Below are 119,435 nucleotides of genomic sequence, written 5' to 3' on the forward strand. Positions count from 1 at the left end.
ATATCTTGAACTCATTTAGAAGTGATGAGAAGGTGAAGTATGAGTTGGACCGGCAGATTGGTGTAGTGTCAACAGAAATGCACATACCAGTCTGTGGTAGTGAAGTTTTGAATTTACCAGTCCATTAACCTCCCAACCCTCTCCTGTGGTTATGAAATCTGGGTGAATACAGCCACGGCTGCTGCATGTCAAAAGAAGCCAGTGGAGGTGGTTTGTGAATCTGGTTAAGATGCCTCCTTCACTTTGAAGCCACCTTTATCAAATTTGGCAACCACCATCTCAGATTTTGGAGTCACCAATGAAAACAACAGCTAATGCAAGCAACTTTGGTTAGCAGGGTACTTCCACAGACTGTTTTGAGGCACAAACACAAATACCTCCTAATTAGTAACACAAATTTCCAATGCTGTATAGAAAAATACAAAGGAAAGAAATTCACCAATTCAACAAAAACACTGCCAAACATTTTATTTAGCTAAGTTGAAGCACAGCAACCGGCTAGAAGGCTGGCTCCAAGAAACCACGCCTCTTAAGATAACTTTATTGTCGCCTAGACAGACGTCAAGAACGGGTAAATTAAGACTACAGAGAACTAAAACCTTTTTGTGCTAGGTTGTAAACATATTTGATTTCTGCTGTAAAGTTTATGGAAGTCTATAGAGATTTACTTGTTTTGAAGCAAACAACCAGTGGCCAGTTAAGAAGCTGCGGGGTTTTTTTTGGCACTAAAGCATTAGCCAACTGGAGATTGCCATCTTTTCCGGAGGCATGGTTGAAAACCCTGCAGACATAAGTAAAATACATAAATTCATTTGTTTAATTATATAAATATTTAATGTTAAGATTTGGTTACCAAAACACATTCCAGAAGTCAGGTGTCTCAAGCTTATGCTTTGTCTGAACCCTGTTTTTTGCTAGCTAAAACTGAAATCCAGCTTGGGGTGACACTGAATCGTAGCTGTATGTTGCTAATGAAACAAGATAGCCAGTGCTGGCAACAGCAAATAACACACCCAGTTATGGGCTCTGTACTTTAAACATAGCAATCTTTGAGAAGAAATAGTAGTTCATTGTCAAAACAATAATGTGTGTTGAATGCAATCACCAAAGAAAAAAATATTATATTAATTATTAAACCAGTATTGGTGTTGAAATACAGAGCCATGGAGACAGCAGTGAGCTAAAGGCTGATGTCATACATTGTGAATTTTACACCTTATTGTGTTTGTATAATGATATACTTTTTACATTGTTATTATTTTACTGTGTCTATAAATCAAAATCTCTTTATCAGAGTAACAAAAAAGGTAGGTGATAAGTAGACATTTAATAAACGAACTTTGAATTCATAGATGACACATCGAGATGTATCAATTCAAACAGAACCATACTAAGTAGAATGCAGTCATGTATAAATACTAAGAAAAAACAGGATTACAACCTTAATATTTTGAAATGTAGCTTAGAATATGTGTAACAGAGTGGCAGCAGAAAAAAAAACATTCAGAGTTCAGAAAAAAGAAGAAAATCTCATTTTGCATGTGTATAAATATTAATACTTATTATTGAGGGACTACTAAGTAGCAATGTACCTGGAGGGGCAGTTCAGATTGCTGTGCTCGGCTGTGACTATTACTCATATTTCATTGCGATATAAAATTGAAAATATTAATTTATATTTCTCAGCTGCAATTAAATTAATGGTGGGGCAGAACTGCAATTTCACCATGGACATAAATTAATGAGTAAACAATCCTTTAAATCTACACAATCTTTTGAAAACACAGGCGTGTTTTTGGTAAATGATTGACTAATAAGGTGGGTTTTACTTCCCAGTGGTATTTTGGTTGAAAAGGTTAATATTGTTCTTTAAGTGTGTATCTATCTATCTATCTATCTATCTATCTATCTATCTATCTATCTATCTATCTATCTATCTATCTATCTATCTATCTATCTATCTATAGTTGAGAGGGCAACACATAGACATGTTCACTGACAGTTGAGAGGGCAACACATATGGGCTTCAACTGGCAGACACAGATAATCACCACGCAGCTTATCCTCGGTAATATTCATAAAATGTGGTGTAATGCGCTCATGCACCATGACAACCTACTTTCCTCTGAGAGTACATTAAGAATTAACTATCTTTACACAAGCAGCTATATCTGACCTAAATATCGCTGCCTGAACTGTATGGCTGTCTCTGTAATATAAGGGAGCAGCCAGCTTTTGCTATGTCACTGCTATGTAACTGATATAATATAAACATAATCTATCAATATGACATAAAAAATAAGTCATGACTGTAAGTATAATGTTGAATTAAATGCAGTTATTAAATGAATACAATGTGCAATCATGTGCAGACTACAAAAGTAAGAATTTCTACGGTAAACCTGGTTTATCAATAGCTGCTCTACACACCCCAGTTTCCTAGGAGGCTGGAATACTGTGTGTAAAATAAACAAACGCAGACTGCAACGACCTGCAGATGAGCCGAAAGATGTTATCTCAACAGCAGCATATTTTGGTCATGTATATGCATGTATAGATGCATCATACATGCATATCATGAAGCATTAATGGTCACACGCATTCAAGTTCTCCATACCACATGTGCTGCTTGGAGCTATTATTTTAAATAACCTGCAAACCATTGCTCCATGAATCTGCATGTTACAAACCATTATTTTTCTTTTTGGAAAGTGGTGGTTGTATATCCACAGTAATCAAACAATCTTTTAGTTTTTAAACATTTCAAAATGTATTAATGCTCTTTTCTGCTGAAATGACTAAATGTTTGCTAAGTGTATCAAATTAGCACAGGAACACAGTTTCTAGCTGGCACATATTTACAGAGTTAAAAATATCTGTTGCCTCTGTTTGTAGTTCAAAGAAAATATTTTTGATAGAAATCTACTGCATACGTTTCTTACATGTTAAGAAATTGTTCTTTATTATTGTGCAAAATGTTTGATCTGATTACAAAATAAATGAATGTTGTTATTGACCATGATGAATATTAATGTTACAGCTTATCGTCTTATGTTTACTGAACACGTTCTGTCAAGTTCGATTATTCTACCTCAGTTGTATCTATATTCACAAACTGGCCTGTCTCTATTTAACTGGTTATTAATCGAATATAAAGAACTGGAATTATATAGTACTTTTATTGCTTTACATGGGTTAGAAAAAGACTTGCATCATGGCTGTTCAGTAACAGTAAAGACGTCTGCTCTGTTTGACATGTGGGTATGTAGGTGAAGTGGTTCCAGCAGGGTTCTGCTCTGAAGTCGCCCCAGAGCCCCGCTGAGGTCAGTGGGTTCGTAGCGTGAATCCTCCCGGTGTCCTTAAAGACGGGTCGTATGACCACACCCCTATGACGACACCGTGTCGTAGATCAAACTGTATCCGTTTTCACTCATGGGTCAAGTTATAAAAAGTGAACGAGCGCAAAACCGGCTGGTCTGTCTTTCATAATAAAAGTCTGATCTCACGGGACCCTGGACACAAAATCACTGCTATCATATGATACATTTTCAAACTCGTGATGAAATGTCTTGAGGTTAGAATGAACTCTTTTAGCTTTTACCTGGTATCTGGCTTGTTTGTCATGAGAAAACAACTTAACATATATAACTTATAATAATTCTATTTTCTATCCAAATCAGGAATCATGTTTTTGGCCTTGGCCTTGTTTGTATGGATATCCTTTTGTTACAGTGAACATATCCCCAGGGGAATCACGGTAGAATGCATGCTTTTAAAATTGTATTTTATGTGTGAAAGAACTTCACTTTGTGTTATTCCGAGGTATGTAATGGGAGAGGGTAACAGATGTGAAAATAAGCTATAGACCTAACAAATACAATCCTTGAACACAACAGATATGAAGGGATATTAAGGGGAAAAATAGTTATAAACCGTGTATGTACCCCTTTTTTAATTGATTTAATACAAATAGGTGAATATTATTTAAAATGTTGCATTATAAGAAAGTATGTCTTTAATATAACCCTAAATTAATAACATACGTTTCATATCTTATTCTTCAGCGCGACTTTTACTTTGAAAGGCAATCCCAGAAGTGCTGCCCAATCTTTTAGCTCTGACACTCGCTCTTCGGGATTATTCGTAAACTCAAGTGCCCCCCAACCCGCCGATGAGAACTGCAACTGGGTTTTTTTTTTTGCTTTTTTTACAGCTGACACACTTCCCATTTCGATCAGGTCAGTCTCTTTTTCTCTACTTGTATGGCTCGCTGAACCCTGAACCTAGTAGCTAACCACAGCGTAGCCAACAGCAACAACAGCGCTGTTACTCAGTGACAGCAAACAGGACGCACACTGCACGCGCGGATCCACGCCCTCTATCTCTCTGCTTGTGTTTATATTTCATTCTGAGCCCGTAAAAGTAGTTCTAACCCGCGGAGCCGGCTCCAAAAGTGTCCCCCAGTGTTATTTTGTGAGTCCCGCGGACGGCACCAAGTCAAACACAGAGGGGGGTCTGCTGTACGAGCTCGTAAAAGTTTATTAACGACGGAATTAGCTTCAGAGGAGAGATGAGTGCTTCTGTTTTCCCACCCTCTCATCTCCAAAACGTTAGGTTTCTGCACCAATGAAGGGGAGGGAGAGACAGGAGGAGGAGGAGGACGGGGTGGTGGTGGTGGAGAAGGGGGTGTTTAACAGTCCTACAACCATCTTCTGTCCCGTTTATCCGCCATATAGGCCAGCTCGATACTGCCGTGAACTAACTTCCTGCATGTGGCTGTAGCTTGAACGGGATTTCTGGGCTGAGCGGTCACTGCTGCTGTCCATGCGTGAGCCTCTTCTCCCCCCTCCGTGGATGGTGCGGAGTAATATCATCTGGAGAGGCCGAGGCCGACATTTTACCCCGGTCCGGAGGAGCATTAACTCGGAGGGGACATCCGAGGACACGCGTTAAGGTAAAGCCCGTCTCGCAGCTTTGTGCCTTTGGACAAATACATAAGCATTTACGTAAAGTTTTACGACCGATAATTAACTGACAAAATATTTAAAGCACATATAGAAAAAAATATGACGGCTTTTAACGGTCTTCTGTGATAAAAATGGCTACTTTCACACGGATTTACACACTGTAGCTGCACGATAAAGAACTATACTTTTGAATTTGGAATAATAAATGCACCGCGTTCACAAAAACATCTGGAAATATATGCTTTCCACGTGCGATATACGTAACAAGTTAGCGTATATATATATATATATATATATATATATATATATTTTTTTTAATTTATTTTTTTAATGTACCAAATTACACTTTTACTACCCCATTTCACGCTACATAACGCATTTATACCGTTTTGTTTATGTTTCCTATATGCGCGGCCAGGCAGCTTTTGCTCCCGGTGTTTATTCTCTGTAATGGCTCAAACTTTACAGTTGCTCGCCGACAAAGCCTACATTTAATGACGGGCATAACTTGCCTCGGCCTGTAACAGCCACCATCAATCGGCAGCAGCACCTGCAGGTGGACCTACAGAAGCCAAAGTTGTTCTGAGATTTATTCAACTTTAATGTAACGAAAGTCCGAGTCGGTGTGGACAGAGAGTGGCCACCTGACCGCAGCTGGGGCCGTTAAAGCGCCGGAGCCCATCCACAGGCTCTCAAATCGGCCGTATTAACAATTAATATTGGACATCCGGTGGCACTGCCAGCTGCGCCCCATTTTTATTGTCTGCGCGCTGAAAGGATCCCTGTTGTCTCGGCTGGATACTCCGCGAAGCGTGGTGGCTGCTTTAGGTAGGAATATTTATTTCTGCGTTATATTGCAGTTTTAAAAAAGTAAACTAAAAATGCATAAAATGTGAATGTGAGGTGTGAAAGAGAAAGGAGGGAGGCTGGATGTGGGAGCGCGGCTCTCCAGCTCGCCGTGCCATGCGGGACACGCTGCTGGCTGCCACCATGGCACCTTCCCTTCGTGCTCTGGCTCTTTATGTGCTGCTGCTGTTGTTGTATCCAGCTGTGCGGGGACACAGCACCGTTGTGCCCCGTCAGTTCGATTCCACCGACCGGGTCAGTGATTAAAAGATTTATTCGGGAATATTGCGGACGCGCACTGGATGGACGGGGAAGACAGGCGAGGGGCGGCAGAAGGGGGCCACTTTTGCTCTCCATCGTTACGGGAAACGGAGCTCCAAGGACACGGAGAGGCGGGGGCGCATCCAGGTCGTTTTGGGTGTTTGTTCTTGTATTTTTTTTCTTTGCAGTTATTAACATGTTTTAATTTTATTACTGGAGATGCGAAAGATTTTTCCCAGGCGGACCGACCTTTGTCCGCCGCCTAGATTTTTGGAGCTTTAATTTGGCAAATTGGCTTCCCAGACAGACTGACAGCCAGATCGTCTCTCCTCCCCGCTCTCCCGCCTCCTCCTCGCTGTTTTCGGCCACACTCTCTGCCATCACAGCCTCTCACTGGGCTCCTTCTGAATTTACTTTTTTCTCACTTTCAGTCTCTCTCCCTCGTGCGTAACCTCCATTCATTCGTGCAATTTGCCATCAGCCTGGAGTTTTTTTTCCCCTGATTATTTTTTGAAGAGGCCTCCAGCTGCAAAAGGTTCAGTGTCTGGTCAGACTGCTTTAATTTTGCCTCGTGGTCCAGTATCAGAATGACTTTCTTCCACTCCCACATGTGTGCGTTATACCCAGCTAGCACTATACTACGTTAATTCTGAAAGTGCAAAACAAGTTTTTATGGAGAAAGTATGGTAGTATATGGAACAAAAGTACCATAAATTATCACATGACTGTTTGAAACTTCAAAAATAATAATAATCATAAGAGAAATAGCTGGCACTCCTTAGGCAGGCGCTATACTTATATCCTTGCTTGCAGACTGTCATGAGGACAGCTGCCACACCATGGACATATAGTCCTTCCTGTTATACTTTCAGTTAGGTTAGGGGCCAATTTAAGCAGTTATGTCTAGTTGTTCCATTGCAGTGTTTCATTAATGAACTTCTGAATACTCAAGAACTCTCACTCTTTGGACTTTGAGTTTCATGTGGTGAGATAGTTCACAACTACTGGAGCTCTACAGAAGGCAGAAGGCAAAAAACTGAAATTTTGACTTTTAATTTTTTTTTATTTTGGTAATCTTAGTTTAGTTTTTTCCTCTCTCTGTTTTCCAGGTTTCTCTATTAAAACACCTTTCTGTAAGTATTAGGGACCTCAAAGCTCCAAGAGCCACTTTACAGTGACATCTGCTGTTTTGATTCCAGGCATGAAGCCATTCATTTCAGTTGCATTTTTATTTATATAGCATCAATTCACCACAACTGTCACTTTAAGTCTCTTGACAGTAAGCTAAAGACCATATAATGCTAGAGAATAAGGACCAACAACCAGATGTGAACAGCGTTTGGTGACATTGGGAAGGAAGAGCTCCCTTTTAACAGGAAGAGACCTCCAGAAGAACCAGGCTCAGAGGGGGTCAACCATCTGCAGGAGAGAAATTAGCAGTGGCCACCTGGTAGCATCCACTTTCAACCACCATATGCTGCTGCTTCTTATAGGCATATGAAAGTATCAGTTGTGGTTTAGCTATGCTCCTGATCTCTTTTAGTTATCTTTTGGAAACAGGCATCGTCAGGGCAGACTCCTCTGCCCTATTCACGGAGCAAAATTAACATGCATTTGCGAGATGCTAGCATGCTTTCTGAGAAAAACTAAGACATAAGTGTCATTTTATTTCAGTTTGGACATTACGAAATACATAAAACACTACTGTTCATTGAGCTCCCTCTGCTGCAGTCTCGCTTTCACAGCAGCTAGTTTCGTTCGACAATGGCATTGAAAGGACGATTTCTGAGAGAGTAAATTGGAAAGCCCTCAGATTTCTGTCCAGAGCCTCATTAACCCTCTGATAGTGAAGCTCACCCCCCACACTTACTTTCATTCTTGCAAACAGGGGAGCTGTAACTCTGGTGTCATGGCGATGCTCTTTACCCAAATAAAAACCCCACCACAGGCAAACCGTTTTTAACAACTGCCCGTGTTGGAATACAGTGGGGCTGAAACAATTCATGGATTGGTCCCTAGTTCATCAGCTGAAAATAACCAAGAACTCATTTTGAATTTTAATGTTGTTTTCTTTTCTTTTTTTAGTTTGAAGCAAGAAGTACGTCCTTTTTCCAGCACGTCATTTGAATGACAGTAAATAGACTGGATCTGCATTCTTTATTGTAGCTTGGGTGAAACAATGTGTCAGTTTGGAATGTAGGAAATTGTAAATAAGTTACGTGCCTTTTTTATGATTATTTTCACACACAACAATTGAGAAAACAAATGCCAGATGAATCAATAATAGTGCAACTGTTTGCAGCTTTTGAATGTACTGTAGATTTGTTTTGGAAGGGTACATTATGGCGTGACACAGATTCTTTTGAATACTCTGCCCTGTGTTACATAACAAGCTGTTGCAAGGATATGGGTTCAGTTTTATTTTGCATTTTTCTGTGCCCACACAGTGTTCACAGGATAATTGCTCCAGTGCATTTGTAATAGACTAATAGAAAAGTCAGCTCTAAGTGTACATGGGGTTAGAAATGGCTGCAATTACTGTAAGTTCTGAAGGCATCGAAAGGTCCTCTGTGGCGGGGGATGGCTGGTGGGGGGGGGGCTCCATAACAAGGAAAAGTAAATTTCGTCATGCACCACCTGCACTACATGAACCATTTTCTTACTGCATTGTGAGTGTTAGCATATATATTTACTTTGTCAGTGTGCGTCCAGTGTTGTTACATAAGCCACAGTTGTGCAGGCATCCACTTTGCTTGCGGAGTCTTGTTTACAAAGCGCTAAATGCATCGTTGGCTGAATGTAAAGCCTATGGTTATTGGTTGCTGTTGACTGTTTTGTTTCCCCGCTGCCTTGCTGTGAACTCTGTGAGTGTGTTTATGAGCAAAGAGCCCTTTGGACCGTGCCCTATATTTAACCAATGTGCACAAAAGGATTTCTCAGCTGTTATTGCATGAAGCCACCTATATCAGCCGTGGTATGAACAAATATAAATACAAGTCTGTTTGGTGTATCTGTTTCGTTGTGCAAATTTCCCCTGTAGAGGCAGCAAATAGCTAGAGGAGCACTGTGTTCATATAAACAAGATTAAAAGAAATGGTAAATAGTACGCCATAGGCACATTTGCATGTGCGCTTCGTTCCTGTTTGCAGGATATATCAGCACCAATGTCGCATCCAGCAACAGAGGGGAACGTAGCTTGGTAGCCTACTAAATGCCATTTTGATTTATCGTATTCAAAAGCTTTTTTTTGCTCTGGTAAGTACAGAAATATTCAAAGCTGGCACTCAAACAACTTTATTGTTGGTACAAGTGAACTGCTTCCTTAATAATCTACATAGCTTAGCGCAAACTCCCAGAGCTTCGCGTTTCAAACGGTCCCGCTCTTTGTGCTGTAAACTTTATGATAAATAATGTGTATCTTTTATTCATTTGTATGAAGCCTGGATTATTATATTTGTTCCACCCGTTGGTTATCAGCTTCAGAGCCCTGTATGTGTCTGATAAGTGTTTGTGTACACAGTATGTTGGTAGCTGGCTTGTCTCATGTGCCAAATACCAGTTTTCCATTTGGTGTGCCAAGGCAGTGTCATAACCGCCCAGCCAATTCTCATTTCCTCATTCTTGTGTGCCTGAGGTCAATCCACAGAGAACGTATTATGGCATTGTTCTCAAACACTGAACCAGGGTCTGTGTGAGCTGCTTTCTTCGACTTTTCCACAGGTACTGAACAGTAGGTCTGCATTGTTCCTGTGGCGTGTGTGTGTGTGTGTGTGGGTGTTATGTTGCTCGGTATTTCATCATGTTGCCATCTGAAAAGAGCCGGGTGTATTCGGCGCCTGCAGTGTGGCCTCCTCCCTTCTCCTTTAAGGGAGAATCAGAGTTTTGGTTACACAAACATTAATGAATGGAGCAGCTGAAGGCAACGTCAGTGCTCAAGTTTACCCGTATGAGGCGGAGCTAAAGAAGCAGTTCTTCAGTGGACCAGTAAGATAGTCCGATGAAAAGCCATTTACTGTGCGTGTTCGTCTGCACCACTGTTGCTCATAAACAATTAAAACATCAGTGAGTCACAGTGTTGCACTGTGACATGTAGCTTCAATATTATTAACACACTGCAGAGGTTTTTTTTGTTGCTTTTTTTTTAATCTGGCGTGCAATCTGTTCATCTGTTCGTGGCTGAAAATGGTCCCTGACAAATGCACCATTTCTTCCTGTTCAATGTGGAATTGGTTGAAATCTGTGAATTTTCCACCCGCCTGTCCTGCACCTCTTGCCTCTCTTCCCTTTCTATTCTAAGCCCCTTCAAACAGACAAGTACACGACACATGCTTCATGGGGCTACAAATAGGTCAATGCTGACTTTTGACTTTATAATTCCTGCGATACCGTATTCAGATATCGGTCCAATCTTTACTCAAAAAGCTACGCCTTTTATCAGTGACAACGTGCAGATCTGTGAGGTCAGTTGTTTAATTCTGTGTTTAACACACCATCCGTCAGTGTCGGTGGGCCAGTTGTTAGCAGGAGATGTAACATAGTGTGAATGAAATTATCAGCAGAGGGTTAGAACTTTGTAGTATTTCGCACTAGCATCGGTAATAATTTTGCTTGCGCATTACTGTCCAAAAGTCTTAACTCACCCCTCATTTCTTTATATTTTGCTTGCAAGAAGCCACACTTTATTTTTTAAAGAGGTCTTGAGCTACAGGTTTGTTTGTTTTTTCTTATACTAATTTTCAGTTCTTGTACCTGTGTGAATCATTCAAACATAAAAAGGCATCTGACTCAAGGGATAAACCAATGTTCTGTTTACACATAACAGACAGTTTGGTGCCAGACAAAAGATCTGGCAGGCGTAAAAACTATCTGTAGCAGATGAACAGTATCTTAAAGTCATGTCCTTAAGAAATACGAGAAAATCCAGCAAAGACCTGACACAGGAGAGATGCATCTGGTCTTTCTGATAAACCATCGATGTTTACCAAAACCTCATCAGAAGTCTCAGTGGAAGGGAGGTTGTCTTGACAGAGAGAAAACACTGAAGCATGCCAAATTACCCAAGAACTCGACTGAAAATCAGTGGCAACAGGTCTTATAAAGTGAATTTCAAACTTTAAATTTTTGGTTCAGATCACTACCAATATGTACAGAAGTGGTTAGGAGAGAGGTACAACAGTAAGTCTCTGCAGCCACCTGTAAAACACATTGGAGGCTCTGTCGTGTTTTGGGACTTGCATATCAACCAGTGGCATTGGGGATCTTGTCATAATTGGTGGAATTATAAATACAAGAAAACACAAACAGATTTTGAGCCACCTTGAAATCTGGAAAGTATCTTATTGGCAATGGAAAATAGGCTGCCAATTCAGTGAAAGAATACCTGGATAGAAAAAAACACATTGGAATACAACAGTTTTGGATTGGCCTCCTCAGAGCCAGGCGTTATTGAAAGAATGTGGGATCATGGTGACAGAAGACGTAACAATAGGCAGGCAGCAAAGCCTGCCTACTGGAAGCTGGAAAACTATTCTGCTCCGAGAAATTCTGAAGACTACTTAAAGGAATGACAAGAAACCTTGCCTAAGATTTCAGGCTGTGTTGAAAAATAAACATGGTCATACCAAGTATTAACTTTAAGCTAGTTAGAATTGTACAAACTCCAGTTTTTGCCTTATCTACTGTATTTTTATGTGTCTGCACTGCTAATTTCCCTTTTTTCTAGCTAAATGTAAAAAAATAAGGGGTGGCTCAAGACTTTCGCACAGTACTGTATGTTTGGAGCGGTTGTTCTCAAGTTAGTTGGCATGACTGAAAGCTCTGATTATGATGCTATCCCTGTCAGGCTCTCTGTCTCTTCCTCTTGGGAAGCTTTTATTGCACTCAAAGTTGCAGAGTGTTTTGTCATCAACGCATTTATTATTGTTTCATGTCAACTTTCTTTTGTGATAGCCAGTCTACATGCAGTGTGTGCAGATAGCTGGCCACGGTATCTGTAAGGTACTGAAACTGGAAGAACTGGATGCATATCAACTTTGTACTTATCACCTGATCTGACCTGAAAAAATAGCAGTTTGTCAAAGTATGTGACCACTTCAATAATATAATGCTGAAACATTATTTAGGGTTTTAAGTAAGGTTACTTGTGATGTTTTTAAAATGTAAAAATAAAACAAAAACTTATTTTTAAAGATTGATATTAATAAAAGGAGTGAATCAGTTGGGCAGTGAAGAGAGCAGACAGAGATGGACTGACTTCTTTCTTTTTTTGTTTGTTTGCTCATGACCTTGGCAGTCATGATACAAGCTAACACAGCTCAATTCAACTTGTCAGCTAAGCTTAACTAGCTTGCTTTGCACATTTTTCACTTAGCTGGACAAGAGCTAATATTTAGCCTTGAGGATATTGACTTCCTCCTGCCCTGCATACTTTAGCCTTTTGATTCCATAGCATACAAAGCATGGAAGCTGTGTTTTATTGACAGTTTAAACTTAACTAGTGCATTTGAGAGCTGTTTAACTTTAGCACTAATCTTTAGATTATCTATCCAAACTCTTCTCCTTTCCAGCTCATTGATCCTCATCCCACACTGGTCATGTAATGTTTAACAAATGAACATCAAAGTTCTCCTTTAATGCACATAACAGTAGAAATAACAAATGCCAGTGAATCACATGAATGCTTTGACACACAACAGAATTCAACCTTTATCTGGTGCATGAAAGCTTTTGCATTTGCTGTTTTAAACACTCGTTGTTAGCAGAGGTTTCTCAGGAAGTGATATGTCCTACATTTTTGCAGCACCAGCATGTTTTTTTTTTCATGTTGAATGAATGGATGTATTAATAGAAAGCTAGCCAACTAATGTAAGTAACAATAGCTGCCGCTGTTGAACAGACAAATAAAGAGCTCTGAACTCATTAATGTTTTGCTTTACAAATACAAAATATATTTAAAAAAACACCACAATAAACAAACAAAAGTGAATTTCACAGATTGCCCTTGTGAAATGTTTCTGTCAAAGAAGCCCATTCATCTAAGAGCGGCACTGTGGATCTGTTATTAAAAAGACACATTTAAAACCTGCATTGTATCATCTGTACCGCTGTCATCTCCTCCTTTTGTGCCGATCAAACAAACTGAAATCAGTAGCAGCAAACAGACAACTTGTGCTGCACGAAGCCAACAAAACAATATAAGGCTTATGTAACACTGTAACATTTTTGTGTTCATATTATGTATTGCATCCCAAGGTTTCATTGTCACATTGATTTGCTCCCTTTTTTATTGTTTTCTCCTTCAGGCTGAGAAATCGAGAGCTGCAGAGCTGCGACATGTGAAAAGAGCTCACCCACTTGGCCTACTCACCTCTCAATCTTAGGTAAGTACTTTCTTCCATTTCTCTTTGTCTCCTTTTATCTACCTTCATTTCTATCTTTGTGATGAACTCTTCTTTCCCTCTTGTGTCTCTGCTGGTGACATCTCAATGCTCAGACCTGAACTCAGTCGAGTTTTTCGCTGCTGAACTCACTCACACTCACGTTGGGACTGCGACCTGACAACCTCCTGCCTCGGGCATGCCTCAGGTAAAGTAGGAAAGCTACAGTGGCTCTCACCCATCACCTCTGAATTATCCTACTCCTTGCTTCGATGTTGGATTTACTCTGTGTCTGTGTGTGTGTTTTACCTCCTTTCCAGCCGGGTATGAATGGGATGGAGCCTGCATTTGGCGAGGCCTACGGGGGGCACAGGGGTCTGATGAGCCCCTACCCTCTGGCCATGTCGCCACAGGGAGGCAGGACAGAGTACGACCAGGTAAGACAGCACAACATGGACAGAGCCAAAGCTCACGCAGCTTATAGTGTGACCTCGGGTAGACACTGTATAGGACACACAGATATATTAATAGCTGCTTAATTTGAGTTGGTGAGTCATTGTAGCAATTTAAATGATGTCATTAGTGATTGATCTATTAGTGGACAATACCGTGCTCTTACTTTGAAAGTATATCTTATTGGCTAGCTTGCTGGCTGTCAGTGCAGTCACGGTTCAGCTGCTTCCCCAGAGAGGATTTCACCCTGATGTCAGATCCAGATCCAGCATCTGAACCTGGTGATACTACAGGAGGAGGAAACCTGGTTCACGTGTAGCGATGCTCAGCTCACTGAGGCTGCAGAACAGAATAAGCACTGTGATCACCAGCCTATTTGTCTATAAAGTGAAAGACTTGCAGGAGCAGCAGCTGATTATAATGCTCAGTTATAAATTTGCCAACCTGCCAAAAATCAATTCTTAATCTCTGGGAAAAAATGTGTTTTTCTTTAAGGACAACAAAATATGACCTGTTTTTTATTTGTAATGTAGGTTTTTTTTTTGCATGCATCTCTACATTCATTGTTCAATCTGTACTATAGTTTTGTGTTTATTTTCTTCAGGAAAATAAACACGGGCCACAGGATTGATGATGATTGGATCATGAACCATTTCCAATCCACTTGATCTTTAACCATTACAGCTTTCACTACACCGCACATTAGAGCTATTTCTCAACTGTATTTAAACACGTGCTTTTATAACAGCACGGGAAGAAGTCTGGAAAGACATATCATTAAACAGATGCCCAGGTAAACTGTGCTTTTATGATAAAGCCTATATTATTAGGTTACATACAGCGATGAAGTCATCCTTCCGCTTCAGTGCTGTCACATAATCCTCCTCCTCTGTCTGTGTGTGCATTGATGCATTAAGCTGCTGCATGTCTCTTCTCTTTAATGTCCTATCATGCCTCTATTAGGAATATAATGAGAGCTCAGCAGCAGTAACCGCAGTGGCAGAAGGTCGGGTGGTCAGGCTATGGCAGAGTGGGAAATATAATTGGGACACGAGACCGTTGTTTGTATTCTGTTTTTGGTTTCTGCTTGAAAAGCCATTAATCCTCTACCACTCTCAATCTTTTTGTATATATATATATATATACATCGCAAATACAGTTTATTTATTTATTCAGCAATGTTTAAACATCATGCCTCACATGAAAACAAGACCGAATTCTTCACGTGGCATCTCAGTTATCAACAGTCAGTGTATGTGGGCCAGGTGTGAAATAATCCTGACAGGATTACGGCACTGGGGGAGGGTGGGTAATTTTGATTAAGGTTGCCCCCCCCCCCCCCCCCCCCCCCCCACACACACACACACACGCACACACACACACACACAACTCATTCTGACCTGTTTTAGTAGCAGAAGTAGATTCACAATTTAAAATGCTAGTAAATGCTGTCATTTTACACCAAAATAATCTTTAAAATACTGAATGATTTAAAAGTTTGTTTATTTTTTTGTCACAAATCATATGTTTAAGTGTCATTTATCTCTGTCCCCCTTTTAGAGTGTGCTCCTTATGCTGGGCTCCCCAGCATTGCCAAGGAAACGGCCCTTTGAGTTGCTAAGCGACCTGGTGGACGACGGAGGCTTTGGTGAAGACCTGCACCCAGAGCGCTGGGATGTGTCCGCGCTGGATGAGATGGCTCGTTACACCAAACTGGGTCTTGGGGTCGGAGGGGAGCTGCTGCCCTGCTCCGAGGAGGCTGTGCTGATGGGCTGCTGGGGGAGGAGCCGGGAAGAGCAGGAGGAAGAGGATGAGGAGGAGGAGAGGAGGAGGAACAGACACGCAGCCCCTCCTGGCACCCCGGAAGTCCAGAAAACTGCTTCAGGGAAGGAGGAAGAGGAGGAGGAAGGGTGTATCTCTGTTGCCCGGACAACAGAGCTGTGTGTTTCAGGAAGAGTGACTGAAGGTGGACAGGATGAGGGGGTGTCAAGGGAGCGCACGGTGGAGGTGTATCAGGTGGCCCAAGAGGAAGAGGAAGCAGCAGCAGCTGCAGTAGGACTGGCTCTGGAGCACTGCAGCGAGGAGCACAACTACTCCCTGAGCCAGGGAGGGGAGCTGGGGGCAGGACCTGCTCACAACTCCCAGACAGAGGAGGTGCAGGTGGTGGAGAATCAGCAGGAAGAGCAGGATAGGGAGGACAGCCAGGCCGAGACCGAACTGAAGCTGGAGGATGAGGATGAGGACGAAGACGAGGAAGAGGAGGAGGAAGAGGGAGAGGAAGGAATGGAGGAGACAGTGGTGGAAGCTGAAATTTCGAGCTCCTCGGAAACTGAATGTGGTGAGTTCTGGCTTCAGTGTGTGTGCGTGTGTGTGTGTGATGGCGAGGACATCTTGGCTCATCACAGCGCGGCCAGCAGCCTGTCTGCCCACACACAATCCATTTTGTTCTGTCTCCAGTCCAGACGAGACCTCAAACCGTCTCGTCTGACTTGGTTGGCTGAGCACAGGCACATGTGATACCAAATTTTGCGGGTGTAATTCCCAGACATCACACTGCTTCAGTGACTACAGTGTTACTGTTATAAAATGGCTTTGAGGGCTGAAGTGTCTTTGGGTATTGAAATACCATCTGTAACAGGCGCGCTGCTTTGTTTCTGGGATGGGGTGGGGGTTTAGCTGAGCACGTTAAATAGGGTATGAAAGTTGGTACAGATTGTTAAACAACCATTACAGAAGAACGGGATTTCTAAGCAGCTTCAAAAGCAACATAAACATGCCAGCTACAGACTGCAGCATTCAGCTGGTGGCTCATTTAAAACCATTTTTCTTGCCTCATTATTTCTTTACAGCCCACTTATCTCTCATTCACAAATATCAAAGGTACATAGTACGACTCAAAAGCAGACTTGATCAGTTAATTCTACAACTATTTTGGTAATTGCTTAACTGTAAAGATGCCAAACTATTCCAGGTTTTCTGCTTCTGTGTTTTATGTAATACAAATAGTAGAAATAATCTTTGCTTTTCAGACTCTAAATGACAAAATAACTTTGAAGCTGTCACACGGGTTCTGTGAAATTTGGCATTGTTTCATAGTAGTCAAAGGAGCTTGCAAAGAAAAGCGTCTGGACTTCTTTAAGTTACTTGAAGACGTTTCACCTCTCATCCGAGAAGCTTCTTCAGTTCTAAGGTCAAATGGTGGAGAGTCCCAGATATAAACCTAGTGGGAGTATCCCCCCACAGAGGGACAAAAGGACCCCCTGATGATCCTCTAATCGCCTGAGCCAAGGTGTGAAACTGGGTGTGGGTCCCAATCAGCCAGAGTTTCGGGTGTGTTCATTGTGAAACCTGGCCCCACCTTATCATGCGAATTCCTGAGGTCAGATGGCCCAGGATGTGAGTGGGCGTTAAGGCGTCTGGGAAGGGATCTCAAAACTGGATTATAGATGGCAGAGAGTTGGTGTCGTAAACCCCCGCCTCTGTTCAAAGATGGTCGCTCACAGTGGACATAGATGGCTTCTTTCACTCCTCTTTCAAACCATCTGTCCTCTCTGTCCAAAATGTGAACATTGGCATCCTCGAAAGAGTGTCCTTTATCCTTAAGATGCAGATGGACTGCTGAGTCTTGTCCTGTGGAGGTGGCTCTTCTGTGTTGTGCCATGCGCTTGTGAAGTGGCTGTTTGGTCTCTCCAATGTAGAGGTCTGGGCATTCCTCGCTGCACTGTACAGCATACACCACATTGTTAAGTCTGTGTTTTGGCGTTTTGTCTTTCGGGTGAACCAGTTTTTGTCTGAGCGTGTTGCTGGGTCTGAAATACACCGGGATGTCATGCTTGGAGAAAACTCTCCTAAGTTTTTCTGATACACCGGCTACATAGGGGATGACAATGTTGTCATCATCTTGTCATCATCTTTCGAGGATGCCAATGTTCACATTTTGGACAGAGAGGACAGGTGGTTTGAAAGAGGGGTGAAAGAAGCCATCTATGTCCACTGTGAGCGACCATCTTTGAACAGAGGCGGGGGTTTACGACACCAACTCTCTGCCATCTATAATCCAGTTTTGAGATCCCTTCCCAGACGCCTTAACGCCCACTCACATCCTGGGCCATCTGACCTCAGGAATTCGCATGATAAGGTGGGGCCAGGTTTCACAATGAACACACCCGAAACTCTGGCTGATTGGGACCCACACCCAGTTTCACACCTTGGCTCAGGCGATTAGAGGATCATCAGGGGGTCCTTTTGTCCCTCTGTGGGGGGATACTCCCACTAGGTTTATATCTGGGACTCTCCACCATTTGACCTTAGAACTGAAGAAGCTTCTCGGATGAGAGGTGAAACGTCTTCAAGTAACTTAAAGAAGTCCAGACGCTTTTCTTTGCAAGCTCCTTTGACTACGATGACCTGGATGACTGAGAACCTTCACAGACACATTGTTTCATAGTAATTGATTTGTTGCTGTTGCACAGTTTGTGTGCTAAAAAGCATTCCTATAACGTGTTTCAATGACCAGTCAAGTGGACTTTTTGTAATTACTGCCAAAGAAACATTTGTTTTCTATGGCGGATTGAAGTCTCCTGGTCATAGCACCTTTGGGTGTGTGCCAGTACTGAGTACCAGAGTTATCATAGATGTGTGCTTTCTAATTAAATATTTTCAGTATTTTTTTTTAAATTTTCAACTCTAGTTTCAGTTAAACTCTGGCACGAGTTTACTGTTATTGTTGTTGTTATGTTTGGTTTAGCTTTCATTAGTTTCAGTGTCAGTTTTTGTCTTATTAATTATTATTATATGAAAGCTATTTGTTTGGGACAGAATGTTGAAGTGTTACATTACAGACAGATAATATTTTGAAACTGATTTGAATTAGTTTGTGAGGACACTGTAATGTTTCTGGGGATGTTCAGGCAAATTATTAATTATTAATAATTTTAATTATTAATTATTATTAATTTAATTAATTATTAAAGCAAATTATTTGCTAGTTGTTCATTCTGACAACAACGTTTAAACTGAGCTCGCTTTAAGAGGATGGAGTTAAATATTGGCCTAACAAATATTTTGTGGGTATTATAGGAGCTGTATGAAATTTATAATCACATTCCTCCTTAATCAAATGTTGTTGAAATGTGTGGCACTTTGAAATGTGTGTTTGCGCTCTGTGTGGTGTTGCAAACACACACTATGTCAGATTAGTTTGGCTAATTTTAGCAGTGTTATCAGCAGTAGCCTGACTTTCTTCCATGTTATTGTCCACATCATGATACAAAATATGGTTATATGTAGCTTTGGTTGCTTGGATATATTCCACTTTATTCTGACAAAGCTGACATACAACTGCTCTGCTTTTTTTAAACATCAAAGTAATGCAGAACAGAACCGGTTAGCAAGCCTGTCATCTGTTTACTTTCACCCTCACTCATTTACAACTTCCTTTTTTTAACATAGATTTCCCACCTGTGTATAGAAAGTGTGCCACATAAATGCATACAGCTAGATAAAGTAGATGTGTGTACAGTAAGATAGTAAAATGGGTAGTAAAAAAATCTAATCTTAGCTCAGTGTGACTTTACTGTCTTTACTGCACTTTCTCTTCTTCAGTGCACATGCACACCCTCTCTCTCTCACACACTCTCTCACAGACACAAACACACAATAGATAGGTGATGTGAACAAAATTTTCAGTTTGAACACAATCTGTTTAATTATTGTAAATGTAATGAAAGTTTACCTGCAAAAGTTGAACCCAAAATAAGAGAGAGATAGAGTGAAGCCAGCAGGGAAAGTCATCAGCTTTTCACTCAGCTTTAAATAAGTTAAGAAAAGTTATGAAATGAAATTTGCACTTAAACCACAAACTAACAAGCCTGACATTAAAAGCACCTAAACTGCTGCTGGTTGGTGTTAGCTTCTTTCATGCTGTGTTAATATGAAGAGTACACTGGTGCTGTAGAGCACAAAAGTGCCCACCCACTTTTTGAAGGTCTCCCATGAAGGAAGTGAATTGCTCTTTCATTTTTTCTATTGACATTTCAGACAATTCCTTTTTTAAAGGTAAAGGTACAAGATAGTGTACATAGATACTTTTAACAACGAAGGAGCTACTGATGCAACAATGCCATACAATTCCCAGAGTCTACATTGAATGACTTCCAGCCTTCCCAGATTTACTCCTTTTCATTATTCCAGTATTGTACAATATCCATCCACCCCTCCATTTTCTTCAGCTTCATTGATTCAGGATCGTAGTTGGGCTGGACGCTATACCGGCTGTCGGTGAGTACACCCTGGACGGGTCGCCAATGTAGCCGACATAGGGAGAGAGAGAGAGAGACTATTATTCACACTTACACTCACACCTACTGCCAATTTAGGCTCACCAGTTAACCCATGCATGTGGGAGGAGGCTTACATGCCCCCAGGGCCAATGCAGGAAAGGTCTGTATGGCCTAGTTATCCGTATGTTACAGTGCTTGGTTCCTGACTGTCTTCACTTTTAAGATTTCTGAAGTTTCATCCTTTATCTTGACACATTTCTATGGCAACCGTAACCTCCACCAGTCAGAGCCGTCACTGCTTCAAGGTAGGGTTGTGGGTAGAGTAGTTATTTTCTGCAACATCATGAATGAAATTCTTTTTTTCTTTTCATATTTTTATATTAATATTAATATTTTTATATTTTATTTTTATTCTTTTTATTAGGGCTGCACGATTTTGCATAAAATGAGAATCACGATTTTTTGGCTTAGAATTGAGATCACGATTCTCTCACGATTTTCTTTTCCAGTATAAATATTTATTGCACTTATTAACTGCACATCAACTTCGTAACAGTTGAGACTGACCATAAAAACAATAAATAAACATAAAAACAACAAATGTCTCACGTTTTGTCGTTGCCGCAAAATGTTGTACTGCTTGAAATTCCGTCTCCACCGTTGCTCGACGCTGCGTGTATAGAGCAGGTAGTGCAACAATAGAAAAATAGTTGCGGGACGGCACTGTGTAGCGTTTGTCTAGGGTGTTGATCATTTTCCTAAATCCCTCGTTTTGCACAGTGTTGATGGAGCCATATCTTTGGTCAGGTGATAAGTAATAGCCTCCGTAATTTCTTTGTGCCTGCGGGAGTTCGACGGGTATAAGGAAGCGCTGTATAAAGTTCCCATCAGGGCTGGACTGGGACAAAAAATCGGCCCGGGCATTTTGACTAGAGACCGGCCCACCAAAAATGTGACGTCATTCAGGGGTAAAACCGCAAAGGATTCTGGGAACTTGTGGCAAGAGGTACTAGTGCATGCAGGCTTTCAATTGAACTCAGTTACACAGCGATAAAAAGAAACACAAAAAATGGCAAGAAGCTGTTGTATTATTAACTGCAATAGCCGGTGTTGTGCCAAAAAGTGATTGTCTGCCAAAAACTGATTTCCGGTATTTGCCAAAAACTGATTGCTCGTATTTAAATTGCTATAAGTAACTTGTTGGGCTATAATATGTGAAACATATGTCAAATGCATCCCTCATGGATGACATAAAGTCATCTCTCCATCTCCATCTCTCTCTCCTGCTCTTTAATTCTCTCTCTTGCTCCATCTCTCTCTGCTGCTCTTCTGTCTCCTCTGTCACAGACTTCTCCACTTTTGATGATAAATCAGCCTGGTGCAACATGTAAGGATTGGCACGATTTGTTAAGATTTTGAGGAGTTTGAGAAACTAACCTTAAGCATAAAATAAAATTTACTATCAGTAACTTCATAGCACCCGCCCAGCAGTATATAAACTCCGTCATGCTAGCTAGTACGCAGTACCAGTTATTCTAAGCGACTGTAAAAAGTCAGCACAACGAAAACAAACTACAACTAAACTTGGTTTATATCTGACACAGATAGACAGCAGGTCATAACTTCTTACCTGAAGTTCAGTTCCTCTGCCACTATGACCGGCGGCCGCCTCGGGTCTCTCCTCCTCTTGCCTCCCCTTTCCCTTATCCACCTGCTGGCCTCCACCACTTGCTGATGTTGCTAAATCTGTGGAAGCTATGCCATAGCTACCGCCAAACAATTCAGTTATTTTTACACATTTGGCAGCGTCTGCCTGAAGGGCTTGTTTCTTTTTGGCCCTAATTTTTTCTGCACCTCCTTTCCTTTTTTTGTTCTCCATTTTCTTTAGTTCATCCATAAGATTGCTAAACAAGGGGGAGGGTGCATCCGACCTCCTCGGCTGTAATTGGTCCAGCCCAGAGTCGATCATGACCAATTGGCCAATCCAACACCTTTCATTATTTATACCTTTCCAAAAAAAAAAAATCACCTCACACGGCACAGCTTCTGTATCACGTGGTATAAGGCTCCGCCCTTATCATTTGTTGAGCAGGAATATGGGCTCAAAATGTGGTCATAAATATTTTGTACTTGTAAAAAAGATTTGTATGTGTAAAAAAGATTTGTGTGTGTAAAAAGAATTTGTGTGTGCGTAAAAAAGTTTTGTATGTGTAAAAAAGATTTGTGTGTGCGTAAAAAAGATTTGTATGTGTAAAAAAGATTTGTGTGTGGACTTAGCCCAAAAAAAACCCTGCAAGTTACAAGTACGAATTTTGACCCTATTTTTCTTCCTTTCATCTGATTGGTCAATGTCATGTCAATCACAAATGTAACAATCCAATCAGAGAACAGATGGGTTTGGCTGTCGGAGGGGCGCTTTTTTTGAACTGCAGGTCCTTGAAGGGTAATACAGTTTGAAGCTGGAGGATCTCTATATAAATATCCGATAGCAGCTAGGTCCCCTAACTTTCAGCAGCGGTTGAAAGGATAAAGTTGTGCTATATCAGTGGTTAGAAATACCATTATTACTTTAGGATTAGTTTAACACAAAGTCAGGGCTGACCCGGGACCATTGCTGTGAGTCACAGTGCACAGCATAAAAGTCCTTTCACATCGGACGCAGGATGTGCTGCTAATGCTAACTGCTAACTAAAAGCAAAGGATCCAGAATTTGTTGCGCTGGCTGCTGGGCTCTGTGGGTTTTTGCAGCAGCTCTACCTGTACTAGATGCACCTGCTCCTTGTCTTTTCTATCTCTGACTTTATGTCCTCTACAAGAGTTTCTGTTTTTTTTGCTGGTTCTTCAAATGTTCAATAAAAACATGTATGCTAATTCATAACGAAGAAAGCTTTGTAATGAAGACTGTCATTTCCAAAACACTGCCCGCCCCCACCCCGCGGTCCGCAGCGCTGTTGAAAAGGCTGTGGAAGTCCCTATATTAAACACGTAGACCTGTGACACAAAAATCACCAAACTCGGACGACCACAGACTGTTTTCCTTCGTGGTGATGAAGGAAAACGCTGGGTTGGCATGTAAAAGGGCATTTATTCCCTTCAAAGACCTGCAGTTCAAAAAAAGCGCCCCTCCGACAGCCAAACCCATCTGTTCTCTGATTGGATTGTTACATTTGTGATTGACATGACATTGACCAATCAGATGAAAGGAAGAAAAATAGGGTCAAAATTCGTACTTGTAACTTGCAGGGATTTTTTTGGGCTAAGTCCACACACAAATCTTTTTTACACATACAAATCTTTTTTACGCACACACAAATCTTTTTTACACATACAAATCTTTGTATGGACTTGGTTTTTCACTTCTGGAACTTAAGTATTGGGGTCTTTATATCAATACAAGCTATATGTTGTTAAAATACATACTGCCACCAGTTTGCTGCATGACTATGACTGAAATGGATGCAGTGTTGTTGAGTTTAATTTATGCTGCATAAAACTGAGTAGAATCACTGTGAAAAATTATAGAACAGCTTCAATATCGTCACTGTTTATTGACTTGATGCTGTAAGGCTGTTATTTACTCTCCTGCTGACTGTTTTGATTAGATGAAAGTGAAAGAAAGTCAGCTTTTTAAATGTCACTCTGGTTTGCTCATAAAAAAGGAGCTTTCATTATATTTCAGAACTCAACTGAGTATCTCTTATGCAGATGGGGATGTTTATTCTGGAGGAAATTTGAAAAAAGCATGGAGGTCTTATTAGGTCAGCACAATATGAATCCTCCCTCCCATATTTGCAACATGTCAGTGTGAGTTTTAGGGCAGCAGTTACCACTGAGACCTCAGTGATATTTTCAATAGGAAATTGCTATATCGCAATTCTGATCACTTTCAGCGATAAACACAGCTGTGATTTATTTTTTTCATTCTTGCTACTGCACAAAAAGATCTGGTGCCATGACTTTTAAAATCCTGCTTACAATCCAGACAGTAAATACCATCAATTGGATTTTCAAAATTAAACAGATGAAAAATTGTTGGGCTCATTCATGGATTGTATGTGCAAAAACAGTACAAAAAATGAATTCTTGGATTGGCCACAACAAGCAGTCAGTTGTTGCCTGAGTCATGGCTTGCTACATAAAGGCTGATAGAAAGTGTGCTCTGATTCACATTTCTTTGTCTTTGGCGTCTGAACACTTGTCTATGACGTGTTGCTGCTCTGGAGAAATGTACAGATAGCTTGCTAAAGTTTTTTGTGTTAACAGGTAAAAGATCAGGTTACATTGACATTACAGGGAAGCAAAGGATGCAGAGGTTTAGAGTTGAAAGACTTTGTTTTGTCATAACTAACATTCAAACTAACAGGACTAAACTGGAGGTTTCTAGGCAGTGTAAGTAAAATGTTGTAGTGTAACAATTAGTTACATTGTAGTGGCCTAATCCCTCAGTAATAAACAGATGAAGTCACTGTTTGCTGAGAGCACAGAGCATCATCAGAACCCTTTAATGTGAGAAGAGTTGTTATTCCCAAACTACAAGCCATGAAACATAAGCATGTATGTTGATAACACCTATGTAAACTGACTTCCATTCAGATTAGCATCTTTTTCCAGGCCTTTTCTGCCTCTGATCGGCTTTGCGTTAGATAAACAAATCTTAGGCTTCTCGTTGCAAGGTAATAGAGAGGTCGGTGGCTCGCTCTCAAAGAGCGAGGTCCAGCTCATGTTTCAGCTGTCGCAAGACACAATTGTTGGTCCTTTGTTCCTGTGGTGTGTGTTTGTGTGTGTTTGTCCTGTTGAGCTTTTATTACCATTAGCCCACAGCGATGGCAACGGTATGAATGACGGATTGTAAAAATGTGATGTGTACTCGCTAAAATTGATGATGGTTGAGTGAGTTTAGGAAACCAGACAAAAGGCTGAGAAACAGAAAACCATGGAGCAAAAGATCGAGTTGAAGGGGGAGCGCAGACAATGGCGTTATCTGCAGACAGAACCAGACACCATGATGTTACATAAGCTGTCTGTGTCTGTCTGTGTGTGTGTGTGTGTGTGTGTGTGTGTGTGTGTGTGTGTGTGTGTGTGTGTGTGTGTGTGTGTGTGTGTGGACTGTCCACTCATGAATAAAAGCAAGGGCAGGACTTCACAGTTATCAAGTTCAAGTCTGATTTAATCACAGCAGAAACGACTGTGTTCACTGTGACAGCGTCTTCTTTCTGTTTTGGACGTCTGTGCAGCAGGTTCGAAGAAGAGCTTCTTCTCTCCTCCTGCTGGTGGAGCTTTGCACGCTGTATTATTTATGACGCCATTATTCGTGGGTCTGCATGCCTGAGGCTAATCTTCTGTGACGTCTTTGTGTGAAACGGCATACGTGCTGGTGGCTTTGTCATGAGGACATACAGCATGTGTTTTTTGGATTGGGGCTCACAGCATGATCTCATAGTGACCAAACATAAACACGAATAGCTGTCAGTTATGATTGGGTTGCATTCGTCATTTCACTTGCTGGGTATTTCTCTTCTAATAAATATTGCATATGTGGCTGTCAGCGTTGTCCACCTCCAAGATTCACTTTCCTCCGGAACAGTGTGGCCTGGAGCATCGATGCTGGATTTGGATTATCTCGTCAAGCGATTCTGTTGCAACATCTTAACCAGATTACATTCAATAAATGTTATTTGTATGCTTAAAAAATAATGAAGATTTAATTTTCTCATTGCTATTTTTATCAGATTCTTCCAGCCATTCTGAAGAGCCATAAAAATATTTTCTAATGTGAACTATGGCTTGTGGAGCCGGTGTTGTAGCTATAGGTTTCTATTAGGGGTGGGCGATATAAACGATATACGATAGAAACGATATAAATTTGGCCAACGATAGAGATTTTGACTATACCGCTCTATCGCGATAGCGCATGTTGATGATGTCATCAAGCTGCGCCTGTTTTGGTCGAAAGCGTTGCAGCGGCTACAACCATTATCATCTGCAAATTATGCCGGGCGACAGTCATAGTAAAGAGATGAAGCACTTTTGAAATATGGGGAAAGCCAAAAACTGCGCTTCCTCCACTTCCATAACATTGATTCATTAATGTTGAATTCTCTCGCAGCTGTTCTGTTCCCATGTTGTTGCAGTATATTAATAACTAACCTTGTATTGTGGATGAATAATCTCAGTTGTTCTCCTGACTGAAGTTTGGCCCGTGTATAGCATCCTGCTATGCGATTGCATTTGTCCCTAACCACCAGAATCCCTCACGTTAACTTTTATCGAGTGGAAAAAAAGTTGGCGTTCATCCTCCAGCTTCACTGTGCTAATGTCATGCTAACATAGCTGTGTCGCTAGCAATCACGTAGCACAACATTATATACCAGGTAGTCCAACTTCAGTAACCCTGCAAACGCCACTGCTATGTTGGAAGTGGTAGCAGAGCTGTACGTTTTAATTAGTTTCAAAAATCTCTCAGTCAGAACATGGTATGAAATGTTTAGGTGGAAACTAGCGAGTTAACTTCCTGCTAACTTCTAACTCCGTTAAATTTAATAAATTAATTATTAATTAATTAAGTTTTCATGGATGCCTGGTAAAGCAGCAACGCTGATGATTTTATTAAAGATGAAAGAATTTAGACCGTTTTTAACTCTCAGTGTTCGTTTGACTTTGGGACCTGAAGCGACGGAGTTTTGGACCCAGATTACTCCGCGAAGGTCCTCACTACGGCAGCCGTAATGCTCTGACAATCCATCAAAACATTTTTTAACAGATTTCTGCACTCCAAAATCGGTTCGAGGTCAGTAAGCACAACCAGAATTCATACATAAGGCACACTCGATTTTTGAGAAAATTACAGGATTTTAAGTGTGCCTTATAGTGTGGAAAACACGTTATACAGAAGAAAATAATATATCGCGATATATATCGTTACCGCACGTGCTTCAAATTATATCGCGATATGGATTTTAGGCCATATCGCCCAGCCCTAGTTTCTATAACGCTTTACATTTCTGGCATCCTGAACGATTGAATTGAGTAGAGGGTATTTTATCACTGCAGTTTCATATTCATAAGTTAAACACTGCAGCTGTTCTGTGATCACTCAGAGAGTCAGAAGCAACACAATTGCTCTCACACAAAGCGCACGCTCTGCCTGGGTTGTGCTGAATGGTGTTGAGTAAGTATGCCTCACTCTGAGCTCGAGCTCCAGCAGATTATTTTATCTAACTGCTAACCGCTAAATCTTATGACAAAGTAACTGTGTTTTCAACAGTGAGGTGAACTGAAGCATGATTATTACTGCTGCTGTGGGGAAAAAATACACGCAACCTGTAATTACCTTGAACAAAGAACCGCAATGAAAGGGTTGTCTAATGTCATTATTCGGACATCATCTGACACAACGCACAGGTTAAATGTTGATGCATCGCGGTAGAAGCAACAGTAGGTCTGATACTTAGCTCTCGGGGCACAGGCTCTGTGGGGATACAGCTGCTGCGCAGAGAGAGCTGCAGGAATGAGCGAGAACTGTGCTGTTCTTAAATATTTTCCCTAGTTGTAGCTCACCAGAGCGGTATGAAAGCGCACCTTTTCCCGACAAAGAGCCTGATTATCACGTTTGAGATGAACTAAAGCTCATACACTCACTTGCCAATTTATTAGGTGCACGTAACCCTAACAGGTTTCCCTTTCCCTGCCTTCTGCCTGGCACAGATTCTACATTCCTCAGAGATTTTGCTCCCTATTGACATGACACACTGTCACACAGTTGCTTCAGATTTAAGGGCAGCACGTGATGTGAATCTCCCGTTTCACCATGTCCCAAAGGTGCTCTACTGGATTGACTGGCATCTGGAGGCCATTTGAGTACAGTGAACTCATTGTCACATTCAAGAAACCGGTTTGAGATGATTTGAGCGACATTGCACCTTATCCTACTGGAAGCAGCCATTAAAAGTTGTCAGGAGCAATACTCGGGTGGGCTGTGGTGTTTAAGGATGATCGGTTGGTGCTCAGAGGTCTGAAGTGTGCCAGGAAAATATCCCCCACAGCACCACCGACCTGAACCGCTGACACAAAGCAACATGGGTCCATGCTTTCATGTTGTTTATGCCGAGTTCTGACCCTACGAATCTGAATGGTGCAACAGAAATCGGGACTCATTAGACCAGGCAACGATTTTTCAGTTTTCTGTTGTTGACACGTGTGATCTTCTGCTGCCGTAGTCTGTCTGCTTCCAGGTTTGGCCTGTTGTGTTTTCAGAGATGCTCTTCTGGATATCTTGGTTGTAACAAGTGATTATTTAACTTACTCTTGTCTTCCTATCAGCTCAAAGCAGTCGCATCATTCTCCTCTGACCTCTGGGATCAACAAAGCATTTTGGTCCAGTGAACTGTTGCTAACTGGGTCATTTCTGTTTGTCTAACCATTCTCTGTAAACTTTAGAGATGATTGTGAAATACTCAGACCAGTCCACCTGGCACCCACAACCATGACACGCAAAGACACTTTTCTTCATCGGTTTGAACTTCAACATCTCGTCTTGACGATGTCTGGCTAATTAGATATTTACATTAATGAGCAGCTGAACAGTAATCAGTGTTTCCTTCCTTCTATCCTTGTACTGTTAAAATTCTAAGTGATAAAAATTACAAACATTTATGAAAATGCAGGAACCAAAACGATTACTCCGGAGTATTTCTGCTGTGCTTCAAAGTAATGATACCCACTATTCTAGAAAATATCATAAGCTGTATTATCATGACCCTGTCAGTGTTTAAATAAACTCTTTTTGATGGTTCAGCAGTTGTGCCACTTGTATTTGTACTTACATGTAATTTAGTGCAATGGTATCCAGCCAGAAGATAAGATGGCACAAGATAAAAAGAAACAGAGCAAAAGAGAAACTTGCATTTTATACAGAGCTGACAGGGAAGCCTTGTCAGGACAAAAAGGATTATAGGAAATAATTTCCACCCACTCACATGTCTGTTTGGATGCAGCACCAGGGGGAATTCAAGAAACCGACAAGATGGCTTCCGATCTTTCTGGAGATATAAGTTTTATGAAACACTTTCTTCTTGGCTGCTTTCCTTACTCACTGATTCTTTTCATCAAATATTTTGTTCTTGTGTCTATTCTCTGTCACTTGGTTTGTTTGTTGTTTTAACAGGCAAGCAAGTTGCTTGAAGAACTGCGAGGTTTTTCCCACATTAGTGCCTAAATCTTTGCATATTTGTTCTTCTAGAGGTGGAAGCAGAGCCAGCCAGGCAGCTGGGCGAGCGACCGTCGAAGCGTCGCTGTTTCTGGGAGTACAGACGTGCTCGGGAGTCAGCCACAAAGAAGAAACTTGGCGGTGACGTCCACTGGTCTCTGTCCTGGAGCTCCAGCACTCTTCCCAGCACGCTGTACCGCCGAGAGGGTGAGAATACAGCATTACTGCGTGATGCTAGTGAATGCTATTTAATGCTGATTGTTTCATACAAAAAATAAATAAATAAAAAAGTCAGAAAAGTTACTGTAAGTGAAACTGGTTTACATGGTTGTTTCTGTGGGGAAGACATTTTTGGAGTGCCGATGACCTAATTATTAAAAAAGATAATTGTCAGATTGATAAGTTAAACCCTAATCAAAGGGCTGGATTGAAGGTTTAGCAGCAGGAGTCATTAACCCGACGTGCATGCTGCAGTTAGGATCGTCCCATTTCCTTTTTCTCCCGTGACACAGATCAGACCTGCACCCTCAGGCGTGTGCCCTACATACAACTTGCATGTCAAAATGTGTATTTTTCAACATTCCCATCGTACGCGAATCTCACGTCAGGCTCAACAATAGCTTTGCTGCAGTGCCGCAGCCCGTGTTATGCTGTACAAACCAGAATGGCAGTCCTTTAAACTTAGTCCAGTCAAACCACTCAAACAAGAGTCAGCACTGATAACAGTGTACGTGTTGTGTAAATACTCCGTAAATCTATCAAACTATTGGGGTGGATGCTTATTTTAAATCCTGTCATTCATTGTACAGTAATTTCTATGTGACACCTCTATGATAGTTCTGTATCATGTCATATATCTCTAATATAGTCATTTCAGGGGGGAAACAATAGCTCTTGTAGAGAGCTCAGATGATCCACCCACACCATTTGCACATCTTCTATTTTAAGGGGCTAGCAATTAGTAGAAAGTTGGTTTAAATAGCAATTTAGCAAAGTGCCTTGGGTGCCTAATGTTTATTTCAAACTTTAATCATGTAAAGCTGCTCTAGAAGAGTCCAGTACTAAAAATATGGAGCTGCAAACCATAATACCTCCAAATGAAAGCAGATATTAAAACAAATAGATGCCTTGCCTTGTACCACTGGGAGATTTGGCATCCTGACATTTTAAGGCCAGGTTTGGTAGAGCTGCACTGTTTTTACACGTATGGAGTTCATTTTGTTGTCGTTAATTCAGGCAAAAAGGGGCGACGCAAAGCCCGGAAAACAGATGCCAGCGACCTGACGCCGAACCCTCAGAAGCTCCACAACATCGGGGAGCAGCTGCAGAAGCTCAACGCAGCGATCGATGGCATGGGTCCGGTCAACGACCTGCCCGCTGTGGCCCGAGCCCGTTCACGCAAGGAGAAGAACAAGCTGGCCTCCAGGTACAGCATGCTCTTTACTGCCCTCCTACATCCTCTGCACTAAGTGAGAACACTGGAAATGCTTTGTATTGATTTATGAGGCCTGAGTGGGAATTTTAAGAGGGTTTCAGCTTTTGTAATTTGTTGGCAGAAAAGAGAAGCCTGTGGGGCTCTGTGGTCTAGTATCTGCAGTCTTTAGCCCTGTCAAGATTGGTTTTCAAATATGTGCAGCATTTAATAGTTGACCTTCTAAATGCGGGTGGTGGAGGACATGGACGGTGAAGAACACATGGAGACGTGATATCTGTGTGGATTTTAGATCGGTTGCATTCATGTGATGGAAAATAAAAGGATCTTGGGAAATGGGTCATGTTTTTATTGATTTTAATTTTTCCTTTGATGATGCTGTCATGTCGTAGAACTCTGCAGATCAGCAAGCCTTAAAAGAAACTACCATACTATGCTCTTGTAAAATTTCAAACGGGCTTTAATTTACTTACAATATGTCCCTCAGAATAACACACACAACACTGAAGGTTGAAAAGCTTGGTCTTCAGTGTATTTTTGCATTGCCTGTTTCTTTGTAACAAACTTACCTTGGATATTATCTTGACAGAATAAGTGAAGGAAGGACGGAGGGAAGCAGAGGAAAAAACAAGAGAGGCGGGGAGATGGAGGGGAGCAGGATGAAAAGCTGAATACAAGGAAATCAGGCAGGATTGAAGAGGCAGACGAGGAGTAGAGGGAAAGATGGGTCATATAAAGTTCATCTTTGCAGGGAGGGAGGGGGAGATTTCAGAATTCAGAACATTATTGCAGGAGCCTGGGAATATCTTGTAATTCAAAACATATATTAAACACGACACAAACATGTCATCTAATAGAAAGTTTGGCAAGGACTTACAGAAATAAAGCTGAAAAAGAGACTGAAGGGGAGGGGTGTGATGGAAATTTAACGTCAGAAGAAGTTTGACTGCGAAGTCACCAAGTACATGTTTTTGTTTAGTATGCAGGAATCTCATGTGAAGATTCACTTCTTTTGCTCTGTCATAGCTGTGGCTGCGTGAGTCCAGGTTGGGGTTAGTAGTTGGATTAGCCTGACCGCCTTCAGACCTTCCTTCTCATTCTTTTCCCTGCTCATGTCTGAAATAACCTGCCTGGGGCATTCAGGCGGCGCAAAGGAAAAACACTGGGCTGGTTCTTAGCCCTCGCCCAGTTTGGCACAACATTCCAGCCAACACGCTTAGCAATGAAAACTGTCCCGGATGCTAACTTACTAACTAGACTCAGCAGGAATACACCATCATTTGGGAAAGTATTGTTTAGCTTCTTCAGTGGTTTCATGATGTAGTGATTTTGACCAGTTAGAAACCAGAGGAGACACAAATCCATACATCCGCTGAAGTGAGCTCTTTCAAGTAATGAACCAACAAAAAGAAGCTTTATTGCTAACTTCTTCATAGAAATAGACCTATATCACTGCTTTTTTTTTCTTTCTTTCTTTTTAAACAATTTTATTTGTATTTTATCAAAGTCCCTCCAGAAGCCTCTCCACTATTCTGAATAGTAAATCTGGCTGCTTGTTTGAAGCTCTTATTTATTTATTTATTTATTTATTTATTTAGTTTCACACATGGTACAGCAGTAATGCATTCCCATACACAACCTTCCTTTCAATTAAAGTAACACTGTTTCCATAAATACATGTAAAAAAAAAAAAAGGTGTAACGTCTATTTCAGTGGTGTTTTGGGCATATGAAGTGCATCTATAGGATCACCGGTTAAATTGGATTAAATAACAGCAAAATAAATGAAAACTTAAACATTGTTGCCATCTTTGCCAAAAAATAAGATATAAATAGCATTTTTACAGACTAGAAAAATACACAAATATTCACACCAAAAAAAAGGTGAGTGGTAGGTGTTGTATGAACACGAGCAAAAGAAAAGCTCTGGCTCATTCCACCAGAGCACTGAGCAAACATTAAGCTAAGTCATGTTGTAGATAGAGAAAGCTAAAAATAAAATCATACTAGAACTTACCCTCATCTTTTCTGCTACTATCTTATTATTATACTGTAACTGCATTTGCTTGCCACTACACAATTGAATGTGAGTGAATTTAATTGAGTTGAATGCAGTTTTATTTGTATAACACCCAATCACGACAGCCAACTCAAAGACACACCCCCTCCCCCCCCATGAGCATGCACTTGGGGAAGGTGGGAAGGAAATACTCCTTTTTAAACTTCAGTATGTAATTGGATCGTTGGAAGCAGGGACAGGACAACCTCCATCATACACTGTTAAGAGGTTTTGGGGGGGTTTTGCTATGCATTTCGTGTTATAATGATTTGTTTCACCTAGCTTGCAAGCTGATGTGAAGTTTGAACCTTTGGCCATCAAGTTTATATGAATTAGCTCAAGTTTGGCTGTGTTCAGGAATATAGGACTTGGTGACACCAGAAATAATAGCAGCAGAATTTCAGGCTGAAGTCCAAGAACTACTTTGGATTTGACACAGTCTGTAGATTTACCCACAGAAGCAAAGTAAATCTTGCAATTTTTGACATTACAAATGCTGCTCAATACTCATGTTAAGAAGGTTAATAATCATGTTTCACAGGATGCATAAATTCAGTGCAGAGAATTGCCAACCGTCATCAGATATCATCAGATTGTAGATTTCCTGCCTGCTGCATTGTCCACAACACCCCATTGTGGCTGGCCACAGGTTGGCATACACTTCCAGGTTTCTTAAACATAACCATTTGCAGCCCTTTTCCAAACACATGCATGAACCAGAAGCTTTCAACTTGGTGAACATTTTCCTACCTTCAGGCAGCGACTGATTTTCATTCAGTACATTACTTAAATCAATTTGCAGCTGTAGGTAATCCATCACAATAAACAGCAAGATCTCTCAAGGACTATTTTTGGATTTGCATTAAGAACAGAAACTCTATATCTCTATAATCACATTTGCAAATGTAAAAACCTGTGGTGCATATTGGAACCTGCTCAGTACTTGGTTAAGTCCCATCCCCGCAGTGATTAGGAACATTTAAATTGTTATACTGTCGTCCACATCCTCCTCAAACCAGCAGGGACTGTGGTACAAAAAAGAAAAACCTGGCAAGGCTCAAGTCAACATGTGGAGAAATACTGAGGAAATATTCTATCCAGCGCTACTGACCTGCAAGTATTTTCTTTCCCTAAGTTTCATTTAGCTCACTCATAGCTGCAGGAAAAGAGAAATTCTCTCCACATTGCAGAAAATAGTCCCCATGAGAGGCATTAATATTTAACATGCATTGATTGTTTTATTCTCAGCTCTCTTTTTTCCAACACTCTCAAACCAGAACTGGATTTGCCCTTTTGTGGTGTCAAATGGTCCTTCAGAGGGGTTAAAGAGGTTTTCAATCTTCCTCATGGTTTGGAAATACGGTCAGCATGAGCCAGCTGACTCAGTAACGGGGTCATGTGGAGAATGGGAATGCTCGCACAAAGTCTAAAGAATGACAGTGTTTTATTTTCCTCTGTTTTCAGGGCCTGCCGGCTGAAAAAGAAGGCCCAGCACGAAGCCAACAAGATCAAGCTGTGGGGGCTCAATCAGGAATATGGTCAGTACTCAGGAAATCACTGGGTATTCTTTAGCAGGGGGTTTCAGATGCCTGACACTTCTGACTGTTCCCTGAACATATAGTCAAAATAGTCATTAAACTCTATACATGCTCTTCTTATAAATGATTGCATCTAGATTTTTATTTTATGTTTATTTTTATATTTCTCTCTTTTTCAAATGGGTGACCCTTCTTGCTGTGGGTGGCTAACGATAATGATATCTGCTTTTTCTTGTGATACAGTTACCTATGCAGCAGCACCAAATATCAGCATTATAGTCTAAACATTTAGTCAGTTCCCATCAACTTTTTGGCTTCTCCCAGTAGTGACGGTGTTCAAATAAAATAGACTAAAGTGAAGTTAAATGGAGGAGAGCAAGAAAATGCAAATCAGCTGCTAATTAATTAAACTGCTACATTCATAAAATTGTCTTGCAGTTGACTCTGTTGAGTAACCCAAGCAGAAAAATCTAACCAGTGCTCATTCCTCACAGACTGTCATTGTAAGCTTTACAGCCCACAGTTTATAGCTTACAGTTTATTTTTTGCTAGCACCTTGCTAACAAATCTTGCAAGCATTGGCTAACAATCTAGCAACACCCTCTTGTTCAAATATGGTCACCTCTAGCTCTGAAAAACCAAAACTCTATCCTGGAGGTTTCCACAAAACCAGTGAGTGGTGTCACATGGGTGTGTCCATCTTTTATATACAGTGTGTGGCCCCACACCTAGTCCTAACTGCTTCAACGTGTGTGTTCAGAAATCTTCTTCTACTGTTTGAGTTAGTGTTGCTTCCTCATCAGCTTGCACTAGTCTTGCTTCTCTTCCTTAACCTGTTCTATCAAATAGAAGATAATCTTGGCCTCCTCTATCAGTTGTGTGTGAAAATCTAAGTAGATGAGCAGTTTCTGAGATAAGTTTGTCTCGCACCACAGCTATGTTTAGTTCAAAGACACATAAATCAACTTTCCGTCCCTTGCTCGGTTTGCAGTTTAGCAGCTCGTCTTGATCATGTCGACATGCTTAAATGCTCTGAATTCCTGCCAGGTGATTGGTTGATCAGATCTTTGAATTGTTGAGCCGTTAAACGGGTGAAGCAGTTTTGTATGTACAAAACTTCTAAACATTGTGAGTCTTTTTTCACTTCAGGCGAGTTGACTTTAGTAGAGGAAAGAAGTGTGAGAACTGGCTCTGTGGGACAGACTGTTGTAACACTATATATGAGACGGAAGAGCCTGACAATTTAAATTGATAGATGATTGAATGAGTTAATTTATTATACCCAGCGTCAGTTAATGAGAGTAAAACCACATCAGAGGCTGCAGAGTGGCAAAGTGGACATTTTCCTTACTAATGAAATTTAAATCAAGCTAAATTAGTGAGAAACCATCTTTTCAAATAACACTGAAGATGCTCTGTTTAAGAAAACAGGTTAATGCAGAGAACTGATAGTAACAAGACCACGAGAAGCAGGGAAACCCTTGGAAGTGCGACTTCACCTCGCTCCTGATAATCAACACCTCGACTCTGCCAAATCTATCAGCCCAGTTCTGCCCACCTACTCCTCCTCCTCCTCGTCCTACTCTTCGTGCTCCTCGTCTGGTTTTCTATCGATCTCTGTGAATTCCAACCTCACTAGCATCAACTTTCTTTGTCCATTTCTCCTTGATTTTCTCTGAACGTTTCAGTCTTTCCTGATTTTGGCCCAGCATTTGCTCGCAAAGATTTTACTTGTGGCTTCTGCTTTTGTGTTTTTTTGCCTTCTGACTGGCCCAAATACAGAACTTAACCTCACAGATTTCCTTCCTTCCGTTTTTCCTCCTCTGCTCCTGTGTCATTTGTTTTTCTCTTCCATTCACTCGCTTTATATCGCTGCTGTTTGCATCTATACAAAACACACTTTTACATACTTAGCCGCAGATTCAACAGGAAACTTCAAACAAAGAGCACTTTGGTACCATGCCAGTGCTGTGTGAAGCCTCCGGACTTGCTTTGTGTGCATGTGTGCGTGTGTGTGTGTGTGTGTGTGTGTGTGTGTGTGTGTGTGTGTGTGTGTGTGTGTGAGTGTGTGTGTTACAGAGACTTGGGGAGCAGCTGGTCAGACCCACTGTGGTCCTTCGCCCACACACGCACTCCCTGCTGATATGAGCCCTGGACAAAAGAGAAATCACATCAAGGCGAGAATAATGTACACAGACAGAAGGGGTGTCATGGCACCACTGGGTCACATGACCTGACAGGGGAGGAGCCACTAGCATAGGAGGTGCCGATGATTCACAGCACTACTATCTGAGCTAAACTAAACAGTTTCTGTTTTATAAGCAAACAAAAACACAGATGTTTGGGGAAAATTTTCAAACACTGGAAAGAAGCGGGGCTTACATAAATATACCATTATAATGTTAATATAATAATTTACTCTTAAACCACTTTTGCTAATTATAGATGTAAAACAATCCATTTATTTTTAAATTAAAAACTAAGATTACCTCTTCTATTAATCACATGCCCACCCACTGGCTGGGCTTGCTGCTTAACCATCCGCAAACCTCTCCAAGTATAATATTAATAATAAGAAAATACTTTTTATTAAACGTACATTTTCCAAGCCAATTTCAACCCTACATTTTCTGCTTTCCCGTGGGCCCAACCAGCTGTGCCACATGTTGTAGCAACCCATCTGCTATTATCTCACAGCCCCAAGAAGGATTCCTTTAACAAAAAGCGTGTTTCTTGACTCCAGATGCTTCATATTACTAGTCAGTATCTGTTGGCCACTGAGCAGCTCCACTTGGACAGTTAGGAGTTGAAGATTGAGGGTTGAGTCACAAACTCACTCATCTGACCTTTCGGGCACCACTTTCACTCCTTTAGTTTCAGCTTGATGTTTACTTTCCCTTTCTTTTTCTCTCTGCTTTCTCTCCTGCTTTCTGAAAATAAACATCTGCTTCGTACCGCTGAGGGGAGTTCTGCGAGAGCAGCTTTGCATGATTGGCAGTTCAAAATAGTTCTTATTTATCTCACAGCCTTTCTGTAGCCCCTTCAATTCACCCTATCTCTAAAACAAGCTGTTTCAGCTGCTCTCTCTTTGAGCCAATTTACTCCCGATTAGCCATCCCTTGCAAACAGAAGGTCAGTGAGCTGTATGTTTGACAGCCCTGCACTAAACACTGTAATTTGTCTCATGTAGGCGACTAAAAATGCACGCCTTTGGATTCTGTGGAAAAACTCCACAGCCCTGAATGATATCAGTTATTCTCCCTCGACTTTCAGAAACAGAATTCCACCCCTGGAAATGCTTTCCTGACTCACGCTGCTGTTTTTTCCTCTTTTTGCTGCACAGAAAACCTGTTGGGAGCTCTGCTACGGATTAAGGAAGTGATCAGACGGCGAGTGGAGAGCAGCGAGGAGGAGGACACGGACGAACGAGGGATGACCCAACGGCTCGAAGACATCCTCAGAGAGTCGAGTGGTGAGAAACAGACTAACATTACAGATATGTAATAAGCAGTTTGGATATTTCGTGCTATAAAAACAGGTTTGATTTTGCTTGCGACTTGTCCTTTTCTTTCCATTGCACCTCCTAATTTATCTCCATGGCTACCTCAGGTCCCTTAGTTGCTGGGCGGACCAAAGACTTTGTGCAGAGGATTTTGGCAGCCAGCGCAGGTGGTCAGAACCAACGCAAAGAGCCCCCACAGGACGGGGATGAGGCATCGGGGTAAAACCCCAAAACAGCAGTCCCTTTTCTCTCCGTACCCTCTTCTTCCAACCCCGCCCTCCCAGCACCACCAACTTGTCGAGACCAAGATCCTCTACACCTCTTCTGCTCTCACGTCGTACACATTTAAGCAAAGAGACGGCAAAGTGGAGAGGCTGGGAACCAAGAGGAGGTGAGGAAGAAGAGGAAGGAGTAGCCTAAACAAAGCGATAGTAAATTGCTACCTTGCTCCTGGTCCTCTCCTGTTGGTCCTCCAAACAGCAGCCGTCTTCACCGCTCTGTCTCTGCAGGCTGCACCACAACCACCAACAGGCCAGAGCTGCTGCTGCTGCTGCTGCTGATGTCTCTGTATTCTGTGTTCTCTGTGTGCGTGCATAAGTGTGTGCGTGTAACATACTGTATGAGCGTGTATAGTGTTCCTCTCTCCCTCTCTGTGCTGTATTTGTACCCCATTGTGCCTATGAATAGACATTGCACTGTTTTGTAGATGGTCGTAGTTGTTGTCAGGGGGCCGTTAGTGAGCCGAGGGCGAGGGGGCATTTGAGGATAAGAGGAAGTTCTAAAAATAAGGAAGTGGGAGGAGCCCAGGCACGGGAAACAAAGAAGAGGGTGTGTTTGTTTTGGTTTGGGGGTTTTTTTTGTTGTTGTTTTTTGTTTGGCTGGGCTCCTATAGAAGCTCTGCATACCATTTGAATTGCACCAGCATCTGAAATGAGACCCAATGCCAGACCAGTCAATGGTAACTGATGGAAAAGTCCTCGGAGCTTTAATAGTCACCCATCCCTCTCTGACACCCCCGTCACCCCATCAAAATGTAAGCAGAGATCAAAAGAAAAAAAAGAAAACAAACTGCACCTTAATTTAAACTGACCAAAGATAAGTGATACTGCTGAACTACTCTGACACCTCTCACCACTTCAGATGCTGCCAGCCATTAACACACCATCCTGTCCTGCTGAGAGAGGGGTGAAGTGACTGATACACTTTTAATTCTTGTCCTATTTACCTGCGTGCATCATTCAAAGATGGGCATCACCTGATAGACGTAGATCCTTTTCACGTAAATGCACTACCGTCACGGACCCGAGAGGCCGTGGTGTAGCAGACGGGACTTGACCAAACGCCTTGTCGATTGGTTGGCCGTCTAGCTCTGCAGCCTGGTGCTCCTTTAGCTGATCTGTGGTGGATTTATTTTTTACCCCGATAAAGGGAAGTGTCCTCGATGCCTGCCCCAAGCCCTCTCCTCAACCCCCTGACCTGATTATGTAGCGCAATTTCCTGACTTGCAATGACAAATAGAGAAAAAAAAACACACACACACACTTGTAGAGCTAGAAAGCAAATAATTTGTTTTTGTTGATTTGATTTTGTTGTTATTTGATGATGCCACAGCCCACAAAGTGGGCGTCAGTCTTGAGAGTTTTGAGAGAAAAAAATCTGCCTTTTTATTTTCTGTTTTTCTTTATTTTTCTGTGGTCTCTGCTAAAGCTGGAGACCAACCTGTCCACACTCTGTAAATGTTGTTGGACGCTAAAAAAATTAATTAAGACCTTTGAATTGCACTGTGGTAAGAGCAACAAAGCACCTTTGAAGAGGGCTTCAAATCCTCCAAAAGAGAGAGGAAAAAAAAGACTCTTGGCACCTTTTTCTAAAGACAGATATTGATTGAGAGACTTGAGGGCACCAAGCGCTTTGCGACCAACTGCTGGTTTGGGCTTGTTTCAGTATGGTGCTACTATATGATGACAGAAAAGTCATGCAAACACATTTGGAGGCATGAGGCAGTAACTGCTGACTGGGTTTTGGCCTGCAAGGACGTACTGTTGTAATAGGCGGTTTGTTTGCATAATGACGCCTTTCTCAAGTGCCTGGAGCTTAAAGCCACAGGGACCTGTGTTATTAAAACCTATTACAAGGTAAAACTTAACTCGTGACTGCTGCGCCAAGCTTGGCATCACTTGACTTTACTTAGAAGAAGAAGAAGAAGGAAAAAAATGCAGGCTCATCTGGGGTCACCAAAAAAAAAAAGGTGAAGCAGAATGTTTTCCTTTTAAATTAAGTCTATACATGGAAACCTACATTGTTTTCACGTATATGTTGAAATCTATTTGTGGAAACAGTAGTGGGCACTGGTTTCTGTGAACATCATATCTGGGAAATATACATAGGGGAGCGGCTGTTCACGGAGCAATTCCCTTTTGTTTTTTAACCTTGACAAGCTCCCATCTGGGCTGCATTCCAAAGCTGCTGTTCTACACACTGCCCCCTTTCTATGGAAAAAAAATTGGAAAAACAAGACATTTCCTGTCTCATTCAGGAACGGAGCGGTTCAACTTAAACTCTTCACCTCGTGGATGTCTTGCTTGTTGTCATTTTTTTAGAAGAGTGAGGGGTAGCTTAGCGTCGCTCCTGCTTTTAGTTTTCTGCATCCGCTCTGTTCTGGGAAATGTTGCTCATGGTTGTATAAAGCTGTACTGTAAACAGAGGATTCCTGTCGCTCAGCTGGAATGGCCTTCCTTGCTGGGGAACAGAGCGTCGAGGCCCTGGTGCCAAAGACGGTCTGAGAATGAAAAGATACCCGATTCAGCTCTAATGTCAATGAGGCGTCCTCAACGTTAAAACAGAAACCCGCTCAGGCTTTCATGTGATCATCCGTGAAGAGACGCGTGATCTCGGGGAAGGTCACTGAGTGTAGCTAATGGTGTGCACTTCTACACCCATAACCCCCCCCCCCCAAAAAAACAAACAAAAACACACACACACTTTCTCCCGGGGGGCTGGGAAGCTGCTGATGCTGCCAGCAGAGTCACAGGATCGTGCGCTGGCAGCAGCTCGTGCAACAACAACAGAAAACAAGAGGAAAGAGCAGAGAAACAACTGTGCAGATCGCCGAGCTTTAAAACGCTCTCACACCCATCTGTCACGTCAGAGGAGGATGAGGTCTTTGTGTTTAAAGACTACACAAGTTTGTACAGATATTTTCCTTCCTTCAGATCGCTGTTACGTAACACAGCGCACCATCTGCTGTGTACATTCATCTATATGCCAAAAACTGCAAACAGTTGTAACACGGTGAATTCCTGCCTCTGATCCAAACAGAAAAACAGCCGGTTTTACACAAGCGGTGCGCTCATCTAAGGGCCTTAACTGATGCTGTAGCTTGTTGTATTGTGGAATATCCCTTTAACTGTAAAGCTTTAATAGGGAGTGGCCGGTCTTGGCAAGGCCACTTGTTTCTGTTTCTCACATTCCTGATTCAGTTCCTCTGTAGTGTTTCTGTTTGTGTGCACCTGGAAGGAGGAGAGAGAGAAAAGTGAACTGACCCAAAGATGTCAGTCGTGTGGTCACTGTTCACTTTTTACGGTCAGAACAGGCCGAGCCCGGCTCAGGCTCAGCCGCGGATCTGCTGGGGTTTAACAAACAGCCCAGAACAAACAGTCTCGGCTTACAATTTTGTCCACATCTGACCTAATATAGACAATGACTCTGCAGAAACTGGACGATTCTTATCTGACTGGCTTCCTCGTCGGGTGTCACCATCTGCCAGACGCAGAGAGAAGTAAACAATTGTGAAACTTGCCTGTTGCTCATTTGCACGTGGGCTTTTTCTGAGAAAGTTCTGGAGAAAAGGGGAAGACGTTGAGTGCTCAGCAGTTTAGGGAATGGTGACAGTTGAAAGTAAGGAGCTTCTGCATATGTGGTATACAGAGAGGACACATGTCTGAGGCTGTTAATGATTGCTACCAGTGTGGAAATTCCCACTGAAAACGTTACAGGGAGGTTTTAATCTTTTCATCCATTTATCTCAGCAGACTAAGTTTCACGTTTCAAAGCAGTATCGTTGACTGTTGACATTTTAAACGTTAGAGGTGCATTAAATGCTGGCACGGAAGTATGGATACGAAAAGATGCAATATAACTGAGGCAGGTACTTATTAGAACAACAACAAAAACCCCTCTGTGGGCTTATAAAACAGTAAAAGCACTGTATTTCATACACAGCTGTGCTGTGTGGAGATGCTCTGCTTTTGAAAGACTTCCAGTGGAATTTGAACTGCAACCAAAACATGAGAAAAAGAATTAACAGTAATTTTGGTCATAAAGTGATTTCACAACCGAGATGACCAGACCGTCCCTTTTTCTGGCTGCTGTGAACAGGATTTTATTTCATTGTCTGTTATCTTCAGTAACTGTTTAAAATCACGAGATTAACCGATTGTTTTCTTGTTTGTTTTTTTACACTCTGACATTTTTATAGCTGCCTGAGGAAGAAGTGTTAACCTCTGTGTGTGCCATGCTTGTAAAGTGTAGCTTAAATCCTTGAAGCAGCAGTGTTAGGGTGAGAACAATTAGAAGTGGTTGACCTTCCTAAGCTTACACATGGCTGCAGTGGCTTTTTGGACCAGGCATTCAGGCCCTGTGGACCCGCTGGGCTGAATAGACTCATCAGTAAGACTACACCGGTGGGACGCTGCTGACCTCCAAGTGCCCGTCCCCGCTCTGCTCCACTGCTCTCATTGTTGGAAACACTCTGGCTTCTCCAGTTTCAAAGGCAGAGGAGGCCAGGGAAGCGGCACTTAGTCAGGGACCCTGAGTAGTTTATCCGAACCCTTCTAATCTCCACCGTCACCTCCACCCTCTGCCACACTCTGATATCTTTAAATCGCCCTGGTAGCCTGCGTCTCGATGCCCCGCTTCCTTTATTGCTGACCTGGAAACTTCCATCTGGAAGGAGCCAGATGGGGCCCAAGTGTCAGTTTCAACCTGCAGGTCCATATTACTTTTCTCCATCAATTAAATTGAAGTGGAAGGAGCTAGACGAGGCTTTGCCAGTCGGTGCCTCGTGTGTTATCATTGCATTTAAATCAGAGAGCGGAACATCTGTTTTTAGAACATCTGGCAGTGGTTGTTTAAGGACTCTGACTTTGTATGATTAACAAGGTCCTACTTGTGCACACCATGTTCTGCCAAACCTAGATTGCTTGCAAACTGATGATAAATTATTGAACATTTTTATTCAGGCAGCAAGATACCACAACTTCAAGGCTTTAGAGGAACTGCTTGGTGCTTTGGGAAATACTGTTGCTAAAGGTTAAATCGTACCTTATGAGGTTATGTGTGAGGCTTTGGTCTTGTGTTAAAGCAGCGGTTGCAATGTCATCTTAACTAATTTACTAATCTTTTATATGTCTTTATCAGAGTGGAATTTGAACTCTCGCCATTAACATTTTGGCAGCAGCTCTGTTGTTCTTTTTGGAGCTGTATTTAGGCTAGAGGGTGAAAGCACTGTACTGTCAGCTGAGGCCAGCAAACTATATCAAGAAACTGTTTGGTTACAGTACCCACAAAGAGATTACTGTTAATTAGGTATAAGTGATAAAATATTCAAATTGCAGTCATCAAAACTCAAACACAGACTTGTTGAAAGTCCACACAAGTTAGAAAGTCACATTGTTTGTCAGATAATTCCGTTAAAAAATCCTCAAAGGCACCAGCACCACCTTTAAAGCCGGGACATGCAGTTCAAGCTGAGGCTTAGCAGGATTCATATGTCCAGCAGAAGCAGTGCGATCGCTGTCCGCTGGCAGTCTGAGAAAGAATCATCTCCCTACACTGAGCTCCGTTTCCAGGTGGAGGACGTGTACAGTCTGGTACAACTGGGAGCTTCTCTTGCTTGTGCTGGTGTTGGTTCGTCAGCCAGCTGTGGAAAACAAAAGTTAGGCTTCCAATGAGCTGAAGGGAAACCAAATGTTAAAAGCAAGAGAAAGTGTCACTGTGCTTTTCATGCTGTAGTTTTTGGATCTTAGACACGTACATCATCCACTTCTGCCGATGTGCTGTCAGGATCTTGGAGGACACCAAAGGAGTGTGTTTGGAGTTGGTGAACCCCGTTTATGCAGACAGACACACTTAAACAACTTCTGCTTTAGGAAACAGTCATTGCCTAGAGCTGCCTGTGTCTGCACCTGTCAGTCAAACTGGCCATGGCCAGAAATCCAAATGGGTGAATTGTAGTTGCCGTAAAGTGGGAAATTAGCTGTAAAGACCAAAACTATATATTGTACCAGGCTGTAATCATGTTCATAACAGAAGTTGGGCATTTTAACATGGGAGTCTATGGGGATTGGCTTGCCTTTGAGCAAGCCTCAAGTGGCAGTTAGACACGTCTGTGGTGCCTTTGTTCTTCAGCCACAGAAGCTGGTGTTTAATAGAAAAGTCCAAAGGACACTTTCATTTCTGTTAAAAAAGTTATTCTTTTGTACTTTTCAGGGGAAATACAGCTGATGTTTTGGCAGGACAGTAACGTATGCAGTGACCAAAAATGCAGACATTCATATTCATTCTCACAGAGCATTTCGTACTACTAGTGGGTTTTGAAAACCTGCATGGTTGTAGCATCCGATACGTTAACAACGTGCTGCATATGTATTGATGGCACAGCCGGTGGCAGCTGAGACACACCTCGTGGCTTTAACCAAAACCGAGTCAGTCGTTTCTGTCCAGATTGATGATGAGTCGAAACCAAAGGCCAGTTGTGGATGTGAGCAGTTTAAAAAAACAAAAACAGAAAAACATGTCTCATTAGAAATGAAATAATACTTTAGTATTCTAGAGAAAAATCCTGTGGAGAGAATAAAGAGTGAACAATCACATCCCTGCTGGTTCTTTAATCTGTCTGAAAACACACTGAAAGATGGGAGGAAAGGAAAACTAAGAGACTAGCAAACATTCCACAATGCCATGTCATATACTGTACAGCAACCCTGTCTCCTCCTCTTCCCTTTCTCTCCCCCTCCCACACACCCCTGTCTGTCTCTCAATAATCCAGTAATCACAATACTACAGTAATACTTTGGACCTGTTAACACATTAACTCATCTTTATGTAAGTCAGTACGTAATCCTTAATAATAATCAAAAAAAGAAAAAAAATACAAGAAGTGCCGTACAAATAGAAGCCTAATATTTTTTGTTTTTGTTTTGTGTGAGTGTACTGTACACCTGTATAATGTATATTTTAATATTTATATGCAGCTGTTGTATTAAAGTATATTTTTAAAATAAAACACGAGTTTGTTCTTTTTATGTTTTTGCAGTATATCAGGTTAGAAATTAAGCATGTGGTGATATTTCCTGTATTTAATGTAAAACTGTATCTGTGCTAACTTTTGTAAACACTTCAGTTGCTGTTTTTACCCCTTCTTAGTGTGACAGAGACAGTGTTATCGATTAATGTGCTCTTTATTGTTTCTCTTCATTTCTCTGAGTGGCAGCCACAGTCAGGATTTGCGTTTCCCTTTAGGGATCCTGAAAGGTTCACAAATACTCAACAGCTCCCCCAGCAGGCCTCACAGGGTTAGAGTGGCAGTTATTAATGTGGGTTTTTACATGATATCATACCGAACACAAATGTTTAGGAAACATGATAACGTGAAGCAGACAGTTAGAAACAGAAAGACTAACAGTAGTCTGGCTCATATTTCTGTTAGATAAACCAACGCCTCAGAGATGAGCAGAAATACTGAGGTATATGCCTGCAAACAAAACGTTAGAGATAGAATCAGCAAGGGAGAGTGATACACTGGGAACAGTTTTTATACGTTTTTTTTAAAAGCCATTCAATTTGCAGAAGAAGATGCCCAGAACCAACAGCTTTTGGATGAGTCCAAATCAGCCTACATAGAAAGATTGTGTGGAGGAAAAAAGCCACTGGAATACTTCCAGACAGAAAATTTGGATGCAAACCTAAACAAAATTCACCAAAAAAATTTACTTAAGTAACAGAAAATGATACTGATCCAAAGCATATCAGCTGACAGTGTGTTAAAATGTCCCTTTTATAATCCTAAATCCCCCACCCCCAAATGTAAAGTTACCATTTCTTACCAGACCCTCTGTTGGCCGTAGCATAGAGGCAACTTTCACCACAACTATTTCAGAGATGTCTCGATGCATGCTCAATGATCCAGGTAAGGAAATCCCAAAAATGGGATCTGGATGTAGCAGTTTCAGTAGGAGAGACGTTCGGTCAATCATTGAGTGACTTTGCTCTCTCTTCGAAGAGAAAGGGAATGTCTCAGGCGAACAATGGGCTGTGAGGACAGTTTCTTGATGATTAATATCTGTTTTATATTATTGTGAAGCACTTTGTGGTTTTTATCCTGTGAAGAGTGCTATATAAGTCAATAAAGTAAAAATAAGTTAAGTAGTATGCAAATTGTCATTATCATTGATCAACAATCACTGATCAAAGATCAGTGATATCATTCACCACATAAACAGGGTGTAACTTTAACACCAATTGTCTGCATGATCAACTCGGTCACCTATAACATCTCAAAGTCTCTGGCTTCGATCTTCAACCCGTTGGTAGGCAGCTCTGAACACCACATCCAGAACACTTTGGATTTTGTTGAGAAGGTGAGAAATGTCCTATGGAGGCAGATGAAACAATGGTCTCGTACGATGTTACATCTCTCATCACTTGTGTTCCAGTCACTGAAGCAGTGGAGGTTGTTCATAAGAGATTACAGGATGAGCCCAACCTCAGCAACAGGACCACTCTCACCACAGGCCAAGTGTGTTTGCTCTTGGAACTGTGTCTTAATTCCACCTATTTCACATACAAAGGTCAGGTAATACTGACCCATGGCACCATGACAACCCATGGTGCACTAACCCGAGTGTGCCATGGGTTCAACATTGTGACCAATGTGGACATGAAAGAAGTGGAAAAGAGAACCCTGTTATCATACCCTGGAACAGCACTAAGTCATTGGTTCAGACACCTTTGTGTCAGGATGTACCACAATTCATGGATTGCATTAATTCGGTGGACCAACACATCAAATTCACCAGGGAGGATATGAAAAATGGCAGGTTAGCCTTCTTAGATTGTAACTGGGTGTCATCAGGACGCTACAACACAGAGTGAACACCAACCCCACAGACACAGCGGCCAGGAAGAACATCACATCAAGAAGGCCCCGAGTAAATGTAGTTATCCCAGCTGGACATTTGTCAAAGCTGGGAAGGCACCTAAAGAAAGCTCCAGCCGATCCAGGAGAGAAGGACAACTGCTGCCTAAGCGAAAACCCTCAGTGATCCCGTATGCATCTAATAATAATAATGTATACTTTACTGATCCCCGTGGGGAAATTACTCTCTTTGCATTTGACTTATTCACTCAGTGAAGCAGTGGGCAGCCACTGAGCAGGAGCTCCAGGGAGCAGTGTGTAGGGACGATACCTTGCTCAACGGTACCTCAGGGTAGCCGTTCAGTGGATTCAAACCCCCGCCTTTCTGATCATGGGAAGGTAGGCAACCACTCTACCTACTGAGCTATCCCTGCCCTGCGCTTTCTCTAAACGCCACCGTGTCTCTGTGGCTTTCAAACCCTAAAACACGCTGCGTCAAAAATCGGTCCTCCCCAAGGATCGGGTCCCTGTTTTGTCTGTATTATCAAATTGAACATATTAGACCTTGATGTTCTTTCCCCATCTGATGATGCAAACAAATCCTTTATCCTTTATTACGTTAGCAAAGAAAGCCTTGATAGGCTTTCTTTGCTAACGTAATAAAGGAGTTTTTAGCACAAACTTTTCAGATGGCCTGTCACAAAGGCCTGTTTGAAGACCCGCAGAATTTGTCATTACTTTGTTGGTTTCATTTTTTCAGATTTTTTAAATGAACTATCTTTCTGATTATAAATGCCATTTGGTATCACATTTGGTCATTTTATACAATAAAAATCATGTACTTGTGGTGATTGTAGTATCCAAATACCACTGTCCAGAACAGACACAGTGAAAAGCAGTCTTTCTCAAATCCATTCACACTCCCATCGCTCTGGATGAAAACTTATGTAAGTTAATGCATTAAAGATGAAAAAATGCCTAAAAGAAATCTTCAAACCCTGCTAACCTTCTGATCTCCTCACACATGCACAGTCACTGAAGCTTGTCAGATTTTTTAGTTGCAAAAGATCCATTAAATGGCACCATTTATTTGCTTACATTTATATCATCTACATGTGATCTGTTGGTTTATTACCTCAGACTAACAACAATGCAAAATCTACAGCAACTTATTATGAATTGTGATTAAAAAAAACTTTATCCTAAAAAACTTACATTTAATACCAGAAATGACCTGATATGATTTGATGGGAAAATGTTATAATTTGACCACAATGAACTATATAACTGTGTGTTTTTGTTTATACATTTTGAAGCCTTGACTCCAGCTTTAAGCTTAGCTGGATATTGCACAGACATCCTGCTAAATATAATTTCATATACTGAAAAGTTAGTCCTCTTAAACAGTCTGCTAGTATATTTAATCACACAGCAAAGTTTTATTATTTGTCAAACAATAACAAAACAGCCACTAAAAGTTCCCACATTAGAAAGCACAAAAGTCTGTTTCAGTGACTCAAACCAGCTAATGTAAAAAAAGCAAACAAACCCCAAAACAATTTAAAGGGGGTGGGTGATCATAGAAAAAGTTGCTAATCGGTGTCCCTGTGGAGATGAGTGTCTGATTGTGTCACTACTTTTCTACAGTTCCAGCATGATTACACTGAACCCTCATATGCAGAGTCCAGAAACAATGAGTGAATGAACGTGGTTATTGCCATTATTTGTATACAGTCTTTGATTTTAACATGGGTCTCTAGGGGAAGTGATTGGACTGACTCACTTTTTCAGTCAGCCATTGGCTGCCCAAAATGATCCCGTGGCTATTTTGGCACTTGGATGTTGGATTTTCATATCCAGCAGTTGCTGCTTTGCTTGAACACAGCTAACATCATTTCATGTCTGCTGTTAGTTCTGTGCATTGTGTGAGGTGTGCTATCAAGAGTCAAATCACTTGAATTACAAAGAACCATTTATTGGGATTGATTCGGTTCACATTTACATTAAAAGTACCACAATTAAAAACATTGAAATCAAGTCTCCTCTTCAGTGAATTACTGTTCAAGATTGCACAATGCCCAGCTCTGGAAAGACAGTCAATGACTGGTCCTCCGTCAGGAGTCAAAATATCACAGAAGCAGCAGAAATCTTAAAAATCCTCATCAGGATGGATCAGAAAGAGGTTTGCAGTTTTTTTAAACATAAGAAGTGGAATGAAACAAAATGGACCTGTTGGCACTCAAGTCTCATTGATTAAGAATATAAGAGTGAAAGTATTTGTTGCATACACATGGGAGAAACGTTACAAATGAACACTGACGATTTGATGAAGACAAGTCAGAACTCATCTATACGAGGAGCAGCAGAACGGAGAAAACAAGAGAACATATTTAACGTTCTGAAATGACGCAAAGCTCTCAAACGGCTCCGCTTGTCTAAACAACAAAACATTCACATTAGCACCACTTACAGCTTACAAAAGGACAGTTTTCTTTGAAAACAATGGAGTCATCATCGTTCAGCTGGATGAATCATGCCCCGTCCCACTGACAGAAATTGCTGTGAGAAACTCTGAGCCATACATTTGAATATTTAAAAACAATCCACTGTAGGATCTATGATTTATATGAGTTCTCAGGAAATGTCACCAGGTGTGGCTCAAACACATATTTCTATCTTCATGGTTTGCTGCACAGCTCAATCAGTTTGTCAGCACATGTCGCTCAAAAACAAACAAAAAACAAAACAGTGATTTCAATTTACAGCTATACAGTAGACACAGAATGGAATACACCTCTTTGTCTGCATTAGGCTCTACTCCTAAAAATGGCTTTAAAGTAGTTCATCTTGATATACGAAACACAGACTGAGAGCTGTTCTGTACTTTCGTTCATGTCCCAGTATCCATCTAAGCCTGAGGCACAGGAAGTGTCCCTCCCCCTTTCTCTGAGTTATTGCATTCAAAAATCAGACAGCATCTGCTTAAATCAGGCCTGCAGGTTCTTCTTCTGCTTTCAGTGCCTCTGTCCAGACTCTGATTAAGCCTCCTTGCTTATTTCAGCTAAAAAGCTTCTTGGCCCTGCCTACCCTCTGATTAAAATTTGGTTGGACGGGGGTCTTGGCAGGACAGCAGTGGAATTCAAGTATCAAACCATGGTCTGAGGCCAAAGTGATGCAGCTGACATCATCAGTCTGCAGGATTGCTTTGAAGGAAATCTTCCCATCGAGACGAACGGAGCTGTGGGTGAAAGCCGATCTTTGATCATGGAGGAATGGTGACAACAAGCTTTAAATCAACTTGCACTAACTTATAATGAAATGCCAGTTTTGGAGAAGTGAGCAATTGAGCTGGGCACAAAGGCTGAAACAAAAATAAGTTCTCAGGTATGAAGCAGCTTAGGGTTTGTTACAGATGTCATTTCACAGATAAAGGGAAGGTAACACTGGGCTACAGAAATGATGGCGGGGGGAAAGCACAGGACATGTAGGATACAAAAACCTGTATGCAAAAGTGGCAGATTTTTCCTGGTATTTCCCATCTGCAGAAGCCACTGACACAGGTGAGTAATGTTTGGCATGTTGTGGCATAATGTTGTGTTTGTGTGATATTTGGAGATGTAAACAGCATGCAAACAGGAGTCGCGTTAAAATGGAAGTCGCTCTATGAGCACATGCATCATATACCATCCAGTCATATATGTACACAACCTGTCTCGTGATGGGTGGTCCATATAAACATCTGGCACTCATTCAGCCTCTGCCTACTCTCAGCTCTGCTCGCATTAAACTTAGAGTAGAGCTCAGGCTGCCTGGGTTTGTTTTATGTGGACCCAATATGCTCATTTTTATCCTTTGACTGTACCAGAGTAGCTCTGTATGATTCACGTCTAAATATAATCCTTATTTAACTTATACTGGGCCTCAGTGGAGCCCCCCAGTTCATCTTCTATCTAAAGTGAACTGCTTTCGCTCTTGCAACCTTCCCTTTAAGCCAGCGGGGGCTTCTGTGCTCACAGTGAGTGTAATGTGCCTGAGATGCCCATATTTGGGCTATCCCCTGTCACTGACATCATATAGAGCCAAGGGTAGAAAAAACAATGTCAAACTGAGTGTTTAAATCAGTCTGAAGCCTGAGCTTTTACCCACAGAGATTATTGCCCAGTGACTGACCTCATTACTTGACACTTTTATTTCATACGACCACCAACCACTGTAACTGTACATAGGTGGGAAAAATGTTAAGGTCCCCTTTAAGAACTGAATTTTTGCGCAACCGCTTTGACTTTCAATATGATAAAACAAAAAACAAAACAATTAGATGATAACGAATGACCACTCCCTCTGCTGTCCTTTTAGGTGACTTTTCCTCTCCAGTGAGCCCATATTGCAAAATTATCTCTATCCTCTCGTGTTTTCTCCTCAGTCAGCAGTGGAAACATTAACAACGACACCGCATCCAGGTTAGCCATCCACACTGCCTGTAACCTAGAAATAAGATATTCGAAGGAATGGGTAGCCCCCCCCCCCAAAAAAAGGAGTGGTTTGATCCTGTAAACCTGGGGTGATTCTTTTCATCCAAAGTGGTCATGAAGAGAAGAAAGTGAGCCCAGAGTCTGTCTCTCCAGTCTGAGGTGAGCTCTGTACGATCAAAGGATATACAGAGGTGTTTGATTTCGGGGCTCATTAAACTGTCTCCATGCTGCGATGTTTTTGTCTGGTCTCCTCTTACATCATAATCTACCAAATCACACGCTTTTCCACTGAGTAATTTCTCCCTTCCTCAACTGTCCTCCATACTCACATTTTTCACACACAGTGAGGCACATATAAGACTGTATGCGATTAGTGTGGAGCCTCCCGTCCCAGACATATTTCTCAGGGGAGGAGAGCCTCTCCCTCTTCCACCCAGAGGAGGTTCAGGACCTCGGCCTGCCGCTGCTCCCGTTGGTGAATCCTCCGCAGGCGCAGGATGTAGAGCAGGATGGCCAGCACCACCACCAGGATGCAGAGTGAGAACAGGTGGTGGTTGTAGACGAATGAAGAGCGCAGCCAGCTGGGGTGGTTCTGCCGCAGTGCTTCCTGCTGCAGGTCCCTGGAGAAACAAGCGGGGCAGAGGAAGCACATGTTTAATCCAAAACAAATCCTTGCTAATGAGCAGAGCAGCAGGAGCAGCATTCTGTTTAGCTGGTGTATTATTTTTGGGGGGCAGGTTTAGGGAGGTGGGAGTCAAGTTATAACTTTCTGTAACTGTTTCATTTCACGGATGTAAAGAGGATGTTTTAAAAATCTTTTCAGGTAAACAAACTCTGTTTATATGATGCACTGTGCTTGTTATTATTAATTTGTGGCTCTCTTGCACAGCGTGTCTTTTGTCCCCCACCAGTCAAAGCAGTTAGCTGCTCCTGTCTCAGCCTGGTTCTACTGGAGGTTTCTTCCTGTTAAAAGGGAGTTTTTCCTTCCCACTGTCACCGAGTGGTTGCTCCAAGTGATTGCTGGGTTTTTTCTGTATTACTTTAGCGTCTTTACTTTAGAGTCTAAAGCCCCTCGAGGTGTCAGGTGACAGTTGTTCTGATTTAGTGCTACATGAATAAAAATGAACTGAATCTCTCTATAGCTGATTTTAGACCGTGACAAGATAAAGAAGTAAGCTGTGTTTTTCATAGCGAGCACATTCCTGTGACACATCTTGTGTTTTTCCCCAAACAAACCTACAAGTTAAAAGGTAACTCAGTGCAGGGATAACAGGAGCAAATCAATGAAAGTAAAAACCAGCGTAAGTTAGTGTAGAGTTAAAGTGTGACATATCTGACAGTTACCTGAGAGGCAGGAAGCGGGTTTTGTACAGGATGGCCCCCAAAGTCCACTGGACCTCTTTGTCATAAACCAGCTGGGCTGTTTTCAGGTTCGGGTAGTTGGTGGGGAAACGGAAACCAGAGTGTAACACTTCATACACCCAGGCTGACTTGAAGCACTGATACCTGGGGTAAAAACAGCACAATAATGGGTCAGAGGAGGATGAAAGTGACATCTGAGGGCAGGAAAAACAAAGCAGCCATTTAGATTTACAGCTGCAGATAGAGTCATGCAAATGTGCACCACCTGCAGGCAAAAAAGGGAATAACTTTTGCAACTTTGCCACCAGCAGTATATCATTCTTTCAAGAATCAAAACACAGTCTGAAGAGTGATGTAGCTGACATCATTAGCCCTTGCACTTAACTGCAAAGCCATATCAGTTTCTGGGGTGAACATTTCAGCTGGTACATGACGGTAAGAGTTGCTTTTTCTCTTTTTTTCATGTTAGGGATGTCACGTCATAAAGACTCACGTGTAAAATTTGAGTTTGTTTGTGTATTTATACAGAATTTATGCATAATTTATAGTTAATGACGTAAAGAACTGAGAAGTGAGCAATTTGGAAATATTTGTTCTGTTTATTTTGTTTACTGTCCTCGAAATGCTTGGATGTGCCTGTGGCTCCTGGTGTTACTGAAATAATCCACTGTTGTGCATTGGTAGAAGAATTGGGTCAGCCTTACTTACCAAGAGTTTATGGGCTGAAAATCAAGTTCAGAGAGATTCGTTTATATGTGGAAAGCAGGAGAAAAGAAGTATCCTCATTTACAACATACAATATGATCTGCAATTAACTGCAGTTTGCTAGACTGAATAAATATGTGTGTATCTTAAATATGTGAAGATTTTAGCCACAAACATGTCCAGTTCTAGAAATTTGGTTTGCTGACACAAAAATAAACCACAAACCAACGGCTGACGTAACTTTGCCCATTTTCTACATATGGTCAGTGAAGTAGTCGGGGAGTAACTGAAGAGTTCCTCCTCATGTGGCCTAATAAAAGTGAATTGGCGATTGCGATAATTACACACTTCACATCTCAGGTTCTGCTCTTTGCTATGAAAAAACTCCCACACAGAACTGGAAAATTCTCAAAAGATGCCACATTTATTTGTGTGTGTGTCGTTTGTGTGCAGGTGTTTCCACGGATAATTTATAATAGCATGAAGACAGCCAGAAAACTGAACTTACTTCAGTCTGCTGTCGTCTGCCTGTTTGGAGTAAAGGTGGTTTTCCAGACGCTGTTTCAGTGTCGACCACTGGGTAGAGCAGTAGTCCTGTTAAATAAACCGAAACATGAAACTGAACTTTCACTGAACAAACACAGAATGTTAAAATCTTTGATCTAATATATTTGTCTAATGGAAGGACTGGTGTTGTGTGTCTGTTACCATAGAAGCTTTGGAGTATTTCTCACTGTTGTACTGTCCTCCTATCCTGAGCACGTCCTCCATACAGTAGTAAAACTCAGAGAAACCATAGAACTCACTGTTGCTGAAGTTGATGGGAGCCTGCAAAAATATTAGGTGCCAATTTTTCTTTGCATCTCTACTTTATAAAGAATCAGGGAAAGACTGAGCAGTGATCAATACCATAAACAAAACCTTGCTATCATAAAGGTCCATACCTGATAGACACCTCTTGGTGACATAGTGCCATTATGGAGACCCAGGAAGGGTCGCACTGCCTCCTGACACTTGGTCCAGTCACCCTGACCCCTCAGGTGCAGCGTGCGATTGTCCCGGACTATTGTTTCAGTCAGTCCGACGGGCAGGCAGGAGTCCAGGTACGGTTTGTCCTTACTCAGACCCGTCTGTGTGGTTAGATATCTGGACAATAACATGAAAAAAAATTAAATCTACTTCCTTCACTTAGCTACACTGAAAGAATGTGAGGTTTAGAAAAATAAGTGTCTACAATTAGATAAATCAGTGAACCATTAAATACTTGATCAGTTACAGGATGTTTAAAAGTCTGAATCAACATTGTCAAATCAAGATAATTAATTATTCATATCATTTTATACACAAACGATTCCCAGTCCTGAATGTATGTACACTATGTTTCACATCACATGCTCCAGATTGGATTTTAGAGAGGATGTGTGATTGTGTGCAGGTAGATGGCGCTGTTTTTCTAGTTTCTGAGATTAAACCAAGTTAAAGGCAGACAGTATTTGTACAAGGTTCAGCAAAACCTGGAAAGAAGCAAATAGAGAAAACAGCTGTGGGAAGTGCCAGCTTGACTTTGGGTAAGAGTAATACGAAAGGCATGAGAGGAAAAGACACCGTCTAGATGCTGGTCTCTTATGGTAACACACCTGGGAGACAGGTGTTGATTTTTGTTTGCTTCAGCTTACTTTTAAAGTAAATTAAGTTAATGTGCCAATCAGAATTCTCTGTCGTTCACACACATTTAAATTCAACAACTGAAAATAACTGCAAACAGCTTTTGGGCTGCAGTAAATACTGACATCCTGTTACTCTGTGGAAAAGGTACTCGCTCTATTTGGATCCACACAGATAAGAAATGTTACATCTCTTAGCTTTGAGAGCTGCATTGCAGGAAAGAAGACAAACAGCCCTACATTTTAAGGTTAGGATGATGGCTGTAAAGTGAAAAACATACCAGCTATATCGGAACCAGTCCAAAATCTTTGATTTTCACATCTGTAGAGTTTATTATACGGACGTGGTGACAATGTAAAGACAACCTGCAATTCTTATTTTCAGATGAAATATGGGAGCTGTTTAACATTGTTCTCTATGGAAGAGTTGGATGGAGGAGGCATTTATAGGAGAACCTTAATGATAATAACACTGATGAAGGAGGACAATAATGGCTATGGGTAAAACAATGGCTCTAGAGGGAAAACTGTCAACACAGCAGCAGTTGAAAGACAAAAAAATGTGATTCATTTTTGGACTTGTCCCACTCTACCCCACTCTAACCGATCCCACAGACACTCATCATAAACTCTGAAACGGGTGAAAAAAAGCATGAAAACTGGAACTGAAGAAAAACTATAAAAAATATTGAAAAGACAAATACAAGCTCAATAGTTTAATGTCTTGGCTTCGTTTTAAAGTCTGAAAGGTGTCTGTAGGTGAACGTATGTGGAAGCAGTTAGAGTTAAAAGAGGAGCAACTTAAAAGAGGGTTTAAACACTTCTCTCCATTGAAATACATTATAAATTTTGTTGAATAAAGTTGAATATTTCAAAAAATATAAAAGTTAGAAATGAGAAAAATACAAGCAGATATGTAGAAAACAAGAGCAATCTAACGGTGGTTGAATGGTTTTTCTAAGTTGAAGGTGATAGCTGGTGAAAAACATACACAATACAGGATAATAATAATGAAAAATAATAACAATGATTTGGATTATAATGCTGTGAATGCTTAATCTGCATTCACACTAATTAGAAGTAAAGTGAATGTTATAATACATTGGCTATAGAATAATAACAACTGCCTGTAAATATCAGTTTTACTGTGTAGCTCCGTCTAAAGGAAAAATGAGACACATATCAGTTATGCAGCTGTAATGCAAAATGTAGATATTTGCAGGTGCTTCAAGCATAAAAAACACATGTGACTCACCTGTTCTTGGTGAAGGTGCTGTTAAAGAGCTGGTCCTCGTAGCGCTGCCTGGCCATGTTTCCTCCAAAGCCCAGGAACGTGGTGACATACACTCGGTACACGTGTTGCGTGTGCTCGACATCACAGCCCAGATTAAACTCTGCGAGGAAGCTCTTCCCTGCCTCCTTCTGAAAACCACACAGAGGTGTTACGCTAATGCAGACAGGAGCAGCCTTCCAGGCTACATCACAGGCAGGACAGGTCAGTACTTAGTGTATTTCCTTACTTCTTGAGGTGAGTTGAAGGTGATGGCGCTGGGCACCTCATAGGCGATCTGAAGCGAAGCTCCACCCATATCCATGATGCCCACTGTGCGCCGTCTGCTGATTGGCTGCTGGTTCTGAGAACTTGTCGTCACTTCGACTGTGGCGTCCTCTAAAAAAAGATTTTTTAAAATATTTAAAAAATTCCACCCCCCAAAAAAATAACAATTTTGCATAAAACACACGTGAAACAAACATTAGTGTGAGTTTGGTAAACATCATGCCTCCGTCACACTCACCCTCATCAGGATGGTCGAAGCGGCCCAAGACAAAGTTAATGCCAATCCATGCATACACTCCTACGAGGTCACAGGAACATGTCGTTTCACAGTGAGAAGACACAGAAACAAGCAGGCAGCAGTTAGAAGTGTCAGATTTAAAGAGTGCCACTATCAGCAGGGTAAACAAGCCTGTCAGCTCACCTTCCTGTTTCCCAGAGATGACCTCAACATGTGAACGGGAAAAGAGGAAATCAAACTCCAGGGGGACATCGGTGACAAGATCCTCTATAATGTCTGCCTGCTGCCTACATGCAGAGAAGTACAGCATAAAACGGGAGGTTTTGTTCACAATATAGAAATACAGAACAAATGAGGAAAGCTGCAAACCCTTCATTTACAAGGGACAGCCAATCAGAAGAAAGGTGAGGGAGACTATATCAGCTTTACTAGAGTAGAGTCAAATGGTTCACAGTGGGAGCTGGAAACAACCATACCAGGTCTCCCTTAAAATACCATTAGATTAAAAACTGATGCTGTTGCGTGGTGTTCTGTTTACCTCTCATGCAGCAGCCGCATGCCAGCAGTACAGAGGATGTAGAGTGGAGTCTCTTTGTGTTTGTTCTTTGGGACATGAGCAGCAGCAAAGCTGAGGAGAGGGTGGAGGTAGTCACTGGCCTGCGTTGGTGTGGTTGCCAGAGTGGAGATTCCTGAGAGAATACACACACACACAGTACAATCAGGTATAAAATACAAAATTCACAATTTTTAGCTAGTTATAAAATCAGAGCTAGCTAATGCAGAAAGCTAATACGTCACCCATAATGGAACAGAAAGAAAATCTAATGCTGTCAAGATAAGATGAAGTTGAACAGGGTGAATTTGGGTCGTAAAATGACTAATAAATGACTAATATATAGCTATAGTTGAGGTTTCACACAAACACTTTACATGACATGATCTAAAATATATCAGTGTGTTTTGGTAGGAATAAATGCTGAATGATATGAAAAATCTGGAAGTATTTGATGCAGATCACTGAACTAGACAAAGCTAAGACATCAGCATTATAACCTTACACACCACACACCAATCATAAAAGCCTTAAAAGGAAAACGATTAGAATGGTTGTCACACAATGATGTCCCGGCATTCAAAGGGTCAGGTTTCCTTTAACTGCAGCATTCGATCTAATCTGCCTGCTGTGGCAGAGATAAAACAAAGTCGCAGGGACTGAAAGCTCCTCACCACTGATGTGACTAATTATTAAAAGGTACAGTGTGTAAAATCTAGTAGATTTTTTTACCCCTCCCAATTTAGTGCATAATCCTATTCTTACTCAACATGCCAGGTGTCTATTTGTTCTGGAGGAGGCTGTGAACATTTGTGGAAGGAGTCGGATACAAGTCGGGAGGGTCACATATCTAATCTGCTGACATTAAGTAATTGTGATAATATCAGCCATGGATAAGCATTAATGCACAGATCTGTGTGTTAGAGCTTTGATTTTAGTTCAGGAGATGAGGCCTGAGGTGAGGAGGAAGAGGATGAGGTGGAAATGAGGGGAGACAGAAAAGTGATGGATGAGACAGATGAAGAGGAGGAGAACGACATAATGAAAAAGAGATAAAGAAAATATACATGTACGAATATTAAATGGTCCTATCATTTTAATTTTGGGATCTTTCAATTAGAAGTGACTTATACGGCAGTGTTCTTTCCAGATTCACATGCTCTGACTTTCACTTTTCTGGCCGTGAGCCAAAGGGCAAACAGTGAATAAGAAATGATCTCGCTGTCGCCATCATCTTCTGTCTCACTGGCACCGTCTGGCACCAAAAACAAAACAAAACAAATAAACAATCAGTCTTTGCCACTTTGTTTCTGGTCTGTACATAAGGCTTAAACAGTTACAGTTAAGCAAACCTAGAAACAATGTTTCTTCTAATTGCTCATTCATTTACGTGAACACTGTGATTCATCTTATGCCAGCCGACTTTGATTTACCTCGACTGCTGAGCATAACTAGCCTTTCCTAAATCTTTCTGGGGTGGCTGTAGCTCAGGTGGCAGAGCAGGTCAGCCACTAATCAGAAGGTCGATTCCAGGCTGCTTCGATTCCAGGCTGCCTCCTGGCTGCATGCCAAATATCCTTGGGCAAGATACTAACCCCATGTTTGGTGGTCAGAGGGCCCGGTGGCGCCTGTGTCCGGCAGCCTCGCCTCTGTCAGTGCGCCCCAGGGCAGCTGTGGCTACAATGTAGCTTGCCATTGCCATGTGTGAATGTGTGTGTGAATGACTGAATGTAGTGTAAAGCGCTTTAGGGACTGAGTAAAGCACTATACAAGCGCTGAGTAAAGCGCTATACAAATGCAGGCCATTTACCATTTCTGACTGAGTATAAAGAGAAATTTAGTACTCTGATCTGCTCCTGTTCTGTTAAGGGTACACCATTTATACAAATGTAACATTTCCTGTATATGTTTCAAATTAAAAGCCATTTAGCATTTTAATACACAGAAACTGTTTAGTTCTTATAAAAAGCCTTTTACAGTGAAACTTTTGCAAACTAATTTCCATCTGAAAAAAAAAAACATTCATAAAATTATCAGTGGCTCACAAAACTGGTCAATAACTCACATGTTATTCTACCACAGCAGATAATAAGAAAGGACGTCTACACTACAAGAAAAAAGGGAGAGAGAGAGAGAGAGAGAGAGAGAGAGGAGGATACAAAACAGTAGGATGTGAGGAATATGTAGGAGGATGAAGGACGATAAAAATGGACAGACAGGACTTTTCAAATCCAGACAAAGAACTTTAACCACACATTCATACAGTGTTTAATTCTATATGCTCTAAGCACTTCATCTACCGCGCATCCAAGGCCAGCTAGGAACTTCCACTTAACCTAAAATCCATGTCTTAAAACTTTGATACGTAAAGAAAGGCCCCAGCCAATCAGTAGACCTGAACTAGAAACGTTGTGGCTTTGAAGTTCTAACCACTGTACACCATACTGCCTGGGGAGTCGCAGAGGATCTATTCATAAAACCAGTCTAACATTTGCTCATGTAGAGCTATACGTTCTCAGCAAGCTTTCACACTCTGTACAAACTCCGAGTGAGCTTCGCTTACTCACCAGGCTTGATCTTCTTGACGACAGTGTTGCGGCTGCGGTCCCTCATTTGTCTGATGTCCAGTAGGGTGTGGGGGTTCCCGTTATGGGGCGGCCAGTAATACACAAAGATCCTGGAGCCACTGCTGCCACAGTCCACCACGATGCCATAATTCAGTGAAGGGTTGAGGATGTCAGTAGCCTCCATAGACTCAGTGAGGGAGAGGTATCTGAAGGAGAGCAAACAGAAACATTAGGAGATGAAGAATATACTCAGAAAACTGCACTTATGTACCAAAGAAAGCACAAAGGTGTCAAGAGCTTAAATAATATCCACAGACATGCTTCTTCCTTTAAATCTTCTTGAAACAAATGTTCTACACATTCATACAAAGAAACTGCAGAGTGCATTTACATTTTTCCAAATGATCTCCTTATTTAGTATCTTTCCCTTGTTTACTGAGGAGAACACCTGCAGTCAGTCCCACACACTGAGTCCTTTCAACAGTGCTCTCAAAGCTGGTTATCTGTTTACCATGAGCTTTCCACTCGAGCACACTTGAAAGAGAGGAGGACCTGCATTATTTGAGCTCAAAGAGAATATGATCGACATGGCGGCACTTAAGAAATTTTCTAGACTTCATTGCTCAGATTAATGGTGGCTGATTATGAAATGCACCTAAATTTATGGCATGTTTTGGCATGCTGTTTCACCCTCCTATTTCCTTAGAACCATGCTTCGTTTAGCTTAGCTTCTACAACACTGACTGGAAAAGGTTTTGGGACTAGATTTCTGAAATTGCATTTTCTAACAAGACAAACTAACACAGGAAGACAAAAATCTATTAAAGTGAGCCCAAAGTAGCACATAAGAGGAAAACACGTTACCAAAAGGCTTCCAGATTTGCAAGAGGCCACTCTGTCAGCCTCTGTGTACGGCTCAAATAAAATGAGTTTATTTGTTTCATTTCCGTCCACTCACTTGTTAATTTGGGTCCCAGACCGTCGCTGGGTGCCCCATAGCTGCCTTTGGTAGGTTTCCAGAAGGAAGAAGGCAGAGGTGATGAGCAGCAGCAGCAGGAGCAGAAGCCTCTGTCTTGGGGCACAGCCCAGAGACAGCAGGGACATGCTGCAGTACCAGGAGGCTGGCAGGCAGGACAAAGTAATCCTGTGGAAGACGAAGAAACAGCAGATACTGTTATATACAACAGCAGCCATTTTGACATAAAACAGTAGGTAAATACAAGTTTAAGTAATAGCATTACTAAAGGCTCTGTTGTGTTAAGTGCTGAGCCCACAGTAACATAAGTAGTAACACCTGTGTTTCCCACAGCCATGGAAAAACATCTGTTAGCGTGCCAAGCATAAGGGCTTCTCAGGAATACTCTGACAGCAGAAACTGTTATCGGTTTATTACCTTGCCATGTGTCCACGTCAGCAAAAGTACAAAATGTCACAGTCGTCACCTCATGGCGGCTGCAGGCTGATTATGATGTTGTCAACTGAATTTTTTTTTCTGCTGGAAGGGAGTAAGAAGGGGGGAGGGGGGAGAGAGGCTCAGCGGACTTAATGCTAATGCCCTGTTGTCTAAATGCACGTAAAAATAAAAATAAAATAAAAACTTTACAACACAATAAATACTTTACTCTAATCCAATACACTGTTTGTCTTCGTAAGGCCTTAATTTTACTTGCTACAATCTCAAAATATCGAATTTATTTGTAACACTTGCAAACAAACAAATTACTCTAGCCTGCCTGCCAGAACAATAAGCATATTGTGCTTCAAATCTGTGATATGTTTTTAAATCCCCTGCTGCACTTGTTAGACGCTGTCGTTAAATAGAAGAGGACCATTTTAATATAATCTCTGCCTTTTTTTCCACGGGTCAGTGTAACTAGCCTACCTCTCAGTTATATAAGCTAAAACCGTTACATAAAACACAATAACTGTAACCCAAACCAAATAACAGAGGGAAAAATACATTCTATGCTGTAATAATTTATTGGCTACAAATGTAGCTATCGTTGTTAATAACGGTTCAATTACAAACCGGATACGTTTACGAACAACTGATAACCATCACAGCACCCGTATGCTATCACTCGCTCTTATAAACGTACCTACAGAAGCCTCTTCTCCACCATGGCAGTAACAAACATTAATAATACTTGTTTGTAGTTCGACAGATAAGACGATACGATCCCTTATTCTCTCGCCGCATCACCGTAAATTATTAGTTTAGAGAACACGACGAGGAGACGGAGAGGAAATGACCGAAATTTCCGGATAGCCGGTTGGCTACGTCATCAAACACGAAAGGCGAAGGCTTGCTGCATTCAAGCCTGTAGGAATAATCAGAACTATGCAATTCGGTGGAATGGGAAATATTTTATTTATCCGACATATGGGGATTATTTTATTACAACAACTAAAATAATAATATTAAAAATACATCAGACTATACCGATCGTAGAGTGTGTATGTACGATCATACACTGGCAATATTAATAACAATAATAATATGTCTATAACATTTTACAGACTTTTTTTAATCAAAGACTGTTTATTTTATCTTGAAAAATCAGTAAGTTGTGTTTTCTCCAGATTAAAAAGTCCATATGACATATGATTTTGTCATGTAAAAAAACAATATACCCTTTTGCTGAAGTAAACATATCAGTATTAAAGAAAAATAAAAGCAATCCCCAAATGCCCTAACTTTAAGTGTAGATGTGTTTCGTTCAAGTCTACGTTGATGCGTAACCTGGGACGTCCCGTTCCTGCAGGCCCATACGAGTCATAAAAAGAAGTTACAAAAGACGAGGTTTAAACTCCACCCACTTTACCTACCCGCCCAGCCCAAACTGGCTAATTGGAGCGAACTGTCTATGATTGACAGCTAGTCTAGCGAATCAAATTCATTTGTTGGCATGCAACACTCACAACCAACCCATCCTTCCTCCTGGTTCCCGGTCTCTCTGCAGCTGGCTGCCGCGCACTTTCTATCCCCGGCCTGCATTCATAAGCTGCCGGGAAGAACGCGCCAACAGGCAGGCCGCCGGATTTGTCCATATCAGTAGGCCTAAAGTCACTTACCTGAATGGAAGCGGATGGTTTCATGTCCCGGCGAACGTCAGTGGAAGCAGCGGGCGTCGATAGCCGGGTCACTGGCCCTGCAGCCAGGGCAGAGATTCGATGGTTGGGCGGCAGACTGCTGGGAACATCGGGAGGATTTCATGTCTCATCCAGAATGGCGGGGGAACAGGACTTTGTCTCGGTGTCACATCGGTCTACTCCGGAGACCTTGACTTCTGTCGAGACAGAAGTAGACTATGAAGGACTGCCTCAAGGAGTATCCACCAGCACACACATGTTGGCAGGTGCCGTTGCTGGAATCATGGAGCACTGCGTTATGTATCCCGTCGACTGTGTCAAGGTATAAGGGCGATGGAATATAATAGGCTACGAGTTTTAAAGTTTGTCGGGCTCTGTTTTTGCAGCATTGAGGGTAGCAACTGGTTGTATAAAGCCGAATCTGACGCAGGCCTCTTTACAAGCCTGAGCTCGATTAACGCTAGCTTACAAGCTAACAGGGGGTAACCTTGCTAACAGAGGTCAGTTACCTAAACCTAAAATTCTAAAACTCAGGATTCTCAGGCGGACGCAGTGGGAAGCTTAATGTTAGTGTGTATGTTTACCTTTACCTAGCTTTGATTTGGAGAGATAAGTGATGTGTTAGGCTTGATAGTAGCTCACTGAGGTGCCGTTAGTGTCGTAACCGGCACCTCAGTTTGTCCCAGATTGTTAAAGTTTGTCCCTAACACGCATCCTTTATCGCACAGGGTTTGAAATGTGCATTTTTGGTGTGTTTTCTTTTTCAATTTCAAGTGGATTCGTAAATTTACGCCTTGCTACACAGCACTACTTTTCCACGGGTCCGATACACTTAAAGAAAGTTATCACTTAACCCATTAACTCCATGGACATTTTGTGTTGCTTTGTCCAAAGCCTTCAATTGTGCTACGTTTTAAGTAAATGGTTAGTATCGTAAAAGTAATCCCGAAGAAAATCCTACAGGCGAGATTTTAGAATTAACCTTGGAGTTCACATATGGTCAAAGTCTGATATCAAAGACGTAACCGTAGAGGACTAAACGGAAGCGATACTGGGGACAGTTGTTGCTTTCATTCATTTGCATTGTTGGAGCTAACTTTATGGTTGTAGACAACATCACTCTTTGCTTTACTTTGGGAAAACACTTTGTAGAAACTGTCAAAAAACCACGGTGAAGAGTTGGCTGTAGTAACTGAGTAACTCATTTGGGTCATTAGTCACTGGAGCAAAAGTCAATGACACACTAGTTAAATGAAGCACTCCTTGGCAGAAGAGGGTGTGGCACTGTGCACAGGCTTGTTTCTCAGAATAACTGGATAGTTAAGGATTTTCTAACCATATCTTCCTATGATATAAATGTCTGTGCCAACTGTGAACAGCTGCTTGTCCCATGCTTTGGCTAGAAAAGTTGAGTAGATTTAAGGATTAGAGGAGGAACTGACTAGTCAAATCTAAGGAGTCAAAAAGCATTTCAGCAATCAAGACAGTGGCTGTATCCCAATTCAGGGTCTGCAGCCTTAAAGTACGCAGCCTCAACGATCCTCAAGGGCCGCGTACTTAAAGACCGCTAAGGCCGGAAATGCGAGGCTTGTGAAATGGGACGGTCTAGCCTCCGTTGCGCTGCCCAGATTGCCTAGCAACCATGATACTAACAGCTGGAAACGTTTCATACAGCTTTGTTTGACAGAAATGAAGGAGGAAATCTTTTGTTCATTTGTTTGTTTGTTTCTACATGAGCTTTGATCATTCTCTGTAAGATTAAGCTCAGCTATTGAATGGCGTATATTTTAAAGACTTTAAAACCAAGTTAGTACAAAGATCACTAATGTCACATAACTTTGCCGACATGTGGCCAACAGTAATGTTTTAATGTTCTTCGTTATTAAACATTTGCACATAAATAAGTGACATAATATTCAGTACTTACTTAAAGTTTACTCTTCGGGCGCCCCTCACCGTTTTTTTTTTTTTTTCGGCAAAATTATCCACACCCACCGCCGCGCTATGCATTCTGGGATATGTTGGGCCACGAAGTCTACACCACCACGTCCTTAAAATTCAGGGAAATGAAGGACGCATTTCGAGCAGCCTTCTAATTGGGACAGCCTTTGTCGCGTCGCTGTGACGTAAACGGCCTTAAAATGCGGCCTTTAAGGCTGCAGACCCTGAATTGGGATACAGACAAAGTCTTCCTTTGTTAGCTTAGTGCTCAGTATGCGGCCTGTTATTTCCTTTTTGTATCAGGAGATAAAGAAGCAGTAATTCTGTGGTTTCTTATAGCGGTGGTAAATCAAACAAAAGGCTTATTCACTATAAATTCCAAGTCGAAGATTTGGTGAAAACAAGCTCAAGCTTTCTCTTGCAGGACTTTATTATTTATAATTTATAAAGAATACTTTAAGTTGAGAATTTCGTAAGCCTTTCCTGGCCTTATGTGTCTCAAGACTGTGTCCCTCTTCCAGCAACAAAGCTGAAGTAGAAGGAAGTGGATTACAAAACTTTGTGGTTGAATATCTTTTGTCTGAAGGAAGTTTGGATTTTCTTTACAGTAAACTTTTAAAGACAACTTCCTTTTACTGCTAAGGTTTGTTTTTTCACAACCTGTTTCCTGCTGCCGTCATACGTAGCCGGCCAGCATCTTTATGTAATACTGATCATTATGCTTCAGTCTATTCTTCTCACTAAATTCAGTGTCTGTTTCTTCATTGCTTGAAGGCAGGCAGAAAGCATTATCTTACTAATCTGTAAATAATATCAGGAATTTTTTTTTTGTAAGCGAGTTTTATTTACTCAATTGACTCATAGTTTGAGCTTTTTCATACATAAACGTCTATTTTAAGCTAGGGAAAAAAACAAATGCAGACTTTTTCCTGGGTGAACCATTACAAAAACCTTTTGAAAAAATGGTGAAATATGTTGCAAAATGTTACAAACCTCTGATCCATTTAATCAGACTTTAAAAGGAAGCACTGCTGTAGTTTCTTCAGTATCCAAAATTGTCCTTGGCCTCTGACTGTTTGCACAAAGCTACCCTGTCTATCTAGTTGGTAGATTTTAATGTTTTTTAGGGTAATGTAGCAACCTAGCAACAGCTGCCAGGTTGCTACATCAGGCCGTCAGAGATGATTGCTTTGATAGCAGAGGTGGCATTTGCTCTCTCGCAGGGCAAATATGACACTAGTGAGTTAGTGGTATACAGTGAAGTAAGGCTGAATACATAAACCGGTAAACTGTTGTCATTTTTTTCACTACCAGCTGCTGCTGTTGTTTGCTGCTCAGTGCTGAGGACGTGGATGTTCTACAACAGTCTTGAATGCACCGCTCACATTGTGGATGACTGAGCACATTCCATGTGCGTTATCGTTTCCCAGAAGCACAAACCGGGAAAGTCCATGTGAACATTTTGCCAAGAGGAAGATGTGCTCTCTGCTCTTCTGTAAATCAGCTGGAAAAATTTTAGGATTGTGACATGTTAGGGGGCTGAAAATATTGCTCATTGCTTTGGCAATCTGTTACTAGGCATGGGCAGCAAGTCTCAGGTCTACCCTGGGGCCTAGTCCCAGTAAGAAAGGCCCAGTCGGAACACCTTACCCCACCTCAGTTGTCTCCTTTTGGTGTGGCAGAGCAGCGGCTGCACTCTGAGCCCCTCCCAAATGACTGAACTCCTCACACTATTGCTAAGAGAAAGCCTAGTTCACCTTACAGAGAAAGCGCATTTCCAGTGCACATATCCACAGTCTTATTCTTTCGCCTTTTAATTAAACTTTCAATGATAGCATTAACAAAAAGATCAGGCCGAGATTAAGGGATTTATGGTGTTTCTCAACAACAACGCTCCCTCTGGTGGCAGATGGCTGCATAACAGTAGGACACAACTATTTACCAGCATTGGGTGTGAAGTAAAAACAACTAGTATATGTGATACCGACTAGTGACAATAGCGATGATTGGTCGACTTGTCATTCACATCCCTGTCTGTTACTTAGGTAGTCAAATTCATTTATTGTCCACCAGTGAACAGTAGTACTCATTCATGGGCAAAAACACTGGCAGACTGTTTGATTGAACTCAGATCTAGTTACATTTTCTACAGTGATATGTACTTCCATAAACATTGGATGATTTCCAGTGAAAAGGCTGTTAAAATGACACATACTGCATGATATTTGGACACAGAAGTGAAACCGCGCCATCTTTGTCATCCAACATCATTTGTCTCAATCCTTTACTATATTAGGAGTTGTGGGTTTTGTTGTTTACGACAGCCTTCCTATACTGTTGTCATTTTAAAAAGGGGCAGTTTTCAAAACGCAAGAGCCTCTTCTAAAGATTAAAGTAACTTTATTGTGTTGCATCAGGAACTGCAGCATCAAATACCCAACATAGTAAGAACCACAAACAGAATAGACGAACCTAAAATTAATCAGTTACATCAGCGCTTACCTACTGCGCCAACTGTCCACTGTCCTGTTAGCTGTTCAGGTTTCCCTGACAGAGGGATAAGTGTTTATAATGGTTATCCTGACAGAAAGGGGCCCTGTAACACTTCCTCCTTTTTTATTTTTTTCCTTTGGGTTGTTTGTTCTCTTTGTTCTTCTGCATCTTTTCTGCAAGAATGCAAAAGTACACCTGTTAACTTTGAACAAGAAATATCACAATATCCAATTTCAAGTGTTTATAAAATTGAGTGGGCTTAAATACACAAGTTTGTATTTATTTTAAAAAATACTTATTATTCCCACCCAGAACGTTAAAAGGTGGGATACAGATTGCAACATTATTTATTTATTCTTTTCAAATTTTTCCCCCCCATTACCTTAGACTCGCATGCAGAGCTTGCACCCAGAGCTGGGCGCACGCTACAGGAACGTGATGGATGCCCTGCGGCAGATTGTACAGACTGAGGGCGTGTGGAGGCCGATTAGAGGCATGAATGTACTGGCAGTGGGGGCGGGGCCTGCCCATGCTCTCTACTTCGCGTGCTATGAGAAGATAAAGTTCTCGCTCAGTGACGCTATTTATCCTGGCACCAACAGCCACTTTGCCAATGGTAAGATGTTTCCCAGTCAGCAAACTTTGACTTATAATCAATGGTGCAGAAGTTTGATTGTTTTCTTTTTTCTTTCTTTATTTTAAAGAACAGAAGAATAAAGAAACAGGAAATGAATTCAGTAGAATTTGTTAGAAGGAAGTTACACTTGACTCTGACTGTTTATTCCTGTCAGTTTGATTATACAATTTTTTAAATTAATTTTTTTAAATTAAACTAGAGCCAGTTATGCTAACGTTTTTAACACACTCCTTGTAATGTGTTCAAAATATTTGGAGAAGCTGTGAGATCTTGTGGTTAAAACTTTTTTTTTTTTTTGTCTGTTGTGCAGGAGTGGCGGGCTGCATGGCCACAGTGCTGCACGATGCCACCATGAACCCAGCTGAAGGTAAACTCTCCTCCTCCATCTCTTTGCTTATGTCAGCTCAGCTGATGTACATGCAGTCACATGTGATGCATTCTGCACAGTAAAGACTTGGTGTTGACCTACTTAAAGAACCTCCGCCTACTTCAGGTCATTATAGACCATGTGGTGTTTCTGTGATTAGGACACTTGGTGGAGCTACAGGCTCAAGCTGCAGACAATAAAAGAGCTTTTTTACAACAGACCAGTCTGATGATGACAGTTATGCGTTTACTTGAGAAGGTTAACATTTTGTTGCAATTCCGTGTGAATATGATTGGATGGATTGATAAGAAATGGTCATTAGATCATAGAAAACACGTGCTTGATCAGGTGTTATTGAATGTGATTGAGGAAGCTGTGTCCTGTCTTTTTCTTTTAGTTGTGAAGCAGCGAATGCAGATGTTTAACTCACCTTATCGTGGCGTGGTGGACTGTGTGAGTTCTGTGCTGAGACACGAGGGCCCAGCTGCTTTCTACCGCAGCTACACCACCCAGCTCACGATGAACGTGCCCTTCCAGGTGCTCCACTTCATGACCTATGAGTACCTGCAGGAGCTTCTCAACCCCCACAGACAGTACAACCCTTCCTCCCACGTTGTTTCCGGTGCTCTTGCTGGAGCCCTGGCTGCTGCTGCCACTACCCCCCTCGATGTCTGCAAGACCCTTCTCAACACGCAGGAGACTCGGGCTATTCACGTGATCCAGGCAGAGGCAGCGACGGGAGCTGGAGCGGTTGCGTCGGCCTCCGGCAGCCGCCAAATCTCTGGCCTGGGCGAGGCTTTTCGGACGGTGTACAGGATGGGAGGCTTTCCAGCCTTTTTTAAAGGCGTCCAAGCCCGGGTCATCTACCAGATGCCCTCTACTGCCATCAGCTGGTCTGTCTACGAGTTCTTCAAATACATCCTCACCAAACGGCAGCATGAGAGAAGGCTGCATGGAGATCGGGATGGAGACAAATAAACGCCTGGAAACACGACTGGGTATTAGCATTCCAGAGGTTTATTGCACCGTAGCAATCACTGTTATGGGTGGTGATTTCTGAACATCTGAAGGTTAAAAAATTCTTTCTGATTCTTTGAGCAGAAAGTCAGTTATCATCTTGTTTACTGATATCAATTATGATATCTGTTCTAATTCAAAGCGGGTGACTACATTTACAACCAACAAAAGTAGCCTCTCATTATAGAGGGTTGGCAGAATGTCCATCTGTAAGAAGATTGCCCTGAAATAACAGGTTCTGGTTCCAACATTCTTTTAGTTATTTTATTTTTTAACTTTTACTAGTGTTTGACCCAAGAAACTCTCAACATGGGCATCCAGAAAGGAAATCATTTGTTGTGGCTGAGCAGTGTTTCCCACAGATGTTGTTTCTAGTTGTGGCAGAGAGCGTCTACTGCTAAAGAGTTCCATGTACTCTTTGCTTAACAAATTATTAACACCTCTACAGATATTTTTTTTGCCCACTAACTCATGACACCATGAACTTTGGTGCAATCAGCTGCATCGCCAATGAGACTCCGCCTCAATCCTGATGGGTCTCTGGAGCCGACAGCTGCAAAACTCCAGAAACCGTAAATTGGTGTTCATCCTTTAAGAAGTAGCTTAATGATATTGATAACCAGCACAATGGCATAGTTATCAGAACATCAACTTTCTAAATAAGTGAGAGGGACCACTGGTAAATTGGCTAAGGTGGTGTTCTCTCAAATGATCAGAGAATAAATGAATAAATAAACCCTTGAACGAGTCACCATCAGTGTGTGGGAAGCACTACTAACACACTGAAGTTAAGTCTGGATTGGTCCCACCCGTTAAGGACCCCCCAACCCCCCTGACTCTTATGTATGTTTGGGAAAAAAAAAAAAAGACTCAGGTTGAAGTGATGGCTTTGAGCTTTAGTTTGAGGGTGTTTATACTCACTTCTAATGAACTTAGTTTTGATTGTAACATTTTATAAATACCCCAGAAAGGGTAAAAAGTCCCACACTGATGGGAAGATGCTAGAATGGCCTTAAATCTCAGCAGGTTAAGTTACTTAAGAGCTGCACTGTGGCTTAGTTAAGACACATCTCCTGACTGCACATGTTGGGGGGGGATGGTTAAAAGCGTTACTGCCATTGCACCCTCTGACCACAGGGGGGTGCAGTGTTTAATTGCCATCCTAAAAACTTGAGGACAATTGGAGATTAGATGAAACTTTTAAAACAAGAACTTGAGCTTCGTAGCTCACAGCCTTGAATAACTTTGAGGGACATCCGGCAGAGCAGTGTTTTGAGGCCAGGTCAGGCCGCCTCTTCATCAGATGCAGAGATTTGATTCCTCCGGATCAAAACTTTGTTCTGGTTCATGTCCACAGAGTTCCTTTGAAGGAAGTGTTGTGCAATGTTGTGATGTCCTCTTTTTGCACAGTGTTGGGTTACTGAATCAGTACTGTCAAATGTACAGTAACGCCTGGCTCAAAATAAGTGACTTTAGTGTGGATCACCTTTATTTTACCTAACCCTCTCTGTCACGTGTGTGACACACAGATTATAAGTTGTTGTTTCTGTTTTGGAAAACAGAATTGGGTTTGGATCGAAGATTTAGCGCTTGAGTGGAACGTGTGTGTGCGCGTGTAAACTCAATTTTTTTGGAGGTCAGTTGTGACTGAGTTTATTTGATCTTAGCACAGCTGTTGTCCTTTAATTGGAAAAACAATTTGAGGAGGAAAAAAGTAGGAATTTATTGGACTTTTTATTTCCTTTGCCAGGGTCATCGTGTCACTTCATGTCTTTGCTCTAGAAAAGTGCTTTTTCTGTTGCAGCCATGAGACCGGGCTTCTGGATTTTTAAACCTTTTTTCCCCTCATTAGCACACGTGGATGTGCGGAAAACCATATCTTTAGTAGAAGCTGTACAAATAAGGTAACAGTTTTTATATCACTGCAGTCATGATTTATTTTTTTTCTGTTTTTCCAGCACTTGAAAAACTTAAAAGTTGTTGTCATATTTAGTGCAGAAAAGCAACTTTGGAAAATAAAGAGAAACCGAGGCAACTATTTAAATACACGCCTACAGTTAGCCGCTATACAGCCACGCACAACTACTACAGAGATCACTGTATAACAGATATATATTTAATGTTTTTGAAGCCATAAATCTAAAAATAAAAAATTGTAATAACATGCATAAATAGATTGTTAAAACTCCAAATATGAGGCTGACTTCTATGCTGAATGATATAAATTTGAACTGTGAGTTTTGTCAACTGTGCTGTAAAAATGCAAGTTTTTGTAGTGCACAAAATCCTCACCTGGATGGTAGGGGAAAAAACCAAACTGTATTATTTTAAGAGCAGCGACACCTTATGTATCTGTGGAACAAAATAAATAGGTAAAGAGTATTTGAGTGTGATTGTGGGACTGATCCTCACATTTCAAAGTTGGGAAACCAAAGACTGAGCAGTAGAGGGGATGAACTGATGGTTTGTCAAATAGCAACACTAATGTGAAACGCTTGTGCGCACTTTGAAAGAGTCACCTGTATTTTGTGACTTGTAATAAACTCGCTAAGGCAGCTCCTCGCAGAAGCAGGGTCTTCTCTTGGTGTTGGCTCGCCAAGCGCTGAGGCTATCAATGTGTCTGCTGGTCTTATTTTTCCTCACCCTCACATTACAACATCCACACTCCGCTTCAGTATGTGCACAGTCTGGAGACTATTCATCGATAGAGATACCTCTTTTGGTATTGATTGATACACGCACACACTCTCTACTGGTCCAAACTTTTATAACACCCCAATTTTTCCAGTTTTTCTATTGAAAATTATACAGTTTCATGTCTCATTGCACAAATAAGCAATTGCAGTTGAAAAGAAATCATGGAATCAATTTCTTAGACCAAAATGTATTCTAAACCTTTGACTCATCAAAGTAGCCACCTTTGGCAAATATAACAGCTGAACACACCCGTGGCATTCTCTCGACAATAGAAATGAAATCTCGTTCATAAAGTTCTTCCCATGTTTGTTGCAGAAGTTCCCATAAACATGCAGCACCTGTAGGTTGCTTTGCTTTCACTCTTCTGTCCAGTTCATCCCAAACTAGCTCGATGGAGTTTAGGTCTGAGGACTGTGCTGGCCACTTCATGGTTTCAAGCTTCCCATCTTGTTCTTTTTTCCTGAGGTAGATCTGGGACAGCTTGGGCTTATGTTTTAGGTCATTATCTTGCTGTAGGATGAACCCCTGACCAACTAGGCACATACTAGAGGGTATTGCATGGTGCTGCAGAATGCTCTGGTAGCTGTTTTGGTTCAGGGGGCCTCTCACTCTGTACAAGTCACCAACCCTGGATCCAGCAAAACAGCCACAGACCATCACACTTCCACCTCCATGGTTGACAGTTGATGTCACCCACTGTGGAACCATCCTTTCGCCTACTCGACACACCGTTGAGCCAAAGATTTCAAATTTTGATTCACCAGTCCATATGACCTTTTTCCAGTCTTCAGTAGTCCAGTGTCGGTGTTTCATGGCCCAGGCAAGCCTGTTTGTCTTATTCTGACGTCTAAGCAATGGCTTTCTTGCTGCCAAACATGCAGCTTGAAGTCTTCTCTTCACAGCTGAAACTGAGACTTGTTTACTACGACCACTATTAAGCTGTGCTTGAAGCTGTTGTCCTGTGAGCGACCTATCACGTAAGCTGTTAACTCTCAGAAACTTGTCCTCTGATTCATTTGTGGTTTGTGTCTGCCAGACCTCTTCCTGTCAGAGTTTGCACAGTTTCTGAGTGTCTTTTGATGGTAAAGGAAACAGACTTATTTCTCTGTAGGAAACATCTACCACCTATTTTTAAGTGTTGTGATGGTCTGTCTCTCTTCCATTGTTAATTGCCTTTTTCTCACCAGTTTTGTAGCAACACACTACTTTCTGCAGTACAATACTGTTCAACTCATGCTCACGAGGGTATGGTACCAGAAGTTCAGTGATTCGAGGTGTGATCCTACTGGCTCTTCCACCTCCACACACTGTTATCTCTCTCAGTAATCATAAGTCTGTGTTATAACATGAGATATGTTTTTTTTCTCCTTTTGCTTACAATGTAAAAACATTCATGTTGATAATACAGAAAAACAAAAACCACAAAACTCCCTGAAATGTGCTTTAACAATGTGAAATTCATTGTTAAAGCACATGGTTTCTGAGTTCTTTGAGAAAAAGCTGGAGATTCGAAAGCAAACTGTTTTCCAAGTCTTGCTCGATGCAGGATTTTTAGCTGCTTGACATTTTGGTGTGCCAAGTTAAGTCCCTGCAACCATGTGAAGAAAAACCATATATGGACAAGATCCAGAGGCTGCTTTGGCTCGTCAGAGCCCGTCTATGATGGACTGTGGTAAAGTGGAAATCTTTTCTGTGGTCTCACAAATCAAAATCAGAATTCTTATTTATTTTTCTTCTGGGAATCTTCATTGTCAAGTCTCCATGGGTTAAAGAGGAGTGGGACCATCTGGCTTGACATCAGGACACAAAGCTAAGCGAAATCCATGGAAAGTAAATCTTGCATTTCAGCTGCTTAGGTGTTTTATAGATGGAGGCACGAGGTGCACATATTTGGACTGGTTTAACAGAAATGTTATTTGTGGGAATTCTTGAACATACAAGCTTAAAATGTAAAAGTTGTTTTGAGTTGTGGGTTAATAAGCATGGCATAGGTAATGTGTGATGGTGTCATCACCTCAAATACACAAGCTGGCAGCCAGAGGACATCTTCACCACAGAAGCTCTTGTTTATTACGGGAAAACAACGGCAAATGCATTCTGCACATAATCCAACAGTGTGGCTCTGTAGTAAAGACCTGAGAACTGATAAAAGAATCTCCGTGTTTTTGATCAACTGATAGCATCAAGGAAGACGCAGCACTTTCAAAGCAATGGTCTCCTCTGTGTTTATCATATGATCTGTTGTCTCTGTGCTATTTTTAGTTATACACAGGGTTTAAATGCCTGCCAAATCACTGCACTATATGCGTTTAACAGTGTCCCAGCCTCTTTGAAATCAAAGTTGTATCATTTATCATTTATTATTTATTATTTATTTATATAACACATTTAATTACAACAGCAAAGTTGACCAAAGTGCTGTACAAAAATACAAAATAACTAGTAAAGTAACTTATAATATTAGTAACAAACATCAAATACCAAATAACTCTCCTACTGTATTAAAAGCCAGTGAAAATAAATGTGTTTTAAGATAAGATTTAAAAAGATTGACAGTAGGAGCCTGTCTGATGTGAGGGTAGATTATCCCACAGTTTAGGCACTACGAACCCAAACGCTCGATCGCCTCTGTGAACCAACCTCGACCTTGGTATGGCTAAAAGCAAAAGATAATTTGATCTAAGAGATCTAGAGGGCGCATAAGGCTAAATGCCCGGGAGCCTGTCCATTCAGGGCTTTGTAAGTCAACAATAACATTTTTAAATCAATTTTGAAATGAACAGGGAGCCAGTGAAGAGAGGCAAACATGGGGGAAATATGTTCACGTCTTTTCAGAAGCTGCAGCATTTTCGACCAACTGCAGTCTTGCAAGGCAGGTCTGGTTAACTCCAACATATAAGGAGTTGCAATAGTCGAGCTGGGATGTAATAAAAGCATAAAAGCATGGATTGCCCATTCAAAGTTTTAAAAAGATAAAAAAAAAAAATTGTATGATGCTAAACCACTGGAGAGGTTTGATGAATGAAAAAAAAACATGTTCCAAGTTTGAGAAGTAATGCAATAGTGGAACAGATTGTGGGAACATCATCCATCCATTCATCCATCCATTTGTTTAGTGTGGTTTATCTGGGTTCAGGGCTTGGGGGCAGGAGTCTAAGCAGAGATGCCAGCAGTCCTTCAGCCCATGGAAAATGAAACCTTACGTAACAAACTACTATATGTAGCTTGCCTCCACCAGTGTGTGAATGTGTGTGTGAATGGGTGGATGACTGAATGTGTGAAGCACTTTGGGGTCCTTGGGGACTAGTAAAGCGCTATACAAATACAGGCCATTTACCATTTACCATTTATATGAAGTTGTTAAGATGGGTTCATTAGGTCACATGACATTGGTCATCTGTAATTGTATCATTAAATCTGAACAGAATCTACATATTTTGGAGCATAGAGGTCTGTGTGTCCAACTGGGCTGTTCACGTTTTCCATCAGATGGCTCTATGGTGGGAGTCTGGATGCTAATTTGGACCTGTTAGCTTCTCAATTATAAGATTAAAAATGTTTAAGTAAGAGAGAACATTTGATGTTTTCAGAATCACTTTTATTTGACTGAACAGCATTTGAAATGGGATTGTGAGAGATATCAGAGCTGTGAGAATCTGGATATTAAACTACACTAAGTGGTGTTTGGGAGAGGGGAGTGTGGGGAGTAGCATGATAGTGGAAGTGATTCATGAAAACAAAACTTCACATTGAGCAAATAAGGGATACATAAAGGGTTTCTCATCTCAACTCATCTTTTCTATAGCACAACTTCTACAAAGGAGGTGTGGCAATATATTGTTAGTATGCTGGATGTACATTTGCAATAAAACAGAAGAAACCCCAACTTAATTTGTTATTGTGCACATAAATTAGAACAAAATCGATGGAAAACGTGGTCTGCATCTTTTATTTACCTGTTTTCTGCTAATGTTTGTTGTGACTGCTTAAAAATAAGTAAAATGAACATTCTGAAACCATCTTCATGATCTTTGGCTTGCAGGAAATTTTGTTAATAAGAAATAATGAAGGGCCAACAAAGAAATGGCATAAATCATCATTCTGGAATACATGAAAGACACGTAGGACGTCCTCTTCACTTTGAGTAATGAACCTTTTTACTGCAGGAGGTGGTCCAGATTAAGCTGACTGACAGAAAGCAGCTCCTCCACCTTCCCTGAGCAGATCCCGTTTCACTCCAGCCCCCATGTTTGTTGTCATTCCCTGTGGCCTACAAGCTAAAATGTTGTCTCTTCATGTCTCTCATCTCGCTTTACCCCCTACCATCCCTTTTCTCCCTCCATTGTTCTTTTTCGGCATCATTGCCGTGAGATGTAAGGGGATCTGTTAAGTTGGACAGGAAGGTCTTGGCAAGTGAGGTCACTCCGGGCACACGGCAGCAGGTCTGGTCAGAGCCAAGGTCAACATCAGGCGTGTGCGTAGAAAAAAAGACAAACGAGGTGGCTTAAACCCAGCTCACATTCTGCAAATCCCTCAACCAGTCACCCATGTGTGAGTGTATTTGGGTGAAAAAAGGACAGACGGAGGAGAGATTTGGACCAACAACACACTCTTTCTCTCGCTTGATAAACAATGTGACAGTGATGTGTAAATGTGGGATGAGCTTCTAATCTCTCCATCGGTGACGCTCCGCCTGCAGGTCATACAAACAGAGTCAATGGCACACTTCACACAACTGTAGCAATTGATATAAACAGCATTAATCATAATTCTTTTGGCAGTGTGGGGGCTGCTCTGCACCTGTTTTACACCTGGAAGTGTGCAGAAGAACACTCCCTAAAACCCACTGAGGATGATAAATATAAGTTCACAGATATGTTTGACTTCATATGCAACATCCACTCTGAAAACTGGCAATTTAGCATATTTGGTCCATTTTTAAAAGATAAGTGAACATTTTTTTCTTTTCTTTCTCATTAGCCTTGGTTTCTAATATAGTGCTGTTCCTGTGAAGCACTTTGTAACACAGATTTTGAGAAAGCGCTGTATAAGTGCCCACTTCTTTTTCATCATTATTGCAACTTCCCCCTCCTGCCTGGATCATGCTACACGCAAATATTAAAACAAAGAAGATCTGTTACACAAGATTGATTTCACAGTCTGGGTTGTGTGTTTGCATGACTTCTGTTAGTTCAAGAAAACACACAATCCAATCACCAACCACTTTATTAGGTACACCTTGCTAGCACTGAGTTGGACCTCCTTTTTGGTTTCAGAACTTGATACTTTGTGGCACAGATTCAACAAAGCTTCGGAAACACTCGTCAGGAAGTTTGGTGCAGATTTATTAGTTGCACATCCATGATTGAGATCTGGTGACTGTGGAGGCCTTATGAATACAGTGAACTCATTGTTGCGTTCAATGAACCAGTTTGAGATAATGGTGCATTATCCTGCTGGAAGCAGCCATCAGAAGATGGGTACACACCAGATAGGGGCGACTTGATCTATACTTAGGTAGGCTGTTGTGTTTAAACAATGCTCAATTGGCTGAAAGTGTGCAAAAATAAAACCCCACATCATTACATTACCCACACCAGCCTGAACTGCTGGATCCAGAATGGATCAATGCTTTCATGTTAATTATGCCATATGACTGTCGCAGCAGAAATCGAGGCTCATCAGACCAGGCCAATATTCTGCTGTCCAGTTTTAGTAAACCTGTGTGAACTGTAGGTTCAGTTTCCTGCTGTTGGCTGACAGGTATGGCAGTGTGGTCTTCTGCTGCTTTAAGGCTGGATGTGTCATGCATTCAAAGATGCTCTTCTGCATAGCTTGGTTGCAACAAGCTGTTATTTGAGTTACTGTTGCTGTCCTGTTGACTCAAAGCAGCCACTAGATGCACACTGGAATGTCAGCAGGGTGTCCTGACCATATCCGCATGACCATATCCGCATTGGATTAGCGCACGTTACTGACATTTGCATTAACGTGCAGTTGAACAGGTGTACTTAATGAAGTGGCTCGTTAATACAAATATGCTGTGTGTTCCAGACTTACAATTATGATTGCATATTGTGTTGTCAACCTGTCGTCAAGCAAAATGAAAGTCAAAACAAACTGAATGATTTTTCACAGCTTTAAAGAAACCCTGAAGTGTGACCTGTGTGTATGCGATAAAATATCTTCTCCGTTTCTTTCTTTATTTACTTCTTTTATGTACTTTTTTGTGTGGATCTCAGCAGCAAATATTACAACCTCAGTGATGATGATAGAAATTACAGCGATGAGGAGTGTAAGACTGGTAGACTATACCGATAGTTTACCAGTATAAACAATATGAATGAACAAAGTAACTGCAGCTTCCCAGACATAATAAAACTAAACGGATTCAACACAAACAACAGATGTTCAGAAGCCTTTGGTGTTTACAGTGTAGATTCAAATGAAAACAGAAACCTTTTAAGTAAATTGAAATAATATTTTTACGTTTTGCAAACATGAACATGACAGTTTTGTTTAGTTTTAACAGCTGAGGCTTTTTTTTCTCCTCTGACCAGCTGTAATAGCACCCTCAGCTTATTGCTCTACCTCTTGATTTACCAATCAAGGACTGGATTTGATTTTCCTTTTCTTTTTAATAAAACACACTTCAGCTGTGTGAACCTGCACCGTGTCTCCTTCCATGGAGCAGCAAGAGGTGGAGGGACAACGTAAGAGATCCGCTTAGTATGAGATCTGCAGATTTTGATGGCTTAACCATGATGAGAATGGCACCTGTCATCATTGAACAGTGTGATGATGTAGGCTCATTGTAATTATTTCCACTGGGATTTTAGGTTGAAAAAATCTGCAATTATGCAGAGTGGCTGTAACTCAGGAGGTAGAGCAGGTCACCCATTCATCAGGAAGGTTGGTGGTTCAATTCCTGGCTGCTCCAATATGCATACCAAATGTCCCCAAGAGAACGTGTGTGAAAGTTAGATAGAAAGCACTTCATAGAAAGAAAGTGCTTATGTGATGAGGCAAGCTGTATAATTACGTATAGAGTGCTATAGAAGAACCAGTCCATTTACATGCTTTTATCTTCTTCTGTATGAAAAGAAAAGAAATAATCAGGATTCCATAATGTTGATCAGCTTGTGATGGTTGCTGAATATGTATTTCACATTTAAGCATAAAACATTAAGGTGATCCATTATGTCAGCAACCAAAGGATCTATTGGTGTATTTTCCAGTCCATTATAAAATCAAACAAACTGGGATGCTGTGACAAAAAATGTAAGTGCAAAGAATGCAATTATTTGCAAAGACTTTAAACCTGCATTTAAATTCAAATTATTAAAAAACAAACAAACACACAAAACAACCAAAAACCAACAGCATGCTGAAAGGTTTTATATGTTAAAAGTGCCTTGACTGGGATTACTTAATTTTAACACTCAATCTCCCCCCCTGCTTATCTTTTTTGATTTTGCACGCACTTTGTACAAATTTAAACTACTGTGCAGCATTTAAGCATCATCATGTACTTGTAATTAAAAATTTTAAAAACATCAGGTTAGAGTTGAGTTTTATCAGCAACACCTGGACATCAGCTGATGTCGACGTATTACTTCATTCTCTTTTCCTGTCCTGATTTTCCCAGCTGGTGCAGAACTGGAATTAATGATTCTAATGATTTTTAGTGACACACACACACACACACACACACACACACACACACACACACACACACACACACACACACACACACACACACCACAATTTATGTGTGTTATTGTAAACCCTGACAGTTTAGGATAAATCTCTGTGGGTTGCATTGGATAAACACCGTATACTCGTGTATCTTCCCAGAAACATAACGTTTTAGACCCAGAAAGCTGCACCAGTGAATGGATAAATGTGGATCACAGCATAAATATTTAGATATCTCGGGCTGATGGACGAGCCAAAGCCGTTCTCTTGGCTGGCCTTCATCCCGTCTCCCACCCCAGGACACGGGAAACCAGTTAAAAAGACATTTGCAAACATCCACATTGCAAAATCTATTACACTGACGTCAGTAAGAATTACATGAACTGACAGACTGAGAAGACACTGTGCAGTCTCCCAAGAGCACTTATTCACTAGAGCTTGTAGGTGTCATCTTTTCAATTGGTGGATAGCTCATTTTAAAGATGAACTCCCACAGGCTGCAAGATGAGCACACAGGAGTCTCTTGTGCTATTCAGCAGTTAAAAATATGTTTTAATAAAAGCATAGTTTTGCTGCAACATCATACGTTTTCAGTACATTCTCGGCTGGGGGCCACTTAAATCTATGTAATTTTTTTCTTGCTTGTTTTTCTCTTGAACGTTGGTTAACTTTAGCCCTACAGTGTGGACCTTTAATGAAAAAGAACTCCAAAATGGAAAAAGCTCTTGTAGATTGTTATCTTTTGTACGGGACTTCTGTCTCAGCGCTTTCTGTAAACCGTTTTTCACATATAGAAAATAAAAGTAAATACTGCAAAAAAGCTAATAACCTCTTTCCCCATTCTGAACTCTCCAGCTTTACCTCATAGGTCAGTGCTGTCAAGATAACTTACTGTTGTTCTACAGTTTAAATTCATGTGTTTAAGTTTGCCCAATTTGAACTTGACATGAAAGATTAGTGCAGAATTACTTCACCCCTACGAGTGAACTGATCATTTTCATCACACTAACATGAACTAATTTTGCTGTGAAATGTCACAGCCTAGTGTGAAAAAGTGCAGCCCTCTGAGCTTTAATAGAGCCAATCCAGTGATGCAGCCGTAGTGCCAAAAAATATGAGCCAAAAAAAAGCAGAGCCAAAACTTGAACCAGGAAAGTTATCCTGCAAAACCAGGACTTTCCTTGTGCGACGGATTGGCAAAATTCCAGGAGATAGGTGCTGAGACAGGTTTCAGTCTCCTGCGACCCTGGATGGATGCTACTTACCTCACAACTCTTCCATCAAACAATAAATTATCTGCAGTCTTATGATTAGACTTCAGTGTAACGTGTCAGAATCAGGCTGTATTCACAGTGCTTCACTGGTTCCATTTTGTCATGCTACACGCTTATGCTGAAATGGATTCAATTCATTTTTCACCTCAAAGGGCTACACAGAGTACTCCATAATGACAAAGGGAAAAACATTTGCTGGAAATTCTTGTAAATTTATTAAAAATAAAAAGCAAAAATATCTCATGTACATAGGTTTTCACATCCTTTGCTCGTACTTTGTTGAAGCTCCTTTGAAGACCTATTTTGGGGCAGATTCTCTCATTCCTCTTTGCAGAACCTCTCAGGCTCCCTCGGATTGGATGAGGAGTATTTTCACATGCCTCCAGAGATATTCAATCAGCTTCAAGTCTGGGTTCTGGCTGGGCCTGGCACTCTGGGGCAAGTTATCACTGAGGATGTCTGTCCAGTCCTCTTTACCTGAGCCCTGAGTGGTTTCCCAGTTCCTGCTGCTGAAAAACATTCCCACAGCATGATGCTGCCACCACCATGCTTCACTGTAGGGATGGTATTGGCCAGTTGATAAGCAGTGGTTTTCCTCCAAACATGGTGCTTGGCATTCAGGCAAAAGAATTCAATCTTTATTTCATCAGACCAGAGAATTTTTTTTTCATAATCCTTCAGATGCCTTTTGGAAATTATCTGCAGGGTGTAATGTGCCTTTTACTGAGGAGTGGCTTCTGTCTGGCCTGGATGGATCCCACTTTGCTCGTTGGGACTTTCAGTGAGATTGTTCTATACCCTTCCCCAGATCTGTGCCTTGATAGAATCCTGTCTTGGAGGTCTATAGACAATCAATCCAACTTCATGAACTTTATGACTTTATGTTCTTAAGTTTTGGACTGCCTGTCGTCGGCACAGAGACAGATTAAACAGGCGGGCAGACTTTAATCCACACATCAGTAAACATAAGTCATAGACTGGGAATACAGGTTTGAGAAAGTGACTGAATGCAAGAGAGACAAGCAACTACTTCAGATGCAGGTTTATTTTTTATGAGTAGCCACTTTCATGGCAGAGGACTGGACTGGTGTAAAGTGGGTGTAGCAAAAGAATTATTTAGAAATAAGTCACATAATAATTTGATTTGTAAGACTGTGATCAGCTGACCTGTCCTGGTACTGCAATATTGACAGCTCTTTGTTGGTTGAGCCAACTGAATTAAACAAAATATGAGCCGATGTTTGACTTGCTGCAACTTCTTGACAGTTTAAAGCAAAGTATAAAATATAAAAAAGTAAAATACTGAGTGAATCTAATGAGTGTCATCATCTTAAATGGAAATTGATATCATCTATTTACAAGCAAAGTTTGAATAAGAATATGTTTTTGGGTTTTACTGGGTTTTTTTGCAGGATATTTTACAAAAACATTGTTCAGGAACACGTCATGTATTTACCTTTTTATTTATAGAACAATTGCACATTAACCCTGAACCATGAAATAATTGCCAAAAAATGCTATTTTTTTTTAAACTGGAGATTTTCTTTAAAAAATTAAATTAAATCAATTTGCATATATGAGTTTTAATTGGTGTCATTTTTGCTACAGCCTTTTTGAAATAGAGATCTCAAAAGTTAAGCATCAAAGAACATGATAGACTTGGCGTTACAGCTAACTGACCCATTTAGTGAGAAATTGTAAAGAAGCTGTGCATTTGAAAAGATCTGTCACCAACAAAAAGGGAAATAAAGAAGAAAATTATGTTTATATTTGCTCTTCTTCTACAGCTAGCCGCTGACGTACCACAACTTTACATCTGCACCATGAAGAGTCCACAGGTGAAAGAACCACTACAACAGGAATGAGAAGGATGTTTCTGGGCTGTCAGCGTGTTGTGGTATGTCATTATATTCTTATTAGTGAGCAAGTATTTTCATGCTCTCACTGAAAGTAACGCCAGGATGATTCTCACAAAAAATAAACCCATCTGAAAGTAATATGCACTAATTTGAAGATGCTGCACATTAAAAAGTAAATACATTAAAAAAGATCTGTTAAAAAAAAAAACAACTTACATTGTGCTTTTAAAAAATGATTTTCCATTTCAATTTTAAAGGATTTCACACATTAAATGTGACCATCTACAGAAACCTACTTAAGAAATGGATGATGTACTGGCTGAATTTTTTTGTTCCAATTTTGTACAAGTAAACTACACAATCAGAGGTCATTAAGCTCATTACATTTCTGGATCTGTAAGACTTGTAGAAATATGTGCAAGAACAAAATTGCAACTTTGCTTAGACATCACTGTGTATCACACCCTCCCTGTAGCTGCAGGTAAGTCTACTCATAGAACTATAATAAAAATATGTGATTTTCCTGAATACTATAAAAGCTAAATGACTGGTAGAAGGCGTCATGTGGATCAAACTATATGAAACATCCAATTTTGACTAAATGAAAACATGTCAGTAAACCATTTGATATGATTCTTATTTCTCAGCGTGGCCCTTTGGAAAATGAATTCGGCACCCCTGCACTCAGGAAAGCTGACAACTTGTGCATCTCTTTTGCACCATTTTGATGTGTAAACATGGGCAATTTGAACAAAATAAAGTTTATTTAAACTTCATTTACCTTACCTTTACCTTTAAACTAACTTAGCGCATCGTGTAATCTCTTCTAGGCAAGACTGACACAACTCTCTAACCCATACTTCTCAGATTTGAATAATAAAGCCATCAACTGGAATAAGAAAGAATAGTTTAAAATGCAAGTGAGTCATTTTTCCTCTGTGTTTAAAAAAAATGCATACAGCTGTGATAAATTTCCTGACTCATGAAGTCTGATTTTCTGATAAACTTTGAGGTTTACGGTCTTGTCTCTCAAGCTGGACTTCCTGCCCCCCCCCCCCCCCCCCCCCCCCCCCCCCCACCCCTCCACCCCCCAGTCAATCCTGCTTTGTAACACAAGGCTCAATTTGGGCAGAGATCCCTTAATGAAGGATGGGTGCTTGAGTCACTTCTACTGTTGCAGACACAAAGTCTGAGTCATTATTTGAGAGAGCCAGAGAAATCGGGGGGGGGGGGGACCCTGGGGCAGCTGTTATACCAGCTTGAGCAGTAGCAACAATGCAGCAATAGCAGCAGTGGTAGTTTTATTCACTGCATCACTACTACACTGTAGTAGGAGTAGCAGGCACAGTAGCTGTAATAATATTACTGTACACAGCGAGCTTAGCTGCACTCCTGAGTACCTGAGTAGACCTATAAGCTTAAATGTCTCCACATGTTCATGTGGCCTGTCTGGGCCTGTCAGTGCTCAGCGCTGCAGCCTGAGCGGTCTGCTAATGGGAGGAGTGTTGCTCTTTGATGACCAATAGTAAGAGCTGTATGAGTGGAAGCAGCAGCCCAGCATGGACAGCAGCCTCTACAACAACATGTGGGTGTTGTGACAGAAACAGAGAGCACGCCAAGAAGTACTCCCCAAACTGATAATGGCACAGCCATGAATGATCTCATAGAAAATGTTTTCATATATTGTGTGTCGCCTTTAGCAACATGTATTTTTTCTAGAAGGGAGAGCATAAATTTCTCCTTCTCTCTCTCTCTAAACTTTATACCCTTTTGTTTAAAATTTAAACAAAAGGGTGAAAGCATTTCCACAATAGGGCACATCTACTGCACAGCAGTTTATCTACTGGGGTTATAAAAATGTTGGGGGTGGGGGCTCTAATTATCCCAAGCTCTTTCATAGATTTCTTTATATCAGCGTGACAGATGAACTGATGTTTTGTTTTATTCCCACAGAGACTAGCTTAGACACGTTTAAGACCAGCTCCCAAAATCTGAAACTTGTATAAAATGAGCAGCTTTAGAGGAAGCCGCGGCTTTGTGTCACAGTGTCAGCTTACTTGTAGTGCAAAACCCTGTTAATGTGACACAAACATCATTTTGCACACTCCTGCGATGCACTGCATGCCCACAGGATGGAGAGATATGAAGTAAAGGGACAGGTGAAATAAATGCCTCATATTTGAGCTGCTTTTCTAGAACTCAGTAAAAGACAACAAAACAAAGAGGACAAATGAAGGTATAGTTTTCTTGAGGTTCTAGTGATATTTTAAAAACCCTTTTGTTCATGATGAAGCAGACTTGTTTGGTATCGAATTGGCATTTCTCTTCAGAGTGCAGATTCCAAATGTTGATACTCATAAAGTTGTTGGTAATGATTCACCACTGTCTCGAGTGTGGATTTACTCCCACAGAGTGTCAGCATGTCTGAGTATATCTTTAGGGCACACAAAAGATGTTTAATCTTCAGTTCGTGTTTGGCCAGTGTCCTTAGTAGAGCTGTAAAACCAATTATACCTTATTGTAACTGCTGTGAGAGGTTAGATTAAAGCATTAAATCAAGTCATGCAGACGTATCGTTGTTATCTAGGTTTGAAAGTTCTCCAAACTCAGACTTTGGCAGAAAAAAAATAACTGAGAGAGACTCTACAAATCAGAGTTGAAAAATCAAACATATTAACACATGCAGGGTGTGCTGCAAACACACTGATGACTGGTGTGTTTGCTCAGCCAGAGTCAGAGCAGCTGCAGCTAACTGTGTGCTGTAAACAAATCAGTAAGCAAATATATGGGCCAAATTAAAAAAAAGTGTGACACAAGTGTGTGTGTGTGTGTGTTGAAATGGCTCATTTTACTGTCAATTACCACCACTGATGCACTGGAAGCTGAAAAAATCAGTTCACATTGGTACAACTAAAAATAGCTCCTGGATACTGCAATGTTTTATCATTATTAGCGGTAAAATTTTATTTCATTTACAAGCCACTAAAATGTTTTAGTGATAAGTAGTTTTTTATCTCGGAGATTACAATTCTATAAACCATATTTTTATTATGTAAAGCATTTTATATTTTTATACATTAAACTGTCCAGCAGTGTACAGCAGTTCAGCTTAGCTACAACAACACAGCTCCTAAAGTTAATTAGTAATCCAACACTGTGTGTAATAACGATGCTAAAACTATTACTGGGCTTTGTAATGAATACTGTAATATTTTTTTTAATTTGTAATACAGCCAAAAAGTTTTATGTTACTTTATGTTACAGAAAGGTTTTATTTGTGTATTTTTACCGTAATATTACTATATTAATTTGAGGTAAGGCGCCAATATTTAATGGGCACTATGTAGCCAGATTTTTTAAAAAATAATTTTATTTAGCAATTACAAACATGTCTACAGATATGTAGACACGGATATGTCTAAGTCATTATTGAAAGCGTAACACTTTACTGAAAAAATGTAACTAATAGCTGCTATTGGCAGATATATAACTGTGTTCAATTAAATTCTGCTGAAGTCGAACCAAAACAACAAGAATAAAATAAACCGTTTCGGTACCAATACTTTCAATAATAAAAACATCGAGACATAAAATTTGATTTTGTAGTTTGTAACATTAGATCGACTCTCAAGTGCGAACCAGAATGCGCATTGGTTTGTCAGGCCCAGGGTAAGACCTGGAACACTTAGCGCAGTAGTATGAAATAACCTTAGTTAACCAGTTGTACTACCAGGCATACTACTTTCTATTTTCATATAAAAATATTTCTATAATAGACAAATAACGGAAATTTTTTCGTTTTATTTTATTCTATTATTAGTTAAAGCTGAATAAATGAATGTTTTTAAGATTTTTATCATTTGAGTGCTCTTATTTATTCTGTTGTGTTTTTTTCCAAGTTATTTTATTATTATTATTATTATTATTATTATTATTGCTGTTGTTGTTGTTGTTGTTGTTGTTGTTTATTCACTTCCTCGTGACCTTGCGGATAGTGGTGTTTACCTGTTAGACGCCTCTCTGTCTCCCTTTTATTTGCCTCCATCAGTCTCTGTCCTGCGGGCCGGCAGCACTTCAGGGCGCAGAGCTTATCAGCTTTCTGTGTTTACCTCTCAATTAATCCCCATTAGTAGGGGAGAAGGCATTAAGGCCGCTCTGGTGGCCTCTAATGTTGTTTTGTTCCAAACAGGAGATGGGCTGGTTAACAGCTCAGACGGACAGATCTCAATCTGAGCACAAAGCCGGACAGTCTAGCAGGGAAGAAGCGTGAGAGACGCACCGATCACCGACAACGATAATTACACTGATGTTGGCTGTGTCTGTTCTTATTAACGCAGCAGTTACTTTAGGACAGTTATACAGATTTTAATTAAATTCAGTGACGCTGTGTGTGTGTGTGTGTGTGTGTGTGTGTGTGTGTGTGTGTGTGTGTGTGTGTGTGTGTGTGTGTGTGGACATAAAGTAAGCTCAACTTATTTCGAAATTTAGATATTACTGACTCGCTGAACCCGTGCCCCACTTTCACACAGTAACGCACAAGTGAGGTTTCGGTGTGAGACGCTCTAGTAAACGTAGCTCCCGGTGTTTGCTCTCAATGTTGGCTACGGTCTCCCATTAGGACACGAGTGTGTGGGTGTAATTACACAAGAATGGGTTTGGGAAACAATTGTTCTCAGGCCGGAGGAACAATTACTCGCAGGGGAAAAACAGCAATTGATGCTTTCCCTCCCTAATTTTCTCATAACTTCCCTCATCATTTATCTTCTTAAGAATTATTTTAGCAAATAGCTGGACAGATTTTTCGTCCCATAAACGACAAAACACAGGTTTGAGATGAGCTTGGTCCTCAAATTATGCCCAGTGCCTGTTTTTGGTCCTCACTTGTGCGTAACGCTCGATTAAGAGCCAGCGAAAAGGAATTCTTCTCACCAAATCACCAACCAGCCAAACTGTCAATGTTGTTATTTTGGTACTTTCCACCTCTGAATATCAGCTTATAGTTTTTCTTATAAAATATCAGAAATTGGTGAACTGAAATTAATCTACAAAACGTTTCGGAATCTTAGGGGACATCTTCGCTATTTGAGTATTTTCCGCTTTATTTGGGTTGGAAAATATTCCCAAACTGCTGTCCATTCAATTTAAGTCATTAACCTTTTTTGACACTGGACTAAACTCTGACCAATCGAAAATAAAAAATAATAAAATAAAATAAAAAATACTTTTGTAGCTTTATTTCATAGTTGAATCAACAACGGACCATTCCAGGTAAATATTCTGATTTTGTACCCTTCGAAATAAGAACCTTGGATCCTTGGCCTGCGCGAAAAATATTAAAATATCCGTGTGTCAGCTTTTCTTTCACTAGTGCGCAAAGGTCTTCTGAAATCTATTGAATGTGATTTTTTTCTGTGATATTGTATAATTACTTGTGTTAATAGATCCATAAATATATGTATTCAGAAGATTTTTCTTTCCGAGTTTGGACTGTTACCTGTGAGAATGAGCTGAAATAACACCCTCATACTGAAATAATAGGCTGCACTGCAGCCTCACCGGGCTCACCCCCTTAAAATTCTCCAGTCCATTTTCCTCCTCGGGATAAATGGTGAAACTTGTAGCAATAATACCCTCTTCTTTCACACAAACGCCTCCCCGCTGCCATCACCTCGAGCCCGGCTGCCCCCGAAGCCTCACGGCTGGGGATCTCGGAGAGCCTTTCTCCGCGAACAAAAAAAGCCTCCTGAAGGGGAACAAAAGTGACCACATTTTTCCTCCATGTCCCCTTCTCCGCGCAGAATAACCCGCTGCCTGTCGCTCAAATGGGAATATTAGGACGTCAATCTCACGGCCCCTGTGCGCTTTTGTCTTTGCTGAGTGCCCAGCTCTGCCTACCACACACCTTTTGTCCGACAATCCAATAAGAGCCATTATTCTCGCTCCCTAGCCCGGCTGCAGCTCGCTCTTCGGGTATTTTAGGTGCTTAATCGCGTCCTTTTAAGGACCTCAAATGGAGAATAACTTCCTCCTTTCACGTCGCCTTGCACCGGGACAAAGAGTTCCTGTGTCCTAGCTTCTACCAGAACCTGTGTTTATGAGCAAAATCTGCCACCACGAATCAGATTCACTAATATTCACCATCTGATTCACTGTTACACCGTATGGAAGAAAATATATACAATCAATAATATTTCTTTGCAGATTTAGGGGAAGATAGGATTTCATTTTCTTCTCTGTGATGTGTTTTGGTATTATAATAATCGTTCTTTCTCAAATTTAGCACATACAATAAGATTATTATGCTTCTGTGCGGATACAGAATCAAAACGCACTTTCTTTAATCTCTTGGGTTTATTTGAATAGATGTGAAATAGACTAAAACAATTCTCTGTTGAACAAAAAAAACATTTTAAAGCAGTCCAGTCTTTCCATAACCTAAAAATATAAAGGACAAAAACAATCGTTAAAAAACAGTCTTTTTCAGTTCAATTAAGGTGAAATGCGCAAACTTGTGCGTAATTTCCCCTCTGCGCTTCAGTGCCGAACTAGAGCACCAACAAATATTGGACCACAGAAAAAAAATTCACCCAAGCCAGTGCTGTTCAGAAATTCGACAACCAGCAAATTACGGAAACTAATTTTCTCTATAATTCTCCAAATATCCGGAAAAGTGAATCCAAACGCGCATCCGTTATAAGCAATACTGTATTCTGGCTGTATTTTGACCAGGTTAATACACACTTCTAAAGGAAAGAATGTGGGTTGAAGAACTCCGTTTAAAAAAAAGATACTGGTTCTGTTATGGTGAGGCTACCAGGCCCTGATCCCCTGCAGCGAGCCCTGACAAGATGTGACCGCTGTCCCTTGGTGTGTTTGAGCCTGTGCGGAGCTGCCGAGGCCGCTCACGTTTCCCAAGTTCATGTTCATGAAGGCGTTGGGGGTGCCGGAGGGAGGAAGGGCGGGGATACTGGTGTAGGTGCAGCTGTAGTTGGTGTTATACGCCGGGCTGTTGTACGTGTAGGCCGGGTATCCGTTATAGCCGTACGGATTGGATCCGTACGGAGCAGTAGCCGCGGCGGCATAGCTCTGCGCTCCTCCCAGACACGGCTTCCCATCCCGAACCAGAACCGGCACGGCCACGCGCCTCGGCGGCGGAGGATGATGTTGCCCCGTCGGTTCCAGAGACTTGTCTTGCCGCTGCCGTTTGCACTTGTAGCGGCGGTTCTGAAACCAGATCTTCACCTGGTTAGAAGTGAGTTTGAGGGTGGTCGCCAGGTGCTCTCGCTCCGGGGCGGACAGGTAGCGCTGCTGTTTGAAGCGCCTCTCCAGCTCGAAGACCTGTGCCTGGGAAAAAAGCACTCTGGGTCTCCGCCGGCTCCTCTGCTTCTGCACCGGCCTCTCCGTGTCGCCCTGCCCGCCCTCGGCTGCCTCCTCCCGGGACACCAGCCCGCAGTTTTCTGGGCAGGTTGGGAAATTCACAGAAGTATGAAGTTAATATCTCTTTAAGAAAACACGGGAATCATGTCTCCCAATTGTGGCATTTGTTTTAATCCTCACTCAATAAAGTATTGAACTGAAGCCACAGGCCCTCACGCTTCCGTCAGTACCTGTCAGCTTCACGAGAACCTGTCACCGCAGAGACAACACTCCACTGCAGCTCAAGCTTTTAGCCAGGGCGCACAATTCAAAGATAAAACACGGAACGCCGGAATGGACTAATTATAGTTGGTTTATTTATTCATTTATTTTTAACACTTCTTAACTTAGAAGGATGCAAGTCACCTACCCGCTAATTCTGTCAACAGTTTATGTCTGATGAATAATTGTGTGAACTCTGTAGAGAGGAGCCGAAGTCGCCGTGTCCGCCTGTGTTTATTAGCGCTACTTGTCGGTGTCACTTCTTTTACAAGCCTCTTTAAACTAATTGTCGGTTTATGGTCCAGACAGCATAACAGACTCCAAATAACAGGCAAGCGACTGAACCACTAGAAAGTGTTTGACATCTCCAGACTTTACTGGATTCGTCTCAGGGCTTCTGACTTCCACCATTTGGAAGCTCTTTATTGGAATAATGCCCGGCGTGTGTGCAGATGGAAGAGCCGGGAAGAGACAAGAGGCCCCAGAAAGCCGCGTAACCCAAATTATGTTCCACGTATTTTATTAAGTATTTTTTGCACGTATTATCTTTTGATTTTTCCGCCGGGTGTCATCTTTAAGGTCACGAGTATATTATTTAGAAAATTTCACAAACTATGTTATGTTTTCTCACGTGGCTCACATTAAGTTTAAAGTCTCTTGGTATTAAATTTGATAATGAGCCATACAACTGTGACCAGATCAGTTACAAAGAAAGTGCTGTGTGAAAGTTGATGTTAACATTAGAGGCATTTTTACTATTTGCTGTTTGGTTGCGTTACAGGTCACTGAGTTTGTGGTAAACATGTAAAGCATTCTGCGGGCACTGAAAATATGACATATTAAAGGTTTAATCCGCTTTGCTCTTTCGTCCTTTATACTGTGAATCTTTCTGGTTTTCTTTAAAAGGCCTGTTGAAATTTTTTAAAATACTTTTACGCGCGTCTTTTGCCTTTTCGTGCAGTTTTTACAACAGCAGCTCGAGTTTGTACTCACTGCTTTCCTGCTCCTCCAGCTCGGCGGCCTCCAGCTTGGCTCCTTGCAAGCCGGGATGCACGTACATGTCTGGAGATAGGCTGGTGTCCCCCCGTTCTTCCTCCCGCACTGCAAGCGCGCTGAGGTAAGCCAGGTTGTCTTCTCCGTCCGAGAAGGAAGGGCTGTCTCGGGCTCCGGCGAGCATGCAGGACGGCGCGGTTTGGAAATGCTGCTGCTGCTGCTGGGGAGGAGAGCGGGACAAGTGCTGCTGGGTGTGGATTCGGTGCGTGAGCTCCAGGGTTCCGGACTGCTGCTGTTGCTGTTGTTGCTGCTGCTGCTCCAGCTTCAGGATATCCTTGACAGAAAACGGCGTGGAGGTGAGCGGGCTCTGCAGCATCATGTCATCCAGCTCCTGCTCTGCAGCATCGAGGAAATGAAGCCCTCCGAGTAACATGCACTCCCCTTCGCCTTTTCCCACTTTTTTCTCTAGCAAATAATTGAGCGTAAAAGCCCCTTGTTTGGCAATCGGAGGTGCGTTAAGCCTCTGAAATCCCTCATCGCCATAAATCGCACGAAAACACGGGTATTAGTCCCGGGTTTGTCCATGCAGATGTCTTGCCTGACAGATATAATATCGGGCTTTGTGAGTGAAGTTTGGACCGGGGAGGGGAAGGAGCACCTCTGCCTCTTCTGGTATCAGGGGGAGGGGTGTGTGTGAAATGGAAAGTCCGTGAAGGCTGGAAGAGAAACGTTTGGGAATTAGAGAGAGAGGAGGAGGGAGGGGCATAGGTGACGCGTTTGCACGGACTGGTTATGTTTTTTTGAACGTGGTGAACTAAGAATTGTACTGACAATACTCGTCCACTGCCCGGTTCCTTCGTGTTTCTGTACATCTTGGGGACAGTCCCAATAGGACTTAAAATCTGGGACTCTCCACCAATTGCTCTTAGAGCTGAAGAAGCTTCTCGGATGAGAGGTGGAACGTAGTCCAGAAACTTAAAGAAATCCAGACGCTTTGTTTGTCCAAGCTCCTTAGATTGTACTTAAATTATTTTCCCCACCTTTTACGCACTCATTTAGCTCCAAGAAGCACAGAAACAGCCCTGCAAATAGCTGGCCCTATACGTTTATTATTATATTTAAATCTAATGTACAGAGTTATTTTTAAAATATTATTGTTATTTTACACTACGGTTATACCCCCGGGGTCCTTGTAGTTTTGTGTGGCCCTTGGTTTTTGTGCCAATCCGTGTGCTCTTTTCAGAGGCTAACAGTTCGTGTCGGCGGTGATACGTCAAGGTCAGGTTAAGAGTTCCTGCCTTGTAGATGAAGTGTAACTGAGTTGACTAATAGAAGTTTCTCTGAAAATCATTACCCAAAATAATAAACGACAATTTTTAGCGCCAGGAGACATTTTCGCAGCCAAAATGTGGAACAAAGGTGGCTTTAAAATTTGCTTTTTTTTTTGGATTAAAGTGGTCAAAAACAGCAGACAGGAAATAAAATATATATGCGATGGAACACATAATGGTCAATATGTACAAACGTGTACTGTTTTTATTCTTTGAGACTGACTGCGTTCAGTAAAGGCCGCTCGCTTCCGTCTCACAAAGCTCCGGATTTTCAAACCTTTACTCTGTTTTTTAGAGAAGCTGGACTGCACATCAGGGAGGTGCGTAAAATACTCCAGAAAACTTCCCCGTTTCATGTAACAGCGGAGCAATAAAAGTGTCTGATGGCGCTTTAAACCTGCCACTCACTGCAGCTCCACTGAGGCGCAGATCCCCGCTGTTTACTGCACAACACGGAGCTGCTATCATTTCTGTTCACTCTCAGAACTCTCAGCAGACATGCCCGGTCTCTCTGCGCCTCTGCAGCCTCGTCTTCCAGCAGCTCTACTCGGTGTCCCTCTGTCCTCTTTATCGCTGCTGTTGTATTAATAACCGCTCTGGGCCGATAAGCAGCCCCCCCGGGGCAATTAAAATTCCTCCAAGAAAACTGACTGACGTTTTTAGCCCGGCCTAATCTGCTCCTATCAGCTCCCCTTTCCGTTTTGCAGTGGGACCCCTCGCCTCATTCACCCCTCTCCCTCTGGTCCTCCTGCGAGTTTTTCCTCTCTGGACACATGGCAGGTGGACGGCGCCTGGTAGCTGGACTCTTCACAAACAGCTGCGATATTAGAATTACTAACTCAGTGGCAGTGCTTCTTTATTGAACCTGCCAACGTGCAGCATCAAAAATTATAGTTTCAAAACATCTACATGACTCATTTTATTCAAGTAACTTTTTAAGACAGTTTTCAGCTGCATGTGTTGTTTCATACACACACATTCACAGTGAATACCACAGAAAACTCTCGGAGGGTTGTTTGTAGTTCATTCTAATGGGAGAGCTTATTCTTCTTTAGAATCAGAAACGTGGAAGTTTGGAGTAAGCCTGGGACAATCTGTCGGTCCAAAATGTAATCACACAGTTTAACACTGTGTCCTGGTGAAGTGGAGCTTTCACTGTTGGTTCTTACAGTCTGGGAAATAAAATTAATTTGGTGAAACAAAGAAAATAATACATGTCCTTTTACTGGACTATTAGGATACATCATAAGGACAAAGCCTAAACTCAGACATCACAAGTTGATGACTAAACACAAAAATAAATTATGATTATTTCGGGCTCACATGTCTGTGTGTTTGTGTTGTGGGGACACTTCTGAACATCCATGTAGACAAAAAGCGGGCAATTAATTTTCCCAAAGGGCCACATGAGAGACTGGGACTGCTGCAGAGGGTTGAACTCACTTTTATTTTTGACCTTACCTCTAGTGTGGCCCTCTTGGGAAAATGAATGGTTCACTCCTGTAGACATACAGTAATTTTTGTTTATGTATTAACTTAACTAAATTTGGTAAACTATATGAAAAGAAGTTGCACATGCCAAAACAAGCACTCCGATATTTCCGATAAGTGTTGCAATCAAGAGCAAATTTACTAGAAAAGCTTTTTTCTAAACTCTAACATTTATCTCTCAGTTTTTTATTATCCCGTGTGGGAAAAACACACTGAGAGAAAGGGACATAAACAAATGTCCCAGGAGCAAAGTTTCCCTTCAGTTTCTGTTGTCTTCCTTCAAATCTGCAAAGATACTGAATAACACAATCCCGTTTTTCATATGTACTTTACAACAATTCAGAATGCATTTGTAGACTTTTATTACGCTTTCTATGAGTCTTTACAGAACAAAGTGTAACATATCAAAAACTGCACAATCAAGATCTGACATGACTCCATCGATGAGCCTTATGGTCCCTGCGGGGCCCCCAAACATATGTTTTCACTATTTCTCTCTTACAGCAATGTAAGTATTTATTTATTTAAGTATTAGGATCAAAATTTGCAAATTTGTCTGAGATGTAAAAAAAAGAAAAAAGTTGCTGTATTACAGTTTATTTTATTATGTGAAATATACCTGCCGCTGTGCACATTGTCATAATTTCATAAGGTGAATAAGGTAAATGTAACACCAAACTAAACTAAACTAACAATGATCTTGTTTATGGCCACACACAGACCTGTGCTGCCTGTGTGTAACCCAGCAGATAGTAAATATCCTGCGGTGCAGCTCTATCTATGGAGCTAGAAACAGACAGATGTATGTGTGGATGTCCGTGTAGACACATCGGCAACTTTCTCTATTTCACTCTATGTCATCATTGAGCGCGTCCTCATAAAAAAGGGCCAAACAAAGCAGGATGGTGTTTAGACTGGCACGCGGCCGCCTCCATTTACTTTAAATAAGCATTAAATCCAAAGACGCCAGGCTGAGCACTCGGTTTCTGTGTGTCAGTGTAGCCAGAGCTCTAAAGTAGCTATTGGAAAGAAAATAAAACTTGTTCAAGTTAAGTGACTCGGGACATTTGGTTTTGGTTGGGAGGGCAAGCATTTTGAGAATGTGGTGCTCTTGGTGTTCTTAAAGGGTCTTCAGAGTGAGGAATTCTTTAACCGTGAACTATGCATGATCTCATTTTAGATTTAAAACTTGAAGCTGACTCTGTGGAGCCACACTAAAGAAAGAAGAATCTAATGAAGCAAACAGGCTACATATTCAATCGCTCACAGTAATCCAAATATCCATCACATTCAGTGTATAGTGCCACAGTTTCATGGCTGTTACCAGTTCCCACCCAACATAAAATGAATATCCTTTACTTTTTAAAAACAATTTCATGCCCCTGAGCAGCGTTCTTGTCAGAAGCTGTGCAAGTGTTGGGAATTCTTCACTGTGCGTGTGGGTGTGTGTGAATTTTAGGGATCCTACATGTCCTCTGAGCTTTTGCAGTAAAGCTGGAGGAACGCCGCGAGTTCAGCTCTACAAACAGCAGCGACTCATTTTACTGTATAATGTCCATCTGGAGGGAGGAGGCTGTTGTGTTTGTGGTGCTGACAGACGTGGAAGGGAGACTGTGACCTTTCCGGGAGCTTCTGATTGGACTTTTATCTTTCACACAAACAGAGATAAGTCAGTTAGAATGTGGGTGAGTGAAGCTTATCAGAAGTTTGATGGGTTAAATTACTTGAATGTATCACTTTGCCTCCGTTTACTGAAAAAAACAAAATCATGTTTTCTTTGAAGATACTGAAGGATTACTTGGTCATTTTGTTACTAGATCCTTCTCGATCTCTGCTCCAAGAGCTCATGCACTTGGTCACAGTCTTTTATGCTACTTGTACAAATTATACTTATAAGGCAATTTGTGTCTCCTTTCTTTTAAAATACCCTGTCAGCTACCACCACTTACAAAGCTACTAACAACATATTTTGCTTTGCATTTCCTTGAAAATTGTAACTTGTTATGTCCCTGTTCTCCTGCAATTATGTTCTACTTGAAAACTAAATACTTAAATTTGAACATTTTCAGGGTAACATTTTGGAAAACAAACAGCAGAATATCCACAAAATCTGATGAACATCAGCCATGATTTTTTTAAAAATTGTTTTTATCATTCTAGCACCAAGGTCAAAGTTTAACTTCTATTTTTCAGTTTAAGCCTATTTTATTTAATATTGTTACAGAACTCATAGTCACTTCAGGGAATTTGGGTTTGTGTGTTTTTTTTCTTTCGTTTTTTGTTTGAAGCCATAACTTTACAACTGGGACATGAGTGAATTTAGTGAAATTTCTCTCCCCCCCCCCCCACCCACCCCTCTGTATTATGAATGTAACAATAGGAAATGCTACACCTCTTGTCTTCTGTCTGTTTGCGGCCCTGCAGAGGCGCCAGGCGGCTCTGGATGGTTGGATGGAGAGAGAGAGAGAAGTGAGGGAGATAATCACCGCTTCAGAGCCATGCATTTGTGTGCTGTGTGTGTGTGTGCGTGATAGAGAGCGAGCGCGTGTGTGCGTGCAATGTGTGTGTTTGGATGTAAAGGACAGCTCAGATAGTTGTCAGAAGGTTAAATGTGATGATGAAGGAGGGTCAGTCAGCTCCAGAAACAAACTTTATTAGGCAGTTAAAGGGCAATAACTGACACACACACACACACACACAGCTGTATACTATAAACACGACTCTGAAGTCGTATCATTTCTTCGATTCAGTGTTATGCGGACTAGATTGTGGCTCAAAGAGTTGGCAGTTCGTCTTGTAACCGGAAGGTTGCCGGTTGGGCAAGACACTTCACCTGCCGCCTACTGGTGTTGGCCAGAGGGGCCGATGGCGCGATATGGCAGCCTCGCTTCTATCAGTCTGCCCCAGGGCAGCTGTGGCTACAACTGTAGCTTGCCTCCACCAGTGTGTGAATGTGAGAGTGAATGAATAGTGGAATTGTACAGCGCTTTGAGGGCCCCGAAAAGCGCTATATAAATGCAATCCATCATTATTCAAAATTCAACAGCAAGGAAAAAAAAAAACAAGTCAGTTTGTTTTGGAGGTAACGTGCGCCTCAGACTGAGAGCGTGTAGAAATTTACAGAGATGAAATAGAACTGAATAGAACAGAGTGCAAATTTCTACAGTTTTCAAGTGCAAAAAGATTTAAACCGAAAATCACAATTGCACAATCAGTTCAAATGAATAATAACTTGACAAACGAACCGAGTAATAATAAACATGTTCTTAAAAATTTTATTGTTATTTTTTTGTTTACAAGATATTTACCAGCGAATCTTTTGGCTTTGCTGTGTTTTATTCGTTTCCAGTTTCGGAAATGGGTCTTGATTTATAACCGTTTTTTCTTTGTTTTCTTTCTTTTCGTGAAATGACGCAGTAAGAATACATTCAGCTAAAAAAATGCATTTCTCGTCCGCATCGCATATTTTGTTCAGTTTGGCAGCGTGAAGAAAAGTCGTCCTTTATTTGGGTGGATCAACAAAATTAGCGAAAATGACGAAACTTAATGAAATATGTGTAAAAACAGAAAAATCATAATTGTGATACTTTTTAATGCTTTATGGTCTTACAGAAATTTGAATATTAGATCTTAATAAATCTCGATTGTCCTCACCTGTTAAAATGTCACCTTCACATTGTTTCTTACATTATAAGATCACTCTGTAAACGTCATTAAACTTTTGGGGATGTCCTATCCAGACAGCTCGATTAGGGGCTAAAACAACAGGAACAGGATCTTCATTTTGTTATAAGCTCGTACAAAAGTAATCAAAAAGTAAACAGACAGAAACAAGTGTAAATCTTTGCAGACTGGACGTCGTGCGTAAAAGTTCGCGCGTCTTGGAGCCTGTAGCTTAAAAGCTGAGAGTGCATGCGCGTGCTCGCGTGTGCGTGCGTGTGTTTAGATAGCAGAGGCCTGCAGCCAGTAATAGCTCCATTAGGCAGAGTTGGAAGACGCTATCTCAGTGATCCGTAACGTCTACCTCCGCCCTGCAGGACAGGACCAGCGGCCACACACACACACACACACACACACACACACACACACACACACAATTTGATCTCCAAAACAACGCCGGGATTTAGCAGAAAGACGTAGAAACATGGCGGCTTAAAAATTCGGGCTTTTCAGGACTTTTTCTCCCGAGGCCTGTCCGACGTTTGTGGGTAACCCACAAAACAAAAACAAATAATAATAATAAACAGAAATAATAAGAAAGAAAAGCGCACACTTTTTGCGCAAAATAAAATTCCTCACATGATTGTATCTTCAGATGTCAGGCCTCCTCTCTGCTGATGTGTTTGGCCCTGATTCGGAGTCGTTAAAAGTGCGGGACAGACCTCTATATCTCTCATACACAACCGCAAACACGCAGCATGACGCAACCGGCTGTGTTTATGAACCCGCCCGGCCTGCTGTATAAATTGCGGCGTTGAATGGTTTACCTAATGGGACTTCTGTTTCTCGTTTTCTGTCACCCGGCACGCCAGACCCGGCTGACAAACGACCGACTTTTACCGGCAGAGGAATTCCTGATTTATGTGGGAAATGAAACAACAGCGAAGCGTTTTTTCTCTGGTCTTTAACCATGCAAATAAAGTAAATTATCTCCACCCTGCAAACATTAATAGCGGGAGATTTGTATATAAACGCGACAGCAGAGAGGAGGCGATGTCTTCCATAGTGATAGATGCATGTTTTGTTATTTTGTTTCTCATATTGTGGCGCGATGGAGGAGGAATAAACTTGAGCTAGATGCAGGGAGGGAGACCCGCCGCCCAGTATATCGACTCCTAAGCCTCCACTTCCATTGTTATTACTGCAGAGGAAACAAGTCGTTACAGCCACGGTGCTCTGATTTATTGCCGTGTTGTTTCGTTGCTTAAGTAGAAATTTCCAGCGGGGCTTGTTGGTCTAATTTAATGAGAAAACCACGCAGAGGTACACTTGCCGAAGAACGAACGAGCGTTTAGAGCCTCTTTAGTGTTATCACACAGAGGGGATTCATTTTGTCTGAGCTTTCGAGGAGAGAAGCATTTTTATGATGAATAATTTGTCCAGATAAACGCGGGCAATGTGATGAGTCCTCCCGTCTCCCGTGAGAAGTCTGTGTGTCTGTGTATAAACTGGAGGGCATTAGTGCCTCCAGGAGAGAGACAGACCACTCCATCACGGCGCAGACAGTCCGGATTCCCCCATTAGAGCCCTTCACCCTTTTTCTTCTTCTTCTTCTTTATCTGCTCTCTATCTCCTAAACAGCATCCAACCTGGCTGCTTTACAACCTGCCGAGGGTCTCGGCCATCAATCACCGCCCGGCTGAGCTCTGTCAGGCCGATCCGAGCCCCTGTATCCAAGTGTCAGAGTGATGCTTCTATGGACACCAGAAACCGAAACATTGAGACTTATATGGCTTTTTCTCTGGATGTAAAAATCGGTATTTGCATTCTTTTTAGCGGAATAAAACAGAAGTAAATTTCAAATAGGTAAAACATAAAGAAGGAGGCAAAGGATACTTTTTTAAGCACAAACAAATTAAGTGTGTCCAGTATTTCCCGATTCACCAAATTGGCCGCATTCAGTGAATTGAAGCTCTTTTGAAACATGATTTTTTTTCTTGTTTTGACCGAGACTTACTATGTTTTCTGAAAATGTTTGAATCAGCATAATTTTATCTGGGAGCATTTTTATGAAACATGAGCTCGTCTCAAGAGAAGAGATTTTGTTTTTAAATGTCCAACGGGGATGTTAGACACTAAAAGGTTCTTTCTTTGTTTCTCCTGTAAAAAAAAATCTAAACACATGCTGCTGAAGCTTAACTGTGCCGCACTGGAAGGAAACCCTTTAAACTTATCAAAGTGGCATCACCTGTTCTGCTTTCCCCTTTTCCAGCTTCAAAGACATGTACAGGAGTCTTCTCCCTGCTCAAGCTTTTAATATTATGTCGACGATTTGCCATCCAAAAGAAGTAGGAGTGTTTTCTGTGGTATTGAGAGGGGGCCTGCACCGGTTTCAGGGCCCCTCCAAAACTGCTCGGCTGCCCTGCAGGGACTCACTTCTTCCGACCACGCAGAGAAAGTTCCCACTCACACGACCTCTGTCAGCCCTGATGAATTAACTCTGAACGAAGACAGAAAGATTCCCTGCAACTTCTCAACTACTAGGCTGAAGTGAAGCGTCTGTGGAGGACGTTTGATTTGTACATTTAAGATAAACACGAGACCCGGTTCTCAAATGTTGTCTTTGTGTCATGAAGTCTAAAGTAAAAATGTCAAAAAATCTTTTTTCTTTAACCCTTTTTGATAAATATCTAGAATACAAATAACATCTGTCATGAGTCTGATTAAAAAAAAATTATTTCGTTTTTACGCACGGGTTTGGATTACGCGCGCTCACGGCAGAGCAGAGCGTGCGCATGTCTCGCGCGTCCTCGTTGACCTGCCAGTTACCCCACCTCCGCTGGAAGACGGGGAGCCTCGTTCCCCACAGCGTCCCGTTGATGGTCCCCAAGCGTCCCTCCCTGTTTAGGCGGAGGAAGGGCCTGTTTCCTGGACCAGGCTAAACACGGGCCTCCGGAGCGTTGCACTCCGACAGGACTACCCGCTTCTGGCCGGACGGACACCGGCAATAGATCACTTCGATCACCGTGGGCCCCGGGGCCAGGCGAACAGCTGGGAAGGGTCCGAACCAAATAGGGGGGGTCAAGGGCCTCCTGTACCGCTACTGCTCGGGAGTTTGTCATCCTTACTCCCCCAGCATGACAGCAGGGTGGAGGATGTTTACCACTGTTTCCCAGCGAAGCTTCCTGCCTGACTTTCACTTTCACTTCCACAGGACTGCAGAAACATCAGCAGGGTCTTTATTTACATTCATCTACACACATATACAGCAACTCTTCTAGCAAACAAAACTCCTGTAAGTCACAGATAATAGAAAATAAGGGACCGCTAAAAATGATGAAACATACCGTCTTAAAAAGGAATTGATTGATCAAGAGTGATGTTTCATATATAAAGCTGAATTTTTAAAATATATTTGAAAATGTGCTGCTGATTAAGCTCAGGGCAAGGTTTAAGGACACTTGTTTAACCTTACTATTAAACAATGAATTAAGAACAAAGAATTATTAAAAAATAATTCACCAGAAAGTGAGTTAATATTTTGAAGGAGTGCAATATTTGATACCGATATTCTCATTGGGTTTCTCTGCTGTGGTCAATTTTCCCAGTTTCACTTCCGTTTTTGTTTTTTGTTTTTTGATCTGTGGCTTCCTTCATCCTCAGGTTTGCCGCTGCACCTTTTCCCATATTGTCTAAAACAGAAACAGCTGCCGTTCAGCGCAGTTATACTGAGATTATAAGTGCGTGTCAGAACCTTTGGAAAATATCCGAACATGTCTAAATAATCAAACAAGAACGAAAATGAGATCTTTTCCCCTTAAAACACCTGTAACCATGGTGATAGGAAGTGAATGAACAGGTTCAGCCAGAACTCTTCACTCTGCATCTTTCCTGCATCTCTCACGATGAAAGTTATGCGTGTGTGTGTGTGTGTGTGTGTATTATATCTGCATTCAAACTGCATGTGTGTCACTTGTGTGTGTATCAGATGTTGTGGGTTTGTGTTTCGCCTGAAGTGAACTTGATGCTGTAACCCAGTCCAGTGAATCAGCTAATGAGTTTGCTGGACATGTCATTAGCTGTATAGATGTGTAATGATGTCATTCATGTGACACTTCATCAGTGTGTGTGGGTGTGTGTGTGTTTCAGGTTGACTGTGAGCGATTAACACTATAGTTTTTTTAAACAACTGGGTCCAATTATCGGTTACGTGTCACCTAAGTATTCTTAAGCGAGTTAAAGGTTACAGTTCAGCCTCCACTTAAAGACTTTCCATGTAGCTCATTCATGTAATAACTCTTAACAATAACATAATATAAGATAATGGAATAGCATTAACTCCACACAAGTATTAAATACAATCATTAGATTTAAAATTATGATAATTTTCCCAACTACTTTTGAGCCTCTGAAAATGAGATACTGAGGATACAAATGACTGTAATTCCTAAATGGTTATTGTAATACTTGTTAAACCCCCTGAATCAAAGCTGAAAACTTCAGTCACACCATGATCACATTTAAAATCCACTGTGTTGGTGTACAAATTAAAAATGGCAAAAAAGTGTAATTGTCCACATAGTCATGGACGTATGTGTATATCATTTACAAAGGAAGTCAGAATAAAGTAATAAATTATAACATTAATAACAATGACATCTTGACCTATTATGGAATTGCTTGTTAATGATAAGATAACTATGCATTTACAGTTTATTAATGTTAATTATTATAAAGGGTTACTCACATATCTTCTCCTATTTATGTGTTAAAGACAGAGGACTCCATTGCACTGCATACAAATACACACATACAGATTACCAAACTGGCACGCATGACATTCTGTGCACATAAAGAGCCATAATAAATATTTTGTGTTGTTTTGTTCATAGTTTGATTTCATGTGACAAACAGGGAAAACAGTCATTTGATCCAAAAATGCAACAAGTAATGAGACTTTTTAGTTTTATTTTAGTTTTAATTTACTTTAGTTTTAATTCATTCAGCAATAATTGAATGAATTAAAACATTATTTGGTTCAGTATGTAATATAGAACCTTTGTTACACACTGATTCATAGCATGGTACTGATAGTGGTATAATTTTTAATACAACAACACTTAGCACAACATAGATCAAGTTTAAATTTGTATATTTATTGACTGTTATTGTTAAGTGATTATATTACACCTGAAAGTACAGTTTGCATTTAGATTTAGAGATAATTTTATTAAATAAAATTTCAAATAGTGATGTTTAGCTGTTCAAATATAACTATAATATCTGATAATCCCACATGAATTCCAGTTATGCTACAAACAACTCAAATGTATTTCATGTTTATTTACATTCACAGCCACCAGATCTGAACCAAGTTGAGCTCTTACAGGTGATTTTAGACCAACAGCAGTCCTCCATCACCACGATCAGACCACCAATGAGGAAAAAGTGGTGTTCAATCCTGCGTTAGTGCTCAGAGAGTTTTTGCCAAGGAGCACTGGAGCGTCCTGGTTGCACATGGCTTCCCCAGCATCTTAATACAACACCTCATGTTTTTTACTTTGTCTCACATCTCTATGCTGTGCTTCGTGTGTGCAAGTATTTACACACTGTGTTGTATATGTGTGCACACGCCTTCATCTAGCACCGGGCTGTGTCTGACCTCGTTGACCTGCGCTGGATTAAGCGGCTAATATATCTGTGGAATGATTGTGCAGGTCTAATCATAGCAGAGATAAAGTGTCTGCTACTGTACACACACTTCCCGTGTTTCTGCCTTTGTGAGGCCCTTCAGGTTGTGTTGTGTTGAAGTTGTGTTTTTATCACTTCTGAGGTTATCACACTGATTTACATTAATTTCCTGAAATTAGCTTCTGTTGTGAGACCTTGAGATAACCTCAAGTCAGGTCTTTGTCATATATCTGCACTGAGTGATCTACATGAGGAAAACCTGCTTTTTGCCGCCCAAAAGGAAGGCGGTCCCCATAATGTCACTGTGTGAACACCTACATCGCACAATGTGTGAAATACAAGAACCCATTTTCCAATTCAAGTTCTTTGTCCACACCCTGAAATAGTCCTTGGCCAGACAGAGAAAGAATGACACACTCACACACACCTCAGCAATGCAGCGGTGCTTGCATCATGTACAGACCTGTCCTCTCTGCTCGTGTGTGTTGGACAACAGACGCTAGAAACATGACAGGGTTCTTTCTCACTGCATCTGAGCTGCGACAGGAATGTCAGGAAGTGTCGGCCATGTTCAGATGCTCTGATCTGACGGTATGTAGTGCCCGGAGTTACATTTCTTTCTCTCTGCCACTTCACCATGCACAACAGCAGCAGTCCTGGTCTGTGTCATAGACCTGCAGTGTGAAAGCAGATGTGTAACAGACTGATATCCCTGCTTGAGATCGGCTGAAGCACTTTCTGATGTCTTTTTAAACTACACTGCTGGCACAGAGAGGATTCCCTGCTGACCTTGCAGCAATGACAACAAAACTAGTTTAATTACTTAAAATTTCACAAATTTCAAACATTTGTTTATGTGCAGAAAAGCCTTCGGTCAGCATAGCAACTGAATTAGTGAGTACTGAGCCTGTGCACCAAGTCTACTCAAGTAACATTTTGACTGCTCAAAAGAATCAGTCACTTACCCATTAATTATATTTTATTGGCATTTCCAAAATTAATTATTATCTTGCATGGTCGCCATGACATCAACCATTTGTCATGATTTACTGTTTTTAAGCCTTGTGTTATTTGTATGGGTGTATTACACAGACACACACACCTGGCTGTACTGTAGTTTCCTGAATAGACCGTATTGCATAGAGACACAATGTCAGTGCAGCTTCCTTTTCTTTTGTAATTTGGGAAATTAAACAATCAGGGTTTGATCATCCTTATCACCTTTAAAAAAGAACCCAACACCGATCATTTGGGGGTAAGAGCATTTGTGTGCCTATCCATCCACCCCGACCTCCTCCACAGGATTTACTGCCTTTTAACTTGTTCTGTTGCCTCAGCTGGTCCAAACTGTTTGCAGGTAAACAGCAAATTTAAACGTTTCTGTGAAGACATATAAAACATCAATGTTTTTTTAAGGTACACTGTAAGAAATTTTAGAAAAAAAACACCTTAAATTCAAATAATTTTAAAGCAAGCCAAGAAACATTTAGTCATTCCTGCAGAAACTTAAGAAACACTGGACCCATTGTATCTGGATAATATCTTGCTTCCAGTGAATGAGGATGTTTTTGGTTCTGTGCATCTTTTCAGTGAGGCTGTGTATATTTCCCCCCATGCATTGTTTGTCTGCTTAGACTGCCTGCAATCATGCATGCACGGCAGATGCAGTACAAAGCACAGCAATTACAGCAAAATTGCTGAAACAACTTTTTTTTGTGTATTTAATTAATTAATTAATTAAAGGAAAACCATCCACCTATAAGTCAGAATCCCCAGCTTCCTGTCTGACACTGTGCAGCCGGAGACTGTCCTTCAGCTGCTTGAGGCCTCCACCCTGCTGTAGTGTCCTTGACCAAAATACCAAACCCCTCACAGTTCCTACACCCTGCTGCTGCCGACTCTCTGACCGAGTAAATACCAAACAACATTATATATGAACTCACCTCTATCAGGGAATCCTACAGCGCAAAATGAAACGAGTCAGACACTCTCGGGGATTCCTTCTGATCATTTCTTTACTGAGTCTGCAGAAAAAAAAAGAAATCACTGAGAAAAACACAGCGACACTTAAGTGCTCTCCTGGACAGAGCTTAAGTACCTGAGAGCTCAGCTGTCGCAGGATGTGGGAAACCGCAAGTCTCCCACAGGACCAACCAGACACCCACAGCCAGCAGGTGTTTTGAAGCAGGAAGGCTGTAGTGTTGATGGTAGTCGCTATGTTTGCTCTGCTGCTCTTGAGATCAAGAAAGGAATTTTATTTCTTCCTCCACGTTGAGTTTCACACACTTTATGAGGTGCAAGGTCACGACCATCAAAACTGCAAGCAGCGCATGTTTTCTTCATTTTTTTAATTTGCTTTTGTTCAATTTTCATTGAGAAAATTTTACAAAGGTATCAAAGTATTAATAGCTTTAATAAATGTTTTATTTTTATTCAACGTTCATGCTGCAGTGTGAGTTTCGTTATTATTAAGACGTGTATAAATAATATGATCATTCATAATTCTGATATGTTTAAGCTGCATTTGGAATTTTTGCCAGTTTGTTGTATCTTAATGTGGCCTTGCACCAGTTTACTGTACCTTTGTTGTGGGTAACAGTGATGGAAATAGATAACTTTTCTTTTTTTCCCCAGAAATTTTAATGAAAAAAGGTTATTGTCTTTGTACAGAATTATTCATAAAGCATATTGCATTTTGGTTAAAAAAAATCGGTCTGTCACGTGAAGCTGTTTTAACTCCTTTGACAAGACTGTAGCCTTGGAGCCAGCATTTAAAAGAATCATGTCTGCTATGTTTTGGGGTTTTGACTACCATTTAGTATATGAATGGTAATGATTAATATTATAAAGAACAGGGGCTTACCTCTTAGAATAATTTTACAAAAGTGCTCATTTTCCACTTCCTCTGATCCTTTTCCAAAGCTTCTGAAAAATGAAGCCCTGTCATTGGTTCTCTTCCTCACGATTACACTCACTGTGAATGAAATATGACTAACAATGATTTAATTAAACAACAATAATATGATCTAATATCTAATATGAGGCATCACAGCTAAAGAGCACACTAGGCAAATATGCAATAAATGCGAGGTACTTCCATCTGCATGAATTACTCAGACTTCACGTTGGCTCTCCGACAAATACAACCTAATTACGGGATTGATGTTATTTGAATACTCCCCATGAGCATCATTATTTGTTGAGTAAACATGCGGCTAATTAACCTGTTTGAATAGGCTCAAAATATAACAGCATATATGATTATAGCCTTTTGCTACGAGATGCACAAATGGTTTAATTTCATAGTGATAGTGGCAAATTAGGGTTAATTACAGTATGTGTCATAAAAAGGTGACTCAGAGTGTATTTTGTGCACATTATGAATTTGAAATGATGAATTTGTTTATGCACACACAAGTCATGCGAGCCGTACTGAAGCAGGGGAAGAAGAGGAGAACCCTGGATGAAGGAGATTCACTGATATAATTAAAGTGCAGACGGGGTGATTTCCACTTGTGGTTTCAGATTAGGCTGTTTGTGGTGAATCCAGCTTCCCTTCCCAAGTTGTACCGAGCTTTGGATATACTAATTATTCCACACAGGCATTTATCTGTGTTACTTTAGTCTTTAATCCCAGATTCACCCTCTTCTGTCAGAGGAGATTTGAATGGAGAATCCACATTAGATATACAGAAACAAACCGAGCTCCACATTCTACTTACCGACTTATTCTCATAAGCAGCAAAGCAGCTACAAAATCTGGGCCTTCTCTCGGCTGTTTTGGGACATGAAACCATAAACACCAGTGATTTGTGGCACGCTCCAGAATGTCTGTTATTATTTGGTGTCCTGGAGCCATTTAGCTTGACACTCATGTATGATTTCATAATTGAGCTATGTGCGTGCTTCCTTTTCTCATCGTGATGAATGTAAGCCTACAGTGTGCTGACACTATGAAAGTATTTAGACATTCATTTGATTATGCGGTAACACTATCTAAAGCTAACACAGCCTAACACAGCATTCATGCAACGATCCCAGCCGTCACAAAGGTCAAACTGTCTGATTTTTGGAGGATGTAGTTTGCAGTAACTTGGACTTTATTGCATTCACCCATTAATATGAATTGGGCGCATGAAATAATATGCCTCTGAGTATATATGGAGCGTGTTTATTTAACACAAGAAATGGCTTTGAGCTAACTTTGGTACAACTTATCAGTGGCAACAATCTTTTAATACTTTTAACAATAAAAACACAAATCGGAAAGCAAGGATTGGCTTAGGGTGGCGCCAAATGATTTGCATATTACTGTTTTTTAAGCTGTGCTGCCAGTGTTACTGGTGTGGAGCCAGTTCTGCTTTAGTGTCTTCATTAGAGAGACTAGAGTTTTCAGGCCCCTCTTCTGTGGAACCAGCTTCCAGTTTGGATTCGGGAGACAGACACTATCTCTACTTTTAAGATTAGTCTTAAAACTTTCCTTTTTGCTAAAGCATATAGTTAGGGCTGGACCAGGTGACCCTGAATACTCCCTTAGTTATGCTGCAATAGACGTAGGCTGCCGGGGGATTCCCAGGAAAGGGAAAAGACTCCCAGTTTTTCCTTTTCAGTCACCTTTCTCACTCACTGTGTGTTAATAGACCTCTCTGCATTGAATCATACCTGTTATTAACCTCTGTCTCTCTTCCACAGCATGTCTTTATTCTGTCGTCCTTCTCTCACCCCAACTGGTCACAGCAGATGGCCCCGCCCCTCCCTGAGCCTGGTTCTTCCTGTTAAAAGGGAGTTTTTCCTTCCCACTGTCACCAAGTGCATGCTCATAGGGGGTCATCTGATTGTTGGGCTTTTCTCTGTATTGTTGTAGGGTCTACCTTACAATATAGAGCGCCTTGAGGCGACTGTTGTTGTGATTTGGCGCTGTATAAATAAAATTGAATTGAATTGAATCACATCGCTGCAAACGAGGCATGAGTGGATCATTTTAGAACAAAAGAATTCTTCTGGTGTTGATTTACAGAGCCGTAAGCTCCTTCTGTGACCAGTATCTTCAGAGTATAAAACCAGTTATTGCTGTTATTAATAATGTAAGTGGGAATGTATTAAACACGTGTTTCCCTCCCGTGTCGGACTCTGTCTACGTGGAAACTTTTTGCGCACATTGAAAAAACAAAAAAAAGAAAAGAATTATATCATGTCAGTATAAGGCCGTACTTGTATATCCATTGCACCGGCATCTTTCCAGTGTTAACATGTTTCTCCGGATTGGTCAGACATAAATCACTCTCTCTCCTCAGCTTCTCAAACAGGTGGCGCCCTGCAACATCAGCCCTGGACAAACACCGTCTGGTCCGGTTTTAAACCTTCTTAGAGCTGTCTATTTACTGCCTCAATGGTATGAATGAAACCAGAAGTTTGTGGTGCATCCCCCCCTCCGCCCCCCAACCAGAACTGAAAGGTCAGGGAGGGGTCACCGTTGTCACCAGTGCAGAGATGGGAAACTATTATTGGAGCTATTGTGGAGTGACTATAATTCATGCGAGAGGAAGTTGTCTTGTTGTGTATAAGTGTACATCTGCATGTTCTAATGACTGCACGTTTACACAAATCTATCTTTAGACCCCACGAGGTTTATGATTCATCATCCTGCAGTGGCACTTTAAAAAGTTCCATGTATCCTCACTGCTGAACGCTGAAATACACAGAATAATGAGCTGAGACACCCAGTGATGATAGATAACTGACATTTCCTTTTCAGGCTATTTTACAAACCTGCTTAATAACATTAGGAGCTTTGACTCTTTATTATTTAAAGAGATAAATGAGCATTTGACTCAAACACTGTGATGAATATTCATATAGAAAATGTAAAGATTTCCCATGACTGTCTTCATAAGTGTGCACATAAACGCATGTCCTAGCGCTCTGATGTGGCCTTGTGACCTTCCAGGAAGTAAACAGTATTTCAGAGGGATGAATTCAGGCTGTTGCGTTCTGTCCGTGTGGCGTCGCCATCAAAATGACAATCTGTTATTGGGATAGACGGCGTGGCTCCTCCATCACACGCCAACGCTGTAAATAAAACGTTTCCAGAGTCAAGCTTTTGGACCTGAGCGCCGGGGTTTTGGTAAAGAAATGCTTTTCCCAATATTGTTTAGGAACACTGAGCTATGCATTAAAATGCATAAAGGAATTCTGGGCCATAAACACAAAAACACAAACATAGCGGACATATCAGCGAGCGCTGCACAGAGGATATTCACGATTCCTGTGGTAAGCTGACACCAGCAGGGCATTTTCAAGAAAATACTAGATATCAGATCAGTCTTCCTCTTTCATCCTCACAACTTGTTTTTCAAGTTTGAAGATTTCAGTTGATCTCACCAAGTCTAACAGCATCACAGATCATACACGGTTCTTCAGTTTCTTACAGCACGTCATTCATATTCACATTCACGGTGTTCATACACGTTTATATTCTCAAATATTCAATCAAATTTGATCCTTTTAAAATGAAAAAAGGCAGGATAAGCAAAAAGAACTGGACAAGTTATGTTAAAGTAGACTAAAAATACAACTAATCCAAAAACTTGCTACTAAATTTTAAAACCAGAAAAACACAGAAACAAAAAAGCTTGCACTGTGACAAAATTCACATTCAAAATGACCAAAATGTGATATGTCATCCAAAGAATCAGCTCATGCAAAAAGGAGACTGAAGATCTTAAAACAAGCCCTGAAAGAAAAGACACAAAAATCAATCTGACACATTTGCATTTTGTTTTTTAATCTTGGTGCTTTTTATAATTTATTTAGTGGCTAAATTTCATCAAATTTTATTTTTGTTATTTCTTTCTTTTCCCATTAGAAAGTATAATAATATATTTTTATTTCTAAAGACTTGTTGAACTGTATTTTTGAAGTGTTGGAGTGGAGGAGAAGAGGACCTATAACACTAACATGAGAACTAAGACGGTTTTCCTAAGCTGTGCTAATAAAGATAACAACTAGTGGAAATAATGTAATAGTTCATGTCTTTAAACATCCTCATTTTCGTACTTTTTTGCTGCAGAATCCTGCTGCACTACAAAGAGGTGGAGATGACTGGTGCTTTTACTGAAGTTTAAAAGCACACACACACACACACACACACACACACACACACACACACACACACACACACACACACACACACACACTTTATCCATTTCCCATCAGCTGCTATGCAAGGCCTTGCCTCTAAGAAAGTGGCCCTGAAGACCCCAAAATAGGAGCTGACTGTTCCCAGACTTTAGTCATCTTGCAGCTCAGTAACCTTGACAGCAGCCGGCCGGCAAAGCAACAATGAGGCCGTCAGTCAGCCGAGGCCCGACACCGACCGCCGGACAGTTCAGGGATACGCGCCTGCATCTGCATACCAGGACTTTATGTTCAGCGAACAATTGGCATTTTGTTTGGTCGCACACACACAGATAAGATGACTGAACCGTCAGCACTTTGCTGTTGATGTAAAGCTAAAACAACTGAAACCTGCTGCCAGAAAAAGTCTGAGTAAGAGGAGTCTCAACCATGAAGCCAAATGAGGAACTGATGTGGTGAAGCTGTTAAACTCCCAATGTCTTTTTCCTCATTTGTTCCATTCGGTGATGTTTGAGTCTGTAAACATGATAGCTGGATTTTTTTTTTCCTGATAAAACTTTGTAGGGGTGTAGAGTGCAGTCATTGGAGTAATTATCCATTAAAATTTGGCTTACATCCAAGGTCAACTTCATGATTTATTGGTCAGAAACGGACAAAAAGTTTTATAACTTAAAAACTGTGGTACTTACAAGTGTGGTGTGTATATTATCAACATATAAAAGTACTGTATAAAAATGCAGAATATAAATGATAAATTATGTCAGAGGTCACATCTGACCTCTGACCTCTCCTTCAACATCAACAGACTGATCTAAAGGTCAAAGTGATAATAATGGTATACAGAGATATTGAAACTATGTTTCTTATTGCTATTCTTTGTACTGACATTATATAGGAATAAAGGCAATGATTCTAAATATCACATAATTGTAGTATGACTTTGTTACATGCATTACAGAAACAGGTTCTAAATGTTTAAATACATAACCTTTTGAACAAATAATCCAAAAACCTTCATATTTCTTACAAAACATTTAAACAGATTATTTTTTTAATGGATACTACACACGTGGCCTTTGCACTTAGTTTAACTGCACTACAAATTGATTAAAGTATGTTTAAAAATAAGAAAACAAAATGACTACAGAGGAAAAAATACAATGCTATTGCGTTAAAATTAATAAAGTGGGAGTGCACTGCCTTGACAGAGGTTTGGAGTACTTCTTGTTAAATTACTGTATTTTTCCGTTTGTTTGTAACTTTAAAGTTGCAGTGCTAGAAAAATGGAGACGTAGAGAGAGACTCCAGGGAAAAAGCAGCAGGTCATCATTTTAGGAAATGAGAATAGGAGGAGAAGGTTCCTCTCTGATAAAAACTAAAAAGAAAGGAAAAACCTACAAAGAAGACATTTCTCTGACCAAAGTGTCCTTGCCTGACTGAAGTTTCAAGCTGTCAGCCAATCACTGAACAACAACCCCCCACCCCCTTTAAAAAAAAAACTTAAGCAGGATCACCCCTCCTCCATCCACCCAAAAACCCATCTCTGCGTTGTCTCCTCTTTCTGTCTTGTCTCCTCTTCACTATCAGCCTGAAGCCTGATGACAGGACCGGCCTCTAGTCAAACAAACAGCAGACATGCTCCAAGTAAAGGCCGTCAGTCAACAGTCTCCTCCCACTTTGACCCCTGACTTTGTCCACCACCTCCAACACCACCTTCTCCTCCTTCTTCTCCTTGCAGACCCAGGTCCTGTTTGTTGATGTGTACACAGACACGGATCACTTCCTGTCAGAGATCAGCCAGACTCAACACAGACACGAAAGCAGGGAGTGAGTACTGGCCTTGGTGTTCTTGTACTCAGACATACAGTACACACACACACACACACACACACACACACAGTGTAAATTACTGTGTTGACAAGTTGTTGTGCGCACAAGTTTGACAGAGGAGGAAATGAGACCTATAGTTCACCGACAAACCACACTCCATTAACAGTCAATGGCAAACCACAGACACACAGAAACAGTCCAGGAGGTGACGACCAAAGACGCTTCCAGCAACACACGAGGCCCCGGAGAGGCTGACAGGGTATCCTCAGAAACAGGAGTGGCAATGTTTCCTACACATGTGTCAGAAAGGTGTGCTGTTTGTTGTGCACCTTCAGCAGGACTTGTTGTAGAATTTTTGACACGTTGCTGATGCTTCTGGTTTGTGCTCTTAGTGCAGTGAAGAAATGAAAGAGCTTGCATGAAATTAAGACTGAGAGAAAAGGGATGTGTAATAAAGAGTCTAAGCTGGACAAAGTGAAACTTCTGATTATAACTTGAGTTAAACTGAGGTAAAAGTGAGCTCACATGGGTTTATTTCTGTTTACTGAACTGAACTAAAGTAAACTTAACTACAAATATGAAATCGAGTGAATCATTACCTTTTAATTTAATGCAGTGCACTCGATTGCAAACATTTGTTTTTGTCTCATAAAGAAATATTATAACAACATTAAATTAGCTTTATATATTATTTTTATATATTTTACATATTATTAGGTTTATTATGGCAACTTTTTTGAAACTCGGTTAACAGAAGTCTGGTTTTCACCCTCTTGATGCTCAAATGAAATTTGTCTACGTCACAGAAAAGTGCTGCGCAGTACTCATGAGCTTGAACTTACTTTGATTGCTGTTTTTTCTGCAAAGCAGGCAAAGTGGACCGTGGGTTCTTATAGCTCTTGCACTAAAACAATAAACAAAAACAAAAAGTTGCAGATTCACTTGTTAAATATCAGTAGGCTCATCTTCAGAGTGATTTCTTTAACAATGCATGGAAAGTCCTGGAAACTCCAGGCAGGGGCTGTAGCAAAGGGTGGATTTTGTCTTTAAAACCAGGCCAGCTATTTGCTTTGCTCCCTGTTGCTTCTGATGGCCTTCAAGTACCCGCGGCACAATCTGGCAAACTACATGAGGGAAAGACGATAGAGTGCTAGCAAACACAGCGTGCTCTAAATCCTTTGTGCATCCTTATCTATGGATTTTTCTGCTCACGTAAAGTTCATTAGTTAATCATATACCCACATGTGTAAATGCTTTCCTGTGCATTTGTGTGTGTGTGTGATGCGTGTGTGTGCGTCTTTGTGTCAGAGTTGGGTTGAGTGTGTGTTTCCGAACATGAGCAGGCAGAACTTAACACTAAGCAGCTGTCAGAGAAGCGCTGGCTATCGTCTTCCCCGGGGGGTCGACCTATCAGCTTCTCCCACTGATGGCTCTCCTCTCTCAGCCTCGCCTGGGCTGGCCCGGGGGTGGTGAAGGTGTGTGTGTGTGCAAGTCCTGCTTCTGCTGGGGCCTCAGCAAATCTGATAATTACTGACCTGACAATGATCCCCCCTCTACCCACCTCCCACCCACTGTCTCCCTTCTCCCAGACCTCCCTGATGAACAACTCTAAAAAAGTTGTACAGTGGTTGAACACATGAAAGGTTACATTAGAAATCTCTTTAACATTATCACACACACACACACACACACACACACACACACACACACACACACACACACACACACACACACACACACACACACACACACACACACACACACAGAGAGAGAGAAAGAGAGCGGAGGGATTTTCCCCATTCCCCAGATATTTCCCACATGAAACACACAGGAATAAGAACATCGGAGGCTGATGGTGTGTGTTGGAGAGCTACAGTCTGACAGTGACTGTACAGGTGCTTTGCCCAGGCTGTTAAATATACACACAGCACAGTCCAGTGCTGTTATGTTGGCCTTGATACGATTTAACAGGTACTGAGTGAGAAAATCCAAATGTAGCAGCTTTTCCGGCTGGGAAAATCACATAATCTAACAGGTCTCGTTTGGCTGAATTTTATTATTACCTTTTCCTGGTTAGTATGGATCTAGGTTTTAAGCTGTTTGCAGTTTTAGAATGTAGTTTTAAAACATGATTTATCATCATCACATATCCACTGTAACAAATATCCGAGCTCCCACCAAAGTAGCTATAAAAACTGCTATTCACACATACACAGTATTTCCAAAAGTATTCAGTCAGCATCCCAAATCATTCAGGTGTTCCAATCACTTCCATGGCGACAGGTGTATAAAATAAAGCGCCATGGTCTGCTTCTACAAGCATTTATGAAAGAATTAGTTGATCTCAGGAGATCAGAGAATTCCAGCGTCTTACTGTGATGCCAGCTGTGCAACCATTCCAAACATGAAATTTCCTCACTACTAAATATTCCACAGTCAGCTGTTAGTGGTATTATAATAAAGTGGAAGCAATTGGGAATGACAGAAACTCAGCCGTGAAGTGGTAGGCCACAGAAAATCACAGTGTAGGGTCAGCGGATGCAGACCAGTGTGCAGAGCCAATAGCTACAGAGCTCCAAACTTCATGTGGCCTTCAGATAATCTTACATGTGTACAATGAAAATTCACAGGATGAGTTTCGATGGCCGAGCAGTATCCACGCCTTATATCACCAAGCACAATACATAGTGTCGGATGCAGTGATGTAAAGCATGCTGTAACTGGACTCCAGAACACACTGGACACAGGAAACCTGTTCTCTGGAATGAGAAATATCTGGCAATCTGATGGATGAGTCTGGGTTTGGTGGTTGCCAGGAGAATGGTACTGGTCTGACTGCACTGTGCCAAGTGTAAAGTTTGGTGCAGCAGGAATTATGGTGTGAGGTTGTTTTTCAGGAGTTGGGCTCAGCCCCTTAGTTCCACTGGAAGGAACGTTTAATGCGTCAACATACCAAAACCATTTTGGATGATTTCATGCTCTCAGCTTTTTGGGAACAGTTTGGGGATGGCCCCTTTTTGTTCCAACATGGCAGGGAACCGGTGCACCAAGCAAGGTCCATAAAGACATGGATGAACGAGTTTGGTGTGGAAGAATTTCATTAGCCTACACAGAGTCCAGACCTCAACCCGACAGAATTCAGACTGTGAGCCAGGTCTTCCTGTCCATCAGCGTCTGACCTCACATCCCATATGGAAAAGATATATATAAATCTTATAAAGTTTGTATCTGTCTTGTGTGAAACTTATATGAAAAGCATACAAGAGTGAAAACAGATATAAGATCCCTTGAAAAATTATATAAATGAAACTTGTATGTTTTGGATACTTACTAAAACAATATATGAAAGTAATGAGAAAGTGGCCACTTTCATGAGTAAATCATGTAAGTTTTTACTATTTCTTTTCCATATGGGATATGTGATCCAAAATTCCCATAAACGCACAAACACTAACCCTAAACCTCGTGCAAAGCTTTCCCAGAAAAGCTGAAGCTGTGGGCTCATCATATTAAACTCTCTCTCTCTCTCTCTCTGTGTCTGTGTGTGTGTGTGTGTGTCCAAGCTACCTTGATAAGTGAGTTCTTGTGAGTTTTTCTTTTGTCTTTCCCAGGATGTCCTTGTAAATATAATGATAATGTTCAGTGCAGCTGCCATGTTGTTCTCCTAATGCATGTTTATGGATGCGAGTGCTCTGCCCACAATTAAAATCAGTTCAATGTTAAATGAATGATTTAAAATGATTTAAAAGTGATTTTTCTTGTCATTTCTGAGACTCCAGACCTCCACCCTCTAACTGTTTTTTTCCTCTCATGTAAAAGTAGTACTTGATAGTTAGGGAAATTTGTATTCATTGTTTATTTGATAAAGATCGCGCAGTTTGACTTAGTTCCAGTAAAGACCATCAAGCTGATCTTACAGAGGGTTTTTTTTGCCATTTCAACCCTTATTCAGAGTTGATTGTTTATTTACATGACATATCTGAAATATATAGTTTTCATTTTCATGACCACAATTCACTAAGCATAAAAAATCTACTCTAGTACTGCTTGGCATTCCCCTTCCTATCAGATTCAATAGTAATTACTTGACGCTCAACATTCCACACAGAGTCCTCATCGGGTGAAAATGACTAATAAATAAAAATTGCAAGCAAACAACAAAGACCAAATGCTGAGTTGTGAGGATGTTAGCATGCTGCTAATGTTTCTGTAGCCTGTTTATTTCAGTGGAATTTAAAATGATAAACTTTTGCACTTTTTCTTTTACTGAAATAGCATTTTTTTTTTAAATTTTGCTGACCAGTTGTTGAAGATTGAAAGGGAAAGATACATCAAATTTGTAAATTATAAATAGCTATGGGTTGTTGATCAATGTGCAAAATGGTTTTAGATTGACTCTAACAACCAAGTGTGTGTGTACATTTAGCTATTGTGAACCTGCTTCACATTCTGACTTGTCAAATTAAGGTTTCATCCAGCAGGTTGTCCCCTCTGCCTCTCAGTAAGACATCTTACTCTTTCTTTTTTTCCTTCCTTTTTTAACCTACCTAAAAAGCCTCTGTGGGCCCTGCAGCCAAGCAGGAAAGCAGGAGCTGAGGCCTCAAAACGTCCATCATGTCGACAAATTGACTCAGTCAGCTTCATCCAGGAGCATTAGCCCCTCGGCCCTTTGAAATTTTACCCCGTTGATGGTTCACTGGAGTGCTTTATGGAGAAGCAGAGAGAAAAAGAAAAAAATGGAGGAGAGGAGGAGGCCTCATCATGTCTGGTAATGACAGGACGAGAGAGGAGCAGCAATGTCTGTGTGTGTGTGTGTGTGTGTGTGTGTGTGTGTGTGTGTGTGTGTGTGTGTGTGTGTGTGTGTGTGTGTGTAAATTGTGTGTGTGTAAATTCATCAGCAAGTCACACACTTGACTGACACAAAAACATGCTACATTAGCTGCAGGAGGCCTGCAAGTGGAGGCTATACAGGAGTGAAACCAAGGCTATTCATCAGACACTTCAGACCTAACAGGAGAGACTGAGAGAAGAAAGGCGAGAGAGTGAAGGGAAGAGGTAGGAAGAAGAGAAAAGAAAAACACACCTGGATGTTTACAAAAAGTTTATGAGGAGAGGCCATGTCTCTTTGTGTAATGATCTATGCTTCAAGTGTGTTGTGATGGACACTTACTACGCAAGTCGGAAGTAAAAATTTTGAAGTGAGACTTGAACGTTTTCATTGCATGATTTTTTTTTTAACCTAATACTTTTTATTATAATTTACAAGCAGATGTTACACTTTATAATGACAGCTAAAGTAACTTGAGACTTCTTATACCTGAAGACACATCAGTGTATGATGTATGAAACAGTGATATAGATTAAACTACACAACAGTATATAAAGGTGGTAAAAGTTGCTCCAACTAGACCATCTCTATCACTCTATAAGAGACAAACAATTATGTTATCAGTTAATTAAAAAGGATATGAATTAATCATTCTAATTATTTATCTAAACAAATTTAAAGAGTGAAAAATAAATTCAAACACTTATCAATTAAGTTATTCTATATTGATAATATTGTAACAAAAACTTAAAAATATTCTGCATATTTTTTGCAGGACTACTTGTACTGCTAAATAGTCCAGTACAAATTCCATAAAAGTGAGATGGACAAATTATTTATTTACTTTAAGAAAACTGCCAAAAAGATACTTAATGCTCTATGACGTAAGACAACTAAAGTGGAAAAATAAATGCAATAAAGGATTTTATTTGCTACAATTAATTAAAATCCTAACTGTTGTAATTTGACAGATTTTACATTTTAATTTGTACTTATTTACTCTTGACAAATGACTGGAGGTTCCCTTAATAATCCAAAAAAGCTACAGACTCAAAAAAGGAGTAAAAAGAAAAAGAAGGAAACATGCTTTGGCCAAACAATTCCAGTGTTGTGTGTTGGTATAGTTTTTACTGCTGTGAAATCACAGGTCCAAACTGACGTTTTAGCCCAAGTTTAACTTAAACTACAACAACAATGAGACGCCACTAACTCTGCATATTTCTCTGCAGAGCAACACTGACCCCTTGTGGCAGATTGCAGATCCTACATCAACGCACTATCAGACTTCAATCAATTTCGAAGATGGTTTGATAAGAAAGTCTGATTATCTGAAGCACTTACTCTTATCACGAATTGTTTATGAAAAACATACATGAGTTTATATAGGTTGGCTGTAACTACGGAAGAAGAATAGTTATAATATTCTCAATAATGTCATTCACGACAGCTAAAAATGTGCATATAAGGCACACAGCATTGACATATAGGTCCCTAAAGATAAGCTAAGTTCATTCTGGTGGTCTGAATTAATGCAGCAAGACTGCACAACGTCCAGTTGTCGGCAACTATGAGTATGAATTATGTCA

At 41.1% G+C, this 119,435-nt stretch overlaps 4 protein-coding genes across 10 annotated transcripts; 2 read left to right on the forward strand and 2 right to left on the reverse strand.

Annotated features, from left to right (window-relative positions):
• Positions 1-4,119: 4,119 nt before the first annotated feature.
• Positions 4,120-40,892, forward strand: LOC146386128 (uncharacterized). Of its 6 annotated transcripts, XM_084932166.1 has the most exons (11): positions 4,120-4,238; positions 4,737-4,954; positions 13,376-13,453; positions 13,567-13,658; positions 13,771-13,887; positions 15,464-16,241; positions 29,423-29,596; positions 30,626-30,815; positions 34,344-34,417; positions 37,761-37,889; positions 38,027-40,892. In XM_084932166.1, exons 4-11 carry the CDS (start codon positions 13,650-13,652, stop codon positions 38,140-38,142), a joined length of 1,587 nt encoding a protein of 528 aa, XP_084788292.1. In that variant the 5' UTR covers positions 4,120-4,238; positions 4,737-4,954; positions 13,376-13,453; positions 13,567-13,649; the 3' UTR covers positions 38,143-40,892. The 6 variants fall into 6 exon arrangements, with proteins under 6 accessions (XP_084788292.1, XP_084788294.1, XP_084788291.1 ...); XM_084932168.1 differs by lacking the exon at positions 4,737-4,954; XM_084932165.1 differs by lacking the exon at positions 4,120-4,238 and having other exon boundaries at positions 4,670-4,954.
• Positions 40,893-49,014: 8,122 nt separating this feature from the next.
• On the reverse strand, positions 49,015-62,471 carry LOC146386129 (ectonucleoside triphosphate diphosphohydrolase 7-like). Of its 2 annotated transcripts, none has more exons than XM_084932173.1 (14): positions 62,274-62,471; positions 61,568-61,666; positions 61,133-61,318; positions 60,175-60,380; positions 57,593-57,743; positions 57,238-57,341; positions 57,055-57,114; positions 56,779-56,927; positions 56,514-56,680; positions 54,539-54,740; positions 54,303-54,422; positions 54,103-54,188; positions 52,872-53,033; positions 49,015-52,147 (listed from the first exon to the last, which is right to left on the reverse strand). In XM_084932173.1, the coding sequence occupies exons 2-14, from the start codon at positions 61,573-61,575 to the stop codon at positions 51,931-51,933; spliced, it is 1,818 nt and encodes a 605-aa protein (XP_084788299.1). In that variant the 5' UTR covers positions 61,576-61,666; positions 62,274-62,471; the 3' UTR covers positions 49,015-51,930. The 2 variants fall into 2 exon arrangements, with proteins under 2 accessions (XP_084788299.1, XP_084788298.1); XM_084932172.1 differs by having other exon boundaries at positions 61,568-61,669.
• A 618-nt stretch (positions 62,472-63,089) lies between these two features.
• LOC146386130 (mitoferrin-2-like) lies at positions 63,090-72,333 on the forward strand. Its single transcript, XM_084932177.1, has 4 exons — positions 63,090-63,589; positions 68,089-68,317; positions 68,649-68,705; positions 69,103-72,333. Exons 1-4 carry the CDS (start codon positions 63,254-63,256, stop codon positions 69,681-69,683), a joined length of 1,203 nt encoding a protein of 400 aa, XP_084788303.1. The 5' UTR covers positions 63,090-63,253; the 3' UTR covers positions 69,684-72,333.
• Positions 72,334-89,030: 16,697 nt separating this feature from the next.
• On the reverse strand, positions 89,031-92,556 carry LOC146386131 (homeobox protein Nkx-2.3-like). Its single transcript, XM_084932174.1, has 2 exons — positions 91,882-92,556; positions 89,031-90,707 (listed from the first exon to the last, which is right to left on the reverse strand). The coding sequence occupies exons 1-2, from the start codon at positions 92,312-92,314 to the stop codon at positions 90,061-90,063; spliced, it is 1,080 nt and encodes a 359-aa protein (XP_084788300.1). The 5' UTR covers positions 92,315-92,556; the 3' UTR covers positions 89,031-90,060.
• Positions 92,557-119,435: the final 26,879 nt, after the last annotated feature.

Source organism: Perissodus microlepis, chromosome 6 (assembly GCF_051167445.1).
Source record: "Perissodus microlepis isolate ML-2025 ecotype Zambia chromosome 6, ASM5116744v1, whole genome shotgun sequence".
NCBI lineage: Eukaryota > Metazoa > Chordata > Actinopteri > Cichliformes > Cichlidae > Perissodus > Perissodus microlepis.

Excerpts from the sequence above, each read along its gene's own strand:
- LOC146386128 (XM_084932166.1), top strand. Across the intron at positions 29,597-30,625 it reads CACGCTGTACCGCCGAGAGG|GCAAAAAGGGGCGACGCAAA; the intron begins GTGAGAATACAG and ends TCGTTAATTCAG. Across the intron at positions 37,890-38,026 it reads CATCCTCAGAGAGTCGAGTG|GTCCCTTAGTTGCTGGGCGG; the intron begins GTGAGAAACAGA and ends TGGCTACCTCAG.
- LOC146386131 (XM_084932174.1), bottom strand. The coding sequence starts at position 92,314 with ATGTTACTCGGAGGGCTTCATTTCCTCGATGCTGCAGAGCAGGAGCTG. Across the intron at positions 90,708-91,881 it reads GCTGGAGGAGCAGGAAAGCA|AAAACTGCGGGCTGGTGTCC; the intron begins GTGAGTACAAAC and ends CAACCTGCCCAG.
- LOC146386129 (XM_084932173.1), bottom strand. Across the intron at positions 57,744-60,174 it reads CGTCAAGAAGATCAAGCCTG|GAATCTCCACTCTGGCAACC; the intron begins GTGAGTAAGCGA and ends GTATTCTCTCAG. Across the intron at positions 57,115-57,237 it reads CATCTCTGGGAAACAGGAAG|GAGTGTATGCATGGATTGGC; the intron begins GTGAGCTGACAG and ends GTGACCTCGTAG.
- LOC146386130 (XM_084932177.1), top strand. The coding sequence starts at position 63,254 with ATGGAAGCGGATGGTTTCATGTCCCGGCGAACGTCAGTGGAAGCAGCG. Across the intron at positions 63,590-68,088 it reads ATCCCGTCGACTGTGTCAAG|ACTCGCATGCAGAGCTTGCA; the intron begins GTATAAGGGCGA and ends CCATTACCTTAG. Across the intron at positions 68,706-69,102 it reads CACCATGAACCCAGCTGAAG|TTGTGAAGCAGCGAATGCAG; the intron begins GTAAACTCTCCT and ends TTTTTCTTTTAG.